This window comes from Pogoniulus pusillus, chromosome 8 (genome assembly GCF_015220805.1).
Source record: "Pogoniulus pusillus isolate bPogPus1 chromosome 8, bPogPus1.pri, whole genome shotgun sequence".
In the NCBI taxonomy this organism is placed as follows: Eukaryota; Metazoa; Chordata; class Aves; order Piciformes; family Lybiidae; genus Pogoniulus; species Pogoniulus pusillus.
In genome coordinates, this window is record NC_087271.1 from 15975605 (window position 1) to 16118777 (window position 143173).

Sequence of the window (143173 nt, forward strand, 5' to 3'; positions counted from 1 at the left end):
GAACATCTCTGTTACAAGAAGAGCCTGAGCGAGCTGAGGCTCTTTAGCTTGGAGAGGAGGAGACTGAGAGGTGACCTCAGCAATGTTTATAAAGATGTGAAGGTGAGTGCCAGGAGGATGGAGCCAGGCTCTGCTCAGCGATGCCCAGTGACAGGACAAGGGACAATGGGTGGAAGTGGAGGCATAGGAAGTTCCAAGGAAACATGAAGAGAATTTTTTATTGGCCTGTGAGGGTGACAGAACACTGGAACAGGCTGCCCAGGGAGGTTGTGGAGTCTCACTCTTGGGAGATATTCAAAATTCACCTGGGCACTCTAAGTGATCCTGCGCTGACAGAGGGGTTGGACTGGATGAGCTTCCAAGGTCCCTTCCAGCCCCTGACATTCTGTGATTCTGTGCACTACACAAAGCCTTGCTGCAGGTGGTGGTTTGTCCCCACCCACACTTTCTGTTTCCACATGTTATGATGTGTCTGGCACTCGCTGCTTTGTTCCTTCACAGTGGTTCGAGTATCACTTTCTAGTCCAGTGCCTCTTTCCCTCTCCCTTGTTCAATATTTCTACCCTATTTCTTCTCTTCTTTGTAACTCTTTGCTGGTCCTGTGTCACTAACAAGTGGTATCAAAGCTCCCTCCCAACTCTCACACAGGCTTTCAGGAAAGAAAAAGGTAAGGACACCTTTCCCCCTTCATCTCTTATGCCACGTGCAGTCCAAGAGCAGCAGCTGCTGCAAACAGCCCCTTTGGATGCCACAAGCCTAGAGACAGCAGCATCCTATGTCATCTCCACCTTGGGTCCCCTATCCCACAGCCTCCTGGTGCCTCTGCCACCACACACATCTGCAAAGCTGTCCTCCACAACCCCCAAAAGCTGACTGCCTAGTGTCAAGAGTTCACTTTAGGAGAGAAGGCATTTTTTAGGCTTAAGAAAGCTGATGCCATTAGAAAGCTCGTTGTAGTTTACATAAAGGGGTCTTGTCTCTTCATCCTCTACGTGAATGTCACCCACTGAAAGACCGCTGCCACAACTGCCTTCGAGTGACAGATCTGACTGTAACACGGCAGATCAGATGCTTACTCTTCCATGAGCCTTCACTTTTCAGCAATTACTAATTCCTCAGACATTTAAAACAGACCTTTCTGATTGTGCTGACACCTCATGAGGTCACTGCAGCCGTCCCAGCCTGCCTGGCCCCTAGTTCCCCTCTCAGCTTTCATTTTCAACAGCACAGAAAGCACCCAGTGAAACAAGAGCCAAAAGCAGACTCCTAGGGCTGTGACTGTCCCAAAACTCTTCCCTGTGTTAATAAACCCCCCCTCTACTAGGTTTCATGCATGAGACAAGGCACTCTAAAATATTCCTTCTCTCAAGGAATGCACAACTGTCAGGATTTTACCCATTTCAGTTCTCAGCTACTTCTGTCTATGAGAGCATAGGGTAGCAAGATAAGGAGAGTATTCTAGCAGATCTATCCTTCTTTCTTCCTCTATTATTGAGAAAGCTGAAAAATAAAACCTCCATTACCTCCTAAATGGAGGCAGGGCTCTTGTCAGATCACAAGATCACCGAATGTTAGAGGTTAAAAGGGACCTCCAGAGATCATCCAGTCAAACCCTCCTGCCAACACAGGATCATCCAGGGCAGTCTGCACTGGAATGCATCCAGGTAGGTTTGGAAAGCATACAGAGAAGGCGATTCTACAACCTCTCTGGGCAGCCTGTTCCAATGCTCTGTCACCCTCACTGTAAAGAAGTTTCTCCTCATGTTGAGGTGAAACCTTCTATACTCCAGTTTGTATCCATTGCTCCTTGTCTTATTGCTGTGCATCATCCAAAGGAGCTTGGTCCCCTTCACTTGACACCCACCCTTCAGATATTGATAGACATTGATCAGATCCCCTCTCAGCCTTCTCTTCTCCAGACTAAACAGCTCCAGGACTCTTAGTCTCTCTCCACAGGGGAGATGCTCAAGTCCCCAAATCATCCTCGTGGCTCTCTGCTGGACTCTCTCCATCAGGTCCCTGTCTCTCTTGAACCGGGGAGCCCAAAACTGGACACAGTACTCCAGGTGTGGTCTCAGCAGGGCAGAGCAGAGGGGAAGAAGAACCTCTCTAGCCCTGCTGGACACACTTTTCCTGATGAACTCCAGGATGCCATTGTCCCTCCTGGCTGCAAGTGCACACTGCTGGCCCACGCAGAACTTGCTGCCCACCAATACTCTAAGGTCTTTTTCCACAGAGCTGCTCTCCAGCAGGGCAACCCCAAACCTGTACTGGTGCTTGCTGTTATTCCTGCCCAGGACCCTGCACTTGTCCTTATTGAACTTCATGAGGTTTACCTCCACCCAGCTCTCAGTTTGCCCAGACCTCGTTGATGGCAGGACAGTCTAGTGAGGTGTTGCACATCCCCCCAGATAAGTCACGCCTCTGTATCACGAATGCCACCAAAGGGGCTCATACTGGGCTCCCTGTCAGTTTGTTTTATTAGTTAATGCTAAATTGCTTTCAGATATAGAAAAAAAAAAAATCCCTTTGCCTTTATATAAACTGCATAAACCACATTTCTGAAGCAGGACAAACAATTGTTCCATTTATGAAGTGGCAGTGGATGGATTCTCATAGACTGCCACACTGCATCCCACACTGCCAGGACTTTACTGTGGAGTTGGCTTTCTCTGCCTGGTCATTCCCATACACTTTAGAAATGGAAAGACATTTCACAGCAAAAAAACCAAATGATGTTGTTTGGTAGCGCCCAGCTCAAGAAGTATGCCTTCTCAGGACAGCAAGACAGTCACACAGAACCACAGAATGGACTGGGCTGGAAAGGACTTCAAAAGGTCACTCAGCCCAACCCCCTCTGCAGTAAGCAGGAGTATCCTCAACTACATCAGTCCCTAGGACCAGGGTTAGAAGTACTCACATATAAAAACAACACATAACAACTTGGCCAGTTACCAGGATAGTATGGCATATACCACCAGGTGGTGTGACAGTCAGGTGTTCCCAGAGGCTCTGTCAGGATCTGTTCTTGTGCAGCCCAACACCAGTTTTTGGTGCCCATCCAGCCCCTTGTGCCTGTAACAAGGGTTGGCTAGAGATGGCTGCTGCCAGGAACAGCCTCTGCTCCTTTCACCTGGACAATAGTAATATTGCTTTCCTGTTTCTTCCAGCCCCAGCTGCAGACCTGCTTTCTTAGTCCTGGGGCCAGCACGACTGAAATCACACCTGTCTGTTGTTCCTGCAGGCATCAACCACACACAAATGGTGGGAGGCAGTGAGGAAGACCTGCTTTCAGCACAATTCCCTCAACAAGCAGACCCCACCTGCAGTACTGTGTGCAGTTCTGGAGCCCCAAACACAAGAAGGACATGGAACTATTGAAGACAGTCCAGAGGAAGGCCACAAAGATGCTCAGAGGGCTGCAGCAGCTCTGCTATGAGGAAAGGCTGCAACAGTTGGGGCTCTGCAGCCTGAAGAGAAGGCTTCAAGACCTTATAATGGCCTTCCAGTATCTGGAAGGGGCTACAGGAAGGCTGGGAAGGGACTATTTACAAGGTCTCGTAATGACAGGATGAGGGGTAATGGGTTTAAACTGGCAGAGGGGAGATTTAAACTGAATGTTAGGAAGAAGTTCTTTACAGTGAGGATGGTGAGACACTGGCACAGGTTGCCCAGGGAGGTTGTGGCTGCTCCCTCCCTGGAGGTGTTTAAGGCCAGGCTGGATGAAGCCTTGAGTGACCTGTTCTAGTGGGAGGTATCCCTGCCTATGGCAGGGGGTTGGAACTGGATGAGCTTTGAGGTCTCTTCCAACCTAAACCATTCTATGATCTTTGTTCTCTTCTTCAGGTCAGTATTGGCAAGTGAAGCCACTGAAGTGACATTCAGTCTGTCCTGAGCACAGGTATCCTCCATGGGAAGCAGCGGCTCTACCACTGTCAGCTGTTGTTGTCCAGGGAAATGGACACTTCATCACAGGCAATAGGATGCTACTGACATAAGTCAAACACTACACTAACTCTTTTAATCTGCTCTCATGCCTGTGTTGAGTGCAAAAGGAGCTGCGAAACAAAATGAAAGATGTTGAAGGGACAGGAGCACTGCTTGTTGAGGAAAGGCTGAGAGCCCTGGGGCTGGTTAGTCTGGGAGGGGATCTAAGCAATGTCTGTAAATAGCTGAGGGCTGGGAGTCAGGAATGAAGGAACAGGAACAGTCTCTGCTCACTTGTGCCCGGGCATAGGATGAGGGGCAAGGGATAGAAACTGCAGCACAGGAAGTTCCCACTCAGCATGAGGAAGAACTCCTTGACTGTAAGGCTCCCAAAGCACTGACACAGGCTGCCCAGAGAGGTTGTGGAGTCTCCTTCTCTGAAGGTTTTCCTGCTCTGTCTGGATGTGTTCCTGTGTGACCCACCCTAGATTCTCTGGTCCTGCTCTGGCAGCCCCAGGGGCTGGACCTGAAGACCTCCAGAGGTCCTTTCCAACCCCTAACATCTTGTGATCCTGTGACACATGACAAATTTGACTTCTGGGAGTGAGATTTTGAGAGCAGGCATGCACATGTTCAGCTACATGCTAAAACCAATTGAAATGGCACTGCTGGTATCTGAGAAGCTCCTGATTTCACCATTTTTACTGCCAGACTATCTAGTCTTGCTAGAGAATGATAGCAGGCAAAACAGAAATCAGAGGACATTAATAATTATAATAAATATCAGATTTCCCGTAAGCAAACAGAATTTGCACAACTGAACTTGCCAAAACCCTATGCAGAATTTGTGACATGATACCGAAACACAGAGCAGTGGTAAAAAAAAATTAAGCTGCCTAAGGCCACTTGACCAATAGATAAATTAATGCTAAAGGCAGGGAAATTTTAATGGGGAGTTATGACTTACCAGCTTCTCCAATGCCAGAAGACTGAAGTCTGTCTATATTCTGCTCTGACAGTTTAATGGAACTGAGATATCCACAGATACACAGCAGTGCATCTGAAGTACAACTAAATCCAACTGAAGTGCAAAAAGGAATCTGAAAACTATCAAATATTACAATTGATTTAACCTTAGCTTCTTAATTGATTTGAATTCTGCATTTGAGTGTTGATAAGAAATTTTAGAATAAAAACTAACACTCAAAAAGACACTTACAAGTTGTTCCTGGCCCCCAGTGATATGAACTTTTCTTTACCTCAACAGTCTACCTTTGCAGTCAAATAAATGGAGAAGGAAAAGCCAGCAGACAAGGACCTAGGGGACATTAAGTATATGCAGTCCTCACATATTCAGATCTGCCTTTGCTATGCTTCTGATAAAAATATCTCCATATAAGCTTTCAAAGAAAAATGAATCATGCTTTTTAGCAGGCCACTACTAAGAAAAACCACTACCATGAAGGATAAAAACCAAAACAGGGACTGCAAAACAGAGTCTAACTACAGGGCAATTCTTTTAACATGATTTCTTCCAGATCTCTTATGCAATTGTCACAATGAAGTCCAGGTTGCTCAGAAAAAAAAATCAATACACAAATGTCCATCAATTCTCAGTTCTTCATTTATGAATTGCTCTCTCTTTGCAAGAGAATGGCTACTTCTGGCATTCTCTGTAGAAAAGCTTTGTTTGCCAGATCAGTCCTTTTATCTTCTGTCAGCATCTGCTTTGGTCCAAGAGCCCAATGGTTTCTTTATTTCTATTTTAAGAGAGGAGGCACAAACTCAGAGAAAAGAGTTGTAAGTCCTGCAGTTTCAAATTCCTTTTGTAGCTCATCCAGCGTTGAGTATTCTTTGACTTCAAACATCTGAAACCTACATTGTAAAAAGGGAAGCTCATGAATATGCTGAGATTTGTCAGAGTGTAATTATCAATTCCGTTACTTTCCTACCCACAGCTAAATTATACCTTTGATGCTGTGCCTGTACTCTTGTCTCACACAGTACGCTGATCATTTTCTCTTTGCACTTCTTTCCACTTGAGTCCACATCTACCTTAGAGGTTTTCTGAAGAATCAAGTACTCCTACATGACAAAGAACAAAATATTAAATTGTCATCTAGGAGCTTTGAAGATTAGTAAGATGCAAAACTCTACGCAAAACATACAGACTGGTTTTCAGAACACGGCAATCAAACTTGGCAGGTGCACGTCCCAAAAAGTACCTGACAGCTTCTGTTCATCAAAACATTCTCCTCCAGTAGCATCACAAAAACCTGTCCAATGCAGTTGTTGTGGTTTAAGGAGCTCTGTAGTCTCTAAAACTCTTCTCAAGGGAGTTTAACTCCACACAAAGGATTGGACAGAAATACAGACTATACTGGAAGATTAAACGGGAGGTGCTATTAAAAACCACAAACTGCAGTGCAAAGCATATGAAATACACAAAAATCCACTGTCTGGGTTTAACACAGAACCCTATCAGGCCAAAGACCTTCTCCTAACCTTCAACAAAACCAGATCAAAACCCCAGTGCTCTTTTTCTCCCCTTTCCCCACGCCATGCCTCCCTGGCCTTAGGCCTAAACAGTTCAAGATTGCACAGAAAAAAAACTAGTCAGGCCAAACAGGCCTGAGATACTCCTTCATGTTAGAACCATAGAATCACACAATGAGTCAGGGTTGGAAGGGACCACAACAATCACCTAGTTCCAACTCTTCTGCCATGGGCAGGGACACCTCACACTGTCAGGCTGTCTAGAATCTCATCCAGCCTGGCCTTAAACATCTCAAGGGATGAGGCTTCCACCACCTCCCTGGGCAACCCATTCCAGGCTCTCACCACCCTCATGCTGAAGAACTTCTTCCTAACATCCAATCTGAATCTACCCCTTTCTACCTTGGATCCATCCCCCCAGTCCTATCGCTACTTGACATCCTAAAAAGTCTCTCCCCAGCTTTCTTGTAGGCCCCCTTCAGATACTGAAAGGCCACAATAAGGTCACCTGGGAGCCTTCTCCTCTCCAGAATGAACAGCCTCCATTCCATCAGTCTCTCCTCAGAGGAGAGGTGCTCCAGCCCTCTGATCATCCTCATGGCCCAGATAAGGGCAAGGGATTCCACTGGAGAGCAGGAAGGAGGGGTTAAAATAAAGAAACTGACTCTGCAGACAGTTTTTATATAGACATAGGCATTATGGGATGAAATAACAGAAGACTACATTTTCCAGCCCTCTCTAGCCCTTCCTGGAGGATCTTAAGGAACTCTGTGGGGTTTTTTTCAAAGGAACCTTGTCTCGAACCATGACAGCAGTGGGAATTTCTAAGCACAAACAAGAAGGTCCAAGTCCAGGCACGCACAAGGAGCACAACATCATCCAAGTTAAGGAAAGAGACAGAAATGAGCTAGAAATATGTCTGATGTGCACCTCCCATCACAAAAATTCTGCTATCTGGCGCCATATGTGAAATACAGGAGGCTGAATCTTGGCGTATCACAGTCAGTTAGGGCGACAAAGATGCTGAGAGGGCTGGAGCACCACTCCTATGAGGACAGGCTATGAAAGTTGGGACTCTGCAGCCTGAAGAAGGCTTCAAGGGGACCCTGAAGTGGTCCTCCAGTACCTGAAAGGTGCCTACAGGAGGGCTGGGGAAGGTCTATTTGCAAGAGCTTGTAATCACAGGATGAGGAGGAACGGGTTTAAACTGGCAGAGGGGAGATGTAAACTGGATTTTAGGAAGAAGTTCTTTCCAGGGAGCGTAGTGAGACACTGGAACAGCCTGCCCAGGGAGGCTGTGGCAGGAGGTGTTCAAGGCCAGGCTGAACAAGGTCTTGTGCAACTTGTTCTAGTGGGAAGTGTCCCTAATTACAGTGAGGGGTTGGGACTGCATGAACTTTGAGGTCCCTTCCAACCTACACCACTCTATGATTCTATGAAATACAGGAAACACAGTAGTGTAATTACAGTAGAAGGCAAATTAATAGAGGCCACAGGTCTACAGGTTATCACTGTTTTTTTCTCCTCACTTTTTTCCTTAAAAATAGAATAAAGTTGTTGGGTCTTTTCATTCTCCTGATGACTAATCTGCCTCCAAAATTATTAATCTTAGAAAAACACACATGAAATATTCAGATCCATAGGTTTCGGTGCTAAATCAATAGAACTGGTCAACATTCATTGTTCCTGCACCTTAATGTTGTTCCTGTCACCCTGAAGAAGAATCAATATTATCTTGCCCATGAACATTAGTCTTCCAGTCAGCCCTAGATCTGAAGCCCATTTTTCCAAAGTTCTGACGTATTTTGTCTTTGCTCTCATGTGATCTAAATGCAGAAGGAGCATCCAGATACCATCCTCTGTACTCATTCCTTTGGACAATGGAGCTTTTTCAATGCCAGCTGGTGCTGATTGCTTAATGACACTTTTAAGATGCTCCTGTATCCAAAGAATCAGCTCGTGGACCATTGGTTCAGAAAGATGCTTCTTGGCTTGTTCAAGTAATTTGTCTTTCACATCCATACACTGGGCCCTTGTAAGCTGGTCTGAGTTAACAGAAATCTCTGGTAGAGTTGATGGATAATTGACTGGTAAATGAAATAACAGCTTTAGAAGTACATCTGCATCCAGTTCTCTCACGTTGATATGAATCCTAAATGTGATTCCATGAGTCTCTGGAAAGTAACCAGAAAATAAACATTAATAGTTTGCAGTTAGCTGAAATAGAGATATAGATAAACAGACTGATAGATAGATAGATAGATAGATCATTAAGTCCTGGTATTTTCTTTATCAAGTTCTGGAATATTGCAACCAGGTCTGGGCTCCCCAGTTCAAGAGGGACAGAAATCTACTTGAGTCCAAGGGATGGCTACAGGGATGATGAAGGGACTGCAGCACTGCCTTATGAGGAAAGGCTGAGAGCCCTCAGGATGGGTTGTCTGCAGAGGAGAAGGCTGAGAGGGGATCTGATCGATGTCTATTAATATCTGAGCGCTGGGGGTCAGGAAGGAAGGGACAGGGACAGCTTCTGCTCACTTGTGTCCTGGTATAGGACAAGGGGCAAGGGATGGAAACTGCAGCACAGGAAGTACCAGCTCAGCACGAGGAAGAACTTCTTGCCTGTAACACTTCCAGAGCACTGGCACAGGCTGCCCAGAGAGGTTGTGGAGTTTCCTTCTCTGGAGGCTTCCCAGCCCTGTCTGGATGTGTTCCTGTGAGACCTGTGCTAGATTCTCTGGTCCTGCTCTGGCAAGAAGGTTGGACTGGAAGACTCCAGAGGTCTCTTCCAAACCCCTAACATCCTGTGAGCCTGTAACTCATCTCGAATGACTGTCATGTCATAGAAAATAAGGAAGGGGGCAGGTTTCTCACGGCAGGAGATTGAAACCAGTTACTCAAGCTATACTTGCAGGGAATGCTGAAATGAAGCATTTCCACATCACCGCAGAAGGAAAGGTATTAACACATTCTAAAAAATATTCTCTCTTAGAAACACCGAAGTCAGCCTCTACAGCTCCATAGCAGCAGCGAGACAAAATGAGAATAGAGCCTTGGAGTCAGCACTGCCTGGCATTACTCCTAGAAAAATCTGTCAAATTTCTAACATCACCATCAGCACAAGGCAAAGAGACTGAGCATTTTTTAAGACAGACATTCAAAAGCAGCTGCACCCCGAAGAGAGACTTGGAAAGAAAAAAACACAGATTCTTTGTCCCCCACAACTTACAGAGAAACTAGGCTTAATTAGAATCAAAGAATCATAGAATCAGTCAGGGCTGGAAGGGATCACAAGGATCATTTAGTTCCAATCCCCCTGCCATGGCAGGAACACCCTACCCTAGATCAGGCTGGCCACAGCCTCATCCAGCCTGGCCTTAAACAGCTCCAGAGATAGGTACTCAACCACCTCCCTGGGCAACGCATTCCAGGCTCTCACCACTCTCAGGGTGAAGAACTTCCTCCTCATGTCCAGTCTGAACTTATCAACCTCCACCTTTGCTCCATTCCCCCTAGTCCTGTCACTACCTGACAGCCTAAAAAGTCCCTCCCCAGCTTCTCTGTAGGCCCCCTTAAGACACTGGAAGGCCACAATAAGGTCACCTCAGAGCCTCCTCTTCTCCAGACTGAACAGCCCCAATTCTTTCAGTCTGTCCTCATAGCAGAGGTGCTCCAGCCCTCTGATCATCCCAGTGGCCCTTCTCTGGACATGCTCCAGCATGTCCACATCCCTCTTGTAATGGGGGCTCCAGAACTGGATGCAGTACTCCAGGTGGGGTCTCCCAGAGCAGAGCAGAGCAGAGCACAGGGGGACAATCACCTCCCTCAACCTGCTGGCCACACTTCTCCTCATGCAGCCCAGGATCTGATTGGCTTTCTGGGCTGCAAGTGCACACTGCTGGATCATGTTGAGCCTCTCATCCACCAGCTCCCCCAAGTCCCTCTCCTCAGGGCTGCTCTCCAACCAGTCACTGCCCAGCCTGGATTTGTGCTTGGGATTGCCTCAATCCAGACCCAGGACCTTGCACTTGGTATTGTTGAACCTCACGAGGTTGGCTTCTGCCCACCTCTCTAGCCTGTCCAGGTCCCTCTGGCATCCCTTCCCTTCAGTGTGCCTGCTGCACCACACAACTCGGTGTCATCAGCAAACTTGCTGAGTGCACTCAATGCCACTGTCCATGGCACCGACAAAGATGCTGAACAGGACTGGTTCCAGGACTAGTCCCTGAGGGACTTTGCTTTTTTCTAGCCTCCACTCGGACATGGACCCATTAACAGCCACACTTTGGGTGCCTCTTCTGCCAACTTCTCCACAGCAGCTGGACTGAAATAAGGAGAACATCCCTATTCATCTGAGCTGACCTCAGACCTTGTATCCATCCACATGAACATATGCACATGCTTGTAGAAATATATGTGTATGTACCTGTGTACCTACTCAAAACCTGCCTATAATCTACTTGAGAAGAGAGCTCTTTTGAGAAGGAAAACACTAACTGAAGTATGCAGCAGGAAGGGCAAAGACCACATCTTCCTGATGTATCACATAATCAGACACTGAATATGAAACTTATGTACAGTCATTCCTGCACTAAAACCTTCTCGACTAAAACACATTTCACAGAACAGCAATGCAAAACTTCAGAAAGTGGAAAGTGAGGACAAAGACCTAACCTACTTTTGCTCTTCTGCCACGAAGAAAGAGGGTATCAGATAAAAGATCTTCTTCAGATGTTCTCTGCTTCACCCCTTTGATGCACTCTAAATGCTTCACCCCTTTTCTTTAAAAAACTGCTAAGATGTCAGGTTGATTCATTCTATAAGGGCAGGAGATGCCAGATTTGAAAGGCATATTAGAGCACAGCTGAGTTTCAGAGGAGCTCTTTTGAAGTGATTTGCCTTCTTCTCCCCATACCTTATCTTACCTTCCTTTACATGACAGTCTCTTGAATTATGTTTGATTAGTATTGCTGATGCTGCTAACCAACCTCAGTGCTCTTATGATTTTATGTTTCAGCCCTGCAAAATACGTGAAAGAACCTAAAGTGACTTGGACAGACAGAAGCACTATAGAGAGCTTAGCCAAGGGCTTATTTCTGTATCTCCTTCCTGGGTTATATGAAGAAGTCTATATGTTGGAGTGGTCACAAAATAAAATTAGCAAACTGTCTAACCTAAATATTCAAACTCTAGTGTTACTACAAAGAACTCTCCAAACATATACAAACCATCACTAACCAAACAGTACTCAAAATAGTGCTCCAAGGAGACCTTCCTGTGGCCTTCCAGTATCTGAAGGGGGCTACAAGAAAGCTGGGGAGAGACTTTTTAGGGTGTCAGGTAGTGATAGGACTGGGGGGAATGGATCTAAGCTAGAGGAGGGCAGATTTAGATTAGACATTAGGAAGAAGTTCTTCAGCATGAGGGTGGTGAGACACCAGCACAGGTTGCCCAAGGAAGTGGTGGAAGCATCATCCCTGAATGTTTTTAAGGCCAGGCTGGATGTGGCTGTGGGCAACCTAATCTAGTGTGAGGTATCCCTGCCCATGGCAGGGACACTGGAACTGGATGATCCCTCAGCTTCCTTCCAACCCTGACAATTCTGTGGTCCCATGAGTGAAAAATCTTGCTGATAATCCTCCTAGGATTTTTTCATCAGCTTGTCACAACAGATCTCACCAACTCAGAAGCAAACAGGGAACAAATAGGTAGGCCAACCTTGCCCCTTTAGCAAGGGCCTCCTGCTGCAGTGATCATGTCCTTAAGCCTGTGACAATCTCCCACCTCTGGCAGTGATGAACTAATTCAAAGGCAGCAGCGCTGCCTCGCATCCCAAGGTGCATCACCCAGAAGCATGGCAAAAACCCCAGCCAGGCTCATTTACCTCTGCTTCAGACCTCCCTCAAAAAGGAGAATTGATTCAAACCATCTGTGGGGCTAACCACATCTACAGAATCTCTAAACACTGCAGTGTCCCTTTTCTGCACCAGCACTGCAGATAGCTGTCAGAACAAAGATCAAACCACTGTCACCCTCTGTAACCAGCCTCTACAGAAATATTCCTTTTGTTTACACATGCTGCAAGGTCTGAGTTGTGTCCACAGCAAAACTGTGATGAATTATGAAATAAAAGGTTGGGTATGACCATCCTGCTGGCATTTCATGTGCTAATAAGACTAAACTCAATGAATTTTAATTAATTTCTCCCCCAATAGCTGCACACTTATCAGTATATTCAGCTCTAGCACACTTCAGAGTTTCCCTTACGTTCCATGTCACCCAGACCGCTATCCGCCCCTTCTCCTGCCAAAGGCTTTTTATGCAACACATGCAGGCAATTTTTAAGTTCAGGAAATGGCACCTACTAATGCAAATGCTTAGAATATAGAAATACACTTTTATTGAAAGCTTGCACAAACCAGAAGAGATTAACAAATAAACGGTGTATTTCTTACCTGTAATGCTAATCTTTGTCAAATAGATAGGCAACATTTAAATCACAGCATCAAGTATCATCAGGGTTGGAAGAGACCTCACAGATCAAGTCCAACCCTTTACCACAGAGCTCAAGGCTAGACCATGGCACCAAGTGCCACGTCCAACCTTGCCTTGAAGTGCCCCAGGGACGGCGACTCCACCACCTCCCCGGGCAGCCCATTCCAGTGTCCAATGACTCTCTCAGTGAAGAACTTTCTCCTCACCTCGAGCCTAAATTTCCCCTGGCGCAGCCTGAGGCTGTGTCCTCTCGTTCTGGTGCTGGCCACCTGAGAAGAGAGCAACCTCCTCCTGGCCACAACCACCCCTCAGGTAGTTGTAGACAGCAATAAGGTCACCTCTGAGCCTCCTCTTCTCCAGGCTAAACAATCCCAGCTCCCTCAGCCTCTCCTCATAGGGCTTCTGCTCGAGGCCTCTCACCAGCCTCGTCACCCTTCTCTGGACACGCTCAAGCATCTCAATGTCCCTCCTAAACTGGGGGGCCCAGAACTGAACACAGTACTCAAGGTGTGGTCTAACCAGTGCAGAGTACAGGGGCAGAATGACCTCCCTGCTCCTGCTGACCACACCATTCCTGATGCAGGCCAGGATGCCACTGGCTCTCTTGGCCACCTGGGCACATTGCTGGCTCATGTTCAGGCGGGTATCAATCAGCACCCCCAGATCCCTCTCTGTCTGGCTGCTCTCCAGCCACTCCGCCCCCAGCCTGTATCTCTGCATGGGGTTGTTGTGGCCAAAGTGCAGCACCCTGCACTTGGAGCTATTGAACCCCATCCCATTGGACTCTGCCCATCTGTCCAGGCGGTCAAGGTCCCGCTGCAGAGCCCTTCTGCCTTCCAACTCAGTCACATCTGCCCCCAGCTTAGTGTCATCTGCAAACTTGCTGATGACTGAATCCATGCCCTCATCCAGATCATCTATGAAGATGTTAAAGAGGATGGGGCCCAGCACAGATCCCTGAGGGACACCACTAGTGACAGCCGCCAGCTGGATGTGGCACCATTCACCACCACTCTCTGGGCTCGTCCCTCCAGCCAGTTCCTAACCCAGCACAGAGTGTTGCCATCCAAGCCATGGGCTGACAGCTTAGCCAGCAGTTTGCTGTGGGGGACAGTGTCAAAGGCCTTGCTTAAGTCCAGACAGACCACATCCACAGGCCTCCCCACATCCACCAAGTGGGTCACCTGATCATAGAAGGAGATCAGGTTAGAAAGGCAGGATCTGCCCTTCCTAAACCCATGCTGGCTGGACCTGAGCCCTTTGCCATCCCTTAGGTGTGCTCTTATCACCCCCAAGATAACCTGCTCCATCAGTTTCCCTGGCCCTGAGGTCCATCCAACCAGGATGTCAGATATATATATCTATAGGCTGTAAATAGTTTGTTTAAATTCATCAATACAATGAGTTTGATAAAAATAAACATTCTCAGTACTTTATTACTAAGACTTAGGCTAGCCTAAGAGAGTTGGGCAGGAAGAAATCCAACAAAATTCAACAAAGGCAAGAGTGGAGTCTTGCCCCTGGGAAAGAAAAACCTCATGGATCACTATAGGTTGAGGTTGGGGACTGCCCTGTCAGAGAGCAGTGAAGGGGAAAATGACCTGGAGGATGGAAGGTTGACCATGAGCCAGCAATGTGCTAGGGTGGCCAAGAAGGCTGATACCAGCCTGGGGTGGATTAGAAGGGCTGTGGTTAGTAGGTCAAGAGAGGTGCTTCTGCCCCTCTATGCTGCCCTGTTGAGGCCACATCTCAGATATTATGTTCAGTTCTGGGCCCCTCAGTTCAAGGACCTCAGGAAACTGCTTCAGAGAGTCCAGGAGGGCCTGAGGGAGCTGTGCTGCTTGAAGAGGTGGAGCCTGAGGGGTGACTTCATTCCTGGTTATAAAGATGTAAATATAAGTGCCCAGAGGATGGAGCCAGGCTCTGCTGGGTGATGCCCAGTGACAGGACAAAGGACAGTGGTGGAAGATGAGGCATAGGAAGTTCCATGGAAACATGAGGAGGATTTTTTTTCCCTGTGAGGGTGACAGAGGACTTGAACAAGTTGCCCAGGGAGGTTGTGGAGTCTCCCTCTCTGGAGATATTCAAGACCTGCCTGGATGTGTTCCTGTGTGATCTGGTGTAAGTGATCCTACTCTGACAGAAGGGTTGGACTGGATGAGATTTTGAGGTCCCTTCCAGCCCTTTACACTCTGTGATTCTGTGAAATTCCAGAAAGGCTAAGGTTTTAGGGTACTAAGACAACTTACAAAAGCATTTTCTTACATTCGTCGAAACTATAAACCCCAATGGCCTCCTTTTTGATCCTGTGGATCTGCACACAAATTTTCTTCATGTATTAGAGAGAACATAACATTAGAATCTCCCTGGAAGTTACTTCTGTGCACCACTTGTCAGTGACAAATTTACATGGTTGGAAGAGATTTCAGCCAATTAATACAACAAAAATTAATTGGCTAGAAACTTAAAGATTTTGTACCTCTGGCATAACAGAGAAGTAAATTCCCAAATAAGAAAGCTACCAATAATCATGGTTGAAAATAATATTTTCTATTTCACCAGAGAGCAATGGTAATCAACTAGATACGCATGATTATGAACACACCCTGGCTGAAGGCTCTGTAAGTCTCACAACATAAATACAGTGAACTGTTCCGTCTGGGTGTACAGCTCACAAAGCAGTGTGTGTAAAAAAAACAGCATGCAGGCAAGATGGAGGATCCTCAACAAACTGGTGGTTTGATAAGGCTGGGCACTCTTCACAGAATTGTCAGGGACCTCAAGGATCATTCAGTTCCAATGTTCCTGCCATGGACAAGGACATCTCACACTAGGTCAGGCTGCCCACAGCCACATCAGTCTGGCCTCAAAAACATTCAGGGATGATGCTTCCACCACCTCCTTGGGCAACCTGTGCTGGTGTCTCACCACCCTCATGCTGAAGAACTTCTTCCTATCGTTTAATCTAAATCTGCCCTCCTCTAGCTTGGATCCATTCCCCCCAGTCCCATCACTACCTGACACCCTAAAAAGTCTCTCCCCAGCTTTCTTGTAGCCCACTTCAAATACTGGAAGGCCACAGAAAGGTCTCCTCAGAGCTTTCTCTTCTCCAGACTGAGCAACCTCAACTCTCTGTCTCCACATCTCACTTCTTTGGGACTGAATACATGAACAGACAAAATTTGAAAGCAAGGGATCAGATCCCGTTTTAATTCTCCAAGACTGTACCGCAATCCAACCAGCAGGAAACCACCTACTGTTCACTGGGGGTCTTGGCAGTACACCGCTAAAGCCCCCAGGACACCAAAGGCAGCGAGTGATATAAAACACAAGCACAGAAAGCTTGTCAGGGCTGCAATAGGCACCAAGCAAGCTTTACTGACGCTCCGGATCTGCACAGACACACCAGACTTGCATATTCTACCTGAGGCTTTCTTCGCGATTGATAGTAACTTAGTAACTGCTGTTGTACGCTGGCACCGGTGACATTTACTCGCCCTCGCTGAAGGGGCATCTTCTCAGCCCTGTGACAGCACAGGCTGATAAAAATCATCTCTTAAAACCATGTTTTGAGCAGCAGCCATCACGGCTGCTGTAGAAAACATGGACTAAAGGTGTCTACCCATACCACGTTCCTAGCCCATAGCATCCAGCAGCCAACGAATGTAAGCACTGCATAAGAACTCCTCTCTCCACCCAAAGCAAACGTGCAGAACTAGCTTTAGCACTCTCTGTAAAACCCACAGACACACACATTACTGAAACCATATGTAAGCCCCAGATTACTATTTTAGCCCCAGAAAAAGGCAGAGGTGACCCAAGGCTTCTTATGCAGAGCAACAGCTGCACCCCTATTAAATACCGCAGGGGAAACGCCTGCCCCTCTCACACGTATGGGACACAACAGCTTATCTACCGAGACAGCACTGCGCCCGCTCCCGCGGCTGCCCTGCGCTCACGGCACTGCAAACTGCTGCAAATAAGAAGGTCGCTAATTACAAACGTAAAGGGATTCGCTGGGACCTACAAAGGAGCCAGCAGTACCGACAAGCGGGAAGGAGCCTGTTGTGGCGCTGCCGCTGAAAGCAAGCGATTAAGCTGGCGCAGCCCCCCTGGGCCTGCCGTGAGCGGGCCCGCAGCGCCTCCTCTCGGGGCCGGGACGGCGCTAAACGCCCGCAGGGAGGTCCGCGGCTGAGGCGCCGGCACCCCGCATGTTGTTCGGGCAGCCCGGCGAGGCGCAGCCCGGTGAGGCGCAGCCCGGCGAGGCGCAGCCCGGCGAGGCGATCCGTAGCCCCCTGCAGAGGCACGCAGCCGCCTTCACCTGACACCGCTAAAACCTCGCAGGCGTCCGGCTCGCAGTAAATGGCGGCGAGAGCTGACAGCTCCTCCAGCGCTAGCTCCGACATGGCCGCGGCCGCCGCCACTCCAGCCCGCGCCTCAAGGAGGGCACCGCTGACGGCTGAGTCCTTCCAGCCCTCCAGCGGAGTCCTTGCAGCCTTGAGGCGGCCTGGCAACCTCTGAGGCAGCGAGCGGCGACGAGCAGAGGCAGAGACGGTGGCAGAGGCCTCTCTCCCTCGGTGCCGAACAAAATGGCCGCGCTGTGCAGCGCCCCCAGTGGTCGCCGCGGCCGCTCGGCCCCACTCCGCCCGCGCCCAGCTTCGCAAGGCCATCCCGGGGGCCGGAGCGGCCTGCTCGGTAGGCGATCGCCCGAAGCGCTGCCGCACACGCTCGTACCGGCAGTTCCACTGGGGACTGCTGCGTCTCTCAGTGCATAACCCTGTTAAGAGCCATCCAGCTGAGGTCTTCCACAACCAAGGGCATGGTTAACTCCCAGCTCCTCTCCAACTACTCGGGAGTTTCCACTGTTACACGGGGATAGATGGTTTATTTTTTCATGAAAGTAGATCGTGTTATTTTTAATTCCCTAAATCTCAGAATCACAAAACATTAGCGGTTGGAAGGGACCTTCAGAGACCATCCAGTGCAATCCCTCCTGCCAAGGCAGGATCGACAAGGGTAGTCCACACAGGAATGCATCCAGGCAGGATTTGAAAGCCTCCAGAAGAGACTCCACAACAGCCCTGGGCAGCCTCCTCCAGGGCTCTGTCACTCTCACTCTAAAGAATTTTCTCCTCGTATTGAGGCGAAACCTTCTATATTCCAGTTTGTGTCCATTGCTCCTTGGCGTATTGCTGTGCACCACCCGAAACAGCTTGGCCCCCTCCACTTGACACCCGCCTCTCAGATATCTACAGACGTTCAAACTGTTGAAATAACAAGGAACATGGGAATGTTGCGAATGAAGGCAAGAAAACAGCAGTTGTCAGAAGAAGACTGCCAGGTACTGGTAGGCCACGCAGCTGTCAGGAGGCTTCGGTGAAAATTAGCCTTAAAAGTGCCTCATTCTATTACTCTGAACATTGTTGCCCCTGGTCTTGGCCCCCCTAACACGTCCCTTCTCAACCACTTTGCATATTCTATTTTACATGTTTAAATAAAAAAGTCATTGTAAAAGTCTTTAAATTGACACTATCATAAGACATCGAGGTCTCCATGAATAAGTTACTGCACTCTGACATTTGGAAGTCATCAAAGGAGACAGTATAATGTCAGCTTGGTATTTTTCACACTATGAAAATATCAGCTTCATGTCAAAAGATCTAAATTCCATCTTAATGCAATAAATTTTTTGTATTTGCAAGACCAGTGAAAATGCTAAATATTTAAATTTGGAATTAACTTCTGCAGTTACAATCTGGCCTTCACATTCCATTATTATTAAACTGCAAGTCAAGATCTTATTTTCCTTTTTTTTAAATTATTTCTTCAGACCGTTTGATAAAATAACATTAAGCCATGTTCATTTCTTTAAATGGATGTTTTCCCATCAACAGAGGGGGGAAAAAAAAGATCTTGTTTTTTAAGAGTCAGCCTATATTAATCCAGCTCCAGCTTCCTTCACGAATCGATATGCCGCTGACAATACAAGCATTTTCCACTTTGCCTGAGCAGGCAAACAGAAAGCAGCCTTTCATAGCCAGGTAACACTAACCTGTCCACTGTTATTTTTCAAAAGCTCTGTGACTAGAATTGTGGCCCAAATCAATTAGGTGCTGCATCGACAACCACCAGTGATTAGCTATAAAACTACATTTAGACCCATTTTCTCCTAACCTGAGTGACGAATAATAGAGGAGCAGACAGCCATTTAGGGGAAAAAATGTCAATTTGGAACATCCTCCTACATCTTTCTACCATCATTTCCATGCCAGCCACCCTGCCATTCCATCTACAGCAAGTGTAAGTGCTCCTGAAAGCATGTAGTCTGGAAGGCACTAAAGACCCACTAAGAAGAGTTTAATAACTACTGCAGCTGCCCATTTCGAGGTCAAAAGACAGAAAATACCAAGGAACCCATAACCACTGCTAGGTGTGATGGCTAACCTGTGCAGCACAAATCATCCATCTTTTGTCACTGCTGCAGGACACCTGCAGTTCCTGCGTTTTCCTGCTACAACATGACAGCTCTAAAGTGACCAGAAGGGTGTGCTAACCAACTAGAATTGTTCTTCACCGAGATAAACACTGAAGATACCTAAGAAAGAAGTCATTGCAGAATCACAGAATTGTCAGGGTTGGAAGTGACCTCAAAGATGATTCAATTCGGGCCCCCTTATGCCATGGGCAGGGACACCTCACACTAGGTCAGGTTGCCCACAGTTACATCCAGCCTGGCCTTAAGAATATCCAGGGATGAGGTTTCCACCACCTCCCTGGGCAACCTGTGCCAGTGTCTCACCACCCTCATGCTGAAGAACTTCTTCCTAAAGTCTAATCTCAATCTGCCCTCCTCTAGCTTGGATCCATTCCCCCCAGTCCTATCACTACCTGACACCCTAAAAAGTCCTTCCCCAGCTTTCTTGTAGGCCCGTTCAGATATTGGAAGGCCACAAGAAGGTCTCCTTGGAGCCTTCTCTTCTCCAAACTGAACAACCCCAACTCTCTCAGCCTGACCCAACAGCAGAGCAGCTCCAGTCCTCTGATCTGTAGTAAGAAGAATTACTGCAGTTACAAGTGTTAGCACAGTGGTAGAATTTTTCCCAAATGAAGCTTGTACCAAAATGGCAATGAGAAACTCAACGTAAAAACCTGCAAATAACAACTCCAGACAAGCTAAATGGCAAAACTTTAGAAAACAGGATAAGCAGGCCTTGGAATTGTGAGAATTTATGATAAAATATGGAGATGTTTTTCTAAATTTTTTCAAGTACAGCTAGCAAGTTTTCATAATTTTTTTTTTCTTTTTCCTAAGTTGGCATAAATGCATTTAAAGAAAATGCAACATTTTTATGAGCTTTTTACTCTTTGGGTTTTGAAAATTAGCTAATTATCTCATTGATAATATCTTTTTTAAAAGCCTTCTCTGAGAAAAACAAAGCAAAACAAATAAAAAAAATAGGAAACAAATCAGGAAAAATCTTTTCCATTACTTTAAAGTATTTTAGAAGCAAGTTTTTCAAGGATTTGTGGTCTTGCAGTGCTTTTTAAAGGCACTTCCATTTATCCTCCATGCATCAAACTGCTCTCAGTCAATTCCCTAAGTCACTTAATCTTTTGGCAGATGGAAACTGGTTTTGAAAGTCTACTAATGATCAATTAAAGCATTAGCTATCTCTACAGACAGGAGGTTTATAGGGTCACAGTCTTCAGAAGCTGGAGGCAAGAGCAGCAGCATGCTAGAAAACCAGATAAAACTTCCTGTAGTTACCAGAAAATTGGCAAAACATTGGAGAAAACAAAAATCATGACTGAAGTCTTTAATGGTCAGGAGGGTTGTCATTTCTGCCAACAACAAATGTGATAGTTTCTAGTTTATAAGACAGGCCTCAGTCCAAATTGAAAGGTCAGCAAAGGAAACTATGCTTTTCAGTTTTTAATGAGGCCTCACAGCAACACAAATACTTCCAGTAAATTTACACTATCCTTTAAAAAACTGGAGTCATTCAGACTCCAGTCATAAAACTAGGTACCTGTGCTGCAAATATGCAGACACCTATTGTGAGTAGCTACCACTGCAATCAATTGCCCACTGGTAAATAAGGCATGGAGTCAGAGAATCGTGGAGTGGTCTGCGTTGGAAAGGACTTCCAAAGCTCATCCAGTCCAACCCCCTCTGCACTCAGCAGGGACATCCTCAACTACATCAGGTTGCCCACAGCCCTGTCCAGACTCACCTTGAATAGCTCCAGGGGTGAGGCCCCAACCACCTCCCTGGGCAACCTGTTCCAGTGTTCCACTACCTTCATGGTGCAGAACCTGTTCCTAACATCCAATATAAATCTGCTCTGCTCTAGTTTGAAGCCACTGCCCTCTTCCTGTCTCTGCAAGCCTTTGCAAACAGTCTTTCTGCAGCCTTTTTTGTAGCCCACTTCGGGTACTGGCAGGTTGCTGTTAGGTCTCCCCAGAACCTCCTCTTTGCCAAGCTGAACAGCCCTGGCTCCCACAGGCTTCTAACAGATGCTGTTGTTTGAACACAAACTGTAGATTAAGGTATGAGGATCACAGATATGGAATGGTTTGGACTGGATGGGACGTCCACAAGTCATCCAGTCCAACCTCCTCTGCAGTCAGCAGGGACATCCTCAACTAGATCAGGTTGCCCACAGCCCTGTCCAGACACACCTTGAATAGCTCCAGGAATTGGGTCTCAACTACATGAGTTTTTGAACTGCACAGCAAGGCTTGGCTCCATCACTGGTAATTAAACTTATTGATAAACCAATGTCCTGGGCTGGGAGAGGTGATATGTCACAAGAGAAATCTGATCACATTGTCCCCTTTGTAATCAGGAACTGCACTTGTCAACTGCCTTTAACAAAGAAACCCTTCTGAATAAGATCAAAGCCCTGCCAACTCTTTCTTGGGTAGCTGACATAGAGTAGAATCATAGAATCAACCAGGTTGGAAGAGACCTCTAAGATCATCCAGTCCAACCTATCACCCAGCCCTGTCCAGTCAAGTAGACGACGGCACTAAGTACCTCATCCAGTCTTTTCTTCAACACCTCCAGGGATGGCAACTCCACCACCTCCCTGGGCAGCCCATTGCAATGCCGATCACTTTCTCTGCCAAGAACTTCCTCCTGTGATCCAGCCTGAACCTCCACTGGCACAACTTGAGTCTATGTCCCCTTGTTCTGTTGCTGGTTACCTGGGAGAAGAGACCGACTCTCACCTGGCTACAACCTTGCTTCAGGTAGTTGTAGACAGCATCCTCAAAGGCAAACATCCATGTTGTAATGAGGAATAAACCAACCTTAGTCCAGCACCAGTATGTTCTCCTATTCAACCTAACACAACTTTAAAGGAAGAAGTGTAACGTGAGGATTTTTAACAGAGTAAAACTTGACTCAACTGCTCTGTGGCAGCATGGATTTGAACAGGTGAAGTACCCATGTGAAAATAAAATCTTGGTTTATATAGTTAATAACCCATGCAGTTTCAAATAGTCCAGATGTTTTGCCCCTTATTCATCATCCAAGTATGTACTGTAACTATTTAAAACTTGTGATGGTTTGGAAATTACGCACCACACACACACAATTAATTCACCCAGACTAGACTAGGCCAGCTGGAAGTTAAAGAATGAAGCTATATTTATAGCTTATCACAATTTACAAGCATATTACAAGCATATCTATATACACAATGTACACAAATATTTATAGATACATACAAGTTAAAAGTTATACAGAAACACAAAATCCCTCCCAAAAATAATCAGACTGCCAGAAGGCTTCCAACTCAAACCTCCTTCCCCCTTTTCCCTCTCTTCAGAAATAACCAGATAAATCCCCATGTATCTCACGTGATAAATCTGGAGATCTGAGGGGAGATGTCAAAGAGACGACATGAAGGTTAGGGGAAATAAAGGGTTAGGCTGGATTAGAGTTAAGGCAGCTGCAACCACACACAGACTGCCAGAGAGAAGGAGCAGAACAGAAAACTGAGAAGTGTGTGTGAGAAGTGTCTTACCTATATTTTGACTACCTGTATTTCTCAGCAGAAGAATAAGTGATATAGGTTACTGTTGTTTTCTTCTTTCTTTTCACAGCTAAGGATTTCATTTCTCTCAATAAAATATTCCAGTTAGCCTCAAACCAGCACAAAACTGTTCATCACATTTCCAGTTTTCACTATTTAAGTAATACTCAAAACTCTGGTCAGAATCAGAACCCTGTTGTCTTTGTTGCAGCACTGGAATCAAGAAGAGAGAAGGTGACAAGCTTACAAAGAATCTGTGAGAAGCTAAGAGATGATTTCCCAGCTTTCAAGGAAATTAAGATCTGCGGATTTGCTACTGTAATCTTTGTTATTTCATTCAAAACACCAGACAGCATCAGTGTGCTTAACAGCAGATGTCCCCAGGCACCCTTCCCACCTCTCAAAGAATAGGGCTGCTGATGAAAATGATGACAATTGCAGTGAAATTCTTTTTCAAGTCACAGAATGTCAAGAGTTGGAAGAGACCTCAAAAGCTCATACAGTCCAAACCCCCTGCCAGAGCAGGATCACCTAGACCAGATCACACAGGAACACATCCAAGTGGGTCTTGAACATCTTCAGAAATGGAGACTCCACAGCCTCCCTGGGCAGCCTGTTCCAGTGTTCCATGATGATATTGAGAACAATACTGATACACAGAACACAGAAATGCTATTGTTTTACTAGCAACTGCCTTTAAACTTTATCTGTTTGAGAATGACAAATAATTCTATAAGCAGCAGCACAGAAGGCTTTTTAGGCCACAGCTGGATCTTGCCTATGCTGAATTTTTGAGAAGTCTGAAACCATCTATTTGTCAACAAATTAGCAAATCAGTGGTGCAAAGTCAGGTTAGATGTTCTGACAATCACCAGAGTATTAGTATCAGTTTGTAGGAGGCCAACTGAGTTTGAAAGCTGGCAATCATGTGAGGTTTATCTGTGCCTATGCACAGTCTTTCAACTAGCAGCAGGTGCCTGACATTCCCTACCTGCTTGTGATTGCAGAAGTCACAGCCTTTGAGACCATCTCACTCTTTAAAATAAAGCTGTTCATAAACTCAGTCATTTTTAGAAGATTTAATTATTTACTGCTTCACATTCAGAAACTCTTAAATAATATCAATGGATTACTTGATGAATTTCAGGCTGACAGATCCTAGCTGATAATTCGGTGTATTTACCCCTTCCTTAGCATAGCATTCCAGAACATTTGCTCTGAGGGGAAGACCCATTTCTTGTCAGAATGCACTCTGGGAATGGAAGATTCTTCTCAAACAGTTGACAGTAGAAAGGGTTGATCTGGGGATGGCTGCTGAATAGGAGACATCTAAAAAGCAAGGAGAAAAAATGAAAAACTACATCGTGAAAATCTGTATTATGGTGTTTGAGAAAAAAAAAAGCAACCACGACTGCCACAAAGATTCAAAGTTCAGACTTAAATAAAGTCCACCAAAATGATCATTTTCTTTTGCAGTAGAATTCCTTGCCTAAGTTTGTCATCTGAAGACTGAAGAAACGCCTTTACCTCAACTTCAGCTTTGGAAAGAGAAGAGATTGTTGTAAATCAGAGGAAATCTTGGAGAGAGCTGAATCAGAATTGACTCATACTGCTATCATGCAAATCTGAAAGCCCCTAATGTAACGCAAAGGTGATGCACAGGGAAACAGACAGCAAAAGATATTTACAAACTGGAAAATCAGCTTTTACCAAAAAGATTTAAATTTGAAAAAAAAAAGAATGTTAAGTAGTTTAGAGTCATAGAATCATTTTTTTAAAGACCTCCAAGATCATCAAGACCAACCATTTATCCTACTCTACCAAGTCCACCACTAAGCCATATCCCCAAGCACCACATCTACACAGCTTTTAAACACCCTCAGAGATGGTGACTCTACCACCTCCCTGGGCAGCTTGTTCCAATGCCTGATAACACTGTGATTTTTTAAAATTAATGTGCATCCCAAACCTCCCCTGGTGCAGCTTGAGGACATTCTCTCTTGCTCTATCACTAGCTCCTTCAGATAAGAGACCAAAACTCCCTCATGACAACCTTCCTTCAGGTAGCTGCAGAGAGAAACCCCAGACAGCAAAGCTGGGGGATGAAGCCAGGGCAGGGCTGGAGAGTGGCAAGGTAGGACTAGGTCTTCAACAACGGGCAGCAAAGCCCATGTTTGCCAGGCATTGGAACAGCCTGCCCAGGGAAGGGGTGGAACCACCACCCCTGGAGGTGTTCAGGAAACACAGAATCACAGAAAGGTTCAGGTTGGAAAAGACCCTCAGGATCACCAAGTCCAACCCAGAAATTGATTTTATACAAATACTTGCACACGAAATAAGAGCAGTGTTAAAAATATAGGAAGAAGGCTATCTACCAGAGTTCCCACCTTGAACAGTACCACTGTTGACATCGTGGGGACATCATTTCAGAAGAAACAAGACTGAAGAAAACATCCAAAATAAGCAGAAGTTACAATATTGCTCGGATCTTTCACTTAAGATGCAACAGACTTCACCAGACAGGCTACAAATCACGCCCTTGATCATCTGTGTTCTGGCCTATCATCAGGAGTCTTCATATGCATGGGACAGCCTGAAATGCAGGAGGAAAACCCTCTAAGGCATGAGAAATGGGAACCAGTTCATCGAATACTCGTTTACATACAAACTGGTATTTCACTTTTTCCAACAGAGCACCACAAGGACAATCAGGGGACTTGAGCATCTCCCCCATGGAGACTGAGAGCTCTGGGGCTATTTAGTCTGGAGAAGAGAAGGTTGAGAGGAGATCTGATCAACGTCTATCAATATCTGAAGGGTGGGTGTCAAGCGGAGGGGGCCAAGCTCTTTTGGGTGGTGCACAGCAATAAAACAAGGAGCAAAGGACACAAACTGGAGTATAGAAGGTTTCACCTCAACATGAGGAGAAAGTTCTTTACAGTGAGGGTGACAGAGCCCTGGAGTTCCACCTCAACTTGAGGAAGAACTTGACTGTAAGAGTGACAGAGCTGCCCAGAGAGGTTGTGGACTCTGCTCTGGAGACTTTCAAAAGCCATCTGGATGCATTTCTGTGTGGACTAACCTGGGTGATCCTGCTTTGGCAGGTGGGTAGGACAGGATGATGTCTGGAGGTCCCTTCTAATTTCCGGACATACTGTGATTCTTCTGAGCTTTTCAACAGTTTCACCTGTTTTGTTGCTGCATTCTAGGCACCAGCACCACCGTTCTAAGCTTTGTATGTAGTTCATTCCTCACCCCATGCTGTCCCCTCTACTGAGCTGTTTGCACTGAAGATCTTTACAGTAATACTAAGCCAACATACATTGACTGTGTTAGTAGAAGAGCTGATGTCCTCCTTCTGCTGATACTCACTTTATTCCAATCTCTGCTGCCCTTTTTCGGATGCATATTCTCTAGTGACAGTCACATGCTTCAGGCTACCATCTCTCTAGATGCACATACACCTCCCTGACCCCTAGAAAATGTGAGTCAGAAGCAACCCACAGATTCTACAGCACCTACTGTCACAGGATCATAGGATGTTAGGGTTGGAAGTGACCTCTGGAGATCTTCGAGTCCAAGCCCCCTGCCAGAGCAGGACCAGAGAATCTAGGACAGGTCACACAGGAACAGATCCAGACAGGGCTGGAAAGGCTCCAGAGGAGACTCCACAACCTCTCTGGGCAGCTCTGTCACTCTTACAGTCAAGTTCTTCCTCATGTTGAGCTGCAAGTTCCTGTACTGCAGCTTCCATCCCTTGCCCCTTGTCCTATGCCAGCGCACAAGTGAGCAGAGGCTGTCCTTGTCCCTTCCTTCCTGACCTCCAGCCCTCAGATATTTAGAGACATTGGTTAGATCCCCTCTGTCTCCTCTACAGAGTAACCAGCTCCAGGGCTCTCAGTCTCTCCACTGGGTAGTGCTCCAGTCCCTTCAGCATCCTTGTAGCATTCTCTTGGACTCTCTCCAGTAGATCCCTGTCTTACTTGAACTGGGGAGTCCAGAACTGGATGCAGTGTTCTAGGAGAGGCCTCACTAGGGCAGAGCAGGAGGAGAACCTTTCTCAATTTGCTGTTCTTACTGCACCTCAGGATCCCATTGGCCCTCTTGGCCCCAAGAGCAAATTACTGTCCCATGGAGAACTTGTCACTAGGGCTCCCAGGACCTTCTCCACAAGGCTGCTCTCTACTGTCTCTGTAGACAAAGCAGCTGGCACAGTGTTCTGCTCAACAACTGTCTCCTTCCCACAAAGTTACTTGACAGAGACCTGTCCTAAAGGAAAAACTCCAGGTTTTACTCCAGAATTATTTCTCTTTTTCTTATTTGTCCTTCCAAAATAATTTTAACCTGCTTTCCATGTAAAGAGTTTATTTGGTGTGAATTTAAGAACTACCTCTCATTTTCTCCTGATGCACAGGACACTCTGCAGCTGGAGAAGCTGTCTGGTGCTGATGTTTCGATGGACTCCGCAAATGGACTGCAGCAGCCAGGAAAGACAGAGACAGAGCCATAGCTTCCAGGTGCCAGGTCTCTTTAGGGCAAGTTTCTACATGGAAAAAAGGCAAACTTCTTTACACACAACTACAGGGCTTATTTATGAAGGAGAATCACAGAATTGTCAGGATTGGAAGGGACCTCAAGGATCATTTAGCCCCCGACCCCCTGACATAGGCACATCACACTGGAGCAGGCTGCCTAGAGTCACATCCAGCCTCATCTTAGAAACATCCAGAGATGAGGCTAGTGAAGAACTTCTTCCTAAATCTGCCCTCCTCTAGCTTGGATCCATTCCCCCTCAGTTCTGTTGCTACCTGACACCCTAAAAAGTCCTTCCCCAGCTTTCTTGTAGGCCTCTTTAGATACTGGAAGGCCACAATAAGGCTTCCTCAGCGCCTTCTCTTCTCTAGACTGAACAACCCCAACTCTCTCAGTCTCTCCTCATAGCAGAGCAGGTCTAGCCCTCTGACCCCGTGACCCTTCTCTGGATATGTTTCAGCACATCCTGTAACAGGGCCTCCAGAACTGGTCACAGTGCTCCAAGTGGGGTCTCACCAGAGCAGTGTAGAGGGGCAGAATCCTCACCCTTGCCCTGCTGTCCACCCTTCTCTTGGGGCAGCCCAGGCTCTGGTTGGCCCTCTGGGCTGCATGTGCACACTGCTGGTTCATGTTGAGCTTTTCACCCACCAGCACCCCCAAGCCCCTTTCTTCAGGACTGCTCTCAAGCCAGTCCTTCCCCAGTGAGTGCAAAAGCAGCCACGTTCCTGCCTCACACATTACAACATCAAAGGAAAAAAACGCCTTTAAGTAATAAAAATCAGGGCCAAACACACACCCACAGGGCCCACCAGTGCGCCTGGGACAGGCAACATGCACTTACAGGCCCGCACCAGCACCAGCACCAGCCCGGGCTCTGCTCCTGCCCACACACCCGCCGCAGCCCTGCCAGGCCTGCGCAAGGCAGAGCCAACCCTGCGCATCCCCGAGAGCAGGACGCGCCGCGCGTAACGCCGCCGCACCGCCGCGCACTCCGGGACCGACCTACAGCCGCCGGCAAGGTCAGGCAAGGTCAGGCCAGGTCAGGTCAGGCTCGGCCCGGGGCGGGCGCACTCCCTCCCTCAACGCCTGCCTGCCACCGCCGCTGCGCGTCCCAAACAGCTACAGCTACTGCCACCACCTCTTCGCCACCGCCATCGGGACCTCCTTACCCGTGCGCGGCACCGCCCCACGCCTGCGCCCGCCGCCCGGGCACCGCCCCCGCCGCCGGGAACGGAACCCACCTGCGGCTCTGTGCTAGGAGTGGCGAGGGTGCGGCGGAGCGCGGGAGGACGGCTGGCGGCCGCCAGAGGGCGCTTTTCTGCCGGCAGCGCCCGCCCGGGGCTGCTCCCTACCGAGCGTCCGCGGTAGGGCGCAGAGCCACCTGCTGGCGGCGTTCAAAGCGGCGCCGCTGGTGCCGGCAAACTGCCCCTGGAGGTCAGAGCGCTGCCGGGCTGAGGCGGGACGGGCCCCACAGTGAATCCCAACACGGGAGGGACTGGATGTTGCCGCCGTTACTTATGCCACATCGAAGAGTACGGCAGTCCTGCAGATTTAACCAACAGAGGCTCACGTTAACTGCCTGCACAGCTGCCTGAGCGTGAGCTACCTGCCGTGCTTGTGAAATCACTGCCCCCTACAACTGCAAATAATGGACAAAAACCTGACTGTGCTAGCAGCATTAATTAATACTGTAGTGGTGCATTAAACCTACACAGATATTAAGGGTCCTTCAGATAGTTTTTAAAACATCAAACAGTCCAGAAAAGTACCACAGCTCTCTTAAGATTTGCTACGAACACTGCCTTAGTCAAAGCCAGAAGATGCAGTTTAAGCATACTCCTGAGATACTGTGCACAACGCTGCAGTGCAGAAAATGCAGCTCGGTTTCCATCCCAGCCAGGAAGAATGCTTCATGGGGTCCCTCCTTGACTAACCAGACAAGATCTAGCTCTGCCGTAAGAGCTGCAGCAGACAGCACAGAATTGCAGAAACATCCAGGCTGGCAAAGCCCCTCAAGGTCACCAAGTCCAACCTCTAACCCTACTCTACAAGATCTACTTTAAACCGTATTGCCAAATGACCCTTAAACACATCCAAGATGACTCCACCACCTCCCTGGGCAGCTCATTCCAGTGCCTGACCACTCTCTCCATGAAAAACTTTTACCTAATGTCTAATCTAAACCTCCCCAGTCTCAGCTTGAGGCCATTCTTGTTCTGTCTTCAACTACGTGTGAGAAGAGCCCAGCAGCAGCTTCTCCACAATGCCCCTTCAGGTAGTTGTATCACAAGCCCTGTGAGGCTATTGCAGTGTTCATCCCTCAAGATGAACTCTGAACAGGCTGTCTGGTGCAGAAGGCAGGTGGGAAGACTGTTGTGGAGAGCCTGTAGGCAGAAAGCAGGCTTATTTGTGCCTGCTCTGCCTGGACATGTCTCTGCCTGCACTAGGGGTAAACGAGAACAAAGGGACACCTGATTGTGTAAGTCCCCACACACCCAGCTCGGGCCTGCCTGGTGCTGGGCCCACATGATTCCATACCTGGAGTCCAGGCCTGTGGGTTTTACCCAGTGTGGTAGGGTTGGGCTGACTGCCAACCTGATTGGTTCATTCCAGTGGCCAATGAGACCATTGACTCTCAGCCCACAGTTGATAAATGGGGGTGCACAGGCTCACGTGCAAGGCCTTCCCCACATTACTTGCAGCTCTGCCATGTGCTTGCTTGCCTGCCTTTGTATGAGTGCCTGGTGTGCACATTGCCATGGGTTGCTGGGAGCAGACCCACTTGTCTGCGTTCGATCGGCCTGAGGAGCAAGCCTGGACCCGTGCTCAGACTGCACGGAATCCTGCCTCTGCACCTGGAGATCCTGCCTGTGTACCCCTGGAGAGAGCAGCCAGCAGAACCCAGCAGCAGTAAGGAGCAGAGCCTGCCATTTCCCCTGACGCCAGAGGATTCCAGCCTAGAAGTCCACAGGCAGAGATCCTGAAGAACTGGACACTTGCAATAGGCTGGCGCAGCCCCGGAGGGCGATTAATAATTGATAAGAATTGTGAGTAGATGCCTCTGTAATTTCTATTACCTCTGCCATAAAGCAGAGAGCAGTTTTCAGCTCAGCTTTGCTGGGCAAACAGTACAAGACCTCAGGCGGCATTGAGCCGCGGGGAAACTCTCTCTGTTGATAGTTTGAATGTTTGAATGTTTGCTAGTTATTAATAAGTTATATATATATATATATATATATATATATATATATATCCTAGAATGTCTGCATAACAGTGTAAAGAACCCTGTAATATTAAAGTCCAGTGGTTGGGGGTGGTGAGAGTTGAAATACTGGAAGTTAATAAATACTTATTTTTTATAAATATCCTCTCACAGTAATTAATTTCTCCCCTCCGCCAAATCGGCATGGGCACTGAGAAACCTCATCCGCGACAAAGACACCAGACAAGCACTTATTATAAATACATATCAATTAGAATTGATCACAAAAAAGAACTGATCAAGACAAGCACTTATTATGAACACATAACAAGGCTCACTCAAGGCTTCATCCAACCTAGCCAAGAACACCTCCAGAGAGGGAGCATCCACAGTCTCCCTCAGCAACCTGTTCCAGTGTCTCACCACCCTCACAATAAAGTATGTCAATCTGTGTAGGATTCACCCTGTAACCCTTTTACCTTCTATCACTCTGGGTGACCCCTCTATAAACACATTTTCTCCACCTGGCCAAGGGGTAGCATGCAGTTCTTTCCCTAGCTCAGGTCTATTGACAACCTTGATTTAGGCATATAGAGTGTCAGCAGTAAGTTTGGAGATGACACCATGTTAGGTGGCAGAGTTCATAGAATCAACCAGATTGGAAGAGACCTCCAAGATCATCCAGTCCAACCTAGCACCCAGCCCTATCCAATCAATCTAGACCATGGCATTGAGTGTCTCATCCCATCTTTTTTTGAACACTTCCAGGGACTGCAACTCCACCACCTCCCTGGGCAGCCCATTCCAATGGCAGTCACTCTCTGTGAAGAACTTTCTCCTAACATCCAGCCTGTACCTCCCCCAGCACAACTTGAGACTGTGTCCCCTTGTTCTGTTCCTGGTTGGCCTGAGAGAAGAGGCTGACCCTCACCTGGCTACAGCCCCTCTTCAGGTAGCTGTAGACAGCAATGAGTTGATTTGAATGAGGGTAGAGAGGCTCTTTAGAGGGACTTGGATAGGCTTACATCAATAGGCCAACATAATGGGATGAGTTTCAACAAGGCCAAATGCCAGCTCCTGCACTTGGGTCACAACAACCCCAAGCAATACTACAGGCTTGGGGCAGTGTGTAGTATTGGCTGGAGAGCTGCTGGCAGAAAGAAATCTAGGGATTGTAACAGACAGGAGCTAAATATGAGCCAGCAGTGTGCCCAGGCGGCCAAGAAGGCCAACAGCATCTTGGCTTGTATTAAAAATGCTGTGGCCAGCAGAAGCAGGGAGGTGATTGTCCCTTTGGACTTGGCTTTGGTGAGGCCACACCTCGAGTGTTGTGTTCAGTTTTTGGCACTGCAATACAAGAGAGATGTGGAGGTACTGGAGCAGGTCCAGAGAAGGGCAACGAAGGTGTGAAGTGCCTAGAGAAAAAATCTTACAAGGAGCGACTGAGAATGCTGGGGATGGTTAGTGTGAAACAGGAGGCTGAGGGCAGACCTCATTGCTGTCTAGAACTACCTGAAAGGAGATTGTGAAGAGGTTGGTGCTGGTCTCTTCTCACAGGTAATGTGAGACAGAACAATGGGGAATGGCCTCAAGCTGAGACTGGGGAGATTTAGACTGGGGAGGTTTAGATTAGACATTAGGAACAAGTTTTTTTTATGGAGAGAGTGGTCAGGCACTGGAATGAGCTGCCCAGGGAGGTGATGGAGTCACCAACCCTGGATGTGTTCAAGGGTCGTTTGGATGCGGTGTTTAGGGCTACGGTTTAAGGTGAATCTTGTAGAGTAGGGTTCTAAGCAGGACTTGGTGATCCTGAGGGGCTTTTCCAACCTGGATGTTTCTGTGGTTCTGTGAATAGTCAGGAATTTCCTCTCCTCGGGACCAGTGAAACAGGAGGTTGGGTTAAACCCTTCTCCACTTCTTAATTCTGAACCCTGCTGTTGCACTACGCAGGTTTCACACTGTAACAGCCTGACGCGGCTCAGCCTCTCAGCAGCTCTCTCAGTTACGGAAGCCCTCCCATGCCGTGAGGCTGAGCACCGCGGGGTCCCCTGCTGCCAGGCTGCGGCCACCGCCCAAGCCCGGGCCGCACAACTTAGCAGGCAGAGGCCACCCTCTGGCCGGGGCACCTCACAGGCCGGGAAGGGGCCGCTGCTCGGCGACTCCCGGCCGTGTCCTTGCACCAGAATTCCCTTAGCCTGGCCCTCTTTAATCATTCACGCAGAATTCGGATTTCTTTTCCCGGGTCTGGCAGGGCTAGGGCCGCGGTTTTGGTTAACCTCCTTTGAACACTGCTTCCCTTCTGGAGTCCACATTATAGCATCGGGATTATCTTGTGCCATGCTCAGGCACAGAGATTTATTCTACCAATTCCACTCTGTCCTGTGAATCACTCACTACCTACTGCTCCAGTCAACAGTTTGTTGCAAGACACATTAGCTTTGCCCATGGTCCAAGTCAGACTGAGTCTTTAACTAAAGCATGTTCTGGTGTTGTCTGCAGAATGTTACTGTCAGTATTCCTGCCCCTTCTTGGCAGGCTGAGGACTGGTTCAAACCAGATTGCACTCTACACCCTTTTGCTGGGCTGGGGCAAACTGGAGAGTAGTATGCATGGATGCTGTTAGGATCTGTGGAAACTTGCAGGTTCAGATTTTGGTTGAGAACACATTGGCTAAAATTTACCTTTGACCAGGGAACTGTCTCACAGCCAGGGCAGACAAGTTCTGCAGTAGGGCTGAATTTCACTGGGAGTTCTTAGATGCTGAGTTCCTGCAAACACTGAGGAGCACACACAAATGATGAGGTGTAGCATGCCACTTGACAGCATGCTCTAAATGCTGGCACCAGACAATTCACAGCACCAGACATGGCCTCACAGAGCTTTGTGTTGTGATGAAAGTGTCTGACTCCTGCCTGAAATAAATCACAGTTCTCTTAAGTGCTTGACAGGGAGCTCAGACTCATAATCTCTGCTTAGATGTGCATATGTTATGGAATGAGCATTAGGGCTTCAAGTGCCACCAGAATCTCAGGCTTGCTTTCTTTCTGCTGATTACCTGTGCCAGAACAGCTTTATGCTGCAAGGTGGAACAGGAATTCTCAGTTGTGTGAAGCCCTTCTATATTTCTCTTTCAAAAGACTGCAAAAGTACTTTGATGCAATGGAAAATGCTATGACAGGGAAGTTTTGTTTTGCATAGGACTTGCCTTACACAGCAGTTGAGGCCCCATCCAGTCCTGCAAACCACGGCCTGCAGTATGCTTAATTCTGAAATCCAAGAATCCCTGCAGTGAGCAACCATGGAGTTAGTTATGTGCAGCTAAGAATTTATCTTTATTGAGATGTTCAATTCTAAAAATGATCCTTTCCAAGTTCTGTGATTGTAAATCTTCTGCTAATCTGCACTAGTACAGGTTTAATGCTTTCAGAAGCTGCTCAAATGAGTGGTACTTTCAAAACTCCCATGGTGAATCAATTAGGCAATCACTGTTTTCCTGATAAAAGGGTACACCTGTGTGTTGTTTGCCATTACCAAGTGAGAGAGGGGAACGTAGGCTTAACAGTTGAGGTTCTGGGAAAGTGTTAAGTTCTGCACTGAGCCTCTTTTGAGACTACAGGAAATTTTTTGGGATTTGGATTAAACACCCTCATTTGCTGTGGCTCAACAAATTACTGCATGTTGCTTGAGTCATGGTGGTTGTCTTGGCTGCAGCTGCTCAGCTCCCTCTTTAGGTAAGTCATGCTACTCTTGTGAAATTTCCTTTCTTGTATGTTAAGCTAAGTCTTATTACTTTGTGTTTGCTGAGAGGCCAGAGTCTTTACAGACCTGGCATGCTCAGATCAGGTGGTGCAGGTATGATGGCAAATGTGTGGAGGAATTTATTAAAAAAAAATTGTTAATTTTTTATATTCAGGACTCTCACCACAGGTGATCACTTTTAATACTGGGTTCTTTGCACGGTCATGAAAACCATTATGCAGATGAGAATAGAGGATCTAGAACACTTAAGAAATAGCTACCCATAATATAATAAACATTAAACCGTTAGAAATGGAAAGAGGCTCTCGCAGTCAATTATACCACTTGTACACTAGAGGGACTCAATGTTGTAGAGTATTCCAGATTCCTTCCTTCCCCACCCACCCTCTTCATCTCCAAGAGTTTGAATGGGGAGGATAAGGTGTGAAAAACTGCTTTCCCCTCTTTCCTTCCCCCCACAGGCTTGAAGGGAGGAGCAGCAAAAGGTGCCACTCTCCACATGCATACTGACCTGTGTGCGAGCCTGTGCTGGGAATTGGGCTGGTGGCTGGCTGTGTTCCTCACACCCAGTATAAGATGGCAAATGGACACTTTGTCTAGAAAAGCATAAATAGAGCAAGGGAAAAGGGCACAAGGTTCCTGCCTTGACATGGATCCCAACAGGACAGAATCATAGAATCATAGAATCATAGAATCAACCAGGTTGGAAGAGACCTCCAAGATCATCGAGTCCAACCTATCACCCAGCCCTAGCCAGTCAACTAGACCATGTCACTGAGTGCCTCATCCAGTCTTTTCTTGAAGACCCCCAGGGACGGTGCCTCCACCACCTCCCTGGGCAGCCCATTCCAATGGGAAATCACTCTCTCTGTGAAGAACTTCTTCCTAACATCCAGCCTATACCTACCCTGGCACAACTTGAGACTGTGTCCCCTTGTTCTATTGCTGGTTACCTGGGAGAAGAGGCCAACCCCCACCTGGCTACAATGTCCCTTCAGGTAGTTGTAGACAGTAATAAGATCACCCCTGAGCCTCCTCTTCTCCAGGCTAAACAGGCCCAGTTCCCTCAACCTCTCCTCATAGGATTTGTGTTCCAGGCCCCTCACCAGCTTCGTTGCCCTTCTCTGGACATGTTCCAGTACCTCAACATCTTTCTTGAATTGAGGGGCCCAGAACTGGACACAGTACTCAAGGTGTGGCCTGACCAGTGCTGAGTACAGGGGAAGAATAACCTCCCTTGTCCTACTGGCCACACTGTTCTTGATGCAGGCCAGGATGCCATTGGCTCTCTTGGCCACCTGGGCACACTGCTGGCTCATCTTCAGCTTACTATCTATCAGTACCCCCAGGTCCCTTTCCTCCTGGCTGCTCTCCAGCCACTCAGTCCCCAGCCTATAGCGCTGCTTGGCGTTATTGTGGCCGAAGTGCAGAACCCTGCACTTGGCCTTGTTAAATCTCATCCCATTGGCCTCTGCCCACCCATCCAGCCTGTCCAGGTCCCTCTGCAGGGCTCTCCTACCTTCCAACAGATCAACACCTGCTCCTAGCTTGGTGTCATCTGCACAGGTTCCCACCTTGAAAAAGTTCCTGCCATGATAGAGTTTCTGGTTTGGACCGTCCCTGCTTTTGGACAGTTCTCCCCCACTTTTGCGCCATTCTGTGCAAATGTGCAAGCTTGGCAAGTCCTGGGGTCCATATGAGAAAGCTGCCAGCAGCACCCAGACCCAGCTACTCTTGGATCATACAGCAGCTGACTTCCTGGTTGCTGTCACGGCTAGGAAGATGTTAATAGTTTGGCTCTCCCCTGCTGCTGCTGAGGCAGCATCATTCCACAATCATCCCACTCGTGGAAGAAGCACTTGAGACATGTCAGAGTCTGGCAGTTTTTCCATCCACCTTAGACTTCTGCTATTGGATCCACGACTAAGTATTGCCTGCAGCATCAAGAGGCAGCCCAGCCACAAAGAAATCGAGCAAGGATCATCTCCAAGTTCCTATCTTGCCTCCATGAGTAAAGCCTGCTGTTCCCTTAATTCTCTGCTCAGCCTAATTTTTAGTGGGGTAAAGCTGTATTTGTAGCTTAGCCTCTTCCATCTTCTGACTTCCTAAATCTCTCAATTTGCCCATAGCACCCTGTGAAGATTTTTCCCAATCAAACTGAGCCTGTAAATAAACCTAAACTAGTTCTGTATATAGTTTGAGGGTGGGGTTTTCAGGAAAATAAAATAACTCTATTTTTGTAATTCCTGACTTGGCCACATTAATTCGCTGCCTCCACAACACTCGAGAGCTCCTCTCTGCTTAAGGCAGAAGGCACTTGAATTCAATTAGAGTATTGCAAAGAGGCTTTTGAATATTTACTCACAAAGTTAATATCTCCAGACTCCCTGGGGCTAAATACAGTTTCCAGACAGTACTGAAACACTTGCAGGGAGTTCTGTTGGTGTCTTGATAGCCGTCTAGATCTTCCCAGGCTCTAACAAAGTGTTGGGAGAGAGGCAGATGTTCTCTGACCTACTCCTGGTTCCTCTTGGACTCCAGACTTGGCACAGAGGTTTGCAGAGGTGCAGGCAGGATGTCTTGTGGATGTGCAGATGGGTGCGATGTCGCGCTGGCTAAGTGAGCCTATCACATGAAGGCATTTAATGCTAATTTTCTAAACTGAGATGAGGCAGTTTTCAGGTGTACAAACCCAAAGTACCAGGGCATGTTATCATGTAACAGGCAGAACATGGCCAGCTACAACAGCAGAGAGCAATGATGCAGAAGCATAATAAGGCAGAAGCAATGGCAGAAACACATTGACTTTGCTCATCTTTTTTATCAGTGTAGTCCAAGACTAATGGTTCTTTGGCTACAGATCTGCCAATCAGAATGGCAGTTTGCCAAAATGTACCATATTGAAGTCAGGGCTTGCTTTTACCCTTTTAGGGGGTACACAAACAAGTGCATAAACTCATGTGGGTACCCTATTTGGATGGAGAGAAGGAGACTTAAGGCACTAAGCTTTTGTCTTCCTTTCCCGCCCTTGCTTCCCCCAACAACAGGAGTGAAGGCGAGCAGGAAACATGTCTGGACAAGCCAGGACATGGTTAGGCCAATTTTGGCCATCCATAACAGCATAGTAGCTTCCTGGTGCCTCTGGCTTTTCTGTGTGCAATGTACACATTGGCATTTCCCACACCACATGGCTGGAGCCAGGTGCAGTGGAGGGCCAGACTGAAAATAAACCAGGTTTTTGCCTCAGCTTCTTGCTGTTTCCTTGCCAGTCTGTAGCAACTGGAATTCAAACTGCACCCAGAGTGACTTGTAGCCATATTGTTGACCACAGAGTTTGGCTTTGAGTGTGAGTAGTTGCCTGAGAATTCCACCTCTAAGCTGGGGAATGTCACAGATGCCCCAAAACCAACTGAATTGCAAGGATAAGCACATTAAAAAGTTGTGCTGGTTTGAGGCTAACTGGAATATCTTAATGAGATAAATTAGATTGCTGGTTGTAAAAATAAAACAATTACGTTTATTATTCAATCAGTCTTTATCAATCAATCAAAGTTGACTGACAGGGATAAAAAGGTCAAAAAGTAAACAATTTCTCCCACTCTGGTCTGGGACTCTGGATCTATTCACTGCTTCTTCATTCTGCTCTAATATCTCTCCTTGGCTAACACATAACAACATAAGCTTTGCTGATTGTTTTGTTTGTCTGGGAAAGTCAAGGGAGAAAGAGCTTTGAGTCCCTTTTGGGCAGTTTTCCTTGTCCAGGAGGTAGTTTGGATTTCTGTATTTCTCATTTGTATGTAATTGTCAATACCTGTAAATATATTGTGTATATATGCTTGTAAATTTTGCCATGCTGTAAACAGAGCTTCATCTTACTGCCAAACTCTCTGAGCTGCTCTGGTAAATTTCTGTAGTGGGGGGAGAAGTTCCTAACCCACCACAAAAGTCAAGACCACAGAGCTACTAATTATACTCTGTATTGCTGGGGCAAATGAATCCAACCCCCTTGTTGTCTTATAAGCTCAGGAACAGGCCAAAGTCACTTCTAGACTAATTCACATCAAAAGTAAAGGGGGTTGGGGTTTCTGTTCCCTGATTAAGACTCTGCCTTTCCACAGACACTAACCAACACCAAGCACTGGCTCAAAGTCTTCATTTTATTCAGAAATGAAGATGATTGCTTTGGAACTGCCAAGAAAGGGTAGAGCAGAACTTGGATTTAAGACAGAATTTGCTGTATTGGTATTTAATCCAGTGTGTTTTATCAGGTTCACTTGCAGAAAGCCTGGGATTGAGATAGAGAAGCCCTGAACGGTATCCTTGGTGGCTTTTCCAGACCAGGTGCTTGATCTTAGGTGAGTCACATCATATCCTTCTGCCTCTGTGTCCAGTAGTCAATTACGTCCCAGTGTTGTAAAGTGCTGTGAGACCTTCCAGCCAGTGCTAGGTGTGACTCGTTCTCTTCATAGCAAATATACAATGCACTCTGCTTAGCATTACAGGTTCTGGGGATCCAGAGGCTTGGCAAACTGCCATTAGAGGTCACTGCAGCTCTTTGTGTGCTTGCTGTAAAAATCTGCTCAGATGCAGCTATTGTTGCTCTACCTTCCAGTTCAACCTGATTTCACAGGTATTTGCATGGGAAGGAATGGGCTGAAGGTAAGTGATGCACAAGTTATATGAGATCATGTCTGGGGAAGCCACATGCTGAATGAAGATCACCAGTCTCACGTTTGGTTTCTTAGTGATACTACAAATGGCAAAAGCAAGCCAGGGAAGATTGCACAGGAGTGTTAAAACCAGGCTTCTTGGAGGCTGGGAGGATGTGTTCACTGGTGTGCAGCCGAAGTTTCAGAGCAGTGTTAAACAAGCCCATAGGAAGAAGAGTAGCATAAATGATCTAGCTCCTGCTGAATCCCCTGAACCTGGGGCCTCCCACTCTAGACGTGCTCCGTATCTCTTCTGGAGCTGGAGATAAGCAGTGGAGTTTGTTGTGATTCGGGTTTTCTGCAATCATGCAAGAGAAATGGAAATGGAACACTTGGAAAATGTCACATTCCAGTGCAATTTAAATACAGGAGAGTGAAACAAAAAGCAGGGAAGAATTGAAGTGTGGTTTGGTTGGGTTGGTGCCTTAGAATTTCCAAGTTTTTAGACACTTTTCATTTTAAAGAGGTTACAACACAGTGATAGGGCCAACTGTTATTATGTGACCGTTTTTTGTCTTGCTTGGGTTTTGTTGTTTCCTTGTTTACAGTAAACTAATCAAAGTTTCCCCTCAAGACATAATTTCTATTAACATGTGATTTTAATGTTCTGCACTGTAGTATGCAAGTATCTTGATTGAGATCTGTTTCTCTCCTGCTAGTACTTAATAGCCATTTAGTATGGGTGGAACAATATGGGATTGACGAAACTGGTTAAATAGTGATTTCATATAGTGCAAAGGTTGGCAAGTTTTCAGTTGCTTGAGCTTGTTAACAGTGTGTGCTGAGCTGAATTGCAGAAACATTCAAGTTGGAAAAGACTCCTAGGGTCATCAAGTCCAACCACTGACGCTACACTACAAAGGTCACCCCAAGCACCACATCCAGGGTTGCTGACTCGAGCACCTCCCTGTGCAGCCTGTTCCAGTGTTTGACCACTCCCTCTGTGAGGGGGGAGGAGGGAAACCACAAAAAACAACAAACCCTCATCATTTCCTCACGTCCAGTCTAAACCTACCCAGTCACAGCTTGAGGCCATTCCCCTTGATCTATCACTAATAATGTGTGAGAAGAGACCAGTACTTCCCTTCAGGTAGCTGTAGAGAGCCATGAGGTCTGTCCTCAGCCTCCTGTGTTTCACACTAACCATCCCCAGCTCTTTCAGTTGCTCCTTATCATTTATTCTCTAGGCCCTTCCCCAGCTTCGTTGCCCTCCTCTGCAGTTGCTCCAGCACTTCCACATCTCTCTTGCATTCAGGTGCTCAAAACTGAACACAATACTTGAGGTGTGTCCTCACCCGAGCTGAGTACAAGGGGACAATTACCATCCTGCTCCTCCTGGACACAGAATTTTTGATCCTAGCCAGGATGCCATTTGCTCTCTTGGCCACCTGGACACACTGCTGGCTCATCTTCAGCTGCTTGGTAATTAGAATCCCCAGGTACCCTTCTGCCAGACAGCTTTCCAGCCACACTGCTCCAAGCCTGGTGCACTGCATGGAGTTGTTGTGGCTATCTTTTTGGCTGCTTTGAAGAGGTACTTGAGCGTAGATATACTGAATCCATATCATCAGCATCTGTGTCAGCTGAACTAGTTCAAAAGAATTGTCTGTATCTAGCAGTTTATGGCTAGCTAATAAGTATCAGCCAAGACAGATCAGTTTCCTGAAGGTATTTAATTTATTATAGTTTTCTCCCAATTTTTGTAACAACTCCTTCCTTAATCACTGGATGAAGCCATCATACTTATCCTCCCAAAACTGATTAAGGAGAATTTGTAAGGAGCTTTTTCAAAAGGAAAGAGGCAGAAATCCTACCAGAGGAATGACAACGTAGAGAAAATTTCTACCCTAAAAATGAAAGTTTCAGTAATGAGTGTCAAGAAGCAGAATTATTACAATGAACATTACCTTTTTTTTTCCGTCTTATCAAGGTTTGCTCACAATAAACTCTTTTTACTCTGTTCCATGGCCAAGTGGTGGTGGTGTTCATCTATGCATCTGCTAGAATACAACAGCTGAACAGTCATTGGTATTGGCAGCCAAGTACCACTCAGCCACTCACTGCTACCCAACTCTGGGAGGAGAATTAAAACCAAGTAAAACACAGAGGATGAGAGAAGAAAAGCTGATATATAATCCCCAGTAATTGATATATAAAGGAAGATAACCAAAAGAGAGAGAAATGAAGGCCAAGAAGGACAAGTGGTGCACAGCTCAATTGCTCCGTCCACTGAAAAGTGCTAGGACAGCCCCTAGCAGCAATCCACCCCTCTTGGCCAAGTCCTCCTGGTTTATACGCTAGACATGACATCTTATAGTATGGAATATTCCTCTGGCCACGTTGGGTCAGCTGTCCTGGCTGTGTTCCTCCCACCTTCGTGGACCCCTCCAGTCTTCTTGCTGGCAGAGCAAAAGAAGCTGAAATATCCTTGACTTAATCTAAACCCAGCTGCAAAGGTCAGTGCATTATCAGCACTCGTCTCACTCCGAGTTCAAAAAACAGCACTGTACCAGCTGCTAGGAAGGAAATCAGTTCTATCCCAGCTGAAATCAGGCCAAATGGGAAGATAGACGGATTGGACGTGGCACTTGGTGCCATGGTCCAGCCTTGAGCTCTGTGGTTAAAGGGTTGGACTTGATGATCTGTGAGGTCTCTTCCAACCCTGGTGATACTGTGATACTGCGATAGAGCCCTTTTATATCTTACTCCAAACTGAACCCTGAGTGTTTCTGCACTGAGGGAGTGAGATGTGTGGAGAAGAGACAAGTCTTAGGAACGATCCTATTCCTCTTTCATTCCTCCACTGCAGATGATGTATAGGTGCAACCAAGTTTTCAGTTCTTCAATACTTTGCTTCTGGGAGCTTTAAAAGTAACTTTCTTGGATGTTAGGAACAAGTTCTTTACCATGAAGGAGGTGGAACACTGGAACAGATTGCCCAGAGAGGTGGTTGAGGCCCCATCCCAGGAGATACTCAACGCAAGGCTTGACAGGCCTCTGGGCAACCTGATCTAGTGGAAGATGCCCCTGCCAGGGGAATTTGGATGACCTTTGGAAGACCATTTTGTGATTCTATGCTATAAGTGAAAGAGTTTGGGGGGGTGTGGGTGTGTGTTTTGTTTGATTTTAATTGCTACTTATTTTTTCTCTTTGTGCCCTAAATATGCACAGCATTGTCCAGCTGCCTGCACCACAGAGCAGAATGAATTCTCTGCCCCGTCTGTAAAAGGCACAAATCTATATAGTGCGGATGGGACTGAAATCTCCAATCTTTGCTCTGCTCACATATATCCTATGAGGAGAGACTGAGGGAGCTGGGGCTGTTCAGTCTGGAGAGAAGGCTCCCAGGTGATCTCATTGTGGCCTTTCCGTTACTTAAGGGGGATTATAAGAAAGCTGGAGAGGGAGTTTTTAGGCTGTCAGGTAGTGATAGGATGGGGGGTATGGAACAAAGCTAGAAATGGGTAGATTCAGATTGGATATTAGGAAGAAGTTCTTCACCATGAGGGTGGTGAGACCCTGGAAGGGGTTGCCCAGGGAGGTGGTGGAATCCCCATCCCTGAAGATGTTTAAGGCCAGGCTGAATGAGGCTCTAGAGAGCCTGATCTAGTGTGAGGTGTCCCTGCCCATGGCAGGGGGGTTGGAACTGGATGGTCTTTGTGGTCCCTTTCCAACCTTGACCGATTCTATGATTCTGTTAGTTTTACCATTGTCTTCAAACAGCCCAGAACCAGGATTTGGCTTATGTGAAAAGAGCACAAGCACATCAGTCAGAAGTTCTAGGTTCCCTGCTCTTCTCACTGTTTAGCTGATTTCTTCTCTTGTCTCTGCCTCAGTTTCCCCTATTTATCAATGCACAATAGAAAGATGATGTCTCACCCAATTACTAAGCTAATTAAATTAATAAAGCTCATCTTACATCTACTGTTAGCTTTGTAATATGTTTTAAAAACTTCTCTAGAAGTGCACTTTTGCTGGTGTGAAACCTGTTTCCTGGAAACTGTCCAGAGAAGTGCCACAAGGATGAGCAGAGGGCTGGAGCTGCTCTGCTATGGGGACAGGCTGAGAGAGTTGGGGTGTTTGGTCTGGAGAAGGCTCCAAGGAGACCTTCTTGTGGCCTTCCAGTATCTGAAAGGGGCTACAAGAAAGATGGGGAGGAACTTTCTAGGATGTCAGGTAGCAATAGGACTGGGAGGGACAGATCCAAGCTAGAGGAGAGCAGATTGAGGTTAGACGTTAGGAAGAAGTTCTTGACCATGAGGGTGGTGAAAGATTGGCACAGGTTGCCCAGGGAGGTGGTGGAAGCCTCATCCACGAAGGTGTTTAAGGCCAGGCTGGATGTGGCTCTGAACAACCTGATCTATTGTGAGGTGTCCCTGCCCACAGCAGAGGGGATGGAACTGGATGATCTTTGAGGTCCCTTCCAGCCCTGGCAATTCTGTGATTCTGCGCTCTATGTAGTAACTCTTCAAAATGATTCATTGAGTTTTGTTTAAAAGATGAACCTGTGCCATGTGCAGATCAGGCACACAGGCTGCTGCTTCTGCCCCTGCAGGAAAAGCATGCAGTGTTTCCTGCCATTCTTCAGTGACTCTGCAAGTCCCCAGGGGTCTGCGGAGGTCCCTGCAAGTCTGTAGGGGTTTGTGCAAGCCCACTGGGGTCTGTGGGGGTCTTTTTGGGGGTTGCCAAACTCTATAGGGGTCCATGCAAGTATGTGAGGGTTTGCAGGGGTCCATGCAAGCCTGTGGGGATCCATGCAAGTCTGCAGGGGTCTGTGCTAGTCTGCGGGGATCCATGCAATTTTCTGGGTCTGTGGGGCCCTGTGCAAGTCTGTAGGTGTCTGCAGGGTTGCACAGAGCTGTTTAGGGGTATGCAGGGGTCTCGAGCAGTCTGTCTAGCTCTGTAGATGTCTACAGAGCTCTGCAGGGACTCTGTAAGTCAGTAGGGGTCTGCAGACCTCTGCAGGTGTCTGTTAATATCTGCAGGGAGATATGTAGGCGTGTAGGGGTATGTAGGGGTCTGTACAGGTCTGTGGAGGTCTGAAAGTACATTTTAGGGTTCTGTAGGGGTCTGCAAAAGTGTTCTGGGGTGTGAAGGGGTCTGTATAAGTCTGCAGAGGTCTATATGTGTCTGGTAGATGTCTGCAGGTTTATCTTAAAGGTCTGCAGGAGTCTGTGGTTGACTTTTAAAGGTCTAGACGATCCTGTAGAGGTTTATATAGGTGTGTAGGGGCATGGAGGGGTTTATAGGGTTCTGCACGGGTCTGTAAGTGCCTTTTAAAGGTCTTCAGGGATCTCTTAAAGGCCTGCAGGGTTCTACAGAAGTCTGTAGGGATCTGTAGAGGTCTTCAGGGGTCTGCAGGTGTCCATAGAGGTCTCTGTGGGTCTTTAGGGCTCTCTTAAAGTCTGCAGAGGTCTACAGGGTTCTGCAGGGGTCTCTACGGGTCTGTAGATGTCTGCAGGTGTCTGCTAACATCTGCAGGCTTCTGTGTAGGTATTTAGGGGTATGCAAGGGTTTGTAGAGGTCTGTAAAGATATGGAGGTACAATTTAGGGGTCTCTAGATGTCTCTTAAAGGTCTGTAGAAGTCTGTGGGGTTCTTTAGGGGTCGGCTGGGGTCTCATAAAGGAGTCTATAGGTGTCTGTGGGGGTCTGTAGGTGTCTGCAGTGGTTGGTGGTGTTCTGTAGCGGTTTGTAGATGTTTGTAGAGTTCTGCAATGGTCACAGAGGTCTGTAGGGGTTTGCAGGCATCTGCAGGGGTCTACAGATGTCTGTAGGGTTTCTGTTCATGTCTGTAGGGGTCCATAGACCTCTGCAGAGTCTCTTAAAGGCCTACAGGAGTCTCTGTGATTCTGCAGGGATCTATAGATGTCTGTAGGGTTCTCCAGGGGTCAGTAGGAGTCTGTAGAGGTCTTTAGGCTTCTGCAGGTTACTGTAGGACTCTCTTAAAGGTCTGTAGAGATTTGTAGGTTTCTGCAGGGGTCTCTAGGGGTCTGATAAGGTCTGGAGGATTCTGTAGGATCCTGTAGGGGTTCACAGGGTTTTGTAGAACTCTAGAGGTCTTCAGAGGTATGCAGGGCTCTGTAAGGCTCTGTACATGTCAGGGGGGCTCAAAGTCTCAAAACGTATGAGTCTGTGAGTGCCTGTATGAGTCTGTAGTTGTCTTTCAAAGGCCCAGAGGAGTCTGTAGAGGCCTGTAGATGTGTGCAGGGGTCTGTAAGGTTCTTTAGGGCTCTGCAGGTGCCTTTTAAATGTCTGCAGGGGCTCTGTACATGTCAGTAGGAGTCTGCACACCTCTGCAGGGATCTCTTAAATGCCTGCAGAGTTCTATAGAGGTTAATAGGGATCTGTAGAGGTCTTTAGGGGTCTGCAGGTGTCTGTTGAGGCCTCTATGGGTTTGTAGGGCTCTCTTAAATGCCTGCAGAGTTCTATAGAGGTTAATAGGGATCTGTAGAGGTCTTTAGGGGTCTGCAGGTGTCTGTTGAGGCCTCTATGGGTTTGTAGGGCTCTCTTAAAGGTCTGCAGAGGTCTCTAAGGGTCTGTAGGTGTCTGTTAATATCTGCAGGGGACTGTGTAGGTGTTTAGGGGTATGTAGGGGTCTGTAGATATCTGTACAGGTCTTCAGGGGTCCATAGATGTCTGTAGAGGTCTGCAGGCATGTTTTGGGCTTCTGAAGAGGTCTGTAGAGTTCTGGAATGGTCAGTATATATCTACATGGGTTTGTAGGGTGCTGTACAGGTCTGCACAGATCCCAAGGATTCTGGAGGTACCTTTGAGGGGTCTGCAGGGGTCCTTTAAAGGTTTACAGAGGTCTGTCAGTGTCTGCATGTGTCTGAAGAGGTCTTCAGGTGTCCACAGGTGTCTCCAGAAGTCTGTAGATGTCTCTGTGGGTCTGTAGGGGTCTCTTAAAGGTGTGTAGGGTTTGCTAGGGATCTGCATGGGTCTGGAGGTGCCTGTAGGGGCCTTTTAAAGGTCTAGAAGGGTTTGGAGGGTTCTGTAGGGAATTTTTTTAACATCTGGAGGATGTTCTATGGGTCTGTAGGGGTCTGCAGGTGTCTAGAGGTGTGCAGGGTCTGGATGGATCTGTAGAGGTTTCTATGGGTCTGTAGCTGTCTCTTAAAGGTCTGCAGAAGTCTATAATCTTCTGCAGGTGTCTCTGGGGGTGTACAGGAATCTGCAGGGGTCTGTAGGTGTCTGCACAAGTCTGCATGTATCTGCAAGGGTCTCTAAAGGCAAGTATCTATTAAAATTCTCTCGAGGTCTGCAGACATCTGTAGTGGTCTGAAGGGGCTGTAGGTACCTGTAGACATCTGTAGGGCCACATAGAGCTCCGCTGAGGTCTGCAGAGATCTTCAGGGATCTGCAGGCATATTTTTAAAGGTCTGCAGCAGCCTGCAAGGGTGTTCAGGTACCTATTAAAGCTCTGTAGGGGTCTGCAGGCATCTATTAGAAGTTTCTCTAGAAGTCTGTAGAGTTCTGTAAGTGCCTGCAGCAGTCCTTAGTGCTCTGTAGAGTTGTGGATGGCTCTGTAGAAGTCTGTAGGCACCTTTTAAAGGTCTGAAGGAGTCTGTAGGTGTCTGCGGACCTCTGTATGCATGTACAGGGGTCTCCAGGATCTTTTAAATGTCTGCAGGCATCTGTAGAGGTCTGCAGACATCTGGTAAAAGTCAGTAGGAGTCTGCAGAGGTGTGGAGGGATCTGTAGACATCTGTAGGGGTCCGCAGACACCTTTGAAAGGCCTGCAGGGTTCTGCAGGGGTGTGCAGGCACCTTTTAGAAGTCTGTAGGAATCTGAAGAGGTCGGCAAGGTTTGATAGGGGTCTGACCTCAGGCAGCTTCCTAGCTTTGTGGTAGTAATGCCTTGTGCTGTTTGGCCAGTAGCAGAAGGAGTTCTCTTGCTGTGTGTTTCTGTAAGCACCACAGTAGAAGCAGCACAGTGAAACTTGTGTTGGGATTTAGAAATTAGAGTTCAGATGGTGAAGTTCACTTGAATAATGAAGACAGGGTTGATAACTATGGAAAAGATTCCTGCATTACATGAAGGAACTCTTTCACTCAAGTACTTTTTTTGTCTAATGCTCTAAAGTGTGATTGTACTAACTGAGGTCGAGGGCACCCTCAGTAGCTTTGCAGATGGCTCTAAGCTTAGTGGTGCTGTAGAGAAGGCAGAAGGACAGGATGGCATCCAGGAAACAGGCTGCTAAACTCTACTCCAGTGCCATGAGTAGAACAGATTTTCCTTAGGGCTCCAGGCTGCCTATTTATAAGCAGAGCCATTTTGTGGTGAAAACCTGTCCAATTTTCTGATTCTCCTAAATTACTAACTGCCCATAAGCATCCTTGTGAAGATTTCCCCAACCAAATTAGAACCCAATTTTAACTAGTTTGTATGTAGTTTGTAGGTGGGGCTTTTCAGAAATAAAATAACTATGTATTTTATAACTCCTGCCTTGTTAATTGCCCCAACTAATTCAACAGGAAAGCCTCTGCAGATCCAGGAGTCCAGCTGGAAACAGGCAGCTCCCTCTTAAGCCTGGAGGACCAGAGGAGTTGCCCTGACAAATCTCAATCCCTGAGCAGATTCTCGAGGAGCCATTGGAGCCAGTAGCAGTGGGGCATATACTCGGCCCACAGCCCAGTTCATCCAATCCATCGTGGTGCCACCAAACATGCCAAGCATGTTCCTGCAGCAGCCCAATGGTGTCCACTCTGGGGAGGCAACCATCCGTCGTAGAGGGTCAAAATGGGCCAAAATAGGCCTGAACATGTCCTGGCTTGCCCAGACATGTTTTTCTGCTCTCCCTCTTTCTGTTGTTGGGAGAAGCAACTGTGGGAAAGGAAGACAAAGGGCCCTGGTGCCACCATGCCTGTCCAAACTTGTTTACAGGGTACTCACACGGGTTTATACGCTTATTTGTGTCCTGACCTAAAAGGTCAAAGCAAGCCCTGACTTCACCTAATATGGTTAAGACTGGCAAACTGACGTTCTGATTGGCTAATTTGTGTCTAAAGGCCCATTGGACTCAGGCTACATTGACAGATGAGCAGGTAGCACAATGTGCTGCTACCACTGTTCCAGTCTTTATCGTGCTTCTGGCAGGGCTACTGCCCCATTGCATTCTGCCACGCTCTGCAGCGTTACGTTTGCTAAGCTATAAGCTAGCTCTGCTATATAGTAACAAACCCTAATACTTTGGGTTGGTCTGCCTGCAGGCTGCCTTGCTTCAAGTTTACCAGGAGTAGGCACAAAATGCCTCCATATGATAGCCTTGCTTAGCCAGTGTGACACCTGCCAGTCTTCTGCTAAGACTGCACATTTGCAAGGCATCCTGCCTGCTCCTCTACAAGCCTCCCTGCTAAGTTTGGACCCAACAGGAACCAGGACCAGATCAGAGATAGCACCCCTGCTGAGAGCCTGGGAAGACTAGAAGCCCCTCAATGGATGACAAGACACCAACAGATTTCTCTGCAAGTGCTTTGGGTACTGTCTGAAACTGCAGTTAGCTCCATGAGTTGGTAAACAACTTCATGAGTAAATACTCAAAGCCTCTTTAGAAATCTTTAGCAAAACACTAACTGAATCCTGTCCTTCTGTCTTAAACAGAAGAAGCCTCTTCAGTCCAGATAGTGGGCAAGCAGTATATTGAATGCAAGAACTTCTCTTCCAGTTGAATTGAGTTTAATGTTGTGTTATTGCTAGTTATTTGTTTTAGATTGAGTTACTCCTTTATATAATGTTTTCATGACTGCCGCAAAGAACCTAATTGTTATTAAAAAATACTGGGCAGGTGGCAAGTGTTATGGAGGGCCTGTAGGCCCGAAAGCAGGCTTATTTGTGCCTGCTCTGCCTGGACCATGTCTCTCTGCCTGCACCAGGGGTAAATGAGCACAAAGGGGCACAACAGACCGGGGCCATAAAGTCATTTGCCCAGGACACCTGATTGTGTAAGTCCCCACATGCCCAGCTCGTGTCTCCCTGCTGTAAGCCCATGTGATCCTCATATTTGGGATAGTCCAGGCCTTTTGCCTAGTATGGTAAGGTTTGGCTGACTGCCAACCTGATTGGTCATTCGAGTGGCCAACGAGATCATTAATTCTCAGCCCACATTTAATAAATAGGGGTACACAGGCTCACGTGCAGCCTTCCCCACATTACTTGCGGCTCCGCCACATGTTTGCTTGCCTGCCTGCGTACTTCCTTGCAGCTGTATGCCTGCCTTTATATGATTATTTGGTGTATGCCATTGCCACAAGTTGCCAGGAGCAGACCCACTTGTCTGCATTCAATCGACCTGAGGAGCCAGCGTTAGACCCGTGCTCAGACTGCACGGAATCCTGCCTCTGCACCTGAGATCCTGCCTGCGTACCCCTGGAGAGAGCACCCAGCAGAAATCAGCAACACAAGGTGAGAGACTGCCATTTCCCCTGAAGCTGGAGGATTCCAGCCTCAAAGTCCACAGGCAGAGACACTGGAGAACTGGACATTCGTATAGGCTGTGACGTAGCCCCCGGAGGGTGATTATTTGTGCTAGTTTGAAGCAGGCTAGAATGTTTTGGTGAAAAGAACTAGATGATTGGCTGAAAAAGGAAAACAATGGTTGTGTCTCCTTCTCTCACAGTCTCGCTGAGAGCTATGGGAACGAGAAGGGTAAACATTAGATAACATTCACCATTTTCTCACTCTGCTTTTGGCTTTGGACTCAGCTGCAGCTCCTTAACCTCATTGCCACTAACCTTGCTCCTTAACCTCTTGGCTGCACCTCTTTTCTTTCTGAGGATTGGGGTAAGGTTGAGACGGGCAGGGGGAAGGTGCAGGGGTGGCTGAGAGCCCCTCCTGGCGACTCAGGTTTCTGGGAGGGGAGTTGTGCTTCTGTATTACTTTTAACTTGTATATTTCTGTATATAATTGTATATATTGTAAATATCTGCTTGTATATTGTGCTAGCTGTAAATAAATAGCTTCATTTATATTCCCAGAGCCCGTCTGAGTTAGCTGGGGCATTTCTAAAAGTGGGGGGGGGGGGGGGGGGGGGGGGGGGGGGGGCGGGATAGAAGCCAAACCACCACATTATTGATTAATCTGAATTGTGAGTAAATACTTGAACGCCTCTGTAATTTCTATTACCTCTGCCATAAAGCAGAAGCAGCTTTCAGCTCACTCTTGCTGGGCAAATAGTATATGACCCCAAGTGGCATTAAGCCGTGGGGAAAACTCTCTCTGTTAATAGTTTCAATGTTTGCTAGTTATGAATAAGTTTTTGTAAATACATATTCCCATAATGTCTTCATAACTGTGTAAGAACAAATATTAATAATAAAGTTCAGTGGTTGGGGGTGACAAGAGTTGAAATATTGGAAGTTAATAAATGTATATATATTTTTACAAATATCCTCTCACATTAATTAATTTCTCCCCATAGGTGTCAGAGTCCCCCTCCGCGACAGCAAGAAAATACCAAATATCAAAATTAATAGCAATATTAATTTTGAAAAAATACCATCTCACATGCATACCCTCCATTACACCATGCCAGGCACCCCAGCAGCATGTCAGACAAGGGCTCCTCCTTTTTGTACTGCAAATAGACCAAAGTGGTTTTGTGACATAGGTTGGTGCAGTCCTTGTCTGTGCCTGCTGAAGTGTTGCACACAACAATCTTCACAGTGCTCATGAAGGGTAAAAATGGAGCTTGTGGGGGTGGGGGAACTAAAGCACAGCCCACAGGGCCAAAAGAGACAGACTGGAGCCAACCAAGATCACTCAGGCCAGTACAAATCAGGGTCAGTTGTTGCTTTTTCACCACCACATCCTTCCATAGCTGCTTGTAGTGGTTTTGGGCTGAGCTGGAGTTAATTCTCTTCAAAGTATCTCTCTAGTGCTGTAGCTCAGTGTTGATAATACATCAGTGTTTTGGCTACTGCTGAGTTGAGTACCCAGGTTGTGCTTTCTCAACATGTCCCTGCCTACGCTGAGAGGACACAGCCAACCCAGCTGACCCAGGCTGGCCAAAGGGCTATTCCATGCCATATGACATCGGCTCAGATATGAGAACAAAGTGAAAGAAGGAAGTTCGGGGATTGTCTATGACATCTGTCCTCCAAAAGTAACCACCAAGCATAGAGAGCCCTGCTTCCTAAAACCAAACACTGTCTGCTGATGGACTGGATGATCTTTGGAGGACCCTTCTAGCCCCTAACATTCTGTGAAATCTTGCCTAAATGTTTGCAGAGACTTTTAAACTAAAACTAATAAGCTGGACAGACTATATCCAAGCTAGTAAAAGGCATATACAACATAGGAGAGCTGTGAGAAGAGATTGTTTCCTGCCAGCTGTGTCCTAGTCCAGAGACTCCAAGGAAAAGTGTCTCCCTCAGAGCCAGGTGTCCTGGTTTTCCTGGGATAGACTCATAGGCCAGTCACAGCATGCAGACTATTAGCAGTTTGGAGCAACAAGGGCAGCTGGCCTGAGTTGGCTCACAGGTGTATCCCGTATCATAAATGTCACAGGCGTTATAATGAGGGAAGTTCCTTCTCTTTCTGCCCCTGGAGGAGCTTTTTTACTCATCCTGGTCCTGAGGACTGCTCTCCTGGCTATCATAGCTGCTTGCATGTCTGGTGACTTGAGTGTAACTTTATAGACTTTACACTGACATTGTTACTGGTGTGGCTACTCGATTCTAACCCGTGGGTCTTTTCTCTTACTCCCAATCCCCATTCTCTGCTGAGGAGTTCTTGGGTCATAGAGCAACTGCTACAGTTCAGCCCTGGACACAGGCTAAGGATAGACATCAGATTAGTGCACAGTCTTCTTGCAAGCCTCCAAGGAATTTCCAGGCTTTAGGGAAAAGTGCTGCACACAACCTGCAAAGACCTGACAAATGTGTTGCTGTGCTAGTTTGAAGCAAGCTGGAATGTTTTGGTAAAAGAACTAGATAATGGGCAGTGAAAAGGAAAACGTGGTTGTGTCAACTTCTCTCATAGTGTCGCTGAGAACTCTGGGAAGAAGAAGTAAACATTTGATAATATTCTCCATTTTGTCTCTCATTCTGCCTTTGCCTTCAGACCTAGCCACATCTCCTTAACCCCACTGCCACTAACCTTCCTTCTTAACCTCTTGGCTGCACCTCTATTCTTCCTGGGAACTGGGGTAAGGTTGAGAGGGGCCGGGGAAAGTGTTGGGGTGGTTTGAGAGCCCCTCCTGGGGACTCAGGTTTCTGGGAGGGGAGTTGTGCTTTTGTATTGTTTATCCTTTGTATATTTCTGTATATAACTGTATATATTGTAAATAGCTGCTTGTATATTGTGCTGCTTGTAAATAAATAGCTTCATTTATATTCCTGGAGTCCCTTCTGAGTTAGCTGGGGCAAATACAAAGTGTGGGGGGCGGGTAAGAGCCCAAACCATCACAGTTGCTGATCCACTTGGAGGCAAAATACCAATACTTTGCTGCTGTTATGCAGTAGTGACTCCTTCCACAAAAATCTCATTGTGTGCTGGTTTGAGGCTAATTGGAATATTTTAGTGAGAAAAAGTGGATTATAGGCTGTGAAAGGGAAACAATGGTGATGTCTACTTCACTCATAGGCTTGATGAGATGTATAAAAACAAGACCACAAACACACATAAGACAGAGTGTGTGTCTCTATCAGAGTGTGTGTTTCTGCTTGGATCTGTGTAACTAATCCTTCTGCTTCTAACTCCCCTTGCTAATCCTCCAAACTCACCTTGTGCATAAGGCATACTCTGGAATAAGGTAGAGGAGTAGAAAGAAGGTGGAAGGGTGGTTGGGAGCCCCTCCTGAGGATTCTGATTTCTGGGAGGGATATGGTGCTTCCGTATTAACTTTAACTTTTCTGTTTCTGTATACAGGTATATATATGGTAAATATCTGCTTGAATATTGTGCTAAGCTGTAAATATAAAGCTTAATTCTTTAATTTCCAGCCAGCTGAGTCTAGTCTGGGTGATTTCATAGGAGCAGGGGGGGGCGGTAACTCCCAAACCATCACACATTGGAATGGAAAACTCATGGTTGGAGCAAAGGCAAAATGTTCCAAAAATCTGAGTGGCAGCATCAGAGACTTGCCCCAACACAGCAACAGTTCCTAGCTTCTCTAAGCTCATGTAGGAGCTGCTGTTCAGTTATAGGCAAGCTACTTTTGCACAGTCTTAAGCTCAAATTCACAGTGAATCAGAAGATCTGACAGTATCAGTAGGACATTGATTAAGGACTTTTGAGTTTCTGGTATTGGCATTTAGTGGTCATTCAACTCTAACTGCTGAACTAGGTGCACTGATTGCTATATAGCAAAAGATTTGTCAGTTTGAATTTTAGCATTGTAGCATTTGTGTGCAAACTACTCTTGCATCACCTTCCTGGGTCATGTTTAACTTGGTGAAAACAGAGGCCTGAGACTGAAAGTGGTTAGGCAATGAGAAAGTGGGAATTTGTTCAAAGGCATGAAGATGAGGAAGAAAAGAGAGCTGTCTTTTAAAACAAATGCTTACTGTAGTCAGGCATTTGGTGAAATATTCTCTCTCTACAATGCATTACAGCACGGTAGGCTGTTAGAATTACTGTGGCTTGAACTCTGTGCTGAAACATTACAAACCAGGTTCACAGGTCTCAGTATCAGCTTTCAGATAACCTCAGGTTATGTGGGCCTAGTATATAGTTATTGCTTCACTTGAAAATCAGATGCCAGTTTTATGCAAATGCAATCACTTGTTTACCATCTGAGCTCAGAGCTGTCCAGATAAGATTTAATTATGATTTAATGTCCTAAGAAAATGGTATTCTTACTACAGTTCAGTGGGCAGGAAAGAGCATCGTAAAGAAAATGGAGCGTGCAAAAAAAATCCACAATGTCTACATGCTCAACTTTGAAATGTCAGACCAACACTGCCAAGTAATCAAAGGGCACTTACATGTTTGGTAAAAACAAACTGCACAGGCTAATGCCAAAGCTTCTCCAACTCATTTCTTACCTATGCAGACATTTTCAGTCCAGCCTGCTGTTTACTCACTGCCTATCAGGCTTTTGCAATCTGTTTAGATGTTTAGGAGGTACTAGGAAAAATCAACAGGTTACAGGTGACTACTTCACTGTTCTGACCAATATTTTCCCTTAATACTGGCACTGATATAGGCAAGCCAGTGATTGGCTTGAGAGTAGTCCTGAAGAAAAGGACTTGGGGATGCTGGTGGATGAGAAGCTCAACATGAGCCACCAGTGAACACTTGCAGCTCAGAAATCCAACCAGATCCTGGGCTGCATCGAGAGCAATGTAGCCAGCAGGGTGAAGGAGGTGATTCTGCTCCTCTACACTGCTCTGGTGAGACCCCACCTGGAGCACTGTGTCCAGTTCTGGACCCCCTGTGACAGGAAAGATCTGGAGGTGCTGGAAGGTGTCCAGAGAAGGGCCACGAGGATGATCAGAGAGATGGAGCTCCTCTGCTATGGGGACAGGTTGAAAGAGTTGGGGTTGTTCAGTCTGAAGAGAAAGCCCCCAGGCAACCTTCTTGTGGCCTTCCAGTATCTGAAGAGGGCTACAGGAAAGGTGGTGAGGGACTTTTTAGAGTGTCAGGTAGTGATAGGACTTGGGAGAATGGATCCAAGCTAGAGGAGGGCAGATTTAGATCAGATGTCAGGAAGAAGTTCTTCGCCATGAAGGTGGTGAGGCACAGGTTGCCCAGGGAGGTGGTGGAAGCCTCATCCCTGTATGTTCTTAAGGCCAGGTTGGATGAACCTCTGGGTAACCTGATCTAGTGTGAGGTGTCCCTGCCCATGGCAGGGGGGTTGGAACTGGATGATCCTTGAGGTGTTTTCCAACCCTGACAATTCTGTGATTCTGTCAATCTAATTTCCAAGCCCACATTTAAGTTCCTGCTGGGCACAAAAAGCACCAAAGGACAGCACTTTTCAGCCACTGCATTGCAAAGAACTCACTACCAGGAAAGACTGCAGTCCTGTCAAAGTGCAGATACAGTTTAAAAGAAAAGGAGCTTTCTTCCAAAATCAGGTTTGCATTTATAGATGAGGTCTGCCCCTTATAAGACGCAGACTAACTAGACTACAGATTTAACAACTGAGAAGCTTCCTGTTATTTGGACTATGCCACAGTGTTAATGCATGAATTTACAGGTTAGGAGTGTAAGACATTGGGGCAAACTGTAACCACTTTAAATTTTATGAAGTTTCCTATCTCCTGCACACAGAACAAAGGAATCTCGGATTTAGTTAGATGTTCGGTTAAGTTCTCTCTGTGCTGCTTAGTTTTCACTGTTGTTTTGGGGAGCTATTGTTCTGCTATTAGAGCACTTACACGACAGTGTCTTATTAAGTTCCCCCACTTTAGAGCCATACCCTTTAAACCAGGCATAAGCACTATGACATGAGTGTGATCTGACATCTAATGAACTGCCTGAGGGGGTTCTTAATGTTCAGAGGAAGAAAAAGGTGAAGACAGAAAGGAAGAAAAAAAAAATTGCTACCACCAGATAACCTCTGTTTGAAATGTGTATGTTTTCCTGAGTATCAAGGCTTCCAAACTGCCCTTAAATGCAGTGTACTTGGATGCAGGTGTTGCAGTAAGACCTCATTGTATGGGTATGCATAGGATGACTGGAGGTAAATGGTTGCATCTAAACAGTTTTGCAGACTCCTCCCTATTTTACAAAACATACTTTTGAAAAGAAAAATAATAAACAGTCTAAATAGTGACTGTAAAGTGAGAAGCACTTTTTTTTTTTCCTTTTACCATAGTTGTTGGCAATAAAAATAGATTGACCTTCCAACACGGCAAGGCTGACCTTTACAGTGGGGTGCGTGCGGTTAATGAGCTGTGCTTCAGAGGCCTGGAGCAACTGTCCCAGGTATTCTGCGCTGCAAAGCAATGGTTGGGCTATCTGATGGCAGCAGCTGGCATGACAGAATGCTTCAAAACCAGGCTGGTGGTTTTTCGGTTCGGGATTCTGCTAAACCACCTTATGTCTTGGCCAAAGACACAGCCCTGAGTTTGTATTCCTGGGCACGTACTATATATAGCACTTATACCCAGGCTGACATCATGTTTGTTTCAGCCTACGGGTAAGGAGCGGGCTGCGGGCATTGACAACTCCTCGACGCGGAGGGAGGCAGCAGGCTGCCGCCCGCACCGGCCACCAAAGGCGGCAGAGGGAGCTTGGAGCCGCCGCCGCGTTTCCGTCACGGCGAGGCGCAGCTGGGCCCAAAGGCGTCGCAGCCTTTAAAGTCAGGTTTTCCTCAGCGCGCTGCCCTCTAAGCCAGCAGAACTCGGTACCGAGGGCCCTCGCCCCGCGGCGCACGGCCTCTCCTGCTGGTACGCACAAGCCGCGTATGAAGGCGCAGTTGGGGCTAGGGCCGCCCTGCCTGCGACTCCCCATCGACCCAGACTAGCAAAGCGTTCCGGCATCTTCAAGTCGCAGCAGCTCGGCAGAACGGAACCCAGCCCTCGGGGCGGGCAGAGGCGGAGCCAGCGCGGCCGGGCCTCACCGCCCCTGGCAGCTGCCGGGGCGGGCCGGACGCTCTCGCGGGAGCTGCGGCGGCGCCGCCCGTCTCTGTGCGCGGCCGCGGCGGAACCAATAAAGTTTGTTTCAAAAAAGGCGAGGAAAGAGGAGGAAAAAAGTGCTCCCACCGGCTGCGTCGCCGCTGTTGCCGAGTGCGTGAGTGGCTGCCCGCCCGGCCAGCCCGTGGCTGTCGCAGCAGAAGAGGGCAGACGGACTGCGTTAGCCCCCGCCCCTGTCTCCTCTCGGCCTCGGCTGCCGTCGCTCTCCGCGGGAAGCTGTGCCTCCGCTGCTCTCCGGGCCCGCTGGTGAGTATGGTGGGACGGCTGAGGCGGACACCGCTTCCCGCATAGACAGAGCGATGATAAGGGGCCTGACCGTGGCTCTCGGCAGCACCGGGGCGAGCAGAGAGAGTGACAGGTGTCAGGCTTCCCCCACCCCCCTCCCGGGAGCTGGTCGAGCTGGGGGCACCTCCGCGGCTCTGGCTTGGGGCCGGGCCGCGCTCCGGGACGGGGAGCTGCGCCGGGGTGCTGCTAGCAGCGGTCCCCGGCCAGGTGAGGACTCGGTGTCTCCTGACAGCTCCCTCACACTATTCTTCCTGTCCTGTCGCGCCTCGTTTCCACACTTGCCGAGGATGGGAACATGTAAGTGAAAGCGGCGGCGTGAGGTGTTCCCTAGCAGCCGTCCTCCTCCCGGGGGTCGCCAGTGACCTGTAGGTTTTTGTCTGTTTTCTCTCTCGGCAGGGATCGCTTCTGCCTCCGCGAAGTGAGTTTGCTGGCGCGGGAGCCGCGGCGGGCGGGCGGGCGCAGCCATGCCGAGCGGTAAGGAGACACGGCTGCTGCACCTCGGCGAGATGGAGAAGCTGGACAAGACCCTCTTCAGGCTGGAGCAGGGTAGGTCGGGGCGGTGGGCTGCGGCCTCCTCAGCCTCTCCTCTTTCTCGGCTGGGAACCCTCCGGGGCCGGATGAGAGGGGAATGGCCGGGAGCTCGTCACCTGCAGGCAGCACAGAGGACAGGGAGCTTAGTTTGCAGTGGTGGTTTTCGTTTGGTTTGTTGTTATTTGTTTAATTTCTTTGGTTTAGATGGAAACGATATGTGAAACGTGTGCTTCCACTGTAGGGCTGCAGTCAGGGTTCAGTCTGACAAAACTCTTGGGAAATGCAGAGCAGGTCGGCGAGGAGCTGTCAGTCCTCCTGGGAATGAGACGCAAAGCACTTTTTTAAACAGGCAGGCCAGGACCTCTGCTTTTATCACCTGAATTTCAGTAAACGAAAAAATGGGCTCATAAGTCAAGACTTATAGTATTTATTTGCAATAGGTTGCGCAGCATCCCATCTTTAATATTATAGTTTTGAAATGTATCAGTAATGCTAACATTTTGTAGAGCCTGAGGTAGCTTCAGAACATGAGGTCTTGAGCTCCTCTTAAATTTTACCATGCTTGTCATTTTTCTCATAGCTATGTTAGATATTCTGGCTGCATACATCTAAGAGCTTGATGATACTTTCTTTCTGAAAGCATTCTTAAGTCTATTTGCAAAAAAATCCCAAAAAACCCAAAGCAAACCAACCCACCCCCCAAAAAAACAACCAACCGAAAAAAACAATTAGACAACTTGCCCCACTAATTCATCTGCTGTTATGCTGGTCAGCAAACCCAGTCTACAAAAATAAAGCCACTGTCTTTAGAAACCATTTAAAGTGATGCAGCAGATTTTATTACTCATGATGTTTTGTTGCTTTTGTTATTGATTTAGGAACCTAATATCAAGGTTGCTTAGTAGAGAAGAAACATTTTCTTGAATTGTATAATGGTTAAAAACATTCCTGCCAGTCTATTGTAAGGAAATATCAGTAGTGTTAGAAGTGCAGAGCTGATTATAACCCTAATTTTTTCACTCCTTCCAGTTGTGTTAATTTGCTTGAAAGGAGTCATACACAAGGGCAAGGCTTTCAGACACTGAGAGTGCCTCTGAGAGGGCATGGCTAATTTTGATTGCAACATTCCTGATGACAGTATAGCTGTTACAGGAAATAAGATATCAATGGCATATATCCCTGCGCTCTAATTTTAGTAACCCTTGTAATAAAATGATAAAATGTCAGGACAGTACTGGGGAGAGTGTACTTAACCTTCCAAAAGTGTTTATTTCTCATCTAAATAAAATATTTTTGGGCAATGGAACGAGCTTCATTTTACATGTCAGACATTTGCATTCTAAAACCACACCTTTACATGGTGGGTTTTGGAGCAGTGGTGGTTATGCTTGCAAGCTTGGTGAGACTTACATTTAAATGTATTCAGACGTCAAATTCTGGTGTTAGAGTCTCAGTGAGTCTGCTTAATAAAGCAATTTTTTTAAATTAAGATACTGGAACTTGACATTGTTCAGGGTTTTTTACACTTTTTTTTATAGCAGTAACTTTTTTTTTTTTTTCACAAATACTGAAGTTTATTTTACTCCCAATGCTGTAGACTGCTAGGGCCGGTAGGTGTTTTACTACAGTTAACTATGTGACTGGCATGTAATTTATAGTTAAGTTATACTGCAAGCACTTATATCTGTTTCAGTAGCTTGAAAGGACACTATCATTAGCGATGCACATGGTGGTGGCCCTCGTACTTCCACCTGTCCTGAAACCTATGGACTACACTGAATTCTTTTTATATCCAGCTGAACAGACTACAATGCAGTTTGAGGTCCTAATATTTTAACCTAATCTTATTATCATCAGTATCTTAAGTCTAAATAATACTCTTTCTATGTGTGTGTGACTCCCTTTGGTTTGTCGAGCTCTCTGGAAGTTTTAACAATTTGTTTGCCTATAGTAGATTACACAGAAGTAATTACTTTTGCTGCAAGGACAGGCTGAGAGAGCTGGGGCTGTTGAGCATGGAGAAGAGGAGGCTCCAGGAAGACCTAACAGGAGCTACCTGCCAGTAGCTGAAAGGGCCTAGAGGAAGGCTAGAGACAGTTTATAAAGGCTTGCAGTAACAGGACAAGGGCAATGGCTTCAAACTAGGGAAGAGCAGATTTAGATCGATTGGCTGTTAGGAACAAGTTCTGCACCATGAGGGTAGTGGAACAGGTTGCCCAGGGGAGTGTCTAGGGCCCATCCTTGGAGATATTCAAAGTGAATCTGGACAGGGCTGTGTGCAACCTGATCTGGTTGAGGATGTCCCTGCTGACTGCAGAGGGGCTTTGTAAATCCTTTCCAACTTAGACCATTCTATGATTCTGTATCATTTTACAGTTAAAAACAGAAGGAATTCAGCATTGTTTAGTGATCCCTCATTAAAGAAAGAAAGAATTCAAAGTATTTTCTATTTTGAAATGTGTACCTGTTTTTTCAGACGTTTTCATGGGTTAGCTTAATGTATAGAATTGGTAAACCTAAATACTTAGTTACCACATAATCCCAAAATCTGCAGTCTGGTAATTGAGATATTTTTCTCTTTTGTGTTCTTAAGCCTTTTCATATAGCAAAGAGGAACAAATTGGAAAGGAGATGGATAGTGTCCTGTAAGTAAAGGAAAGAAACATGTAAAGTGTGCAGTGAACAATGTTAGGAAAGCAGGGAGAGATGATGCTGTAGAAGTGCACTGTTCTGCTGAAATCCTTGGTAAAAGCGTTGGAGCACTTTCTTCTTAACTTAGTATCAAATTGTGATGTGTAATTGCAGAACAGAAGTACCTAGTCCTCCTGAGAAAGGTGCTCTTACCTTTCTATTTTTAGGTTTTGAGCTGCAGTTCCGATTGGGCCCCACCCTTCAAGGCAAGCCTGTGACTGTGTACACAAATTACCCGGCTTCTGGAGAAGTGTTTGATCGCCACAAGTTCAGGACGCTACCATGGCACAATCCCACGGGAAAAGAAGATGATTCTGACAAATACTGCAAGCTGGATCTCCAAATTTCTGGGTCGTACCAGTACCATTTCAGTCTTGGGTAAGTGGAATTCCATAGTTAGAGCCAAAAGCAGCTTACTCCTTGGTCTGCTTTTTAACCTGAAGAAATAACTGCGAAGAATAAAAGCATTATTTTCTGTGCATATTGCAACTACGGGCCCTATCTGAATCTGCAAATGAAAGGTAGTGCTTGTGGGAGTTATCTGATGCTTTCTGATGTGAATGCAGACCAACATTTCTCAGTTTCTATGAATGTTGGAAAGGCAAGCCTATTTTACAGGGCTTCAATGTCATCAGCATTATGAGTATCTAGATGACTCATTTGTACTTTCTTCATTGACTTTGAAGGTTGTTTCCTGTCTTTCTAGCACAGAGGGTTTGGCACTCTTCACCTTCTTTACTTCCTCCTCTTTTTCAGTGGGACAAGTGCAGAAGAGACTGCCAGTATCTGTAAGAATTGTGGTCTGGTATTCTGAATTTCTGGAAGACAGATGATTAAATTCCTTCAGGCTTAAAAGGGCGTTTATCTCGGATATCCTTTTGAGGGTGGGGTGCCACATGGAGGACTCTGTAGGAAAGTTGGGGTTGTCCTGAAAAGAGGAAGCAGTACCCTTGTCTCAGAAAGTACAAAGGTACCTCGCTTTTGAGGACAGCATAAAGCTCTGTATCTCGGTTGCATTGCTGTAAATCCAGTTGAGAGGCTATGCTGAAGAGGTGAACATCTGTTCCGTGTTTCCTATTTTCACAATATCACAATGTTAGGAGTTTGGAGGGACCTTGAAAGCTCATCCAGTCCAACCCCAACCTGCCAGAGCAGGATCACCTAGACCAGATTACACAGAAACATATCCAGGCAGGTTTTGGATATCTCCAGAGAGGAAGACTCCATAACTCCCCTGGGCAGCCTGTTCCAGGGCTCTGTCACCCTCACAGGGAAAAAAATTCCGCCTTGTGTTTCTACAAAATTTCCTATGCCTCAACTTCTACCATTGCACCTTGTCACTGGGCATCACCCAGCAGAGCCTGGCTCCATCCTCTTGGCACTCACCTTTACATCTTAACCAGGAACGAGGCCACCTCTTAGGCTCTTCCTTTCCAAGCAGCATAGCCCAGGTCCCTCAGGCTCTCCTCTTAAGATCTTCCACTCCTTTCAGCATTTGTGTGGCTCTGTGCTAGACTCTCTCAGGCAGTTCTCTGAGGTCCTTCTTGAGCTGAGGGGTCCAAATCTGGACACAATATTTGAGGTGTGGCCTCAGCAGGGCAGAGTAGAGGGGGAGGAGAACCTCTCTCGACCTCCTAACCACAGCTCTCCTAATCCGCCCTGGGCTAGCATTAGCCTTCTTGGCCACCCGTGCTCATCCTTCTGTCCATCAGGACCCCCAGGGCCTTTTCCCCTTCACTGCTCTCCAACTGGTCAGTCCCCAACCTATACTGATCCCTGGGGTTGTTCTTTCTCAGGTTCAAGACTCTACACTTGCCTTTTTGGATTCCATCTCGATTCATGAAATTTCTCCTTGCCCGGTTCTCTCTCTGCTGTCAACAATGAGGTCTTCAGGTTACTTGCTGTCCTGTTCTTCACCTCTTCCCAACCACTGTATGGGGCTACTGGGCTTTTTCAAACTGCTGTGTTTGTTGGATTCTCTTTCTGAAGCTGGCTGATACAACGGGTGTTTACCAATGCACACCAATTTTTCCTAGAAATGAAAAGAGTGGTGGAGGTTACATCGTTGTGGATCCTATTCTGCACGTTGGAGCCGATAACCATGTGTTGCCTTTGGACTGTGTTACGCTTCAGACCTTCCTCGCCAAGTGTCTGGGACCCTTTCAGGAATGGGAAGATAGGCTTAAAGTTGCAAAAGAAACAGGTAATATTAAAGGTTTATGATCAAACCCTGAAGTTAAACTGAAGAGCTTCAATGTAAATAGCTCATTTGTTCTTCATTTGGTCAAAGAAAATATCTTCCACTAAATTCAGTTTAGTTAAGCAGATCAAGTCAGCAAAATGAATAAAATCATTTGCAGAGGTGCAAAGATTCGGTGATTTCCTAAGACGGGAAACCGTTTTTCATTTGTTATTTTGGTTTCAGATAGACTGAATAGTTTTTAGGTTGACAGAGTGATGATTAAAGCTCCTGCTTTGTAGAATTGCAAGGGAAAGGCTCAGGTTAATTTAAATGGGGATTAGGCTCAGGTTAATTTAAATCACTTATTCCAAACACTAGCTTCAAATGCATGCTATCAGTGTACCTTAAGTATGCTCCTTTCAATTCTCTCTGACTGAAATTTTTCTTACTAAAAAATGGTTTTATATTGTGTAGGTTACAACATGATTCATTTTACACCACTGCAGAAGCTTGGACTGTCAAGATCATGTTACTCACTGGCTGATCAGTTAGAAGTAAATCCCGAGTTTTCAAGCCATAATAAGAAGTGCACTTGGAGTGATATAGGAGCTCTTGTGGAAAAAATGAAAAATGAATGGAATATGCTTTGCATCACAGATGTAGTCTACAATCACACTGGTATGATTTTTATGTGTGTTAGCAATGAGATTGTTCCTGTAATTCGTTATTTCCCTTAACTTTTCCCCCTTGAACCCATTTTTTTAGTGGTTGTTTTAAACAACAGAGCTGTTGGCTGCCTCTGTCTTTGGATGTCTTAATTTTAGGACAACTCTTTGTGATTATGATAGAATCATGGAATGGGTTGGGTTGGAAGGGACCTTGAAAGGTCATCCAGTCCAACCTCTATTTATAACTAATATGTTGCCATAGCAAATGCAAAAATGTTGTGGTGTTACTGCAACAAGTGAATAGAGCCCTTCTTAGAATTAATGAACTGTGCATGTGGCTGTGTTTTTATTTTCATGATATGCAGTGTGCAGATTCAACCTAAATGAGTGGTTCCTCCGTTACAAATTGTCTTTTTCTTGTTAAACGGTGTTGTAGTTACTTAAAAAGTGTTGTAATTTGGGCAGACGACAAACAGACTATGGTCAAGAGGCTAGGATTAAGCAATGAAGTGAATGTGATGGCTCAGTCTGCGAGGAAAAGGGTGGGAAAAAAAGGTAGCTTTGTGTTTGGTGTGGGAGGTTTTTAAGCATAAATAGGCCGATGTGTTTGAAGGCTTCTCTTAATTTTTTGAAAGGCAGAGAGTTTTCTTCCGTGCAAGCAGATCAGACTTAAATAGTGCTTCATTGTGGATTGTTTGGATAATGAGTTTGATTTTTATCTATAAATAGCTTTCATTTTGGGCTGCAGTGCTAAAGATCCAAATCGTTAACACTGTCATAGCAGAGAGTATAAGGAATGGTTATGTACGTGGACGTTGCAGTCCTTTGAGACTTAAAATCCCCTTGCTGCCTATCTGTGAAGTTCAAGCTTTATTTGATTTAGTTCTCTGGTGTTGACCGCTGCCAAACTTTCCTATCCAATCAGTCTGCACTGTGGGCCCTGTTGTTTGCCTTGAGTGTTTGTTGAAAAGTTACTAATTATAGTTACTGGCCACATGTCTGAGGGAATTAGGCTTTTAAGCATTCTCCCAGTTGTGGATAAAAAAGTTCTTGTGCTCCAGTTGAAAGTGCAGTTTCTCTCCCAAGTGCTTGGGATCCCATCAGTTTTTGACTGTGTTTGTTTGCATGCTGCTATGAAAAATGCTTTTACTGACTGAAATGCCTAACCCTAAGCTGGTTGTTGGACTCCAAAGTGGAGTCTAGAAATGGATATTTGCATATAATTATTAATTCTAGTGTAGGTATGCGACAGAAGCTTAAACTGTCTCTCGGTAAATCCTGTAATGCTAGTAATTCTAACAGCTCACGACAGCTTACAGCAGCTGTACCTGTTGGTAGTTTCTGCTTTCTAGCTGAGACCATTGTATAAATATAGCAATACTACACCTCTGTTTCTGCTGTAAAGTCAAACAGCTCATTTGCAATATCGAGCAGTTAAGCTGAGGTGTTTGGTTTTTGCACCAGAACAGAGAACAGACTGTTTGCTCAGTAGAGAGCGCTGAGGATCAGGTTTGGATGTTAACCTCGCTGCTAGACTCTAATGAAAGCCAGCACCTGTGGCTTGACTTTGGACACATATGCTGGTGTTAAATATAGATGCACCTTTGGCATGTTAGCAGGAGTACCAGACAACCAGCGAGAGAACAAGAGGACACAGCCTCAAGCTGCACTAGGGCAGGTTTAGGCTGAATGTTAGGAAGTTCTTCACAGACAGTGATTGGCATTGGAATGGGCTGCCTGGGAGGTGGTGGAGTCACTATCCCTGAAGAGACTGGATGAGGCACTTAGTGCTATGATTTATTTTGTTAGAAGGTGTTAGGTGATAGATTGGGCTCGTTGATCTCGAAGGTCTTTCCCAACCTGGTTAATTCTGTGATACCATAGATCAACTTGCAGACCTTTTCTGGTAGTCAGGTAGATGTGCCTGTCCTGGGCTGCAGTTTCTGTCGGGGGCCTCAAACACCCTCAAGTAAGAAATGCTGTGTTCTCTGCCATGTACTGTCACCAGGAGACAGAAATAGGAGAGCTGCTTCTTTTCTGAACATTTAGTGGCTGTAATAAATTGTATGAAGTCATAAAAATGAACAATAGATCATGTATTTGTTATCTGTCAGAAGAGGCTACTATTACCTAATTGCATTTTAACACTCGAGTAAGTCCTCCTCCCAAGCACTCAGCTGATTGCATTAAATATTACCTTTTCTTGGCTTTATAAAGAGGACCAAAAAAATAAAAATCATAGGCAGTAAGCATCACTACTAAGTACGACTTTAATTTATACAACAATTAATTAGTCCTTTGGAACATGTGAAAGTATTCCCTTAAGTGTAACGTGTTTCAGAAAGCATTTTCTGCATTCTGCCATCTTATTTCCGTATTTTTATATTGAAGTATGCATTTTAGTGTGTTTTCTCTCAAGCTGTAACAGGTGTAATCACAAGTGGTGGGCACATATTTTGGTTTTGCATGAATTCTTTTGATGCTGCATTGTGAATTGTTGGAGCTTAGCTTCTGATCAGAAAGCATTGTTGTCTTCCATACCAGAATTAAATGCATTTCCTTGTGAAAGTCTCCTCCTTGGCTTTGTTTGTTGGTGTGTGCACTTTTGCTATATGCCTCTGTGTCTGTGTGTTAAGTCTGGCTGGCACCAAGTTACTAGTGGTTTCCCCCAGGCTCTAGTTCTGAGGCCTGTCCTCTTGAGCAGTGATCTGGATGAGGGGATTGAGGCAGCCTCAGTACATCTGCAGATTATCTCAAACTGGGTGGCTGTGTCCATCTGTTAGAGGGTATGGAGGCTTTGCAGTGGGGCCTTGGCAGGTGAGACCTGTGGGTCAAGGCTAACTGTATGAAGTTTAACAAGGCCAAGTACCAGGTCCTGCACCTGAATCTCAACAACCCCATGGGGAGCTACAGACCTGGGGATGTGTGGTTGGAAAGCTGCAACTCTGAAAGGCACCAGGGAGTATTGGTTGGCAGTCGATTAAATATGAGCCAGCAGTGCCCAGGTGGCCAACATAGGCAATGGCATCCTGGCTTGGGTTAGAAACAGGGTCGGCAGCAGGGACAGGAGGGGATCATCCCTCTGTACTCAGCACTGCTGAGGCCACACCTCGAGTGTTGTGCTCAGTTCTGGGCCACAAGAAGGGAGGTTGGAGTGAGGAGGGGACAGCCTCTGCTCCTTGGTGGCAAGAGACAGGAGCAGAGGAAATGGTTCCAAGCTGCCCCAGGGGAGGTTCAGGCTGGATGCTAGGAAATATTTTTTCCCAGAGAGGGTTCCCAGACACTGGAGTGGTCTGCCCAGGGCAGTGCTGCAGCCCCCATCCCTGGAAGTGTTTAAGCAGCCTGTGGACCTGGCACTTAGGGACATGGTTTGGTGTTGACTCTTCAGTGCTGGTGGAAGATTGGACTGGATGAGCTTGGATATCTCTTCCAACTGGATGTTTTCTGTGGCCATCTGATAGGGTTGAGAACATTAAAATATAAACAACTTAAGCCATCTTAAATATGGATTTGGGTTGGATGTTTGGCTTTCAACAAACAAGGAGCATCTTAGGTCTGGTATTTGATGTATATCCTGTAATCAGAATGTGATTTGTTTGGGGGTTTTGTTGGGGTGGTGGTGGTGGTGTTTGTTTTCTTGAATTTTAGGGGGATTATTTTTAGCATTTTAGAACTGGTGGTACTGTTGCATATTTTTATTGCAACTAACAAGGTTTCTCTGCAGTCTCCACAACTCTGTTGCAAAACAAACGTATCAGAAATGTACACTTCTATGCAAGACAAAATTTACTTTTAGCTTGGAAAACTTCGGTTGATATGCACACCAACTACACATGCTGTAGTATGTTAACGTTTTAGCATTTAGGCAGTTGCACAAAACAAATTAAGTGTTCAGTTCCTGTACTTACGTTTCCTTTTATTCTGTTTTCCTCTTTTCTTGAATAAGCTACTAACAGTGAATGGCTCAGGATGCATCCGGAATGTGGCTATAACCTTGTAAATTCTCCTCACCTGAAACCGGCTTGGGTCCTGGATAGAGCTCTGTGGCACTTGACCTGTATGGTGGCTGATGGAAAATGTATTGCTAAAGGGGTTCCACCCTCAATAGAAAACGATCATCATCTGAACGTAAGTGAATGAGAGCTAAGTATGAGCTAATGGACACTGCAAAGAGCAGCGTAAATCATTGTGCCAATGCCAAAAAGGTATCTAGGTTGCAGATAGATTTAATGAGTTAACCGTTCACTCCCTTTTTCTTTTTTTTTTTATTTTTGACAACTTGTTCAAGCAAGCATTTGGCTTAATTGTGTTAATCATCGACATTAACTTAAATTTTACAGAATATCCGAAAAATAATTTGGGAAGACATATACCCAAAAATTAAACTGTGGGAATTTTTCCAAGTGGATGTGAACAAAGCCGTGCAGCAATTTAAAACCCTTCTAACTCAAGGTAAGGGGAAGGTTATGTTGCTGAAGCATGTGAATGATGTATTAACAGTTCAAGAAACCTGTAGGTAAACTTAGCAGTAAGCTGAAAACCCAGATAATTGCCTTTTTTTGCTATGTGAGAAACCCACTACACTGTTTTAAGCATAAATGAATCCTTTCAGGGCCTGCAACAAAAACCTTGAACCCCTTTAGAGCCTTTACCTACCTATAATCTTGCTTGAGCTAGATTATAAAAGTTGTACGTCTTCTAAATTTAATTCTTGGTTTTGCTTTATGAATGCTCTTTTCTATCTTGTGTTTAGGCAAAATGAGCAGCAAAACTGATCCAAATCAACATCTTCAGATAGTTCAGGACCCTGATTATAGACGATTTGGCTGTACTGTAGATATGAATATAGCATTGGCAACATTCATACCACACAGGTACTGTATTTCTTCCAAATTAAAATCAAAGGGTCATAGGATGTTAGGGGTTGGAAGGGACCTCTGGGGACCTTCCAGTCCAAACCCCCTGCCAGAGCAGGACCAGAGAATCTTAATGCAGATCACACAGGAACACATCCAGACAGGGCTGGAAAGGCTCTAGAGAATGAGACCCCAACCTCTCTAGGCAGCTTGTGCCGGTCCTCTGGGAGCCTTACAGTCAAGAAGTTCTTCCTCATGTTGAGATGGAACTTCCTGTGCTGCGTTTCTTTTATATCCATTGCCCCTTGTCCTATCCCACTAGTGCACAGAGGCTGTCCCAGTCCCTTCCTTCCCGACTGTCAGCCCTCAGATATTTATATATAGATACTTGTATACAATTATTAGTTCTTCTGCGTCCTCCTCTCTCTAGACTAAAAAGCCCCAAAATCACAAAAATAAACTTGCAACCCCAAATTTCTTTTCAGTAATGGGAAATAGATAATTTTCCATTCCTTTCAGTTATGCATGTTATGTGTTTTAAAACTCAATTAAATTTTCTCTGCTTTTCCCCTCCTTCAATAAGCAATGGACCAGCTGCAATTGAAGAGTGCTGTAACTGGTTTCGCAAGAGGATTGAGGAACTGAATGCTGAACAATACAGACAAACTAATCACCATCAAGAGCAGGTCTTAATAATCACTGTGGTTTAGTGCTGGGTTGCTTAAAATAGCAAATAAATACAGGCATTTCAATAATGCATAATTTAATTACTTCTAGGCTGTCAATTGTCTCGTGGGGACCGTGGTTTATGAACGACTGGCTGGCCATGGTCCTAAGCTGGGTCCTATCACTAGAAAATACCCTTTAGTTACCAGGTATTTTTTTCTCTTTATTTCAAAAATATTAGAACCTATCCAAGGGAAGTTCAAAGTTCATTAAAAGAGTACTTCTATAGGTGCAAGGTGTGGTGGATTAGGAACCTTCCCTCTCCACAGTTTGAGATTTGCTAGCCTAACTCGGATGGTTTGGCAGTAAGGTGAAGCTAGATTTAACATTATGACAAAATTTACAAGCATATATACACAGTATTTACAATTATATACAAATTAGAAATGATGCAGAAATCCAAACTCCCTCCTCGACAAAGAAAACTGCCCAGAAGGGCTCTCATTCACCCCTCTTTCTGTCCCACAAGAGGTGGAACTTCTTGTGCTGCAAGTTCCATCCATTGTTCCTTGTCCTATCACAGGGAGCAAGTGAGCAGAGTCTGTCCCCTGCCATCCTGACCCTCAGCCCTCAGATATTTATAGACGTTTATTAAATCTCTCAGTCTTCTCCAGACTACACAGTCTCAGCCTCTTCTCATCAGGCAGTGCTCCAGTCCCCTGATCATCCTCATAGCCCTCCACTGGATCCTTTCCAGCAGATCCTTGTCGTCATTATTTTCTTTTCACAGCCAGTGATTTCTCTCATTAAAATATTCCAACTAGCCTCAAACTAGCAAGCACACAAGAGTCTTTTCTTTCATGTGGACAAATGCCTTTCGATGACCTGGCTGTCTGTTTTTAAGCAGCAATGCTAACCGTTTAACAGGCAGATGTGATTGGAGAGTGTGAAACAAGGCTCTGAGCACGCTGAAACTTTACATAGAATACATTGCACATGTGGGTGGAACTAGGAAAGCCAAGCATTTGCCTTCCAGCTTTGGTGTAATTGATGCTGCTGCTGAATCTGAAGAACTAAGAGCTGTAATCTTATGTGACCAGCTAACACCAAGGGAGTGGCAACACCTCTTCTTTCTCCTTCAAGGCATGCTGCAAAATAGAAACCTCTCCATCATTTATAGTCTAGCAGCTGTTTGCTTTTTTTTTTTTTCCCAGTCTGTTTTATCTACAAAGCAGTTCATGGCAGATACTTTTATTTCAAAGACAATGAATTTGAGCTTTGATTACCTTATGTAGGCTTTTTTTAAAACATAATTGTCTGTCTGTACCGTAGGTATTTTACTTACCCGTTCAAAGAGTTGACTGTGGAGGAAGAAGAAACTATGATACATCAGCCAGATAAAGCTTGTTACTTCATGGCTCACAATGGCTGGGTTATGGGAGATGATCCTCTCAGAAACTTTGCGGAACCAGGTTTGTAAAAGAACTTTGAATCATTTTATAAACCTTCTGCTATTCTAACCAAAGCAAAATGGATTTTGTTTTGTCTGTCTTTATTCCAGTTGTGTTCCTGTGAAGCTACAGAATAGCAAATACTTTATAGCAGGTTTTTATTTCCCGTGTAGTATACAGATCAACTGTAAGGGCTGGAGTTAGAGGTACAATTTTGCAGGGGAATTACCGGCTTTCTGCCACTGAAACAGGGAAGTCCTGCCTCCTCACTTTTGTCATGGTCTTTGTTGCTTCTTTGTTCCAACACTACTGCTTGCTGGCAGTTCCATAAGACAATGACAGTGCCAGAAAACTAACACAATAAAAAGTTGAATAGTGGTTTACTGCCTTAGTGAGCAGAAACTGGATCCTTGAAAAGCCACAGAAACACAAAATGTTAGAGGCTGGAAGAGGGACCTTGAAAAATCATCTAGTCCAACCTTCCTGGCAAAGCAGGACAGTCCAGTGAGTGACAGTCAGGCAATCAAGAGATGACCCAGTTAATGCAAATGAAGTATGCAGATTATTTGTGAAGGTAAGATAGGATATGAAATCACCGCACCCTGAGATACTATACTGCCCTTGAATTCCTTTGCGGGCTACACTGGTGTCCAGTAAAAGCAAGGTTTACAACGTTTCTTTTCAGAGTAGTCATTCACTTAGTAAACAGAGTCAGACAAAGGCCAGTTAAACTTTAATTAAAAACCTTTCAGAGTTTGAGTCTGCTTTGCAATCTGATCTGATTGATCCTCCAAAGTGATCAAAGTGATCTGGGATTAGCTGACACCTACAATACAGTCTATAGTCTTTTTGCTGCTTTCTGTGTACTCCTTGTTTTTTCTCCTTTGCAAGGATGAAAATAATGCATGCTTCAAGGATGTGTTTTGTTTGCCTTTCAGATAATTAATTGCCCTTTCTTCTGGACATACACTTGCGCTTCCTTCAGTAACTAGCTTTAGTTAGAATGCCTGACTTCCATTAGTGAGTTTTCTCTCTTGGCTCATCTACATCTATTTCAGTGCTTTATGCTTGTGTTATATCTTGTTTTATTCCACACATTATTTCAGATAAGAACACAGTGTGAAAAGGTGATACATAAAGGCACAATTATAGGAAATGCAAACCAAAAGCAGCCAGTTCCATAAATGGCCTGTAGCATATTCACTGTGTTCTTCCAAAGGAAGACAGTTTTTCTCTTCATGTAGCTGTGTTACCACTAGTGAAGGTAAAAGCTAGGCTGTGCTTCAGTCAGTACTTCTGGGAGTAGTGGTGTTTTACAGCCCCTGTGCTTCACTTACTACCTGCATACTCTCGTGTTCTTCTGCTAGTGTAGGCCAAATCACTTAGCTCCTCATTAATGAGAGTCTTGGAAATTAGCCTGGCTGAAAAGTAATCTTGCTTTAGCAAAGAGACTATTTCTCAGCTGCACAAGTTTCCTGACTCAAGGTTGACTTGGGTTAGGAACTTTCCCCCTTCCCCAACTATTTGAAATTTACCCGACCAGCTCAGATGGCTTGGAAGTAGGATGAAGCTGTATTTACAGCATGGCAAAATTTATGAGCACATATAGTATATACAAGAATTTACAACTATATACAAATTAAATAATACAGAAATCTAGACTTCCACCCAGACAAAGAAACTGCCCAGAAGGGCTCAAAGCTACCCCACCTTACCCCTTTTTCCCTCTCCATCTCAGACAGGCAAACAAAACCAAAAGCCAGCAAAGCTTAAAAGCCAGTAAAGCTTAGGTGTTAATTGTTAGCTGAGATGAGAGAAGAGATACTAGAACAGATCAAATGAGGAGTGAAAGTGAGCAGTGTGGCAGACCAGAACGATTAGATCCAGCAACACAGAGCAGAGAAAGTGAAAGCAGATTGTTTATATTTCTACTTTTTACCCCCTCAGCAAACTAAGGAGTGATACAGACATCGTTATTTTCTTTTCACAACCTCTCATGAAAATATTCCAGTTAGCCTCAAAGCAGCATGAGGTTCAGCCACTAAAATAGAATTGGTGATGCATCATCATAGCTCAGCTAGCAGAAGCAAAAATCAGTGGAGTAGCTAAGTGTTACTGATCCTGAGTGGTGCTGACCCTGTTCATGCTTTTATCAGGTTTGGCTAAAATAAATAGATTTTCAGAAGACTGATGGCTCAGAGATTATTGTATTTCTCTTGTTTGGAGTCTTGATTGCCATACAGTTCTGTGGGTTTTGCAAATGCTGTGGGGTTTAGGTGGATGAGGTTTTTCTGTTTTTAACCTATATTGCTGCCATCGCCAAATGCATTATTGCTGCAGAACAGAAGTGAATTCTTTTTCGGAAATGTCTGATCATTTAAGTCTGTCACAGCTAAAAGTCAGTATATTCCATGCAGTGTTTCACAGCTGAACTCTGGATTTAAAGATTTTGGGGTTTATTAATTACTTCAAAAAGAAGGCAGAAACCAGTATATGAGACTAGACTAGATGGAGGATAAGCATTTTCATGCACACTGAAATTATTTAGAGACTTTACCCATTTCAGTGACCTGCCTGCCTAAGCACTTTGGCACTTTGCCTTACAGCATCCCAACCTGCTGTTAACAGAAGATCAGATTTTAAATTGTGGCTGTGGCAGTTTGGTTGTGGTAATGAAATAAGATGATTTTTTTTCATTTGGCCAGTGTAAACAAACTACTGATTCTGTTCACTTGTTTGCTGCTTTTTTCTTTCCTTCTTTGTTGTTGTTGTTTTTAATTATTTTTCACTCCACTACAGTTTTTCTACTACTTTGAAATCAAATTCCATTTCATTCTTTAATCAGAATAATTATTTCAATATCACTTTAAAAGTTGAGCATTCCCTTTTGAGCAGTCTGAAATTCTACATCAGTGTAGGCATATATATTTTTAATTGAATGTGATTATTGTTAGAGTTTTCACTCTTCGCTGCAGTCTTTTATACTTCAGCAACAGAAGAAATACTGCATTTTCTTTTTGTGCATGTTTACAAGATTTTATATATATATATATCATAGAGTGTTAGGAGTTGGAAAGGATCTTTGAAGATCTTGTAGTCCCAACTCCTCTGCCAGAGTAGGATCAGAGAATCAAGTGCAAGGTTGCACAGGAACACATCCAGACGGGACTGGAAGGGCTCCAGAGATGGAGATTCCACAACCTCTCTGGGCAGCCTGTGCCAGGGCTCTGTCACTCTTACAGTCAAGAAGTTCTTTCTCATGTTGAGGGTGGAACTTCCTGTGCTGCAGTTTCCATCCCTTGCCCCTTGTCCTATGCCAGGGCACAAGTGAGCATAGACTGTTCTTGTCTCTTCCCTCCTGACCCCCAGCCCTCAGCTATTTACAGACATTACTCAGATCTCCTCTCAGTTTTCTCCTCTGCAGACTACCCATCCCCAGTGCTCTCAACCTTTCCTCCAGTCCCTTCAGCATCCTTGTAGCCCTCCCTTGGACTCTCTCCAGTAGATCACTCTCCCTCTTGAACTGGGGACCCCAGAACTGGATGCTGTATTCCAAGTGGGGCCTCACTAGACTAGGGCAATCACCTTTACAGTCAAGAAGCTCTTCCTCGTGTTGAGGTGGAACTTCCTGTGCTGGAGTTTACATCCATATGTATGTTTGCATGTATACACACACACACACGCAGAGACTATAGTAACTTTGATTCCTTTACAGGTTCAAATGTTTACTTGAGAAGAGAGCTTATTTGTTGGGGAGACAGTGTGAAACTGCGTTATGGTAACAAACCTGAAGACTGCCCGTACCTCTGGGAACACATGAAAAAATACACTGAAATCACTGCCAGACACTTCCATGGCGTTCGTCTTGACAACTGTCACTCGACACCAATTCATGTAGCTGAGGTACGCAAAGTCAGCCACGACTGCTACAAAGCCACTTTGATCTGTGAAGTTAGTCCTCTGCTCTTGCTGTAGAAATCTTAGCTGCAGAAGTCTGATGAGGCAAGGCTGAGAGAGCTGGGGGTGTTCAGCCTAGAGAAGAGGAGACTCAGGAGGGTCCTTATCACACTCTACAACTACTTGAAGGGAAGGTGTATTGAAGTGGGGGATGGGCTCTTCCCTCAGGCAACTTGTGACAAGAGGAAAGGGCAAGGCCTGAAACTGCACCAGAGGAGGTTTAAGCTGGATGTTAGGAAGCACTTCCTGAGGGAAAGGGGAATTAGACACTGGAATGGACTGCCCAGGGAGGTGGTGGAGTTGCCATTCTTAGAGGTATTTAAGGAAAGCTTGGATGTGGCACTTGTTGCCACGGTCTGGTCAGTGTGATGGTGTTAGATCATAGGCTGGGCTTGGGTCATCTCAGAGGTCCGTTCCAGCCTCAATAATTCTGTGATTCTGTAATCTGCAGAATTGACATGGCAGAGGTTAAGTGTGAACGAACCTTCCTCATAGTCCAGCAAGATTTCTTGGCTGTTTATGTTTAGGTGTGGTTTTAGCTGCTTTAAATAGAGTACTGTAGCTATTGTATCTTTTAATTCTCCACTTTAACTGAAATACTGCAGATGCAAATGGACTTGGCTAACTTTTTTCCCTTATGTAGCTTTGGATTCAGTGCAGTGAGTGCCGGCACTCAATATGTCTATTTTAGCTGAGGTCATTGTCAAGACTTGGTTGAAAGACTTCAGTGTTTTTTTGCCATGGGTATTTTGCTATTGCAGAATCAAACAGGGAATGGTTTATTTCCCAGAATTTTAAAGCTTGTAAAGAAAACCTGCAGTAAGTTCTGTGTGGCAGGTTTATGCTTAGATTGGAGCCTCTTAGGCCTCACTGTATCCAGAATGGATTACTAGGCAGGTACTTGCCTAGTAAATTTGTCTTGATTAGTGCAGCTTGTTAGTGCTTCACCTTAATGTGGTTACAGAGCTGATGTAAATCTGTGAAGAGCTATCTAGAACAAGTTGATTTGCCTGCGAGAAGTTGTGACTCTTAAATGCAGCCAGTTCAAAACTTCTGCCATTTATTGGTACTATTTTTGGAATGGTAACTTCAAAGGCTTAAACTCAAGTCTTCCTCAGTTTACTTACCTTAACAGATGACATTTTTTAATGCAAACTTTGTTCTTGTATTTTGAGGTAAGAGCTTGTTTAAAAACAAAGTTGCATTTAGCTTCAGGTAATGGGAGAATTTCCTAGGATTACTCAGTCCATAAATAGCTTTGTAAAATATAAGCATGGACTTATGAATCTTACCTGTTATTAATTGTCTTTTCATGAACTGCATATGTGAACACAGAATTGTCAAGGCTAAAAGGGACCTCAAAGATCATCTAGTTCCAACCCCCCTGCCATGGGCAGGGACACCTCACACTAGATCAGGTTGCCCACAGCCACATCCAGCCTGGCATTAAAGACCTCCAGGGGTGGGGCTTCTACCACCTCCCCAGGCAACGTGTTCCTGTGTCTCACCACCCTCGTACTGAAGAACTTCCTAACATCCAGTCTGGGTCTACCCACTTCTAGTTTTGCTCCATTCCCCAGTCCTATCATCACCTGACACCCTAAAAAGTTCCTCACCAACTTTCTGGTAGCTCCCTTCAGATACTGGAAGGCTGTAAGAAGGTCTCCTCAGAGCCTCCTCCAGACTGAACAGCCCCCACTCTTTCAGTCTGTCCTCACAGGAGAGGATTTCCAGCCCTCTGCTCATCCTGGTGGCCCCTCTCTGGACACACCCCAGCACATCCTTAATCCTTTCTATAACAGGGGCTCCAGAGATGGATACAGTACTCCAGGTGGGGTCTCATCAGAGTGGTGCAGAAGGGCAGAATCCCCTCCTTCAACCTGCTGACCACACTTCGCTTGATGCAGCCCAGGATCTGGTTGGCTCTCTGGGCTGCAAGTGCACACTAGCAGCTCATGTTGAGCTTCTTATCCACCAGCACCCCCACATCCCTCTCCCCAGGGCTTCTTTCAAGTCAGTTATTGCCCAGCCTATATCAATACTTGGGATTGCCCTGATCTAGCTGCAAGACCTTACACTTGGTCTTGTTGAACCTCAAGAGCCTGGCATAGGCCCACCTCTCCAGCCTGTCCAGGTTCCCCTGGATGGATCCCTTCCCTCCCGCTTGTCAGCTGCACCGCACAGCTTAGTGTCACTGGTGAACTTGCTGAGGGTGCCTCAATCCCACTGTCCATGGCACCAACGAAGATGTTGAACAAGATTTGCCTGAGTACTGATCCTTGAGGGACTCATCTGTTTGGTTAGCATTTGTGTTAATGATTGCACATACACAGCTGACAATGGATGCCTTGCATTAAAAAATGTGTTATGCTCTATAGGAGATGCTAGCAACAGCCAGGTCAGTCAGACCTAATCTGTATGTGGTAGCTGAACTCTTCACGGGCAGTGAGTACCTTGACAATATTTTTGTCAACCGCTTGGGAATTACCAGCCTGATTAGAGGTACAATAAATACCTAGGGTGGTTGTGTATGGTTTGCAGTTTTTAATATGGAACTAACATTGGTATGCTTTGTTTTTTCCTATTTTCCTGCATATTTCCTGCATATTCCTATTTTCTTGCATATTCATGTTCTTTGCTTATGCAATTACCTTTTCTTCTTCATGTTCTGTTTAACTTCTCCTACGTTTTGTGCTGATTCTTACTTACACTTCTGTGTCCTCTTCCATGTGACCATTTTATTTGTTCCTTAATTTTGGCTTTCTATTTATCCTTGCTGCATGGCGTTTTCCTATTGTCCAATCCCTGCCTAGCTTTGAAACTTGTCCTTTTTTGTATCTACCTTTCCCCTTTCTGTGGCTTTTTTGGCTGTGCTTTTTGCAGTACATGCTGGACACAGCTAGAAAATTGCGAGCCGATTTGTATGTAGTGGCTGAGCTGTTCACAGGAAATGAGGAGCTGGACAATATCTTTGTGAACAGGCTGGGCATTAGCTCCTTAATAAGAGGTAGGCTTGTTGTATGTGTGGTCTCTTTCCACATTATAGGTGATGTGCTTTTTCCAAGGAAGAGGTTGCTTCTGGATGATGCACTTCTGATTTCACGGAGTATGAAGTTAAGAGTACAGGTTTTATATTGTGACTTTTTGGATACTGAGCAAAAGTACAGTACTAGCTGTTAAAAAAAACACCAACCAGGAAACATCCTGTATTAGTTTGCAGAAGGCTAAATAATTTGCTCTTGTTCTAGCAATAGAAAAAGAAGTTGTAGCACAGTTCTGCTATGCAAGTGCTGCATCATATGTTTTTTGTTGCATGAATTTCACAAAGCACATGAGAAACAGTTTCAGGTCTCTGCTTATTTATCCACTTCTTTTTCCTCTTCTACCTTTATATTTTATAGTAAATGGAATCCTCCCAAGGTCGTGTGTCCACACTGGAGAATACAGTTGTAAATGCTTTTGCAGTTTTTACTTTGTTTTTAATTGTTGAAGACCCCAGAATAACAACTGTAAAAGGCTGCGTTGATGTCTCTGTGCTTGCGGTACCCTCTGGTATTCTTATGCAAACGTTTACCTATGTTGTTCTTTAGAGGCAATGACAGCTTACAACAGCCACGAGGAGGGAAGGCTGGTTTATCGTTTTGGTGGGGAGCCCGTTGGCTCTTTTGTTCAGCCACGTTTGAGGCCTTTGGTGCCAGCGATTGCTCATGCTCTCTTCATGGATATTACACATGATAATGAATGCCCAATTCAGGTAAGCTCCTGAACAGAAAACCGAAGTTTGCGTTTAAGGTTTTCTGAATTGATACTGCTGAAACATAGGAGAGCTTGTTGCAACCTATATGGGGCTGGGTTTTTTTCTTTTGCTTTTTGAGAAATAGTCAGAAAAAGTGTTTCAGATCTTCAAGATTTCATTCAGATAATAAAATTTTATAACAGCTTCCTCTGGTTTTGAAGAGCTTGTCTTCTAAGGGAAAAAGTATACAAAGCTACTAACGAGCTGGTTTGATTCTTTCATTCCATCTACTACCAAGTAGTTCTGTCTCTGCTTGTGCACTTGGTCTCCTAAGCTCCTGTTGTACAGGACAGAATGAGAGTGAGTGGTAGGCATTGGAGTATTTTTGAGGATTTCTCTTAAGTTGCTTTGGTTGCTGTATTTGTAGTAAATTTTTAGTAATTCTGTTGCAGTTGAAAAAACTCTGATTAGTAACTCCTCTGTTAAACTGAATCTGTCTTCTGTATGCTGGATTGGGAGGGCTGATTTACATCTTGGTTTCACTGTCTGTTACCTGTTTGTTTTTTAACGTAGCACCGCTCCGCGTATGATGCTCTGCCTAGTGCAATGATCGTTTCCATGGCATGCTGTGCTACAGGGAGCACCAAAGGCTACGATGAACTAGTGCCACACCAGGTATGTCTACCACTCAGTTTCAGAGTTAATTTAGAAAATGTGAAGTTTATTCTTCTTCTAGGACAGAATTTTCCTTGCTGATTGGATGACCGCGAATCAAGGGTATGGCAAATGGGTGCTGCATGCCATCTGGGCAGATCACAGCCTCACAGGATGTTAGGGGTAGGAAGGGACCTCTGGAGATCTTCCAGTCCAAGCTCCCTGCCAGAGCAGGACCAGAGAATCTAGTGCAGGTTGCCCAGGAACACATCCAGACAGGTCTGGAAAGGCTCCAGAGAAGGAGACTTCATAACCACTCTGTTCCGGTGCTCCAACACCCTCACACTCAGTGTTGCGGTGAAACTTCTTATGTTCAAATTTGTGTCCACTATTTCTTGTCTTGTTACTGCACACTACTGAAAAGAGATTGGCCCCATCCACTTGACACCCACCCCTCAGATATTGATAGACATTGTTCAAATCCCTTCTCAGTCTTCTCTAGCCTGAACAGTCCTGAGGCTCAGTGTCTCTTCATAGGGGAGGTGCTCAAGTCCCCTAGTCATCCTTGTCCTTGGTCAAATAAGGGCTGAAGCATATCTCTTAGGAGGAAGGGCAGAAAGATCTGTGGCTGTTAGGCCTGCAGAAAGGGAATCTTTTTGATATTGAAAGGGGGAGTGTCAAGAGAATGAGGCCAGGCTCTTTTCAGTAATGCCTAACAATAGGATAAGAAGCAGCAGACACAAATTGGATCACAAAGGGTTCTGTCTCAATATGAGGAAAAACTTCTACTCTAAAGGTAACATAGCACTGGAACAGGCTACCCATAGAGGCTGTGGAGTCTTTTTTTTCCTACTTGAGAGTCCAGTACAGACTCACACAAATGCAGAAGGCAGTGGAACTTATTCCTTACAAGGAGAACCTGAGGGAGCTGGGGCTCTGCTGCTTGGAGAGGAGGACTCTGAGGGGTGACCTTATTCCTGGTTATAAAGATGTAAAGGTGAGTGCCAAGAGGATGGAGCCAGGCTCTGTTGGGTGATGCCAAATGACAGGCCAAGGGGCAATGGTGGAAGCTGAGGCATAGGAAGGTCCCTGGAAACATGAGGAAAAATGCCCTGGAACAGGCTGCCCCAAGTGGGTTGTGGAGTCTGCCTCTCTGAAGATGACCTGCTCGGGTGTGTTCCTCTGTGATCTGGTGTAGGTGATCCTGCTGTGGCAGAGGGGTTGGACTGGATGAGACTCAGAGATGACTTCCAACCTCTGACATTCTGTAAGAGATTTCAAACTTACCTGGACAAGTCATCCTGGGCAGCCTGCACCCAGAGGTCTTTTCCAATCCCTGTCATTCTGTGATGCTGTATGATACTTTTTAATGTTGTTTATATGAGATTCCAAGCAGTTTACTAGCAGGCATTGCTTTAAGATTGTCCAATGTCATATGAAACATGAATTCTTGTGTAGTTGTGACCTCCAGCTCTGGTGTGTTTTGTTGTTTGTTTGTTTTTCAGAGAGTTAATATTTGCTTAAACTTTAATTGCTTTGCAGATCTCTGTGGTATCTGAAGAAAGGTTTTATTCAAAATGGAATCCAGCAGCACATCTGTCTTCTGGTGAAGTTAATTTCCAAACAGGAATTCTAGCAGGAAGGCTAGCCATAAACAGGCTGCATCAAGAGCTGGGGGCTAAAGGCTTTAATCAGGCAAGAAGCAAGAGTAACGTTGTGATTTCTGCATGTTCTGTGTTCTGAACGAGCCCAGTTGCAATGTTTGCCTTTTCTAGGTGTACGTAGATCAAGTTGACGAAGACATAGTGGCTGTGACAAGGCACTGCCCTAACACACACCAGTCTGTTGTGGCTGTGAGTCGAACTGCCTTCAGGGATCCTAAAACTTCCTTCTACAGTAAAGAAGTACCTGAAATGTGTATCCCAGGTAATTGGATTTCTTTTCAAGAGATGGCAGGTACACAAAAAAACATTTCAAAGGTATTCCAAATACAGACTTTTTAACTCCAAACACAAGGGAATCAATGCAAGAATTTTCAGTATATAACACTCCTGTTAAGTTTTACTACCATGCATGCACCAACAGTGGTTAAAGAAACAACACCAAACCTACCCTGTTTAGGATTTTCAAAGAAACACATATTGAGGATGCTTCGTGCTAGAAACTTCCCAGAAGGCTATGGGGTTTTTTAATGATCTTGTTTGTGAACTGGTAAGAAACAGGTAAAGGGAAGATGATTAATTGTGCAGACTGAGAGGTCAGTTGCTGTTTATTATATGTTTTGTACTGGGAGAAAAAGGCTAAAGGGAACAGAGTCTCCTCAGCAAGTCTGATGATGATGCTAGGCTGAGACACCTGAAGGCTGTGCAGCCAGTCAGAGAGACTTGGACAGACTGAGAGCTGGGTAGAGAGGAACCTAATGAGGTTCAACAAGAGTAAGTGCAGAGTCCTGCACCTGGGAAGGAACAATAAACTGCAGCAGTACAGACTGGGAGGTGGTCTGCTGGAGAGCAGCCCTGTGGAAAAGGACCTGGGAGTGCTGGTGGCCAAGAAGCTGTCCATGGGACAGGAATGTGCCCTGGTGGCCAAGAAGGCCAGTGACGTCCTGGGCATTAAGAAGAGTGTGTCCAGCAGATGAAGGGAGCTTCTCCTCCCACTCTGCTCTGCCATGGTGAGGCCACCTCTGGAATATTGCATCCAGTTCTGGGCTCCCCAGTTCAAGAGGAACAGAGAAGAACTTCTTCCTAATATAATCTCAATTTGCCTTCCTCTAGCTTGGATCCATTACCCCCCCAGTCCTATCACTAACTGACACCATAAAAAGTCTCTCAACAGCTTTCTTGGGGAAACTAGAAGTGGATAGATTCAGATTGGATGTTAGGAAGAAGTTCTTCACCATGAGGGTAATGAGACACTGGCACATGTTTCCCAGGGAAGTGGTGGAAGCCTCATTCCTGGAGGTTTTTAAGGCCAGGCTGGATGAGACCTTGAGCAACCTGATCTAGAGGGAAGTGTCCCTGTGTGTGGCAGAGGTGTTGCAACTGGATTTTCTGTGAGGTCTTTTCCAGACATGACAATTCTGTGATTTTATGCTGCATTTCACTAATTGTTGGCTAATTTTTATGGTTGATTTTAAAATAAAACAACAGGATTGCAGTTTTGCATACAATAGAGCCCATGAGATAGGATATTTAAGAGAATTTCCCACATGTTTTGCCACCTGTGCTTGCTCTTCAGCTGTACAATGAGAGATTTGTTTCGAGTCTTTCGGTTCATAATTTTACATTTTGCTTCATGTTTTCTAACTAATAACTTTTCATTTGAAGTATCTTAACAGCTGCAACATGATTTAACTTTTCTTAGGAAAAATAGAAGAAGTAGTACTTGAGGCCAGGACTGTTGAGAGAAAAGCTAGGCCTTACGAGAAAGATCAACGCTTTGTAAATGGGTTGCCTAATTTCACAGTGGAACTCCGAGAGCATATCCAGGTAAATTAGCTTCCTTCACCTATTATCACAATGCAGTATTTTGGGGCTTAGGATGGTTTGTGTGAGAAAGTGTTACTGATTTGTGCAAAATTAATGCTGATTTTTAATTTTGATATTCAGGTGAAAACTATAAACAACTATTAAACTTGGGTTTTTTAATATTAAGTCTTGCTAGAACACTTATTTACAAGGTTGAAATGCACAGTTGGGTGTTTACACACAGAGAAACAGATGATTTAGAGCAATTAAGGAAAACCAGAAATGCAAACAATTTAAACAGTTGGAAAGGGAATCCTGCAGTTTATATGCCACTTGCTCTCTAGACGGGGGACCTGAGAGGCTCCTTGTTGCTAGGGCAGAAGGCACAATAAAGTAACTTTAATAACAAAGAGGCTTTTTAGAATATTTCCTCACAAAATTGTACCTCCTGATTTCTGGGGCTGCATTATAGTCTCAGAACACTCAGAATCTGAGTTGCTGTTGGTGGTTTGAAAGCCGTTAGAGGCTTTTAGACTTTTCCCCTAAATCTCCAGAAGGGTGGTGAGGGGTTTAGCACAGTCTCTGACCTCATCTTGACTCCTTCCAGGCCAGACGGTGTACAGGCAGACACAATGTCTTACTGGTGGTTTATTCTTGCCAGGGTGTGAAGACACTTACTGCCTTCTCCTGGTAACTTTGAGGCACAGCAAAGTTTCCAGGTGAACAGGCTTGAACACCTAAGCTTGTAACCCGTCAAAGCTGAGCTGGAGCATAAGGCAGAGCAGAACACAAGGAAGCAAAAGCACGTTGAGGCAGAGAGCATGAGCAAAGCAAAGAGCATGTTGTTTACAACAGTTTGCCCGAGTGTAATGGCTCCTTTGGTCACAGAGATTCACCAATCAGAATGGCACTTTGCCAAAACTGACCATATTGGGAGAAGTCAGGAGTTCCCTTATTTGGGAAAACACAGGCCATGCCTAAACAAATACATATGCATCTCATTTACCACTGCAGGGCAGAACAAGTCTGGGCAAGTCTTGGCCTCTCAGCCTGGGTGTCTCCAAGCCTTTTGTCTTCTCTCCCTCGCTCTGCACCCCCCTTTTAAGCAGAGGGGACCCTGGGATCATGCCTGGGCAAGCCAGAAAATGTATTAGGCCTATATTTGCCTTCCATGGCAGAAAGACAGCATTGAATTTCAGTTGCACATGTGTTTTTCTTTCCCAAGGTTAAAGACAGTAAAATCATAAAGCAAGCTGGAACTGCCATAAAAGGGCCAAATGAATTTGTCCAAGAAATAGAATTTGAAAGATTAACACCAGGAAGCATAATAGTATTCAGGTATGTTACTGTAATTGCTGAATGGCTGCATTAATTACAATAGAATTACAGGATTCTTTATTTTAAAACCTAAGAGTAGTTATTGTAGGTGTTACCTTTTGTCATGGGTCTTTAAGAACACCACCGAGTTCCTTAAGGCCCTCCAGAAAGGGCTACCTAAATCCAGGGCTTGGACACCAGAAAGTGTAATTCACCACACTGGTGAGACCCCACCTGGAGTACTGTGTCTGGAGCCCCTATTAAAAAAGGGATATGGAGGTGCTGGAACGTGTCCAGAGAAGGGCCACGAGGACGATCAGAGGGCCAGAGCTGCTCTGATATGAGGAGAGACTGAGGGAGTTGGGGTTGCTCTGTCTGGAGAGGAGAAGGCTCCAAAGTGACCTCATTATGACCTTCCAATATCTTAAGAAGGCCTACAAGAAAGCTCGGGAGGGACTTTATGGGATGACAGGTTGTGATAGGACTGGGGGAATATAACCAAGCTAGAAATGGGTAGATTCAGACTGGATGTTAGGAAGTTCTTCAGCATGAGGGTGGTGAGACCCTGGAAGGGTGGATGCCCTGTCCCTGAAGGTGTTTAAGCCCAGGCTGGATGAGGCTTTAGAGAGCCTGATCCAGTGTGAGGTGTCCCTTCCCATGGCAGGGGGGTTGGAACTGGATGATTCTTGTGGTCCCTTCCACACCTGACTGATTCTATGATTGTTATTTCATTCCCAAGAGCCCTGCATCTCTATAAAAATGGACATTTCTGTCTGGCTCTTCCCCTCTTCCTTCCCTCTCTGCTCCAGTGAGGGAGCTCAGAGCTTTATCTTGGATTTGTGGTAGGAGAGTGAGGCCTGAGTCAACCTTGACAATGCTGCCAACTGGGACCTGGAGCAGCCTGGCTGGCAGTGGAGCTGGCAAGCAGAATTTGCAGCTGTGTTACTTGAGTATGGGGGAGGCAGAGAGGCAGGGTAGAGGAGAGGGTTGTTTGTGGCCTGGGTTTTTGGGCTGCTTTGGTGAAGATTTTTGACAGCTTTGGCCTAAGGAGGTTTTTTGGAGAACCATGGCCAAGATAGACTATGAATTTTGTGAGTTTTATATGCTTTGTACTGTTATATGTAGTTATGATTAATTCTTCCATTTAAACTTCTAATTCTCTTCAATCCATTTACTTTACTACTCTCAGGAGGAGTAAAGAGCATCTGTTTTGACTTCTTATACCAAGACATCTTTTCTGTATGTTAATGCATCCTTATTCACAGGGTTAGCCTTGACCCAAAGGCTCAGGAAGCTGTTGGTGTACTCCGCAATCACTTGATCCAGTTCAGCCCTCATTTCAAATCCGGAAGTCTTCCTGATGACCATTCAGCCCCTGTATTAAAAACATTGTTTTCTTCGTGAGTGTTCTTTAAGTTTCTGAAACAAGAGGGCTACAGTGGGAGCAAGGAACAGCTTTGTAGAATTAGAGTGATAATTTTGGTTTGGGTTGTTTTCATTTTTTTGTTGGTATAGATGCATTTGGGTTGTGAGAATGCAATAAAAGCTTTGGGGTACTCTTTTTATATGTATAATACTAACCAGGGTTAATACCTAAAGTCTTCCGAGGCTGTTTTGTTCCTGTTCTGTGTAATTGCTCCTTAAAGTCCACTTAGTAACATGGAGTGTTTGTCAGTGTTGGGTTTGGGGTTTGTGCTCAGTACTGTGTTTCTAAATAAATGCCAAAACATCTAAGCAGAGGGGCTTGGAACATCTGGAAAACCAAGCTCTTAATTTCCAAGATTAATTGGTGAGAGTTGTTTATATTTAATTATATTGATACTAGTCTGAGTCTAGTGTTGATTGTGAAGACCTTTCTCCATTTCCCTACTAATGTTGCTTTTGGGGTTTGAATTTTTTTTTTCTCCACTTTTTTCTTTTTTTTAGCATTGCATCTAAACTAACTTTGGCTGACCTAAATCAAGTTCTGTATAGATGTGAAGCAGAAGAACAAGAAGATGGTGGAGGTTGTTACAACATACCTAACTGGTCACCACTGAAGTATGCAGGCCTCCAAGGTAACAGCTGGGGCATTTTTTTTTTCTATCAAGGGAAAAATCAGAATAGAACTGCACAATCTAGATCATACCTTAGGGCTGGTTTAAGACTAGTGCCATGTTTTGGATAAACCCCAGGAAGTTCTTTCTGTTTGACTGTGCTACTAATCACCAGTCGTACCCAGGAATCAATCACAGAATGTTAGATGAGGGGTTGGGAGTGACCTCGAAAGCTCATCCAGTCCAACTCCCCTGTCAGAGCAGGATAACCTTGAGCAGATCACACAGGAACATATCCAGGCAGCTCTTGAATATCTCCAGAGAGGGAGACTCCACAACCTCCCTGGGCAGCGTGTTCCAGGGCTCTGTCACCCTCACAGTGAAAAATCCTCCTCATGTTTCCATGGAACTTCCTATACTTCAACTTCCACCACTGCTCCTTGTCCTGTTGTTGGGTATCATCCAGCAGAGCCTGGCTCCAGCCTTCTGGCACTCACTTTTACATCTTTATAACCAAGAATGAGGCCATCACTGAGGCTCCTCTTCTCCAAGCTAAAGAGGCCTAGCTCCTTCAGGCTCTCCTTGTAAGGAAGATGTCTGTTCTCATAATTTGTGTGGCTCTGTGCTGAACTCTCTCAAGCAGTTCCCTGAAGTTCTTCTTGAACTGAACAGCCCAGAACTGGACACAATATTCAAGATGTGGCCTAAGCAGGACAGAGTAGAGACGGAGTAGAACCTCTCTCAACCTACTAACCACAGCCCTCCTAATACACCCCAGGCTGGCATTGGCCTTCTTTGTCACCAACGCACATTGCTGGCTCATAGTCAACCTCCAGATCCTTATCCCATTCACTGCTCTCCAGCAGGTCAGTCCCCAACCTACACTGGTGCATGGGGCTGTTCTTTCCCAGGTGCAGGACTCTGCACTTGCCCTTGCTGAATTTCATTAAGCTCAGTACTCTGGGCTGCTGTATTAAAACCAATACCCTTGCTTTTAAAAAAAAGTAAACCTCCAATGGAAATTCGAAGTAATTGAACCCTAGATGATAGTAGATTATGGAGGAGAGTTGGATCATTTAGCAAATGTATGAATTCCATTGTGCTAATTATTCCACAGCAATTTTCACAACTGTCTGGGATCTACACTGTGGAAACTGCGATTGAGTAGTTACCCTAGAGGTTCCACAAGAGCAAGAGCAGGGTTCTGCACCGGGCTGGAACAATCCTCACTAGCAGTAGAGCCTGGGGAAGGAGGTGATAGAAAGCAGCCCTGAGGAAAAGGACTTGGGGGTGCTGGTGGGTGAGAAGCTGGGCATGAACAGGCAGTGTGAGCTTGCAGCACAGAAGGCCAGTGGCAGCCTGGGCTGCATCCAAAGCAGCTCTGCCAGCAGATTCAGAGAGGGGATTCTGCCGCTTTACTCTGGTGAGACCTCAGCTGGAGTACTCTGTCCAGCTCTGGAGCCCTCAATACAAAAAAAACATGGACCTTATGAAGTGGGTCCCGAGGAGGCCATGAAAATAATCAGGGATTGGAGCAGCTCTGCTATGAGGACAGGCTGAGGGAGCTGGGGGTGTTCAGCCTGGAGAAGAGAAGGCTCCAAGGAGACCTCATAGAGATTGTCCAATACCCAAAATGGGCTAGAAGAAGGCTGGAGAGAGACTGTTTGCAGGGGCCTACAGGGACAGGATAAGGGCAATGGCTTCAAACTAGTGCAGAGCAGATTTAGATTGGATGTTAGGAACAAGTTCTTTACTATGAGGGTGGTGGAACACTGTAACAGATTATTTAGGGAGGCAGTTGGGGCTCTACTCCTGGAGGTGTTCAAACTGAGGGTAGACAGGACTGTGGGCAACCTGATCTAGTTGAGGATGTCCCTGCTGAGTGCAGAGGGATTGGACTGGATGAGCTTTGTAGGTCCCTTCCAACCCATCTCATTCTATGGATCTGTGATCAAGAGAAGCAATGTAGCCATATCCAGTTGGAGAGTATGCTTTTCCTCTTGAGTGCTAATTCCCAATTAAGAAAAGGTTGTGTCTTCTAACGTAGAGTTGGGTTTGTGTTTTCAGGGTTAATGTCAGTGATGGCAGACATTAGGCCAAAGAATGACTTGGGTCACCCACTTTGTGATAATTTAAGATCTGGAGACTGGATGATTGATTACGTCAGTAATCGTCTGATTTCACGTGCAGGAGCCTGTGCAGAAGTGAGTAGAATCTTCTTTGATAACTCTGGGTTTTTTAATTACTAGGCTAGTTCTTTTTCAGTGGTATATTTTGAAGTTCCATCTGTCTGCATGGTGTTTCTTGTCTAGGCAACTTCTTCCAGGAGGTAAAGCAATCTGTTGCTCTTCCTTCTCCTCAGTCCTGCTCAACAGACAGCAAAAGGGAAACAAAGTACATGTAGGGCATGGAGGGGTTGTTAGTTCTTACAAAAAAGCCTGCAGTGATCCTTCTCTGTTTATTTACTTTTTTCCAAATGGAAATCAAGTAACCATTTGAAATTATTTTTAAGTACTGTCTAAAGAAGGCTGGAATACTACTAAGGCACACCTGATTAGGATATAGTAGTGCTTTAGAAGTCCTTCACAGGTCTTCTGGATCCAGATCTGCAGTCGTGCTCGCTTGTGGTTGTGCATAACCTGGCCTGATGTTTTCTCTGTCCCTAGTCTCAAGCTTCATCTCTTCTTCATGTCTTTGTGAGCACTGATAAACCTTCTTCCACACTTTTGAGTTGAGTTGTGATCGTTTAACTTTTTTCTTTTGTATTTTTCCTCCATTTTCTTTCCTACAAGGCTAGCAAAATGTAATCTCTTTTGGTAAATGATGTTCTTGCCCACTTAATGTCACAGCAGAGATGCAGTACAGAATTTTCCCTACCACTTTTCTTAGAGTTCATCTCTCTCAGTGGAAATTATGAGGTGGGAGGGTACAGCAGTTTTACCACAAGTGCCTAGCATGGAACAGCTTCTTGGGCATGAATGATTGCCTATTCATGGTGCTGTTAGCAACTGAAGATGCCTAACTTGAGTGCAGTAAAGGTGTAGAAACTGTGACAAATACTTTGAATAGGTAGATCCTTAGAGCAGTGGGTTTTGAATCCTAGTGTTTATCAAGTTCTAATTGTGTCTTACCAGGTTGGTAAGTGGTTGAAGGCCATGTTTGTCTACCTGAAGAGAATCCCACGTTACCTAATTCCTTGTTACTTTGATGCCATATTAGTGGGTGCATACACGACTCTTCTGGACGTGGGATGGCATCAGATGTCTAGGTATGCATCTCAGAGCTATAGAGGTGTCTGCATGCATTTATTTATTGATTATCTGCTGAAAAATATAATCTGATTTTCATTCTCATCCTGTGCAAAAGAGTAAAATATATAGTGAATATCAAATCCCATCTTCTAACAGTGGTGGTTTAGAAGACAGAGAGTTCAGTTATCCAGCCAGGTTATAAATGTATAACTGCCTTTGGTGTTGCACAGTAGAATGAGGAAACCTTAACTAAGAATTTCTTTGCTGTAATCTTAGTGCAGCTGCACAGATTCTGGAAAGTCAGAGGGGGAAAGAAACTAGGCCAGATTGTAGTCAATGCTTTGTTCAAAATTTCTTCTCTACCAGAATCACAGAATGTTAGAGGTTGGAAGGGACCACCAAAGATCATAGAGTCCAACCTCCCTGCCAAGGCAGGATCCTCTAGGGTAGTTTGCACAGGAATGCATCCAAGCAGGTTTTCAAAGCCTCCAGAGAAGGACACTCCACAACCTCTCTGGGCAGCCTGCTTCAGGCCTCTGTCACCATCACTGTAAAGAAGTTTCGCCTCATGTTGAGCTGAAACCTCCTTTGTTCCAGTTTGTATCCACTGTTCCTTGGCTTAGTGCTGCTGATCACTGAAAAGTGATTTGCCTTAGATATTGATAGACATAGATCAGGTCCCCTGGCAGCCTTCTCTTCTCCAGACTAAACAGCCCCAAGATTCTCGATCTTTCTCCGTAGGGGAAATGTTCAAGTTCCCCAGTCACCCTCGTGGCTCTCCATTGGACTTTCTCCATCAGGTCCCTGTCTCTCTTGAACTGGGGAGTCCAAAACTGGACACAGTATTCAAAGTGTGGTCTCACCAGGGCAGAGTAGATGGGGAGAAGAACTTCCCTAGCCCTGCTGGCCACATTTTCCTTGATGCACTGCAGGATGCCATTGTCCCTCTTGGCCGGGCACATTGCTGGCCCACACACGGCTAAATGTCTGTCATTACCTGAACACTTTGAAATGATGGATTAATCTTCAGTGTCTGCTTCTTTTTTCTTGGAAAGGGAGAAGAGAGTTTGCTTTAGTGCAGCCTTTATTCTAACTGTGAACATTCTGAACGAGGCAGTATTTTACAAAACTGCAAATGTTAAAATAGGAATAGAATTTGGTATGGCTGTGAAATCATGTGAGAAGTGGTATATTTTGTGAGGGGAGAAAAAGCTTGGAGATGAGCTAGTTAAGAATTCAGGTTGCATTATGTGAGACAACATGTTGATTGATGTATGGATTTACCATTTCTGTATAAAAGAGTATATATATATATATATATGATGCCTTAAATCCACTGATGGGGATCTGACAGTAAAATACCTTGTACCATATCTTTGTGGTTTTAGATCTGTATTTAGCACTGAGTAAACCAAACCAAATTTCTTTACTCTTTCCCCTACAAGTATTAGGCATTCAAAAAATAAAATGTAAGGCTAATATTGGGTACCCATTTGGGGAGAAAAAAAAGTATACTAAATTAATTAATGCAAAATGCTAAATTAACTCCATGAAAACACTAAATGAAGTTCAATAAGGACAAGTGAAGGGTCCTCCATCTGGGGAGGAATAACAACAGGCACCAGTACAGGTTGGGTGCTGCTCTACTGGAAAACAACTGTGGAGAAAGACTTTAGCATGCTGGTGGACAGCAAATTCTGCATAGGCCAGCAATGTGCCCTTGGGACCAAGAGAGCCAAAGGCATCCTGCAGTGCATCAGGAAAAGAGTGCCCACAGAGCTAGGGAGGCTTTTCTCTCCCTCTGCTCTGCCCTGGTGAGAGCACACGTTGGAATGCTGTGTCCAGGTTTGGGCTCCCCAGCTCAAGAGAGACAGGGTCCTGCTGGAGAGAGACCAGCAAACTCGGGGACCTTAGCATCTCTCCTATGGAGAGAGACTAACTGGGGCTGTTTAGTCTGGAGAAGAGAAGGCTGAGAGGGGATCTGATCAATGTCTATCAATATCTGAGGGGTGGGTGTCAAGTGGAGGGGGCCAATCTCTTTTTGGTGGTGCACAGCAATAAAACAAGGAGCAAACTGGAACATAGAAGGTTTCAGCTCAACATGAGGAGAAATTTCTTTACAGTGAAGGTGACAGAGCCCTGGAACAGGCTGCCCAGAGACGTTGTGGAGTCTCCTTCTCTGGAGGCTTTCAAGCCCACTTGTGTGTGTTCCTGTGTGAACTACTGTAGGGGATGCGGCCTGGGCAGGGAGGTTTGACTGGATGATCTCTGGAGGTCTTTTCCAACCTCCAAAGTTTTGTGTATGTATTATGCATAGTAATTAGAACAGTCTTCTGTAAAGGAAAAAAGGATACATTTTATGGACTGATATTGCTGAATGTGATTTAATTATGTTGAATTACAGTTTTGTGCAGAATGGATCAACGTTTGTCAAACACCTCGCCATGGGTTCAGTCCAGATGTGTGGGATAGGAAAATATTCTTGTCTGCCAGATCTGTCTCCTTCCTTACATGATGTTCCCTACAGATTGAATGAGATTACAAATGAGAAAGAGCAGTACTGTGTTTCCTTGGCAGCTGGTAAGTGAGGACAGCATTTGAAAAGCACAAAAAAAAAATCTCCCAAAGTAGTTACTAAAACCAGTTCAACTGTATTAAAATTGTCTTGGTTGTGCTTGGAATCCGTGTGTCAGGAATCCTATATAAAATGCAGGTGGCAGTTTTCCTCAGTTTTCTCCTGTGTTTTAATTGGTATTGGAGAGAAATTTTTGTCTATCAGTACTTCTTGTGGACAACCATTTTGTTACTGCTCTTGGAGAGTGAGAGTGGGGAGCTTGTAAGCGCTATTTAGAGACTTGTATCCACTTCTATCATATGTAAATGTGATGGTTTGGGTGTTACCCACCCACACTCTGTAAAATCACTCAGACTAGACTCAGCTGGCTCTGGAAATTGAATGAAGCTTTATATTTGCAGTTTAACACAATATACAAGCAGATATTTACAGTATATACAGTTATCTACAGAAATATACAAAGTAAAAGGTAATACAGAAACCAAACACCCCTCCCAGAAACCTAAGTCCCCAGGAATGGCTCTCAACCGCCCTTCCACCTTCTCTCACCCCTCTCTACCTTACCCCAGACATTGCCTTGTGCCCAAGGAAGATTGGAGGGTCAGCCAGGGGGGTTAGGAAGCAGGTAGATTAATCAGAGAGATGGCAGCTTAGGTTAGAGAGAGAAATGCAGCCCACAGCCCAGAGAGCAACTCCCTTATCTATGTTCCTGTTCTTGTTCTTATACATCTCAGCAAGCCTGTGAGTGAAGTAGGCATCACCCTTGTTTTCCTCTCACAGCCTGTAATCTAATTCTTCTCACCAAAACATTCTAGCACAATAAAGATCCACCAGTGTGTTACCTTTCTTTCCAGGGGACTTACTTGATACAAATATACTTAGCATAATAGATTTAGTTTATCTTTTTTAAACATGAATTTAAAAATTAATTGTAATGGATGACAGAATTTTTTGTTTATGAGTTCTCAGAAAAAGAAAGAACCATTAGCAGAGCAGAACACCTAATCTGAAAAGGTCTCCAAAAGGAAAGAGCATAAAAGCAGTCAGCAAATAGTGTTTATACCTCTGAATGTTCTGCCAGCATCTGGCAGTCTTCAAATTGGATGCTTTGCCCTGTCAGAAGTATTCACTTCTCTGTCCAGTGGCTTAGAATAAATTATTTTTTGTTCTGAGTTGGCCCATTTCTTTTCTGCAACTATAGAAACTTTTAACAGCCACAGATTCTATGGCATCTGTCTCACTGGGTATTTATTTTCTTCTTCTCTTTTGCTGTCTGTCTGTCATGCAACTCTACTGCTGGTAGTTTCTGGTTTCTAGTAACATTCCATTGGCCTACTTCAGTGTTACCTAGAAGCATAGAGGCACAGTGTTCTCTTAAATTGGTCACCAAGATTGATTATACTAAAGGGTTTGATCTTAAATAGTCTTTTCACATACTCACTGGTGGTTGTCTGAGGTTTTTTTTTTTTTTAGCTCTTACATGGATTGTCATTCTCAAGTGCTGTTATAGACTATAAAATTGTGGAGGCATGGGGGTGCCTCCTTGAGCTATTAGCTCACCTCAGCAAAGTGAGTGATGGAAGTTAAAATGTTCTGTCAAGCCTGCACAACAAACTGCTGGTTTGGAGCTTTGCCATAGAGATTTCTTTTTCTGCTTGAGAAAGTTTATCCATGCAAGAACAGAAAGTTAATCCATGGAAGAACAGATGAGGATGAACCTTACTCTTCTAATTACTATGCTTTGTCATTCAGAATCATTCTTAAAATAACATGTTGTGTGTTAGGTTGAGGAACTTCTCCCCCACACCATTGGAATTTACCAGCCCGGCTCAGATGGCTTGTCAGTAAGCTAAAGCTACATTTCCAAGCAGATATACACAGCATATTTGCATATATCTATAATTGTATACAGTTTAGAAAGAATACAGAAATCCAGCTTCCCCTCCCAGACAAACAAAAGCCCAGGAGGGCTTAAGGCTACCTTTTCTTCCTAGACAGAAAACAACCAGCAAGGCTTACTTGTTACCTGTTAGCCAAGGTGAGTGGGAGAGATTAGAGAAGCAAAGGGAGCAAATGTTCAGAAGTAATGAGGGACGAATTGTTTACTCTTTGGCTTTTTATCTCTTTTAGCAATGAATGGTATGGATTTCATCATTACTATAAAGCACAGGCTGTTACTCATAGAAGTGAAGTCTTTGAGGAGACCACCTTGTGCCTTCCAGTATCTGAAAGGGGTCTACCGGAGGGCTAGAGAGGGACTATTTACAAGGTCTTGTAGTGACAGGATGAGGAGTATATGGTTCTAGTGGGAGGTGTCCCTGCCTATGGCAGGGGGTTGGAACTGGATGAACTTTGAGGTCCTTTCCAACCTAAACCATTCTATGATAAATGGTTGCATGATCTTGACATTCCATGAGATGCTATTCTAAAATGAGAGTTTATGTCAGAACTTACTCTAGAAGTTTGTTTAAATATCTTCATCTGGGAAAAATATTGCAGTGGCAAATCTGTCTGTACCTGTGGTTGTTTTATACGTGCACATGTGCTTGGAGATTTCTGCCGTTTTAATGAATGAGATGAACAGTGCCATTTCTTTCCTAGGTTTACCTCACTTTTCCTCTGGAATTTTTCGCTCGTGGGGAAGAGATACCTTTATTGCATTGAGAGGTCTGATGTTAGTTACTGGGCGCTATCTGGAAGCAAGGTAAGACTTACACTTTAGTTCTTACGTGGTTATGAAGGCAGCCAGGAAAAATGCCTGTACTCAAAACCTGGGGTGGCACACAGGCTGTCAGAAACAGTTGCTGTGCAGAATCAGAGCACCTTTACTATGAGGACAGGCTATGAGAGTTGGACTTTTTCACTCTGCAGAAGAGAAGGCTTTGAGGAGACCTTGGAGTGGCTTTCCAGTATCTGAATAGGGCTACAGGAGGGCTGGGGAGGGACTATTTACAAGGTCTTGTAATGACAAGATGAGGAGTAATGGGTTTAAACTGGCAGAGGGGAGATTTAAATGACATGTTAGGAAAAATTTCTTTCCAGTGAGGGTAGTGAAACACTGGCACAGGTTACATAGGGAGGTTGTGGATGCTCCCTCCCTGGAGGTGTCCAAGGCCAGGTTGGATGAGGCCTTGAGTGACCTGTTCTAGTGGGAGGTGTCCTTGCCTATGGCAGGCAGTTGAAACTGGATTATCTTTGAGGTCACTTCCAATTTAAACCATTCCATGATTCTATAAACCTTTAATGGCCCTATATGGAATTGGGAGTTCTCTCTAAATGGAATTAAAAATGCTGCTTAGATTTGTCTCATTTGTTTTCTTAGTGCTGATGTTTTGTATAGATAATGTAGAATCAGAATCAACCATGTTGGAAGAGACCTCCAAGATCATCCAGTCCAACCTATCCCCCAGCCCTAGCCAGTCAACTAGACCATGGCACTAAGTGCCTCATCCAGTCTTTTCTTGAACACCTTCAGGGACGGTGACTCCACCACCTCTCTGGGCAGCCCATTCCAATGGCAAATCACTCTCTCTGTGAAGAACTTCCTCCTAATATCCAGCCTATAATTTCCCTGGCACAACTTGAGACTGTGAAGGTAGTCTTAGCTAAACCCTGTCACACTACTGCCTGTCCTTACAGAGTGTTTCATGTGTGCTTGCATTGTTGCTTAGCAATCATTTCAAAAGTTTTTATTTAAAATGTTGAAGTAGCAAGAGGTTATTTTAATCAGAAAGGTACCATTGCACATGTGTTGTGGGGCCTGTGATTTATATTTTTTTTCTTTTTCCTTTGTAACTGCAAATGGTAGATTGGAGGTCTTTTCAGACTGTTCTAGGCCCTCCAGATCCCCCTCTCTTTCTTTCAGGAAAATGCATAGACTACTTAGGATAAAAAAGTATTTTTCTCTGAACGAAACTAGCTTGTTCTGTTCATCAGAGGGTTTGAGCACCTCTCCTTTGAGGACAGGTTCAGCCTGGAGAAGAGAAGGCTCCAAGGAAACCTTATTGTGGCCTTCCAGTATCTAAAGGAAGCTACAAGAAAGCTGGGGAGGGAGTTTTTATGGTGTCAGGTAGTGATAAGACTGGGGGGAATGGATCCAAGCTAGAGGAGGGCAGATTTAGATCAGACATCAGGAAGAAGTTCTTCACCATGAAGATGGTGAGATGCTTGCACAGGTTGCCCGTGGAGGTGGTGGAAGCCTCATTCCTGGATGTTTTTAAGGCCAGGCTGGATGTGGCTGTGGGCAATCCGATTTAGCATGAGGTCCCTGTCCATGGCATGGGGGTTGGAACTGGATGATCCTTGAGGTCTCTTCCAGCCCTGACAGTTATGTGATTCTATGATTGTTGCAATCTGATACCTGTTTTAACCTGACAAATGAGTCAGATATAAGCCAGGTCTATTGATTTGGTATTTCCACAATCTCAGTTTGGATGGATCTTGCCACATGATCCAAACACAAATATTAGCTGTTGCAAATTAAAATGTATTTGAGCTTGTGTACTATTGACCAACTGTTAGTTTCCTCATGAAGCAAGGTCTGCAGTCTGCTACTGTGTTTTGATTCCCTTTTTAAGATAGTTGGAATCTGTGTTTTCTGCAAGGTATGTGTGATGCTTCCCCAGTGAAGCCTCTCATAACCCCAGCTGCTCTCACCTCACTGTATTTTAATAGAAAATTCCCAGCTGCTCCTGCCCTCCATCCGCATTCACAGAATTACTGAGACTGGAATAGAACTCTGGGGTCATCAAGTCCAGCCTATGACCTAACACCACTGTCAACCAGACCACAGCACCAAGTGCCACATCAAATCTTTCTTTCCTTTAACATCTCCAGGGATGGTGACTCTGCCACCTCCCTGGGCAGTCCATTCCAGCGTCTTAATTCCCCTTTCTGTCAGAAGTGCTTCCTAACATCCAACCTAATCCACCCCTGGTGCAGCTTCAGGCCATGCCCTCTAGTCTTGTCACAAGTTGCCTGGGAGAAGAGCCCCCGCAAGAACAAGGTCTAGGGAATGTGAGACATCTCCAGGTTGTTGAAAGGATGTCTCATCTGTGTCTTTCTCCTGGTCAGGTGGTCTGCAGCAGACTCCCACCAGCACATTAGTCTCGTTTGTCTTCCCCTTTATCCATGGACATCCTACCTTTGTGTGTCTAACACTGAATTTGAGGCAATTAAAGCATTCCTTACCATACAGTGCTGCTACTTCATCTCTCTTTCCTTGCCTGGCCCTTCTAAAGAGCCTGTAGGCATCCACTGCAGCACCTCACCTGTGACAAATAGATACCAGTGTCATTGCGAGCCATGTCAATAAAAGCCTTCCCTGTGACCTCAGTGGGGTTTGGATTTAGACTCTCTATCACTAGCTATGAAAAAGCAAGCTAGCTCATCTCTGCTGTACAAACTGATTTAAATGTGTTCATAGAATGGTCTGGGTTGGAAAGGACCTCCAAAGTTCATCCAGTCCAACCCCCTCTGCAGTCAGCAGGGGCATCCTCAACTAGATCAGATTGCTCACAGCCCTGTCGAGCCTCACCTTGAATATCTCTCAATCACCTCGCCAGGCAATCTGTTCCAGTGTTCCATCACCCTCACAGTAAAGAACCTGTTCCTAACATCCAATCTAAATCTGCCCTTCTTCACTTTGAAGCTGTTGCCCTGGTCTCGTCACTGCGGGCCTTTGCAAACAGTCTCGCTCCATCCTTCTTGCCCCTTCAGGTACTGGCAAGCTGCTACTAGGTCTCCCTGGAGCCTCTTTTCCAGGCTGAACAAGCCCAGCTCCCTCAGCCTGTCTTTGTATCAGAAGTGTTCCACCCCCTGATTATTTTCGTGTTGGGGAATTTGTAGGGAATAGATGGCCCGTGCTATTATGGGGTGTATTAGAAGGGCTGTGATTAGTAGGTCAAGAGAGGTTCTCCTGCCCCTCTTCTCTGCCCTGGTGAGGCTGCTTCTGGAGTACTGTGTCCAGTTCTGGGCCCCCTAGTTCAAGATTGACATAGAACTGCTGGAGAGAGTCCAGCACAGAGCCACAAAGATGCTGAAGGCAGTGGAAGATCTTCCTTGGGAAGAGAGCCTGAGGGAGCTAGGGCTGTGCTGCTTGGAGAGGAGCCTGAGGGGTGACCTCATTCCTGGTTATAAAAATGTAAATGTGAGTGCCAGGAGGATGGAGCCAGGCTGTGCTGGGTGATGCTCGATGACAGGACAAGCGGTAATGGATGGAAGTTGAGGCATAGAAGTTTCATGAAAATAAGAGGAGGAATTTTTTAACCTGTGAGGGTGACAGAGCCCTGGAACAGGCTGCCGGGGTGGGTTGTGGAGTCTCCCTCTTTGGAGATACTCAAAACCTGTCTGGATGTGTTCCTGTGTGATCTGTAGTAGGTGATCTTGTTGTGGCAGGGGGATTTTCTAGGTCCCTTCCAGCCCTGACATTCTGTGATTGTGTGACTTTTAGTTGTAAAAAGTTCATGCTAAGTGAAGTTATGTGTGGCTTTCAGGAGCAAACTTCTGGCATCTGTCTTCAACATTGTGTTTGTCTCCTTGACTTACCTTGCCTGTAAAGTGAGTTTGTATGCTTTGAATTTAATACTTGGTCCAATGTTAGCCTTGAAAGTACCTTAGTCAAGATTGTGGGTTTTCTCTTCTAGAAACATCATTTTAGCATTTGGTGGGACTTTAAGACATGGTCTCATTCCCAATCTGCTCGGCCAGGGGACACACGCCAGATACAACTGTCGTGATGCTGTTTGGTGGTGGCTTCAGTGTATCCAGGACTACTGTAAAATGGTTCCAAATGGAATAGACATTCTCAGGTGTCCTGTTTCTAGGATGTACCCAAGAGATGATTCTTCTCCTCAGCCTGCTGGCACTATGGTAATGATAACTTCTGATTTAAGTATTTAACAAAACCATACAATTTTAATGAAAAGAGGTAATTTTAGTAGCTACACTGAACCTGACACTATCAGCTTATGGTCAAATTTGATGGTATCAGAAGAATTCTGTATTTTAGACACTTCTCACATTGGCCTTACATGACTCAGACAGGTACAGGGGCTTGGGGATGGAAAAAACAAATCATATTCTGAATAATTTTCTTTGCTTTTTGTCTTGAAACAAATATTTGTATACAGAGTATTGTCGTTGACTGAAAATTTTAGATGTTTTTCCTTTTGAAGTATCATAAACTAGAGGCTAAGCATTGCTACTGTCTGCACATTAGATAATCTGGAGCCTTTATACTCAGTTTTCCTCTTGCCTTTCACATCATCCCAACGTGCAATCAATCTAGGATCAGCCACTTTATGAAGTGATACAGGAAGCGATGCAGCGACATGCGGAAGGCATAAATTTCCGAGAGAGGAATGCTGGGTCTCAGATAGATCAAAACATGAGAGATGAAGGTAAAGTACAGAGAACACTTGCTGTACAGTTCAGAAAGTTACTACATTTTGTATTTCTTTTCCTCTAGCTGTTGAGTGTATTTTTGAAAATCTGTATAATTGAACCAAAGGTTTATTACTTGAAAGAAATTTTGTGTTTTAAAAATGCCTGATGAAGCACATCCAAAGAACGGCCCTGAAAATGATCAGGGGGTTGGAGCAACTCTGGTAGGAGGACAGGCTGAGAGAGCTGGGGGTGTTCAGCCTGGAGAAGGCTTTGGGGGAGACCTAATAGTGACCTTCCAGTACCTGAAGGGGGCTATAAGAAGGCTGCAGAGAGACTCTGTACAAAGGCCTGCAGGGACAGGACAAGGGCATTGGCTTCAAACTAGAGCAGAGCAGATTTAGACAGGATATTAGGAACAGGTTCTTTACTATGAGGGTGGTGGAACACTGGAACAGGTTACCCAGGGAGATGTTTGGGCCTCCATCCCTGGAGATATTCAAGGTGAGGCTTAACAGGGATGTGAGTGGCCTGGTCTAGTTGAGGATATTGCTGCTGACTGCAGAGGGGGCTTAGACTGAATGTCCTTTGGAGGTGGCTTCCAGCCCAGACCATTCTGTGATTCTTTGATAATTATTTCTTATCAGGAACTTGTGTGGGACAAGTTATCTTTAAACAGAAAAATTCACTTTAAGTACAGTTGCCTTTAGTTTGAGGAGGAGCCTGAGGGTTGATCTTTATGTTTATAAAGATGTAAAGGTGAGTGCCAAGACGATAAAGTCAGACTCTGCTGGGTGATGCCCAATGACAGGACAAGGGGCAATGGTGAAAGTTGAGGCATAGGAAGTTCTATGGAAACATGAGGAAGATTTTTTTCTACTGTGAGGGTGACAGAGCCCTAGAACAGGCTGCCCAAGGGTTTTTTTGGAGTCTCTCTCTCTGGAGATACTCAAGAGTTGCCTGGATGTGTTACTGTGTGATCTGCTCAAGGTGATCCTGCTCTGGCAGGAGATTTGAGCTTTCAAGGTCCCTCCCAACCCCTCACATTCTGTGATTTATGTGAAACCCACCTCAGATGTTTTTGCTTGGCAGGTTTCAATGTAACTGCAGGTGTTGACCATGAAACAGGATTTGTCTTTGGAGGGAACCGCTTCAATTGTGGCACTTGGATGGATAAAATGGGAGAGAGTGACAGAGCTCGCAACAAAGGAATTCCAGCTACACCAAGGTAAAAAATCTAGGGTAGGAGTGCCTTTTTTAACAGAACTACTGTTCATTCTGTTAGCACATCTGAGAGGTGGTATCTCAAATGTTCTGGATGTTTCTGCTCACTAAAATGTTAATAGTATTTTTTTTCCTTCTTGCTAATTTGAAATCTGTGTCCTTAGTGAGTGATGTTCTTGGCTTCTGGCATGGTCTTAGTGCCCTGCAGAGAGTTGACTTTTGAATTCAAACAGTAAAATGCAATTTAGGAAGAGCAGTGTGCTTGTACTACTAGCAGTACTTGGTTATTTAGGCTCATTAGAGGAGCTATCCGTTGATAATTGTTGTATTGTTCGAGTACTTGTCGTAGGTATTTTTGAATTCTACATACATAGTTAAGGTTTTAAAGTCGAAATTGAAAATATTTACAGTAACCTGTTTACTATTTGCCAGCAAACTGCTGCAGGCACCCTTGCTTCAGTTTAGCAGGACATCAGTTTGTGGGATAAAACTAAAGGAAAACATGATCTTGCTTGACAAGTCAGTCATTTTAATTTGGAATCAAGAGATGTTAAGGTCTCTGCCCTAGAAAGGCTAAATCAGTGATGGAGAAATATGTTATATCAAGCAGGTAGTAAAACTCATATGAAATTTAAGCATATAGCAATTATCTGAATATCACCTGTAAAAAAACCAACAAAGTCTAAGAAGTGCATTTAGTGCTTATTTTAGTGCTTCAGTTTTCATTTGAGTAATCTATTATGGCAGAAATATTACGTAAGTTCCTAAAGTGCACGCATGGATGAGAACCTCTGTTGAACACAGTTGTAACATCAGACGACTGAGCTGTTTGGGACTGATTCTCTTTTTGTGTTCCTAATCAATAATATAAAATTAGTCTAAATCTGGGCAAGTTAGCTGGGTGTGATAATGGAAGTTTATGTTAATCTATTATACACGGGGGAAAAAAAGTGCTTGTTAGGCAGTTTACAATCAAGCTCATTCCCTGACTTTTACCTGACAGAAAGTTTCTCTGCCCTTGCTTCCCCATGCACCTTCTCCCCCTGTTTCTTCCTCAGGTGGAGTCCTAGTATCTAAATAAAAATAGGCTGACACAATCCACATATGCTAATATTCTCATCTCTTATTCTGAGGCCTTTGTGAAACTCAGGAGTCCCCTATAAAACAGTGTGTGCCTACAAGTGTCAGATAAGCTTCAGCATAGGTAAAGTTAAAATGTGCATCTAGGGGAAACAGTCTAAACTTTGCATACACAATGCACTGAGAACTGAGCTGTGACACAGGAAGTCACAAGGACTTGGGGGATTGGGGAACTTCAGCATTTCCCCTATGGAGAAAGACTGAGAATCCTGGAGCTGTTTAGTCTGGAGAATAGAAGACTGAGAAGAGATCTGATCAATGTATACAAATATCTGATGGGTGGGTGTCAAGTGGAGGGCGACAATCTCTGTTTGCTGGTTAGCAGCAATAAGACAAGAAGCAATGGGTACAAACTGGAACATAGAAGGTTTCACTTCAACATGAGGAGAAAGTTCTTTACAGTGAAGGTGACAGAGCTGTGGGACAGACTGCCCAGGGAGGTTGTGGAGTCTCCTTCTCTGGAGACTTTCAAACACGCCTGTATGTGTTCCTGTGTGAACTACCCTAGGGGATCCTGCCTGGCCAGGGATGTTGGTCTCAATGATCTCTGGAGGCCCCTTCCAATCTCTAAAGTTCTGTTATTTTGTGAAGTCCTGAGTCATTGACAGCTTTCTGAAAACATCTTACTGTACAGCAACAGCCATAAAAAAGCTATTAAAAATATTAATGGGTGTCATCAGTAAAGGTTTTTTGGAACAAGACAGAGGGCATCCTTCTGCCTCTGTGAAACCTTGCACCTGCAAGATGTATTTCTGTCTTGAGTGTTATGTGTAGAGCTGGTCTCAAGAAGGACATAATAAAGGATGTTACAGGGTAAGGCAGCTAAATCTCAAGGGGATGCAGTATCTGCCTTTCTGTCTTGCAGGGAGAGACTGGAATATCTAAGGATTTTCCATGTTAAGAGAATAATGCTGAGAGAGGGTATGACTGAAATACAGTCACGTCAGTAGTGATGATAATAGAGCAGTTACTCGGAAAGCATTACAGTACTGTAGAACTTAGGAGTGCTCATCTAGGAGAAATAGGACACTAGCAAGAGAACAGAAAGAAGTTATGTCTAACCCAAGTACAGATTTAACTTTTTTCCAGTTACTGAACTTCATTGGCCTTCTTAAAGTAATTCTTTATTATTTTAGAGATGGCTCTGCTGTGGAAATTGTTGGCCTGTGCAAGTCAGCTGTCCGCTGGTTGCTGGATTTATCTGGGAAGAATGTTTTTCCATTCCGTGGAGTCACTGTAAAAAGACATGGTAAAAACATCTCCTAATTGTATTGCTGAAGTATAAAAAAGTAGCTAAGACAGTGAAACCACAGCCATACCCCATCAAGAAGTATTATCAAACTACTCAAGAAGGTGAACTGTAGAATCGGCCTAAACAAGGTGTGGTGCTAGGTCTGCTCCTGCTTAAGTGTCAGGAACTCAGGGAAAGAAAGCTTTGAAAAGTAACACTTAGCCTAATGCTTTGACACTCACCTTTGAAGCCTTCAGAAGCCTTCAAAATAGCAAGAATGTGTATACAAGCACTGTAAAGGACCTTTCATCTGACCATTACAAATTTTAAATTTACTCCCTTAACTATTTCCTACAGACCACAGAGTCTCACACTGTTTGTTTCCAGCTAACTGCATGCAGGAAAATGTATAAAAGAAGAAGTTGTTTATGTTGGAGGTGATCCACAGTATACTTAACTGCTAGATAAGAACTTATTGGCAATGCCTTTATTTTGTTAGGAGTATCTTATGTAAAACTTCAATGAGCAGAGCAGTAAAAGCAGATACAAGCATACTTCTGGGGCTGCCACTATTGCTGTTCTCAGAAAATCACACCTTGTGTGGGACTTCTTGCAGGAAAGGAAGAGACTCTCACATACGATGAGTGGAACAGAAAAATTCAAGGGCACTTTGAGAGGCTGTTCTTTGTCTCTGAGAACCCAGCAGATCCCAATGAAAAACATCCAGAGCTAGTACACAAACGTGGAATTTATAAGGACAGCTATGGAGCTTCAAGTCCGTGGTGTGATTACCAGCTCAGGCCAAACTTCACAATAGCAATGGTTGTGGTAAGTGGTGGGAAGTGGAGGGAAGTAATCTGCACTCTAAACTTTCTTTATTGTTGAACTAAGCTTGCATTGTAAAGTATATGTGCATGGCTCTACCAGGAACACACATTGCTCAGAGTAACTTTTTGAAAGCTCTTGGTTTTTTTTTCCACTCCCCCCTGTGCTTTAATATTCCTTCATCTCCTAAAAATATATCCTTGACAGGACTTAGCTAAATGAAGCCACTGTCTAGTGCATATCCAGGAGCAATTTGCGGTTGTCACTGTGTTCAGAACTACTTTTCTTGTGAAATGAGCTAAAAAATTATGGGATGTTTACCTTTGGTTTGTAAAGAGCTTCAGTAATTATACTTGGCAAGTGTATTTAAAATAAATGGAAAAAAAATTAAAAGAGCTCTGGGTGGCTTCTCTCGTCTTGCTTACTCTGACCTGAAGGTTCTAGAAGTTGATTCAGTAGAGTTTAAGTGTTTTGTGGTCTACATTTGTCTACGCAGCCTTATGTGTGTACATAGGCAGTTTACCCATGACATTTTTATTATTTTAATAGGCCCCTGAGTTGTTCTCACCTGAAAGAGCTTGGAAATCTCTGCAGATAGCAGAGGAAAAGCTGCTTGGTCCATTAGGCATGAAAACCTTAGACCCAGAGTAAGTATAATAGATATAAGTGTTGATTGCAAAACATGATGGTAGGAATTACTTGACTTCTGGAGGGAGTGTTTCTTTTGCTAATCCTCCTGTGTGTGTGTGAAATACAGCTGCAGTAATACCTGCAGAGCATTTTACTTTGCTGTTCTGAAAGTCCATGCAATTGATTTCTGTTTAAGTAGACAATCACCAGGTGGTTTTGGATGTTACACAATAAGCAAGTCAAGTATGGTGTCATAAATGATGTTGAATTTGTCTCTCCATACGTAGTTCTATATGACACAGTACACAGCAAAAGAGCTTGTGCAAAAAATTCAGGGGAAAATTATGAATTCAAGTCATTCCAAGATCTCAACTAATTTCTTATTAGTTTACTAATTTAAACCATATTTGGAACTCCATTGTCACATAAAATACAAAACCTGGTGGAGGCCTCCCTTGCTTAACCATCATTAAATATAAATGCAGTGACCAATGTTTGGTTCATTTCTGCTTTCCATTTTTATGCATAGTCTTTTGTGAAGATTTTGTTTGCATAATTTCTTTTTTCTTTCTTGCAGTGATATGGTTTACTGTGGAGTATATGATAATGCTCTTGACAATGACAACTATAATGTAGCCAGAGGTTTTAATTATCACCAAGGACCTGTAAGAGCAAGTTTCTTCAGTTCTAGATGAAGTACTGTCACCTTTTCAAAGTGACAGATGAAGTAATCATCTCTCTCTTCATTCTTTGCTTAGGAATGGCTGTGGCCAATTGGATATTTTCTTCGTGCCAAATTGTACTTCTCAAAGCTGATTGGTCCAGAGATCTATGCAAAAACTGTAGTTATGGTTAAGAATGTCCTTTCTCGCCACTATGTTCACCTTGAAAGGTAAGATACCAGCTAACACAGGCTGAAGCTCTTCCTTCAAGCTAGTGGTTTCCACAATCCAATTGCATGTAAAAGTACAGCCCTGAAATATAAACAGCATCTGTTTTCTGCCCAAAAAGTTCACTGATTTATGTGCTGTTGCAGATCTCAAGTGAGGTTTGAAGTACAGCTGAGATTCAGTGCTTTTTATAGGGCGTGGAATTACTGATACCGACGTGAAACCTGAGTAAATAAAGCATATGTAAAGCTTAGGATCTAATTTCATACAGAAAATGAGTTTCAGAGAAAAATGTTGGTAAGCTGTTTAAAAAAAAAACTTGAAAACAGGCTGAAACAGCATAGTTAAAGTGCTGGCGCTGACAGATGCACAATACTGTTAGGGTTTCTTGTATTTGAGGAAGGTAGAGGAACTTGCTTATGAAACCTAAGTGTCCCTTTGCATTTTGATTTCTCTCTTTTAAGAAACAAACTACCAAACCTGTTGTTTTCCCCCTTTTTCTGCCTGTTGTATTTTTAAGGATCTGAGACAAATTAAGCAAACCAAAGAACTTGCCTTTGGTTAGCTCTTCCATATAATCTGTTCTGCAGTACTTGAAGTGTTTCATTTATTTGTATCCATAAGAGAAACTTAGTAGGGCTGCTCAAGGCAAAAGGATTTTTGCAGCCACAGAAGAAACAAAAAGGATTTCAGTAACTTTTACATAGTGTCTTGTCCCAGTTATTGTCAAACTGGGCAGCATTTGTTTGCTGGCAGGTTGGCAACATTCTTTCCTTTTTTCAGTCTTACTGCCTAGGTAGCATACTCTTACTCTGTTTTGGCAGTTCATTTGTGTACAGAATTATTAATGTAGCAGCAGGTGCGATTTGAGCATACTTCTGTCAATATGTTAGTTTGGGGTGGGGGATATTAGCCTCATGGAGGAATAAAAGGCTTAGCACAGAGTCACAGAACTGCCAGCGCTGAAAGGGACCTCAAAAAATCATCCAGTTTCAACCCCTTTGCCATGGCCAGGGGCACCTCACACTAGATCAGGTTGCCCAGAGCTCCATCCAGCCTGACCTCATGCTGTCTTGCAGCCACTGCCACTTTTGGGCACCCTAGTGCAATTTTAATTGCATGTTTGATTACCACATAATTATCTCAAAGTTCATTTGTATTCTTCCAACTACAAAGCTCCTGAATGAGAACCGGGAGCACCATGCCAGTAGTGTTCGTGCAGGCAGTAGTAGTAATAGTAGCAGGAAGTTGAAGGGAAGGCACTCTCACAAAACCCTAAAATTCTCAGCTGCAGGGACAAAACCACCATTGAATTAAATGCTGGTTATTACAGAATACTCTGTGCCGGTAGGACAGCACACCTGCAGTCATAAGTTTCAGTTTCCTACTCACAGTCTTCTGAAAGATTTTTAACTGAAATGTTCTAATTCCAGTGTACAATGCTCCTTTTGTCTTTTTGTTTTATCAGATCATCCTGGAAAGGGCTTCCAGAACTGACCAATGAAAATGGACAGTATTGCCCTTTTAGCTGTGAAACTCAGGCGTGGTCGATTGGCGTTATCCTTGAAGTCCTTTATGACTTGTAAAAGTTTATTTTGATTGATTTGATTAAATTTCTGTGGTCTTATTGGGCATAAATGAACACTTGGCTTACACTGTCAGGGAAAAGTCCTGTTATGCACAATCACTTCAACTGTGCCCTGAGTTTCAAAGATGCTGAATGCCAGCAGCTCCTGGGCCCTATAACTGCATGGGGCTTGAGTTATTTTTTTTGAAGATCAGGCCACAGCAATAAAACAAAACTGCAGTGCACACTTGTTGCAGAAACTCTTATGAAGGAGAAATCTTAAGAATATGCACAGATTTAAGTAGCTTTGGTTTTTTAGGCTTCTCACATCAAAATACTAATGTTACAAAGTGGCTTTTTCCTGAGCCAAAACCAAGTAGCACAGCTCTTACATTTGTTTTGTTGTTGTGTTTTTTTCACCTTTGTCTCTTAAAGGGCAGATGGATGTTTTGCAACTGCATGCTTAAAGGGGAGTAGATTAATCTATAGCTGAGTTTGGTATGCTTTGTTCTGTAGCACCATAGATTATTGAAGGGATAATACGTTGTCTCTCAGTTGAACTGTTGTGGGCATCTTTTTGGGGTGTGTGTTCAGTTGACCCCTCCATTAAGCAACCACAGAAACAAACATTAGGAATACTGTAATAAACCAACCTCTTGGAGTTACATTTAAAACCTTCCAAATGTTTAAACTACTTTGAGAGAGTTAACTGAAACAACAATGAGGTAATATCCTATGCTAACCTATTTCTGAATTTATTTAAATGCTACTGTGGGTCGTGTAGCAAACCTGTTTCTGCATTTGAACCGTTCGTAAGAAACGTGTGTGTGCATACAGTGCACAGCCTGTATGTTAGGGAAGGCTAAAGACACAGAAGTCAATGTGCTTGACTAATTAATTTATTGAAGAGTTATGGTCATGTCAGCCTTCTAGGAAAATCCTAGCTCTGTTGAAGCAGGTAGAAACATTTAACATTAATGGGAAGAGGTATTAGAGAGGCTGAGGTTTGTAGGCCTTTTGAAATCAGTGATAAGAATAAAAATGCTACCTCTATGTGTTCTTTGATGATAGCGTCCAGTGAACACAAAATACATGAATGTTCTTTCATATTTGGATGCCTGCATGCCTGTGTTGAGTTCAGTTCAGTGCTCCCAAGATGAAGCCTGGCTGATTTTACTTGGTAATTCTCAATTCTCTGTTGATACGAATTTCCATCTTAGTGCAATAAATAAGCAGGGAGGAGGCTCACAACAGTTCCCACATCACAAGATAAAGCAAAACTGGTAACTGCATTTCTTAATGTTAGCCAATGTATGCTGGCTGGAAAAAATATACACAGGTGGCAATTACAATGCACTATTAACACGTAAGTCAAATTCTATTTTATCTGTATTGTAAAGTTTCCATCCCCTGTCTAAGGTACACTGTAAGTGTGGTTTCTGGTTCAGATGAATACAAATAAGGGCAGGTAAATAGGCTGAAGATGGGTGTCTATGTTGAAAGGTTGTTAAGTATTTCAGCTCCCTTGCTGAAGTGTTTGGTCCTTAGACCTTCTCTAATCCTAACTTCTATAGTGTACCTCAAGTTTTGAGCTGCTGCAGTAAATGGGTTGGGAAACTTCTATTTTCTTGACACAGTGCATGAGAGATATTGGTCAAAACTGTTGCTGAAATGTCAGCCACAGGCACTTAGTATTTTTTTTAACATGTAAGAAGCATATAAAGCATTTTTCATTATGTACTGAACTTCCAGAAACTCTTGGTAATCGTATTGAGGTTTGTGTCCTGCTGTATCACTGGCTTGTTACTGATCTCCTATGTAATGATTTCTGTTATTTCAAGGGATGTCTTATAGCTGTGATGGTTTAGAAAGCTGGGAAAATATGGCAGGTGAAAACATTTTAAGTGCATTTTAAAAGCTATGACTTGGAAAAAAAAAAAAGGCATTTCCAGAAAGTGTCAAATTATATACATTGACATTAGCACTTTCAGTGTTGGGGAAAAAAAATCAGAAATCACTCATCAACACCCTCCTGCATTAATCACAGATTAATTTCCACTGGTTTGCAAGCTGCACTGCTTGTAGGGACTGCATATTTGTCACTACTACATGGGGTTTTTTTCTACTTTAAGAGTAATATTTTAAAGATGAATCACCACCATGTACACAAAAATGCATATATTATGAACTTCTAAACGTGCCCACTGACAAAGTTGCTTCTGCACTGATTAGTTTACATAGTTTTAGCGGCAGATGAATATTTTTAAATAGGAAAAAATGTATTGCATTGGTTGGCTTTGCTGTTAAGTAGCAACAAAAGTAACTATGGAGGTTTTAACCTCAAAGTAACTATTGAGGGAGGGTTCCTGGTGGTTTCTTGGCTTTGTGGGCTTTTTTTGTTGTTTGGGGTTTTTTTATCACAAGGCTACTAAACAATTTGTCGAGCCAGACAGTTTAAAAATGAAGAGGGAGGAAAGCAATGTTAAATCCAACATTTACATGAGCTGGTATTCATCTAGATAAATTTCATACCTGAGTCATTGTCCCCTAAAAATAGCCAGCTTAGTTGACTGATCTTGAACTGTATTATCATTCATGAGTATAATTGATGTTACACACTCAAAAACCTCCAGTAATGTCAAACTAGGATCAGTAAATATATGTTTTAAAAATAAAGAGCCTAGTCAAGAGCTGATAAACCATTGTGTTCCAGTTGGTGTTTCCTGATTTATTTTTTTTCTCCCCTTCCTCTCTATTTAAATAATTTCGACTGCTACCACTGTTTGTACAGTTAATAGCTTCAGGTTTATTCAAAGATTGACTTGAGAACTCAAGCCAATATAATGTATTGATCTTGCACTGCATGTTGTCAAATGGAAACATGAGTTCTACATGTGTCTGTCTAGCACAGCAGCAACTGATTTTGGTGAATGTCATTACCCATTTATTTCTGAAATGCACAAAATAAAACTCTTTAATTCAGTATTAACCTTTTCACGTGGTTGGTTGGCTTTTTTTTTCCCCAGACATCAGAGATGCAGCTGCTTGTTCAGTCGTTGGCAATTCTACAGCCATGGGAGGAAAGATCATTGAAGAGAAGACTTAGAGGGGATTTAATGAATGTTTATAAATACCTGAGGGCTGAGGGTCAAGAGGCAGGGAACAAACTCTTCTCAGTTGTGCCCTGTGATAAGACAAGGGGTAAGGGGTATAAACTATTGCACAGGAAGTTCCACCTCAACCTAAGGAAGAACAACTTGACTTGGGTCGGCACAATCCTAAGCACAACTCCAGGCTGGGTGGCAAATGGCTGAGAGCAGCTCTCAGAAAAATGACCTGGGGGTCTGCGTTGATGGAAAGCTCAACATGAGCTGGCAGTGTGAGTGCAGCCCAGACAGCAACTGTGTGCTGGGCTGCGTCAAGAGCAGTGTGGCCAGCAGGGCAAGGGAGGGGATTCTGCCCCTTTACTCTGCTCTCCTCAGACCCCATCTGGAGTACTGTGTGCAGTTCTGAGAGACCTCAGCACAAGAAGGACATGGAACTGTTGGAGCAAGGCCAGAGGAGGCTATAAAGATGTTCAGAGGGTTGCAGCAGCTCTGCTATGAGGACAGGCTCCAAGAGCTGGGGCTCTGCAGTCTGGACAAAAGAAGGCTTCCAGGAGACCTTGGAGTGGCCTTCTAGTATCTGGGGCTACAGGAGGACTGGGGAGGGACTATTGACAAGGTCTTGCAATGACAGGATGAGGAGTAATGGGTTTAAACTGACAGAGGGGAGATTTAAACTGGATGTTAGGAAGAAGTTCTTTCTAGTGAGGGTGGTGAGACACTGGCACAGGTTACCCCGGGAGCTTGTGGCTGCTCCCTCCCTGGCCAGGTTGGATGAGGCCTTGAGTAACCTGTTCTAGTGGAAAGTGCCCTTGCCTATGGCAGGGGGTTGGAACTGGATGATCTTCGAGGTCTCTCCCAACCTAAACCATTCTATGTAAGCTTCTATGCCAGAGCACTGGTCACAGGCTCCCCAGAGAGGCTGTGGAGCCTCCTTCTCTGAAGCCTTTCCAGCCCTGTCTGGGTGTGTTCTTATGTGACCTGTTCTAGAACCTCTGGTCCTGGTCTGGCAGAGGGATTGGACTCGATCTATGGGGGTCCCTTCCAACTGCTAACATCCTGTGATCATGAACTACTCTGGTCAAGTATTAGTGATGAAGTGCTAGTAATGATAATTGAAGTGATTAATTAAAAATTAAAATGAGGAAAAACCACATAAGCCTGAGCCCTATGCACAGATTCTTAGGTTGTGTCAGTGTAGGCTGTTTCAGCTGGGTTTGAGTGGATCATGCCTTCTGTTATATATGTATTTTAAGTAGTGGTATTGCACATTCCCCAAAGAACAGTTCTGAGGTCTACCAATTGGTTGGATGAGGCTTTAAGTGACCTCTTGTAATGGGAGCTGTCCTTGTCTGTAGTGGGGTGTTGGAACTAAATGACCTTATAACAGCTGCCCGAGTGATACACAGCCTTTGGTCAACGTTCTGTGCAAACCTTCTGCCACCACAGAGAAGGGATTTCCCTGTCCAGCTGTGCTGTGTAAAATGAAGCATGGGTGCTGGCAGTTGTGTTTTCCAGCTACCCCATCGCGTTGTGTGCTGTAGAAAATCTGGGTGCTTCTAATCTGCTCTACTCAACCATTTCCTTTAAGAAAGCAGTTTCTGTTCTTCTGCATTGTGTAGCACCTTTAATCTCCTGCAGAAAAAAAATGTTGAGGTGTAGAAAGGATCAGTTGCTGCCTTGCTGAGGGGGGGGGGCAGCTGCTGGCCTCAAACCTGCAACTTTGACTCTTAAGGAGCAAATGGATAAAGTGTTAGTGGTGACCATGCAAGTTTCTGCTGAAAACGTCGTCTGACACTGCGGGCAGCAGTTTAGGAAGCATCTGTAGGGAGAAGAGTTGAGATTTGTTTTGCCGTGTTCACCGCAGGTCACCCTAGAGAGGCAGCTAATCTGATCACCTGAGAAAAGCCTTCCCGCGCTGTGGGGAGGGCTCCTTGGCCAGCCCTGCCAACCCAGGGTCCGTCAGGGCCCGCGGTGCAGGCACTGGCTGGCGCACGGGGAAAGGCCCCGCTGAGAGGAGCGGAGCGGAGTGCGGACTGAATTTCCCGCGGAGGGACGCAGGCTGCCTGGGATCTAGGCCGCTGCTTCCGAGGTGGGACGAGCAGAGGTCAGCGCCGCGGGTGTGCCCCAGAGGCCGGGTGCCGGGGAAGGTGAGGTTCGCGTGTGCCTGCGCCCTGTGCGCTGGGCCCCGCGGCTGTGGGGGTCGAGTCTGCCGCTGGCTGCCTGCCCCTCGGGCCTTCGGCGGGCGGAGGGCGGGAAGCTGCGCCACAGGGCCAGTGCCCTGCGAGCGACGCGACTTGGCGGTGAGCATGGAACTAATCACAGCCGCGCCCTCAGACTATCTGTGGGCTGCTGCTGGTGTCGCTTGTGGTTCCTGTGCAGCTGTGCTTTAGTTAACCTGTCCGATGTGGTTAGGGCTACCTTTTTAAGCGGGCATCCCTGTGTAGGTACTGCCCATCGCAGTTGCCTTCCAGCCGCGAGGCCCTGCGGCATCTTGCCTCAGCGCTCGGGAGCAGAGCCCTGCTCTCTGCAGTGAGCCAAGTCACTGCCTCAGGAACTGCGTGAGGAGCCGCTCCACACCAGCAGCCGGTGAGGCAGAGCCCGGGTACCACATCTTACTGCAGAGGAGCTCCACACCGCTCAGGAAAACAGGTGAAGCCAGCCCTGGTTGGCAGCCTTAAACAAAAGAGGAATGTGCCAAGTTCAGAGCTCCTCTACCTGTTTTAATAAGGTAGAGCTCAGTCCTGAGAGTTATTCACAGTCTCTGAGGTTTACCCATGTGCGTTTGGTGTTTTGTAGAATCAGAATCACAGAACTGTCAGGGTTGAAAGGGACCTCAAGGATCATCCGGGTCCAACCCCCATGCCATGGACAGGGACACCTCACACTAGATCAGGATGCCCACAGCCACAACCAGCCTGGCCTTAAAATCATCCAGGGATGAGGCTTCTACCACCTCCCTGGGCAACCTGTGTCAGTGTCTCACCACCCTCATGGTGAAGAACTTCTTCATGATGTCTGATCTAAATCTGCCCTCCTCTAGCTTAGATCCGTTGCCTCAGACCTATCACTACCCGACACCCTAAGAAGTCCCTTCCCTGCTTTCTAGTAGTCCCCATCAGATACTGGAAGGCCACAAGAAGGTCTCCTGGGAGCCTTCTCTTCTCCAGCCTGAACAACCACAACTCTCTCAGCCTGTCTTCATAGCAGAGCAACTCCAGCCCTCTGGTCGTCCTTGTGGCCCTTCTCTGGACATATTTCAGCAACACCAGATCTTTCCTGTAATAGAGACTCCAGAACTGGACACAGTGCTCCAGGTAGGGTCTCACCAGAGCAGTGTAGAGGGGCAGAATCACCTTCTTTGACCTGCTGGCCACAATTCTCTTGATAACAGCCCAGGAGCTGGTTGGTTTTCTGGGCTGCAAGTGCACGCTGGCCGCTTGTATTGAGCTCCTCATCTAACATCACACCCAAGCCTTTTTCTTCAGGACTGCTTTCAAGCCAGTCACTGCCAGTCTATATCAATGCCTGGGATTGCCCCAACCCAGATGCAAGACCCTACAATTGGTCTTGTTGAACCTCATGAGCTTGGCATGGGCCCAACTCTTCAGCCTGTCAAGTTCCCTCTGGACAGCATCCTTTCCCCCTAGCATGTCAGTCACACCACACAACTTGGTGTCACTGGTGAACTTGCTGAGGATGCTTACTAAATGACAGCAGAGATTTCCTAGTTCCAAGATGTGCATGAAAGTGCAGCTCTTGGAGTGAAGCACCAGCTATGTAAAATGGGGACTGGGAATGCTGGTTTGGGAAGATGAGCAGCATGTACAGTCCTGAACAAGGCGCAGCTGTGTTAACTTGTTTCAGCAATCCCTGTTTTCACAGGCTCCCATTCCAATGCAGAATGTAGCAAGCGAACTTGCCAGCAGTTGTGATGCTAGGAACGTGTACCTGAGAGCACTAGGGAAAGAAGCAGATGTTCCCGACGATTACTCAGCTGGCAGCTGCACTGTTGCAGCCTCTTGGGTTTCTGTAGGCTCTTGCACTGCCCTGCTGTTACCATGTGTTGATCTCGTTGTGTAATGGCTGCTTGGACCCATTTCAGAAATTTTTATCTCTTCATGATAGCTGTGCTATCTATGCCTTGCATCCCCAGGGGACTGTTTACCCTGTGTGATAATCTGAAAGCACCGTACGAGTGAGGTGTGGTGTCACTGACTATATTTGACAAATAGTGAAACTGTTTATCTCAATTCATGTAAACTTGTATCATTTTTGAGATCCAAGAGCGCTTCTCTTCTCTGTGCCCATGCGTGTGCCACAGCAGTATCAGTACTACTTCCGAGATGCTGCTCTCCCTCTTCTTACGCTGAGAATTGAAGCTGTCCACAAAAGAAGAGAATTGTGCTGCAGCCTGGCAGGGATCTTAGGCTGGATGACTTGCACTCTAAGGTAAGTTCCTCCTATTAAACTTTCTAACAGACACGAAATTATGTATTTTTGAGTTGGCAAATAGACTGGAGCCTAGTTCTGTATAGCGATGAGAAATCATAGAATGTTCTGGGCTGGAAGGGACCTCCGAAGGTCATCTAGTCCAACTCCCCCTCTGACACGTTATAAAGACTCTTGATTCAACGTTTGTTAACCTAGAGACTAGCACTGTGGGTTAGCTGAAAGTAAACGTCTCAACAGAAAGTTGATGACAACAGATTGGGTAAAAAGTAACTTTTTATCACACATAATGAAAAATTGCCAGTAGTTCCAGCCTCGTAGCTGAGGGTGGCGCCGTTTCACCACTTTCACTTCTGCAGACACGTGGTGAGGCTGGTCTGGGAGTTCAGTTCTTCCTTTGGAGGAAACGTGTATTTCTGTGTCACAGAATCACAGGGTGTTAGGGGTTGGAGAGGACCTCGAAAGATCATCCAGTCCAACCCTCCTTCCAGAGCAGGATCACCTAAAATAGGTCACACAGAAACACATCCACAACTTCTCTGGGCAGCCTGTTCCAGGGCTTTGTCACCCTCATAGTGAAAAAGTTTTTCTTTATGTTCAGGTGGAACCTCCTCTGCTCCAGCTTGCACCCTTTACCCCTTGTCCTATGACTGGACATCACTGAGCATAGCCTGGCTCCATCCTCCAGGTGTTGCCCTTCATGTCTTTATAAACATGAATGAGGTCACCCCTCAGGCTCCTCTTCTCTAAGCTAAAGAGCTCCCCATGTCCCTCAGCCTTTCCTCAGAAGGCAGATGTTCCACTCCCTTAATCATCTTTGTGGGTCTATGCTGGACTCTTTCAAGGAGTTCCCTGAGGTCTTTCTTGAGTGGCTCGGAACTGTTTCTAGATGTGGCCTCACCAGGCTATGCTGAAATCCATGTTCTCATAGGTCGAAAATTGCCTTTTTTTGGTAATATGTTGCCATGTAGGGGGAGAGATAAGGAGAACACACTGACAGTGATGATTGAAGCTAATGAGTATTAGAAAGTTCAGGAATATGTTTATCTTATTGCAAAGTTCAAGAATCCATTTGTCTCTTAAGGACTAAGAAATGCTAAGATATGAAACCAGGTGCACATAAGCATTTATCTATTGTTTGGGTTGAAGTTTAATGATTCTGGAATTGCTCACATTTTCATCTGTCTCCTGATTTGTTTTGCTTTTGTCCAAATAAATTTAATGAGAAAACTGAAAGTAATTCTTCCTGGGCAACCTTTCACTGTAGCTGTGGTTATTTCAACTTAAGAGTTTTGTTACGCTGATTTTTGTTCTTAATGGCATTCATTTTGCAGACTCATTTTCCTAGGGCAGTCCATTGCAAGTGGCAGGGCTAAAAATGAAGGAACAAATTGAAAATTAATAGTTTGCAATCCAAAATAACTGTGTAGCACTTAGATTTAGTTGCCAGAGTTTGTGCTGACTGCCTATGTTTGCAGAGTTACAGGCCTGCAGACTTACAGGCCTGAGATTTATGTTGTGATGTTAGAATCACAGAATGTTGGGGGCTGGGACTTCGAAAGCTCATCTGGTCCAGCCCCCCTGCCAGAGCAGGATCAGCTAGAGCAGATCACACTGGAGTGCATCCAGATGGTTCTTGAATATCTTCAGAGAGGAAGAGTCCACAACCTCCCTGGGCAGCTGGTTCCAGTGCTCTGTCACCTTCACAGTGAAAAAAATCTTCCTCAGGTTCACATGAAACCTCCTATTGTTGGTTAAAAATAATTGTAAGACTGTAGCCTAGGAATGAAAGGCAGTAATGGAGAAGTCTGGGTAAGATCACCAGCCCTAGGAAGGAATCGAGATGGACTTGGGCACTGAAACACAGTGATGAAGAGAATAAAAAGAACATTATGAAATGGAAGATTAAGAGGTTTGGGTCAGCTTTATATAAAATACATTAGCAAAAGGCAAAATATGGAGTCTGTAGCTGAGAAACGACCTACAGCTTTAAGCTCTAGACATCACCTTTACATGTTTTTAACAGGCTAGATTTTCCAGCAGCCACTCCAGCTGCTGGATTTGGGTGGGAACACCAGAGTTTTCCAGAGAGTTCTGTCATTTGTAAAGCCTATAATCAGACCAACTGTGACAGCTGTTAGAGAGGTGTTTTTGTTTTCTGGTAATGGCTGTTGTCATTGTTTGAGGCTGTGAGCAACCCAGGGCTGGATGACAGGAGTGACTCTTAATCCTTTCAGAGAGTAAGAATGAGGATGCTGCTCACTGACTGGACTTTTCAAAGAGAGATTCTGCTTAATAGTACATACATGCAGGTAAAATGGATACATCCACAAGCTAAGCCAAGTCTATCGGACTAAAACCATCTAGAAATTCTCCGCACGTTCCACTCTCGGCAGGCCTGAGAGTAGGCCATAACTGCTTCTCCCCCCCATCTTAGGCCTACAAGGCCTCAACAGGCTGCATGACATGGCTTGAAATTGCTTGCCAACTAAAAGCCATCTCCCCACAACCCATCAGGTAAGGAGGAACGCGCTCTGCCAGAGAAAAGAAGTGAAGGGAGAAGAGGGAGGAAGGGAAAGAGAGCGATATCAGCCAGGTGCTTCCTTAATAAGCTGTGGTTCTGGAGAATGGAATGACAACATTACAACATCCTGGCATGCCCAGATCCATCTCCTGGGATGGGTCTTGGTCCCTGTAGTTTTCTTAGAGGAACCTGGGACCCCTCAAACTACGTCAGCTGACTAGCTAGCGTGACCCCAGGTCTCTCCCCAGGCCTCTCTTGATGCATTTTGCTGTAGTTAGGTTAATCCAGAGCTTTTTCCCAAGGCCTACAGGCACCACTCATTTAAGTTTAAAGAGCAGATTGTGTTATAAACTAGATCAGAGTAAGTATAGGGTAATTTAATTTCTATGCCTTGAGTAATGGCATGTTTACTTTTGCCTAACTCTGGATTCAGACAGTTTGTGCCCTTTTAGGAAGAACAGTTAGAAGTAGAAATCAGAATTGTTGATGCTACAAATTATTGTTTGTTGCAGAGCATGAGAGCCAATGCTGTGGTTGGATACATTGTTTTGGAAGGTTATTTAGAACAGTCTCACACAGGTTTGGGGATTTTTTTGCCTGCCTTGAAATGTAAAGTCATACCTTTGTGGCAGTCTAACAGAACAGACTCTACGTTCTGCTGCATTCCAAAATAAAAGCTGATTAAATGTTGTACTTTGGCTTTATTAAGTTGGGGAAACCATTCCCTGCAAGAAGGGAATAAAAGCTGGTTTATTATAATAAAGTTTTACTTGTTAGTAGGATTAGGCAGGTGTTCATCTGACTATTCCTGGAATGGTTTCAGAGCTGACTTCTGCACAAACATCTCTTAAAAACACAAAACAGTCAAAGATTTTGTGCTTGTGTTGTTAGAAAGCTTTGTTCCATCTAGGCTGGAAGATCAAGTAGAGAAATCTGGCAGTTATAATGTTCAAAAAGTAAATGTTTATTAGCTTAGTAGCTGAGATAAGCCTTCAGTCAGGTAATTAAACCTTTCTCCCCAGTTTCAGCACATAATTCTTATCAGTAATGCAGTAATTGTTCTGAGCTGGCTGCTACTGTTAGATGTCATCCTGCTTCCTATCCTCCTCCCTGACTTCATTTAACAGTAAATGCCTCGTTTAACTACGGGGGGTGGATGCTTTTATGTCTGCTGCCAGAGTTCAAATGCTAAAGCAATTAGACAGCTATTGGTGGGCCCCAGCATGGTTGTTTGGAAGGGAACCTTTTGAAAGGCAGAACCTCTGTGTTTCAGTCCATGCTTCAATGGCATGTGAGGAACAAATATATGAAAGTTATATCTATATACTGTTTTAATGCAGGATTAATTCAATGCTTTTTTTAGACTCCGTTATTCTATAATTTAGAGCTTTGGGTGTGTAGACCACTGAAATAAAAGTACCTATTTCTTTACTGGAAGCCACACACTCCTGACTTGGTTTTACTTTCATATTGACGGATAAAACATTGGAAAGGTAAAAATAAGAGGCTTCTTAAAAGAAAGATGAAACTTGTCTTTCTGTCAACTTAGAGCAAAGCTGAAAGTATCTGGCTCCACAGCTGAATCCTGTGGGCTACCTGATGTGTGTGTTCTTCCTCAGCTGCCTTTTCTGACTTGAGATGTTTGTGGTTTCTTTTCTTCCCTCTTTCTACCCTGTTTTTCACTTCTCTCTTCATTCCCAGTTGTGTTGCTCAGTTTGATTTAATATTGAACACAGTGACCTACTTTCAAGTATCTAATTAATATCTTAAACTGTGGATGTAGATGTGGTTTAACCCTTCTAAAACAGACAAGCAAAAGCATATTTATGCATTGGTAGGAAAAACAGTAGAATGAGTTTGAAGCTATGGCAGATAGTAAAATGTATTTTCTTGAGCTATTGCAGAAATTGTCAGTGCTTTGTGAATAACTGTAGGATGCTCAGTCACTGCCAGGTGGTCCTTAGGCATCTGATCTTGAGCTGAGTCTCCAAAATAATTTCACTTGCTAAATCTAATTAAAATCTGTATTAAGCATATTTATATTACTCTATCCTGCTAAATCTAATTAAAATATGTGTTAAGGATATTTATACTATTCTATCTCTATCTTGCTAAATCTAATTAAAATCTGTATTAAGCATATTTATATTTCTTTATCCCTATAATTACAGTTGCTTCAAGTACATTGTTCTTTTGTGAAAGGCTGATGGGAAGTTAAGAGATAGTTTGTGTTTCACACTGTGGATAACAGCATGCTGAGCTTCAAAGCCTTTAAATTAATAGATTATATGAAATTAATACTTTCCCCATAAGCATGATTATATATTATAATCACATTTAAATTTATTGTTTAAAAAATATTCTGTTATTAATCCAATTAATAGGTAGAACATCAGAATGGAAGAACTCAAGAAAATTAATTTGCATGTCCTTATGAGCAGGAACCTGATTGTAATGGCCCACAGAAGGCTGGGCAGTTTAATTAATGCAGAGTAAAAATACTGAAAAATGCTGGAATAATAAGAGGACTTCAAAGTTGTATTTGCCAAGCATGCCACACACTAACTTATGACTCTGACTTTCTGAATGCCCAGTTGCAGTGGGTCTAGCACAGCTGTGAGGGGCCCTGTACCAAGGACAGCCTTGGTGGTCAACAGGTTCTCTGTGGAATCATCATAACCAAACATTTCCACTGGAGACTAGAAGTGGCTTCAGTGGCTCTGTACTTACAGCATAATCCAGCACTGCACTGAAAAGCCTGATTTACACTGATGACTTCTGAGAGTATTCATCACCATCCTGCTACTATTTATCTTCATCAGTAAAAGCTGAAGAACACTCTCATCATACACCTACTCACAAAAGTGAATCTGATGTTTTTGGGTCTTGAAAGTGCTGTGTTTAGCAGTATTATAAGTACATGCTGTAACAAGAGCAGAATGCTTTGAAGTTTTAACATGAGTAGTATTTTTTTAATGTAAGAACTGGAGATGGCCCATCAATAATAAAGACAACTGAGAAAACATGGATTTGACATAGAATTTTGTTAATGGTGATTAAAACACAGATGTCCCAGAATCACAGAATTGTCAGGGCTGGAAGCAACCTGAAGGATCATCCAGTTCCAACCCCCGTGCCATGGGCAGGGACACCTCACACTAGATCAGGTTGCCCACAGCCACATCCAGCCTGGCCTTAAAAACACCCAGGGATGAGGTTTCCCACCACCTCCCTGGGAAAGCTGTGCCAGTGTCTCACCACCTTCATGCTGAAGAACTTCTTCCTGATATCTAATCTAAATCTGCCCTTCTCTATCTTGGATCCATTCTCACCAGTCCTATCACTACCTAACACCATAAAAACTCCCTCCCCAGCTTTCTTGTAGCTTCCTTCAGATACTGGAAGGCCACAATAAGGTCTCCTAGGAGCCTTCTCTTCTCCAGACTAAACAACCACAACTCTCTCAGCCTGTCCTCACAGGAGAGGAGCTCCATACCTCTGATCATTCTCGTGGCCCTTTCTCTGGCCACGTTCCAGCAAATTAGGTAGAGAAAAAAGAACACTTAGAATTCGTTTTGGAGATTGCATAAAGTTATTGAACTGCAACCACAAGACAGATTTATGTTTTCCAGGTGTGGTTTGTTTTGGTTTTAATCCAGACTATGAAGAATACAATTATGTATGATACTCTAACTGGTCTCAAATTTTGCTCAGAATAACACTGCAGTTCTTAAAAGAACTGAAGCAATTTGTCTGTGCAGCACTATTTTTTTCTTCCTTTAAAGTCTATATTTATTCTGAAACTCCACCTTTTATTCTGGGGGATAAAAATGTTATTTTACTTGTAAACTTTGAGTCTTAAATAGTAGCATTATGCTGATACATGGTGATATTTATTTACTTACATATTTGTATGTATTATTACATGCTGATACCATTGTGCAGGTGTAGTGCAACTTCTTATTGGACTGGAAAGCAAATAACAGCTATAGCAAAAAATGATCATTTGGATATGCAACATTTAACTATGAGCCTGTCAAAAAAGAAAGAAACAAACAAAAAAAACCCAAGAACAACAACACCAAAACCTAAATCAAAAGATAACAAAGAATAAAAACAGTCTTGTGTTAGCAAGACAGCATAGAGCAATATTTCTGGGAATGCCAGAATTTGATGGTCAGCAGGATCAAAAAGCATTAAATCAGAAGTTTCATGCAGCTCAATTTCTGACAAATGATTATGTGTACACAGGGCTTTCACACCCCTGTAGAGGGCTTTTCAATCGCATGTTGTGAGGTTAACGCCTAGCGCATCTTTCCCCTTCCAATAGAATCCTCTGTGGCTCTGACTGCTCCCTCCATTAGAGTCACCTCCTCCTCCTCCCAGTCCTCTGGCTAAATGGAGGAGTGGATTACTAGCAGAGGAATGTAACCACTTCCAATTTTCCACACAGGTGATAATTGCTGCATTCCAAAGAGGTTACACCAGCAAAACTATCAGAGATGCAGATACATCCAGTAGAAAGAAATACAGCTTTACTGCCAGAGGTTGTTAAAGTTCCAAGTCATGGACACTTGGTGCACTTTAACTTTGCTATTCCAGCTCCAAGGAAAACATAAACAAATAGCTATCTTGTTTCCCTGGCTGGCCAGCTTCTAGTTTTCCCTATTAGTCCTAATACAAACTGATTATTACCCATTTCCTTACGTTCCTGTTTTCCATTAGATAACTATAATTATTATGGATTATACCTCTTTACTTCAAAGATGTAATACTTGGTCTCTACTTCCAAAAGGTGATAATCCTACATTTAGACTTAACATTATGAGTAGCAGCCAGAGACAAGGGGAAAATGAGGTGGGAAGACAGAAGCAACACATGGTCTTCACCTCAGTTAATTGGGTTGGCCTTTGTAATTAAGCATGCTCTGATTTCAAAGGATTTTCATGATTGGTATATGGAAGAGTTCTACTAGTGGGACGTGATTTATTTTATTTGTTTCATTAAAATATGCTATCTTGAGGGCAGCTCTATTTATCCAACATAGACAGCATCTTGCAAACTGAACAGCTCACATACACACTAGGGACTCATTTATTCCCTTTCACAGAAAATAATCCTCTGAGTCATATTTCCACCCTTTGTTGCTGTGCTTTCTTGAGTCCATTTCTTAATTTTCTTCTAAGCTTGAGTCTCTGTCTGCCCCTTGTACGTATTCTCAGGGTTGTGCAACAATGAATCAATGATAGAAGTTGGACTTCTTTGTGTATTCCATTCCCATGGTACTCCAAAGCAGATTCTCCTCCTCAAACTGCTAAGAGCTGTGTGTATTTTCTGGTGTTGTTACTTCATCCAGGTAACCACGTGTTTTTGTTATGTCACTTATTCTGCCATACCTTGAATGCCCCATGGGAGAGCAGAGTACTTGAAAAAATGAAAATTGGGTAGTCTACTCAAAATTGGATGTTCTGAAGCTTGGTTTGTTAATGAGGCCTCAGAAATGACAAAGTTTTGTCAAAAGGATGTGAAGGTTTATAAAACTGATTTTGCAAACCACTAAGTTGCTTCATGTAAGAATACAATTTTCTGTCTGGAAAGGAGGAGTCAGTGGTGTTGTAGGAGAGTGAATAAGAGTGAAGGGGCGAGGCGGGGGGTATGTAGTGAGACAAAAAGAAAAGGTTAAAAGATCTTTGTAGAAGTGTTTTGTCTTCAGCCTCAAGTCCTTTGATGTTATGCTTTCCATGAGGAGCACTCTTTGCGAATCCAACTCTCTATAGCTACTTGCAGTACCAAAGCATGTATGACAGGGTGTCCAAGGAGGTGGTTGGAGGGAAAATCCCTGGCTATATTCAAGGTGAGGCTCAACAGGGCTATGGGCAGCTTAACCTGGTTGAAGATGTCCCTGCTGAGTGCAGGGGCGGTTGGATTGGAGGTCCCTTCCAACAGAGAACATTCTCTGATTCTCTGATGTATTAGCATTTCTGAGGCTTTATCCATAACAGTTTTATCCATCTATTGCCGTGTAGTGGGAATGCCAAACAGAAACCACATGCTTTTTGTTTTCAGGATGAATTAGTTGCCATACCAGGGATGAGATGGCAGGCATGAACAGATGCTACCCCAATCAAACTTTTGCAGACTGGTGAGTATAAATGTGCCTGAGGTACTACATGTCTATTTGTTTCAGATATGATTCCAGGCATGCTTAGTATTTTGAAACAAAATGGAAGATACAGTTCTAGCTCTGGAGAACTTACTGTTAATAGGAAATAAGTTGGTTTTTTCCCATATAGTAGGTTTCAAACTCACCATGAAAAAAAGGTCAAGAATTACTGGACAGAAATTGTTGCTTGAGCATTCCTGATGGTGTTAGCTGCTGAAGGAATGGGGCTTTACCTGCTTTGGCCTTTGAAAGTGAAAACTCGGTGCAACCCTGGTGCATCATGAGAACACATCCTGCAGTGACTTCTCATTACTATGCAGAGTGAAAGGAAGGGCTTGGGAAACAGGGAATACCTTTGAAACTCTCTGACTGACTGACAAGTCCTAAGTGCCAAGACACATGTCCCAGTCCTGGCACATCTGGAGGAGACCTTTGCATATTAAACCATAAAGATCGGTTGACTCTTTGTGGGCTTCTCTTGTGCGTTCCAGGTCTCTATCAGTGTCTTAATATGTTTGTATTAAGGCAATATGTAGAAGCTTCAGATATTCTTGTATAGCAGTCAAAACTGTTGCTCCAGCAAGCTTGCTACCTCTGATCACAAGCATTTTGGTTTTTCATTTAATAGGTGTCTTGTCAGGAAGAAGTTCTTTCCAGTGAGGGCAGTGAAACACTGGCACAAGTTGCCCAGGGAGCCTGTGGCTGCTCCCTCCCTAGAGGTGTTCAAGGCCAGGTTGGATGAGGCCTTGAGTGACCTGTTCTAGTGGGCAATGTCCCTGCCTGTGATGGGGGGCTGGAACTAGATGATCTTTGAGGTCCCTTCCAATCTAAACCAATCTCTATGATTCTAAATGGTTGAAAATCTTACTTTATTATCCAGTGAAATCAAAACCTCATTAGATTAATCTAGTAGGAATTTAGTCCACCATGTACATGCAGTATCTCCATGTTTCCCACTCACTGTAGCTCATTAGTAATCTTCTGCAGAGAAACCTGAGAGAAGTCTTTTACCCTGTGTCTAAAGTCACCCAAGGCAACCTGTATTACATCAGTGATTGAAGCAGCTCCCAGGCTCTTAAAATATTTGAAAATCCACCTGCTCTTACATAAAATGTGAAAGCAGACTGTGGCAAAATTTATTTAACTTACTCTTAGAAGAATTCTTATTGATATGATATAAAAACTATTTCTTAATAAAAGAAAGAGGAGTAAACAGTTAGTGAAGGAGCTAGGGCAGTTTAGTTCGAAAGAGAGGAGGCTGAGGGGCTCTCTACAGCTACCTGAAAGGAGGTTGTAGAGAGGTTGGTGCTGGTCTCTTCTCATAGGTAATTAGTGATAGAGCAAGAGGCCTCAAGCTGTGATTCACTAGGTTTCCACTAGATATTAGGAAGACTTTTTTCCCAGCAGGAGTGGTCAGGCATTGGAATGGGCTGCCCAGGGAGGTGATGGAATCACCAACCCTGGATGTGTTTAAAGGTCATTTGGATGTGGTGGTTGGGGATATGGTTTAGGGTGAACCTTGTAAAGTAGGGATATCAGTTGGACTGGGTGATCCTAAGAGCCTTTTCCAGCCTGAATGTTTCTGTGATTCTGTGATTCTGTGCTGAGTCGGCAAAAATAAGGACCTTGTGAATCAGGCAGGCTGTGGCACAGAATAGTTATTGCCCAGGGTAGATGCAATGGCATGAGAGTTGTGAAGGACCTTGAAAAAAGAGGAGTAGGATGGATTCTGCTAAAACAAGGAATACAAATGCTTCAGGAGTGATGTGAAAGTCTATTCCGGATTTGCACTATAGCACATAATGCAGGTGCAGCCAGACTTTGCTGAGAATCAGGAAGACTGAGTCTGACATCTAGCAGTCCTGATCACTTGTCTATTCTGCCATGTCTAATTTTGGGTTGCAGCTCACATTCTTATATTCTACCTTGCATCATTAAAATCTTCTAATTGATTTTTGCATCAGAAGCGTTACCTGACAGTGGCACATAGACTGGGTTTGCTGGAAACATTTTTAAAGATGATTTTGCTAAGTCTTTGGTATTTGGACTGTTAAATGTGTAAAGCATTTCCTTGACTGAATTTGAGGTAGGCAGACTAGGTTGTGAGGGAGGTTTTTTCAGGTTTCAGTTGAACTCTTTGGTTTCTTCAGGACAGGAGAGAAAAGGAGTGTCCTCTAGGTGATCACATTCACATTCTACTGCAATTATCATTAATAAATTCTTATATCACAGAATCACAGATCTTTAGAGGTTGGAAGGGACCTCCAGAGATCATCGAGTCCAACCCCCCTGCCAAGGCAGGATCCCCTAGAGTAATTTGCATATGAATGCATCCAGTCAGGTTTCGAAAATCTCCAGAGAAGGAGACTCCACAACCTCTTTGGGCAGCCTGTACCAGTGCTCTGTCACCTTCACTGTAAAGTTTCTCCTCATGTTCAGGTGAAACTTTCTATGTTCCAGTTTCTATTCTTGTTTTATTGTTGTGCACCACCAAAAAGAGCTTAGCCCCCTCCACTTGACACCCACCCCTCAGATATTTGTACACATTGATCAGATCTCCTCTCAATCTTCTCCAGACTAAACAGCCCCAGGACTCTCAGTCTTTCTCCTAGGGGAGATGCTCAAGTCCTCCAGTCATCCTCGTGGCTCTCCACTGGACTCTCTCCAGCAGGTCCTTGTCTTTCCTGAACTGGGGAGCCCAAAACTGGACACAGTATTCCAGGTGTGGTCAAGTTAGCTCAAGTTAGTCTACTGATGCTTTTAGGAGGAGGCACCTTTACAAACTTCAGTGATTTACCAGGCTAAAGTTTTTAGCATAAATAGTTCAACAGAAATAACAATGATGGCATTTACCCCCAAAACCTCTATAATGTGTGAGCAAACATTTTCGGGATGCTTCACTTCTTGGACTACTCTGTTGCAATTGTTGCTTTGTTTCTATATTTTTTTCTAATATGTCCTTTTTCTTGTGGTGAGAAATGAATGCTTCTCTGAGAAAGAAGGCCATCAAAACAACATTTTCTTCAATTATTCTTTCCTTTGTGGCTCCAGCTGCTGAATTTCTATGTTAAGATCTTTAGTTGTCATAGAGGTGATCATTTAGCTGTGAAGTCAAATTCTCTTGTCTTGTACATAGTTCTGAGGATCAGATGCTCTAGAAGTAATCCAGTAGTAATTACTATAAACTAAATAAATAGAAATCTGAATTATGAGTGGCTTATGAATTCTTAGACATGCTACAGGTAGAAATTGAATTTTCTGTCTGACCAATTTATGCATCAGTTTTGAAAATATGTCAAATTAGTCTTAATTTGTGATTTCTTGCCTAGTAGCATCCTACTGGGTAGAAGTAGCTTACATGCTAAGGAAATTATTGACTGTGCAGAAACAGTAAATTTTAGCAATGGTAAGATGTACTGGTGTCTAAAATCTGAAAGTAGCTCTTACCAAGCAGCTTTTATCCAATAAATAGCTCCTGCTCTAACTGAGAAGTCTTCATCTATGTAAGTTAATCAGTTGAGCCACACAGCAAGTTTTTAGTTCTGCTGTTTCCAAAAGAAGATAACTAAAGGGAGATGAAGTAATTCTTGTTATTTTCAGTTACCAGTTTAGCCATCACACTTCTCATAATTTATCAGTACAGAACAAGCACATCATGTGGCAGTGCCTAACCCAAACTCCCAACCCTAATGCTTAACCCTAACCCGTAACAGCCTAACACTAACCATAAAGCTAACTCTAACTCCTGTGTTGCGGAGGGGAAATTAATTGATCTGAGATGATACTTTCCAAATTTAATATTGTTTATTAATTTTGCTATTCAGAACTCTCACCACCCCTGACCACTAATTTTAATAATATTTCGGTTCTTACACAGTCATGGAAACATTCTGTGGATAATATCTAGATCTAGTAATAACCAGCAACATATATAAACATTAATTGAACTGGAAGATTCCTGCAGTCAAATGCTGCTTGTGGTCAATATGCTGCTTGCCCAGTAGATGGGCTCAAGCTCTTTCTGCTCTATGGCAGAAGGCAGTAGAGAATTACAAAGAGGCATTTAAGCATTTACTCACAAATTATTATTATTATTATTATTATTATTATTAACCTCATGAGTAATTATAATCCGGACAGTGCCCAAATGCTTTCAGGGGACTCTGTCTTGTTGGACATCGAGACTTGAATCTTCCTGGCTTCTGGGGAAAGGACGCAGACAATCTCTGGCCCTGTCTCCTGGCTTCTTATGGACAATCCGTACATATGTCCAGGAATTCTAGGCAGGACCTTCAGGTGCAGAAGGCAGAATGCAGTGCAGTCTCAGCACGATGTCATGCTGGCACACAGGCCAGTCGCATGCAGGCATCCAGGGTCTGCTCCTGGTAACTCACAGCAGTGGAGTTTACCAGGCAAGCAGTAAGGCAGTGTGCAATAGCAGCACGTCTGGGCACAGCAGAGAGAGCAGGGGAGCAAAGCAGCAAAGCAAAAGCAGGTTGTTTACCTGCGTATCTCCTTTTATCAATGTGGGCCAAGATTAATTGCCCTTTGGACCCAAGAATAGCCAATCAGGATGGCAGTTAGCCAAACCATATCATATCGGGCAAAGCCATAGGCTCGCTTGTCCCTAATTTGGGAAAAGGATGGGCCTTGCACTAGGCAGGCACAAGCTAAGTGTGTGTACCTTACACCACAGGACCCTGGGCAGGCCAGACTCAGTGGCTACAGGTTCTTTTGTGTCCATTTCCTGCCCTTGCCTCTCTGGTGGAGCAGAAAAACATGCTTAGGCAAGGTAGGACATGTGTAAACCTCTTTTGGGCCTATCAGGCCTACCACAACACCCTAACAGCCTAACTCTTAACCCCTAAGCCCTAACTGCTAATAGCCTAACCATAAAACTAACATTACCCCTAACCCCTGCTCCTGCCCCATTTCCTAACTGTAACCCTAACCTAATGGCCTAAACTTGCAGTACAGTTCCTGTTACTGTACAGCTGTCAAGTGCTTTAGAGTGAATCTGCTTTTCCACCTGCACAAGTGGTTTGGTTATAAGTTGAACCTGAAGTTGTGATGCAATGCCACCTAATCAAGCCCTTGCAAGTAATTACTGCAGGACTGATTTCAGTGTAGCAAGCTATCTGCAGAAACTAGAATAGGAATTGCTCAAGCCCGTCACACCTAACTTCTTGTTTCCCAGGCCACATAAATAGGCTTCCTTGTATGTATAAATGTATCCATACTAGGATTTCTGAGCAAAGGATCTTTCACCCAGATTAACAGATAGGTTGAAGCAGACACTGTCTTCTTTTCATAACACTAGATATCATTTTTATGTGCTTGCAAGTAGTGAGGGTAATTATCATTACTGGTGTTATCAGTGGTATTGCTGTTACTGGTTTACAAGCTTCATTTTTAGGCACCTGGTTTTATTCAGTACCAGAAAGAAAAACAACCCACTACTTAAAATCTCACCTCAACTAGTGACACTTCTACTTATTATTCTGAGAAATATCTGTAGATTCTGTACTTATAAATTGCTTCTATTCCTTCTAATTCACTGGATGAGTTCTACAGGTGTAGCTTGAGTTTGGGTATTTTTGATGGTAATCACCCTTATATAGTATATGCTATGGTTTTCTTTTTTCTTCATTAGCACTTCATTATTTTAGGATCCACTGGCTTGCCGTGTGTCAAGCAAACTTTCTTGAAAGATTTCATACTTTTTCCTCATTCTAAGCTCTGAAATAATATGGATAGGTTGTAAGTCATTAAGTAGGAAGTAACTCAGGTTATTGAGGTCTGTTACCAAGTTCCCAACAATCTGGGTCAAGATGAATATTATCATGTAGAAATTTTGAATGCATCAGATTATTTGCTTTATTGACTGTTAGTGAGCTTGGAAAAAGTTTATGGTCTAGAAATGTCATCAATTTAGTTTGAGCTTCTGGAGCACAAAGTCATGAAAGAGCAGATATCCTTAGGGTGCTGCAAGATCTGTTCCTAAAATTAATTGTAGGGTAAGCCTAATGAAACTTCAAAACAGGATATGATGAAACACAGACCTCTCCCTCAGCTCCCTCACAAAGCTGTTCCTCCTATTTCTGTATTCTCTCTCAAAATAAATAGCTGTGGCTAGTTGGACTCAGAGTGCCACTAATACTGCACTTTCCATTTTAGTTTCAGGGTTGCTGTGGTTGTTAAATACTGGGTGCTTGAGACTTACATAGATGTGATGTCTTACATCTCTTTTCTCTTTTTCTGTTTTCAGTTGTTGGCCACCATGTGTTCACTTAGATAGAAATTCAAGGTCACAGTGGACCAGTATTTATGTAGGACTGTGAGGATTAAACCCATTCACTTGTTGCCAAGGCTTCACCCTGTTCCAAACTTCACTCTGATGGAAGTTGGCTTAGCAATCACAGAATCACAGAACTTTACAGGTTGGAAGGGACCTCCAGACATCATAGAGTCCAACCTCCCTGCCATGGCAGGATCCCCTAGGGTAGTTTGCACAGGAATTCGTCCAGGCAGATGTTCAAAGTCTGCAGAAAAGGAGACTCCGCAACCTCTCTGGCCAGCCTGTTCCAGAGCTCTGTCACTCACATTGTAAAGAAGTTTCTCTTCATGTTGAGGTCAAATCTTCTATGTTCCAGTTTGTAGCTGTTGCTCCTTGTCTTATTGCTGCTGCCCAGCAAAAAAAGGCTGGCCCCATCCACTTGATAGCCACCCTTCAGGTATTTGTACACATTGATCAGATCTCCCCTCAGCCTTCTCTTTTCCACACTAAACAGCCTCAGGTTTCTTAATCTCCCTTTGTAGGGGAGATGCTCAAGTCCCCCCAGTCATCCTTGTAGCCTATGTAGAGTATCGGGATTGTGTATTGCCCCCAAGTTCAAAAAGCTTTATTTCATAAGATCTCTGATCTACAAGAAGGTGAAAAGGTCTTGGAATAAAATAAGCTACTTAGCAGTTTGTGTTTTGAAGACATTTGGACATATACTTCCTGGTGAGTGGGAAATACTGCTCTAATTTACTAATATTAGCATTACTTAAATATCATAACAGTTCTGATCGATTATTATGTAATGGTGTGAAAAGCCTCTTTCAGCTGCTTATAAGAAGCCCAGATGGTCCTTTCCACAAACTGTAGACCAATAACCGTATCGTGGCTAATATCCTAAGCCAAAGCCAGGCTTTGGCCTGATCACCTTTTGGCCCAATCTCATTTTTGACATGAGGGAGCTGTGCAGAGGAGAGTCTCCCCTTTAGGTAGGTGAATGGAAGCACAGAGATTAGATCCAGGACTGCAGATTCAACAATACAAAGTTTGAAATGAAGTTTGAAAAATAATAATCACTCTTTTCAGTATTTAAAATAGAGATCGTAGAATTGTTTTGGTTGCAAGAGACCTTTAGGATCACCAAGTCCAACTCCTAACCCAGCACTGCCAGGTCACCTCCAGAACATGGTCCTCAGCACCACATCTACACATCTTTTAAATATTTCCAAGGATGGTGACACCACCACTTCCCTGGGGAGCCTGTTCCAGGCATTGACAACCCTTTCAGTGAAGGTATTTTTCCTCATTTCTAACCTAAACGTCTCCTGGCACAACTCAAGTCCATTTCCTCTCATCCTATTGCTTTTCACTTGTGAGAACAAACTGATCCCCACCTCTCATTAGCACTTACCATACTTCAGGCTCACAGGCTTTTTGTTTCAGTTTGGGAGTGTTTGCTTTCACCTGTTTTTGGGTCTTGGGCAGAAATTTTATTTTTCACACAGCTAGAGTGAAAAAAGGAAGCTAATGTTCTTGGACAATCACTTCTCATTTGGCCCTAAGGAAATGGATTACTGAACCACAGGTACTGAAAATACTGTGTTGCTACGTAGAAATTGGTAGGGTTTTTTGCTTGGTTTATTTTTTGTTGTTGTTGTTTAGGTTTGGGTTTTTTTTTTTCGGGGGTGGTTGGGGTTTTTTTTGTTTTGGTGTAGCCTATCAGTTGGATGCCTCCAGATTAACTTCCTCAGATTTTCTATTGTTTTTTCTTCTGCTTTCCATTTGGTTTGCATGAACACCACTCTGAGGAACACAGAATCACAGAATCAAAGAATGGCTTAGGTTGGAAGGGACCTCAGAGATGGTCTACCCCAACCTCCCCTTCATGGGCAGGGATTCCTCTCAGCTAGACTTGGCTGCTCAAGGCCTCATCCAACCTGGCCTTGAACATCCCCTAGGGAGGAGGCAGCCACAACTTCCCTGGACAATCTATTTCAGAATCTCACCACCCTTGTAGTGCAGAACTTCTTCCTAAAATCCAGTCTAAACATACTCTCCCTCAGCTTAAAACAATCCCCCCTTGTCCTATTGCTAAAAACCTTATTAAAAGTCCCTCTCCAGCCTTCCTGTAGGATCCTTTCAGGTACTGAAAGGCAACTCTAAGGTCCCCCTGGATATTTATCTAAAATAGTTTGTGTTTCTGTAGTGAGAATCAAGGTTACTATTAACCAGGAGGCCAGAAAATTTTGTGATCTGGCTGAGCCAGCATCATAATAAATTAAGGGATATCCTATCTCCTTAGGGCTCCAAGTCACCACCCCACAGGTCAGTGTCAGCCCTTGAACTTTGTGTCACACCCTTCCAACAAAGCAGCACTCTACAATTAAAAGACGTTTTAACACTTTCAAAGTATAAATTATCAATGTATAACACTTTAGGTACCTTGCAGCTAGCCACATAAACATTACAATTTAAGGTTTATTGTATATATGAATTACAAATAAAGTTAATTTTTCTACTCTAAACTTACTAACACCATACATTAAAATATTAATTATAATGAATGCTAATGTTTATGCTCTGAAATTATAAACTTCCTATAGTTACCTCTCAGATATTTAACTGACACAGGAAGAAGGAGCAAATTTCATTCAGAGGGTAGCTAGGCCACTGGTCATTTTGTTGGTTGCCTATGACTTCCTACAACTGTCTGTGTAGGGTTTATATGTGAAGGAAATAGAATGCTTATGACTTTCAAAGACCTCTCATTGCTCTTAGCAAAAGCTGCATTTGAAGGTAGTGGTCACTCAGCTCCTGAGGTTCTCCTTGAAATGTTAAACTGGAAGTTCCATATTGTTTACAATTTTTACTCTGGGGGCTCAGTGCAGCAGAGGACTTGCTTCTCTGGCTCCCCTTCTCCTCTTCTATTTTCTCATTTCAACCATTATATGTTCCTACCATCTTAGCAAGGCACAATAGTTTGTGCAGTTCAAGATCTCCACAGTCTTAGCATGGTCGCTTCCATAGCTGCATGGCATAGTATAGTATATCCCTGACAATTTCACACTGTTCAATTACAGAATCACAGACTGGGAGGGTTTGGAAGGTAACTCTGAGGATCATCTAGTCCAATTACCCTGCTAAAGCAGGTTTGTCTACAGCAGGTTGCACAGGAACATGTTCTGACAGGTCTTGAAAGTCTCCAGAGAAAAAAGAGACTCCACAACCTTTATGGGCAGTCTGTTCTGTGCTCCATCACCCTCAAGGTAAAGAAGTTTTCCCTTATGTTTAGATTGAACTTCCTGTGTTCTAATTGATGCCTATTGCCCCTTGTCCTGTCACTGGGCACTACTGAAAACAGACTGGCCCCATCCTCTTAACACCTGCCCTGTAGATATTTATAAGCACAAGTAAGATGCACTCTCAGTCTTGTCTTCTCCTAGCTAGAGACCCCCAGATTTTTCAGTCTCTTGTCATAAGAGAGATGCTCCAGTCCCTTAATCATTTTTTGAGTGCTCTGTTTGACTCTTTCCAGTAGTTCCCTGTCTCTCTTGAACTGGGGAGCCCAGAACTAGTCACATTACTCAAGATGTGGCCTCACTAGGGCAGAGCAGAGTGGGAGGAGAATGTCGTGGAGGGGGGTTCTCTATTCCTCCCCTGTTAGGGGGAAGTGAGAAATTAATTTGAGGTAGTTTTGATTTTTTATAAAAAATATTTATTAAAATTAATATTTACAAATGTACACCACCCCCAACCACTATGAAATCCAGGGTGCAGGCATGAATGTGCTCTGCTTCTCAGAGGGCTTGCAGATAGCTTGACTGCACCTTGAGATCAATGAACGAGGTCTAAGCCTCTGTAATGCTTGCAAGTGAGCAAGGCCTGATCCTGTGTCTAGGCCAATGCAAGCGGGTCAGGGCAGCAGGGTGCTGCTGTGGATCAGAGCTGAGTCTATATGCTCTAAGCTCTGAACTGGTAAACAGTCTGGATCATCTGATCGGACTGAACTGGACTGACTGACCACGTGGTGCTGCTTTGCACCCCTCTTTATAGGCTCTGGGGCCGAGATTCGTGGCTCGTTGGACATCTAACATGACCAATCAGGTTGGCAGTAAGCCAAACCTTGCCCCAATAGGCAGTAGAGACATGCCTGGACCCTCCCAATAGGGGATTACCTGCCCGGACCTCAGGGGCACACGGGCTGGGCGTGTGTGTGTTACACAATTTGTTTGCTGCCTCGTGGGTCCTGGAAGAACAACATGTCTGGGCATGTAGAGGCATAGAAAAGCCTCAGTTTTGGGGCTACTGCCCCTCCATCACAGAGAACCTCCTTTGATCTGCTGGTCATGCTTTTCTTTGTGCACCCCGGGATACCGTTGGCCTTCTTGGCCACAAGAGTACATTGCTGGCTCATGATTGACTTGTCCACCAGGACTTACAGGTCCTTGTCTTCAGGGCTGCTTTCCAACAGGTCAACCCCTAACCTGTACTGGTGCATGGGGTTATTCCTCCTCAGATGTTGAACACTTGCCCTTGTTGAACTTCATTATGTTCATCTCCACCCAACTCTCCAGCCTGTCCAGGTCTGGCTGAATGGCAGCACAGCCTTCTGGTGTGTCAGCCACTCCTCCCTGCTAAAGGTATACCCCATGGCTTCGACCAGGTCATTGATGAAGATGTTGAACAAGACTGGAGCCACTACTGACCTCTGGGGAACACAGGTGGAAAGAGAATCAACAGGGCATTTTGAGAATGAGCTAGGTGTGATATACAATATTACCTGCTTTTTTTCTACCTATGTAGCCAAATACATATCAAGATTCAGGGAAGATAAGGCATCTGTAAGTTCTTCCTTTGGTGTTTAAATGCCTCTTCATACTTCCCTAAAGATTCTTAATTTGCATGAACTTGTTAAACACTTTCTTCCTAACATTTTTTCAGAGAGTGGTTTAGTTTTAGGATTTCTTACATACCAACTGTCCCCATACAGTTCTTCAATGAGCCTTTCAATGGAACAAAAAGGCCTCATTTTAATGTTCTAGACCTTGCCCGTTCCAGTTTATCCACTCTCAACAGTACATATTTGAATGCCTACCTTAGTAGTGCCAAGCTCACATTTTTCTCCAGTGAGTGTTAGGTTGTGCTGGCAGACAGTTTTCTGAGTTAAAAGTAGGACTCATTCTCAGTTGTAAATATCTCTGTGGTTGTAAGCAAGTGTAGATTTGTACAGACCTGTCAGTGATGTCAGCTTATGCAGTGTGGTTACTGCATTCCTTTTGCTGAAAGGAAATGCTTTGAACTTACGTGCCCTGATTTGATTTTAAACCACGTATTCTAAACACAGAATGGCCTCAGGTTTAGTGGATGAGCAGCTCTAGGTGTTAGGTAGGCTTGGTCACAGTGCATCTGTTTTTCAGCAATCTGCAAAACTGGTGAATCCTCCTTGGTTTAAAATGTCTAGTAGAGTTAATCCAAGAAGTTTAATGATATCTCCTGCAGTATATCTGCTGTGGTTTGTCCTCAGAATCACAGAATTGTCAGAGTTGGAAGAGACCTCAAGGATCATCCAGTTCCAACCCCCATGCCATGGGCAGGGACATCTCACACTAGGTCAGGTTCCCAAGAGCCACATCCAGCCTGACCTTAAAAACATCCAGGGATGAGGCTTCCACCACCTCCCTGGGCAACCTGTGCCGTTCTATCACCACCCTCACGGTGAAGAACTTCTTCCTGACATCTGATCTAAATTTGCCCTCCTCTAGCTTGGATCCATTTCTCCCTGTCCTATCACTACCTGACACCCTAAAAAGTCCCTCCCCAGCTTTCTTGTAGGCCACTTCAGATACTGGAAGGCCACAATAAGGTCTCCTAGGAGCCTTCTCTTCTCCAGACTAAACAACCCAAACTCTCTCAGTCTATCCTTACAGCAGAGCAGCTTCAGCCCTCTGATCATCCTCGTGGACCCTCTCTAGACATGTTCCAGCACCCCCAGATCTTTCCTGTAATAAGGTCTCCAGAACTGGACACAGTGCTCCAGGTGGGGTCTGATGAGAGCAGCACAGAGAGAGAGAGAATCACCTTCCTTGACCTGCTGGAGCCTTCATTGTGCATTTTAGAAGGCAGATATATTAAACATATTCTGTCATAGGAGTAGAGAAATGGTCAAAAAACAGTAAGAGAAGAGGAGCAGTCCATTCAGGTCTTCCTACATCTAATTTGTGTCCATTCAGGTCTTCCTAACTCTAATTTGTAACCTTAACATAGTATTTCATTATTGGTCATCTACTGCTGCTAACAGAATTTACATTATTCATATTCTGCTGAGCAGAAACAACCACAGTGGTCCCGTGTTACTGTTTGTGACTGTTCTGTCTTATGATGGGATGTACTGGTCTGTAGCTGGTTTCAAAGCCCATAGGCCTATTTCTAAACCTTTTGTAGGCTGATGCTTGCAGTTAGATTCTAAGACTAGGGAAAGGATGTGTGATTCTCTGTCTTTCCTTTCACAGTCTTAACAATTTTAAGTGTCAACAAATCTTCTTGCATTTGGGGTCCAGGCAGCATGCATAGATACTACAAGGGAAGTCAAACACAGATTTACCAATGACTCAACTCGATTAGCCAGGCTTGTCTGTGTAATGCAGAATTGTGATACTGATGTTACAAAGTGACTCTCCTAAAACGTTCCCACCAAACATAATCATGCTATTACTGTTTACTCTGACAGCAGCTTCTTACCATCGAAGGAGCTCAGCACATTTTACAACCATTAAGCCTCCCAATGAAATAGTTAAAGATCATTATCCCATTTTCTAGATGAGACATATAGAGATTAATGACTTGCTGAAGTGACACAGGAAATTTGTGACAGAGGAAGGAATAGATGGCAGCTCCCCCATCTCTCGTGCCCATTGTTTTGCTTACGAAATGACCCAAAGAAAAGCCACTCCTGGTTTTGGAGTAGCACTACTACTGTGTGAACTAAAAAAGTGGATTACTGAAGCAGTAAAAAATAAATCCAAGAGCAGCTCTGCTTCTTTTCTGATAATCAGCTGGAGGAACTGGGCTATTACTGGATTGCTTTTAAGTAAAGTAGGGACGTGATAAAGAAAGCAAGAATCCTAGATCTGAATTTGAAAAAGGTGAGAGAGTGGAAGAGGGATTGCAGCAGTTTTAGGTATCACCAGAAGTGCAGTCTGAGCAGCATAGGAAAAATCAGCTGCTAATCTGGTCATGAGCCTTGACCATAGCAATTTATTCTTGGGTTTCTTGGTTTGAATGTGGCTGAATCTCAGCATTTCTGTTGAAACTGAGCAAAATGCAGTGTTCTCCATGTGGCTTACAGGGGATGATGGCTTCATTTTCCTTAGTGTGTGACAAAAGCATAGATCACTTCTGTGTCCCATATATGTATCCATGTTAATTCCTTTGCTATGTACTTAGAGGCTCGTATTTAATTGCCAACTCAGGGATTACTTCCAGTGTCTCAATTTACAGTTTCATGCACATTCAAAAAGTAATGTGTCTGTCTTTCCACATTTAGCATAGCTAATTTCTTTCCGTGGGTTTACAACAATCCCCCTAAATTCACTTTGTTGTGGGGTTGTTTTGCTTGGTTGGTTGGTTGGTTTTATTCACTTCATGGAGTTGATGGATGTATTGTCAGCCATGCTGATCTTACAAAAAGACAAGCACTCAGTGGAAAGACTCTTTCCTAAGATACATATGAGATGCAAATTAACATTATGTAAGCTGAAAGTAAGTTAAGTTACAGAAGCTATTCTTGCTGTCAGGGTCTTTTGACATTTCAAAGTATATAATTGAACAAAAACATTAAAGAGCAATAAAAACAAAAATATTCTGTTCTTATGCCCACAAAGTAGAGCTTTCAAACAAGAAAGTCAGGGTGTCTTCATATCTGGGAATAGGAGAAAATGACCAAGATTTGAAAAAGTTTCCCAGGCAAAGTTTTGACAACTGAAGGTCTGAGGCAAAGATCATATTTCTGCTTTACCACCAGGGACGTGATGTGCACTGAGGTTTTTCACCCCTCAAAGACATTACCCATACACCAACATAAAATGAAATTATAATATGTGAAGTGTATCACTTAAGTGCTTGCACATAAAAATACATCAGAGGGTTTGATTGGAAAGTTACTGAAAAGGTGAACTACTTTAACATGTGGGGTTTAATTTTTTTAAAGATTATTCTTGTTGTTTCCAGTAGCTATACAGGAGGTATTATGCTATTTTTGATGTATCTCTACGTGTGTGTATATGTGTATAATAACACACATATTATGACATGAATTGTATAAAACTGAGATGATTTGTATTGTATAGAGAAGGAAGATGGAGCATTTTGAGCCTAGGAGCAGAGTCAGAAGTCTGTGTCCTCTGTGTGTGTGTGTTCTGAGGCAAACACAAAAGTATCTCTGACAATAATTACTGCCTGTGTTTATTGTATGGTCTATTTGTGCAGTATTATCCTACCTAGCTGCATAATTTTAAATCAGAGGCATCTATGAGGAGAAATTTCTGGCTGAGGTGAAGTGAAAATAAAGTAGAATCCTGGAGATAATCTGGCATCCTAAGTGAAGCAGCAATAAAGCTATCGACTGGGGATCATGCTCAGCCTGGCTCTGACCTGGCTGATAAGTCCATTCTTTCAGTCAAGGTTAGGGTGGAAGATGATACTTGTGAAATCCTCAGCATGCTATCCTACGCAGAGAAGGGGGTTGAGTGAACTTCTCAGGGTGTGTCACCGAGTGCTGACAAGGACTGACGCATACCAGAATGCAGACTTTCTATATGACCTTGGCCGAGTCACTTAATCCCTCTGTGACTTGCTTTCCTCATCTGCGGAATTAGGTACAAATAATAGTACTTCCCTGCCTCACAAGGAGCTGTGGGGATTACTTCATTACTATTTACAGGGCGTTTTCCAAGGCAAATAGAAGAGAAGTGCAGTGGAAATGTTATTATTTATTGCTGGAAACCTGTAAAATAGCAAATACCTTGTTGATCACATCCTGGAAAGTAGATTGTTAACTGACTATTGCTTGGGAATCTTTTATTATCAGAAACCACTTAAGCCCATCAAATCTTCTCTTTTACCTCTGCCTCATTTGTGATCTTGTGTTCAAGTAGTGGCACATGTCACATACACATGTCACTAGGCAAAACTGAACAGTCTCTCTGCCTGTTGAAAAGTATGTCTCTTTCTATGTGCTTTGTGGCTTCTATGATTGATGAAACTGAGACATCCCAAATCTGCAATCACATTCCATTACCTAGAAAGACCTTGTACACATTGACAAAGAGACAATAAACTTCCTTTTGTTACGGTTTCAAAGAAGCAGATCCAAATTAAGTTGATTTTGAAGTCCTAAGGAGTGTCTACTAGTGTGAGCATCTCCTGGGCCTGGCAGACTGAAAGACATTCTTATAAGCTGAAGGTTTATGCTTACTAACACCAGATCAGGGAACAGTCTTATCTCTTTGCAGTGCAGACTTTCATGGGTATCAATTATGGACATGAGTCAATGTTTCTCTAAATTAGCCAAAACTCAATTATCTTAAAGCAGTCAAAATTTTTAAGTGAATGAAAGTGCATCAGCAACATGAGTTTATACCTGTCAGTGTTCTCTATCGTGTAGTTATGGTATTTTTGTCTCAATACTGTCAGACTGGTAGAAGCTCTAAAGCTGAACTTAAGTTACTGAATCCTGATCAAGGTGTGTGTTGGTTTGGGTGTTTCCCCCCCAACTTTGGAAATCACCCAGACTAGACTCAGCCAGCTCTGGAAATTGAACAATGCTTATTATTTACAGCTTAGCAGAATATACAAGCAGATATTTACAGTATATGCACTTATATACAGAAATATACAAGGTAAAAGATAATACAGAAACACAACAGCCCTCCCAGAAACCTGAGTCACCAGGAGAGGCTCCTAACCACCCCTTCACCTTTCCCCCCTACCCCTCTAAACCTTACCGCAGTCTCAAGGAAGAATGGAGGTTTGGCCAGAGGGTTAGGAAGCAAAGTGGATTAATCAAAGAAACAGCAGAGAGGGGTGAGGTTAGAGATGCAGCTCAGCCAGTTCCCCAGCAGAAGTGCTGAGTGTGTTATCTGTGTTTTGGTTCTTGCTTTTATGCATCTCAGCAAGCCAATGAGGGAAGCAGACATCACCATTGTTTTCCTTCCACAGCCTATAATCTAGTTCTTCTCACCAAAACATTCTAGCTAGCTTTGAACTACAACAAGGTGGCAGGGGAGCTGGACTAGATGGTCTTCAGAGGTCCTGTCAAGATGGCAGGGGGGCTGGACTAAACAGTCACCAGAGGTCCTGTCCAACCCTTACCATTCTGTCATTCTGTAACCCTCACTGCTCACTCATGAGTGGATCATACATGCATATATGTGCATTGCATTAACTCCACTATACAGCTGAATCCTATAGGCCACAGTGACCTGCAGAGACTTAACTGTAAATGTATTTTGTCTGTGCTTGCAGTATTCTGGATCCAGAGATACAAATAACATGCAAAGAGAATTTTTCAGTAATACCACAGAATCACAGGATTGTCAGGGCTGGAAGGGACCACAAGGATCATTCAGTTCCAACTCCTCTGCCATGGGCAGGGACACCTCACTCTAGATCAGGCGCCCAGAACCACATCCAGCCTGGCCTAAAAAACATCCAGGAATGAGACTTCTACCACCTCCCTGGGCAACCTGTTCCAGTGTCTCATCACCCTCATGCTGAAGAACTTCTTCCTAATGTCTAATCTAAATCTGTCCTCCTCTAGCTTGGGTTCATTGCCCCCAGTCTTATCACTACCTGACACCCTAAAAAGTCCCTCCCCAGCTCCCAGCTTTCTTGTAGCTCCTGTTAGAAAATGGAAGGCCACAATAAGGTCTCCTGGGAACTTTCTCTTCCCCAGACTAAACAACTTCAACTCTCTCAGCCTGTCATCATTGGAGAGCAGCTCCAACCTGCTGATCATTCTCGTGGTGATACATGTAAGAGAGATCATTTAGCTTCTTTGTGACTGTGAAAACAATTAATTATTACCTTTATTATTAAGGCTTTTGTTTTCTTTTGGACTGCCTATCTCAGTAGTGGGATCTTTCCCCTACAACATCTTCCATTCCATGAGCAGAAGTTTACATTTATTTAAATCTGACCATACAGGCTAGTAAATCACTAACAGGTGGTAGTCACTGTGGCTTGCAAGGAGCATTGCATGTGCTTGCAGCCACACCCAGTCACTCACCTTAAAAGCAGAGAGGGACAATACTATTTTCTGGGTTGCTCAATGTGTGAGATAAGATGAGGCAATGCTCATGTGTCACTGCTGCTCTATTTGCTGCTATTGTCAGGTGTTTCTTCTGGGCAGCACTGAAGTGCATGGCATCGACAAGCTGTGCACAGACATCTTCACTCTTATCTCTACAGTGGCAGAGAAGTTCAGTAGAAGTAATCCATTTCATCACTTCCTTTTTTTACTCTTTTGCAGTCAAGTCAAACTTTTTTTTTCCTTATTAATGCTAATGTAAGGCTCCCAGTGACATCATCTAACGAGGACTTTCGGGGCGTGGGCCATTATTACTTACATCAGACTTACATTCATCTTAGCAGGGTTTAAAGCAGACAAGAAAAGCAGTAGCGTGCAAAAATAAGAAATTAAAGAACATAAGGAGGTGACAATTTTTTTATATGTGAGAAAGGATCATTTGATTTGTTTGGGTTTTTTTTAATATAGTTTGATTTGGTTGGTTTTTTTCATATCTTTTTTTCCTAGAACAATAGCTAGAGGTATTTTGAGCAGTAATTCATTCTACCAAACCATAATGTTCCCCTATAAATAAAAAGTTTGGCAATACTAAAGGCCTTGGAGATAGGATATATAAACATTGACACACTAATATAAGGCAGAAGATATGCTACTTTTGAAAGAAAAATAAATAAATATATATTTATACATAAATATATATATATAAATATGTCTCTTCATATAATCATTATGATACAATCCACACAACTCATTAGGAATCCTCACAAGGTATTTGTGTTCCAAAACAATTTCAGCTGAATACTTTCCAGTTACAGAAAGTATTCTGGAGGATTGCAACAACGGTAACAGCCTCTTAATAGCACTGATACTGTACACTGAGCCAAACCACCTTCATCTGGAGAGCTGGAGAAGGCAGCTGGGACTTCAGAGGAGGCAAGGAGGGTCAGTAATAATTTCTTTCTTTGTCAGAATTACGTTTGGAAGGAGTAAAGTTTCTTTCTCTCCCTTTCCACTGAGTTTTATTGTTCCATAGAATCAGTTTGGAGTACTGAGCAAAAGATGAGTGAGTGATTAGAATCTCATCTCTTTGTATCTGCAAGGCAACTTCTTATGCACATTTCTCTTTTAAATAACTTTGCAGTGGTTGCTCTTTTATTGTTCACTGTTTCCCAGCACACCTGAGGTATCCAAACAAAGTCCAAGGCTCAGTGGTGTATTAAGGTATATCAGGTGTGCAACAGCATACTGGAAACATCAAAGCAGTTTAATAAGGCTACTAGACCCGGACAAAACTAGCTCTTACCTCTTTTAGCTTGCTGTTTATATATACATGCTGACATGAACTGAGGCTTTGTTACTCTTTTGGCATTTCCAGTTGCAGTGTAAGTTACCAGATCAAAACTCATATTTGGCTCAAAAGCTGCAGAACGCAAGCTGAAGGCTGTTGAGAGTGGTGAGAGAAGCTACATGTCAGTGCGGAAAAAGGAAACAAGCTGCTTGAGGTCATGTGGTTTCATTAAGTTTTAGTGGCAAAAAATATACTTCTAGAAAACTCTGCCAGGGGTTGCAGTCCTTTATTTAAAAAGATACCCTTTTGCCTAGGTGAGTAGCTGGCTTCCACTTTGTCCACCATGTACTCTCTAAAATTTTCACCTACTGCCCAGCAGGGATCTCTCTCCTTTCACTGAGGTTCAGATCTCTCTCCCACATTCCCTGTTTTTTTTGACAGGGACTCACTCTCAGTGGGAAAAGTTGGATGTGATTATTTCCAGAAAGACTCTTCCAGCTGACTCTAGTATACAACCAGAGATCTGAAGAAAAGTGAAACCACAAAGTCCAAGTGACTGAGATTCCCACAGGAATATGCATTGGAGTACAGTTGCTGTGCATACAGCATGGGGCTGTTCTGCACTCGTGCAGCAGTTTTGAGGCGTAGCAAACTGGAGTCAGGAATTCACCACTGCTTCAGTCACTACTTAATTTATCATCATGTTACAGTTTTAAGACTGTCTTACTTGTGACTTGGCAAAAAAAGTTTTCCAGAGTATTTGAGAGAGTTCAAGGGATGGACTCTCCAAGGGGCTGAACAAATTGTAAGAGATGTGTTTATCCCATTCCATTGCTCTAAAAGTCCTATGTACTTTGAAGCACAGTTTGTTCTGGGCTCTCTCTTGCTTGCTTGTTTTTCCCCCTGTCTCTCCTGGCCTTGCTTGATTCTCTCCACTGACTATTGTTTGGATTACTGGTAAGAATACTGACTGGAGTGAGAGAGGTGATATTGTAAGCTGGCAACAACCTCCGGGCTTTGCCCAGGGAGGTGTCCAGGTGGGTAGCTGGGCTACTATCTAATTGTACATGAATCCAAGGAAGGGCTACAAATATGATTAAGGGGCTGGAGCACTGCCCTATGAGGAGAGGTTGAAGAACCTGGGGCTTTTTAGTCTGATGAGGAGAAAACTTAGAGGGGATCTAATTAACATCTATAAATGTCTGAGTGTTGAGGGTCAAGAGGGAGCAAACAAACTCTTCTTGTGCCCTGGAATAGGACAAAGGACAGGAAGTTCCACCTCAACGTGAAGAAGAATTTCTTGACTGTAAGGCTCCCAGAGCACTGGCACAGGCTGCCCAGAGAGATTGTGGAGCCTCCTCTGGAGTCTTTCCAGCCCTGTCTGGATGTGTTCCTGTGTGACCTGTGCTAGATTCTCTGGTTTTGCTCTGGCAGGGCAGTTGGACTGGGAGATGTCCAGAGGTCCTTTCCAACCACTAGCATCCTGTGATCCTGTGATATATATATATGTATTTCTATATGTTTATTACCTTCTATATGCATCCTGCTTTTGTAAATAATAATTTCCTTTTACTTCCAAAAGTTCTGAGAAGCATGGTAATTTACTCTTGGGGGGTAAATCCCGAGTTCTGTAGTGGTGTAAAACCACCACACATCTCTAAATTTTCCTTTCCTGTCAGTTCTGATATGCAAGTGAATTAAGACTGAATCAATGTCCTATGTTTGATTCAGTGGAAATACTGTTCCACTGACATAAACTGCAAGCAATCTGTTGTGTAAGAGCTGGGACAACAACTTTACAACTCTCACATTGTAAACTAATGGTCTGAGTCTTTACTAGCTTATTCAATGAAATGCTTTATTAGTGTTAAAGCCAACATAAGCATATTGCTAGTCTTATCTATGCTTCTTTATAAACATAATATTACCAAGATTACAGCAATTCATCTCCTGACATTTATATATTTGCTTGTCAAACTATTCATGGAGTACTCATGGCTCAGACTAGCCTGGAGTAATAGTTCTGAACCGTCTCATTGTCTCTCAGTGTCTCCTAGCTGGTAGTGAAGGAGGTCTTGCAACTGCATTTTTAAGATC

At 44.4% G+C, this 143173-nt stretch overlaps 2 protein-coding genes and 2 long non-coding RNA genes across 6 annotated transcripts; 2 read left to right on the forward strand and 2 right to left on the reverse strand.

Annotated features, from left to right (window-relative positions):
* Positions 1–4681: 4681 nt before the first annotated feature.
* Positions 4682–17510, reverse strand: RWDD3 (RWD domain containing 3). Its single transcript, XM_064147343.1, has 4 exons — positions 17240–17510; positions 8116–8597; positions 5897–6012; positions 4682–5802 (listed from the first exon to the last, which is right to left on the reverse strand). The coding sequence occupies exons 1-4, from the start codon at positions 17322–17324 to the stop codon at positions 5688–5690; spliced, it is 798 nt and encodes a 265-aa protein (XP_064003413.1). The 5' UTR covers positions 17325–17510; the 3' UTR covers positions 4682–5687.
* A 6515-nt stretch (positions 17511–24025) lies between these two features.
* On the reverse strand, positions 24026–28840 carry LOC135177412 (uncharacterized). Its single transcript, XR_010303055.1, has 4 exons — positions 28664–28840; positions 27352–27504; positions 25337–25402; positions 24026–24290 (listed from the first exon to the last, which is right to left on the reverse strand). It is a non-coding gene; the product is annotated as an uncharacterized LOC135177412 (long non-coding RNA).
* Positions 28841–38734: 9894 nt separating this feature from the next.
* On the forward strand, positions 38735–41729 carry LOC135177860 (uncharacterized). Its single transcript, XR_010303203.1, has 3 exons — positions 38735–38810; positions 38950–39114; positions 41138–41729. It is a non-coding gene; the product is annotated as an uncharacterized LOC135177860 (long non-coding RNA).
* Positions 41730–56907: 15178 nt separating this feature from the next.
* On the forward strand, positions 56908–108954 carry AGL (amylo-alpha-1, 6-glucosidase, 4-alpha-glucanotransferase). 3 transcript variants are annotated; one of them, XM_064147344.1, is made up of 34 exons: positions 56908–56993; positions 57429–57578; positions 60422–60632; positions 62291–62457; positions 62911–63114; positions 67051–67232; positions 67445–67556; positions 67858–67978; positions 68544–68646; positions 68738–68835; positions 69959–70098; positions 73793–73980; positions 76918–77041; positions 77625–77788; positions 78344–78445; positions 79967–80119; positions 80200–80380; positions 81788–81912; positions 83117–83229; positions 84474–84608; positions 85135–85265; positions 87312–87448; positions 88379–88512; positions 90900–91075; positions 93672–93774; positions 97715–97940; positions 98359–98470; positions 99546–99681; positions 101954–102066; positions 102665–102876; positions 103423–103520; positions 104081–104168; positions 104262–104395; positions 105862–108954. In XM_064147344.1, the coding sequence occupies exons 2-34, from the start codon at positions 57497–57499 to the stop codon at positions 105977–105979; spliced, it is 4623 nt and encodes a 1540-aa protein (XP_064003414.1). In that variant the 5' UTR covers positions 56908–56993; positions 57429–57496; the 3' UTR covers positions 105980–108954. The 3 variants fall into 3 exon arrangements, with proteins under 3 accessions (XP_064003414.1, XP_064003416.1, XP_064003415.1); XM_064147346.1 differs by having other exon boundaries at positions 80200–80350; XM_064147345.1 differs by lacking the exon at positions 56908–56993 and adding an exon at positions 57312–57329.
* Positions 108955–143173: the final 34219 nt, after the last annotated feature.

Excerpts from the sequence above, each read along its gene's own strand:
- RWDD3 (XM_064147343.1), bottom strand. The coding sequence starts at position 17,324 with ATGTCGGAGCTAGCGCTGGAGGAGCTGTCAGCTCTCGCCGCCATTTAC. Across the intron at positions 8,598-17,239 it reads CGAGGTTTTAGCGGTGTCAG|AGACTCATGGAATCACATTT; the intron begins GTGAAGGCGGCT and ends GTTACTTTCCAG. Across the intron at positions 6,013-8,115 it reads GTGACAGGAACAACATTAAG|GAGTACTTGATTCTTCAGAA; the intron begins GTGCAGGAACAA and ends TTTGTCATGTAG.
- AGL (XM_064147344.1), top strand. The coding sequence starts at position 57,497 with ATGCCGAGCGGTAAGGAGACACGGCTGCTGCACCTCGGCGAGATGGAG. Across the intron at positions 91,076-93,671 it reads CTGTGTTTCCTTGGCAGCTG|GTTTACCTCACTTTTCCTCT; the intron begins GTAAGTGAGGAC and ends TTTCTTTCCTAG. Across the intron at positions 98,471-99,545 it reads TCAAAACATGAGAGATGAAG|GTTTCAATGTAACTGCAGGT; the intron begins GTAAAGTACAGA and ends TTTGCTTGGCAG.